The sequence below is a fragment of the Equus quagga genome, chromosome 2, assembly GCF_021613505.1.
Source record: "Equus quagga isolate Etosha38 chromosome 2, UCLA_HA_Equagga_1.0, whole genome shotgun sequence".
In the NCBI taxonomy this organism is placed as follows: Eukaryota; Metazoa; Chordata; class Mammalia; order Perissodactyla; family Equidae; genus Equus; species Equus quagga.
The window spans coordinates 156,127,106-156,249,076 of record NC_060268.1 but is presented as its reverse complement, the minus strand read 5'-3'; the positions used below and the strand labels follow the sequence as shown (position 1 = coordinate 156,249,076).

Here is a 121,971-nt window from a genome sequence, read left to right as displayed (position 1 = left end):
CCCCCTCCTCCTCCCGCTCTCCCTCCTCCTCCCCTTCCCCCTCTCTCTCCCTCCTCAGCCCCCCGGAGTAAGTGGTTCTAGAGAGGTGACATCAGGGGTGTGATGAGGTGGAGGAAGAGCTCAGTCCCCCACTTTCTCCATCTTAGTATTTCCTCTCTAGTTCCCTTCATTTTCTGTTCCCAAATAATTATTTTTCCCTGATGCTACTGGGGGGGGCGGTGCGCAGTGGAGACAGTTCACATCCCTCCAGGGTGGGAGAGAAGGGGCTACCCTAGTATTACATTCAAGGAAGAGAAACTACGGGAGACTTAATGGAAAGAACCTGCCCCTGTGGGCACAGTATAGGGTGTCCCTGGCCCCAGACCCCTTACCCTAAAGGGAGGGGGAAAGACTTAGTTCCTCATCACCATCATCGCTGAGGAAGAGATCCCTGGGATCACCCCACAGGCTCCCCAAGGCTTAGAGACCTCAGAATTCAGAAGGGGCTTCCTCAGGGTCGTGTATGATGTGACCTTGGAGAAAAGTCAGTGTGTTAGAAAAGTTGTTTTCATTTCGCTTTGCTTCTAGCTGACTGTGTGACCTCAGGTAAGTCACTCTCTTCTTCAGGCCATGGAGTCCTCAAAAGAATGGGATAGGATCTGTAAGGCTCCTGAGCCCTCAGATGCCATAATCTGTCAGACTATGTGCTGAGCTCTCAGCCCTCTGGCGTTGGGGATGTGACTGTGTGCCCAGTTCCTGCCTGCCAGGAGCTTATGGCCTCAAGGGGCAGAAGTCACTAAACCGTGACATGATGATAGTCATGGAAATAATAAGTTACAATTGATATGAGTTAGAAGGAAGAATGCAGGTGCTATGACGGTGTTTTAAGAAGGGGGTGGGGGCGCTAGCACAGGAAGCAGACATTTCAATAAAAACACAGGGAACAAGCCTGTTGCCCACACATTCATTCAACACACAATTGCTGAAGGCCTCCTCCAGACCCCAGGGTGAGCAGAACGATAACCCCTTCCCCCCCAGAGCCCAGAGTCCAGTGGGGAGACGGACACCAATGATATAATCACACAAATATGCACACATATGGTACATGTACTGAAAAATATGACAGGGAACAGTGAGGGAGAGGGGGTCAAGGAAACCTCTCCGAGACGGCAATGGTCAGTCCGTTAGTTACGATCAGAAATCCTTCAATCGAGCCCGTGGGAAAGCTGGGGGAGGCCCCTGGAGAGGGCGCACCTTCCTCCCTTACTCGCCTTGCCTTGGAGTACGCCCAGGTCGGAGACCGAGCAGGAAATAGGGTTCCAGTCTCTGACACTCCCACCCACCGTGGGGCTCACCTGAGAGCCTCAGGTGCGCCTGGGGGGCGGAAAAGGAGGCGGAGGGAGGGATGGCGGCGGCAGGTGGTGCACCCGGCCCTCACCGAGTTGGCCCACGCGGAGCGAGCGGCGCTGCAGCGGTATCTGGGCTCGTCTCCCTGCCCCGGAGCCCGGCAACTATTAATCTTGGTTGACGGTTTCTAATGTCCTAATTGGGAGGTGGGGAGAGCGGCCCAGTCCGCCCTAAAGGTAGAAGCGGCTAATGGGCCTCTTCATCACCGCCAGGAGCGGGTCCCTGGCGGAGCGCGAGGGGCGCTGCAGCAGGTGAGACGCGGAGCTGGCGGCGGCCCTTAATGAAGCTGCCGGGGCTGGGGCGGCCCGAGAGGCCAGCTCGGGGGAGGGAGGTGGCTCCGGGGGAAAGGACGGTTCGCCCACCCCCGGCGCAGAGAGCCTAGCTCGCAGGCTCACCTGGGCGCCTTGTACCTGAGGAGGCCTCCTGGGGACGCAGCGCTGGGAGCGTGGTTGGTGCCAGGTTAGACCTGCGTAGACATGGATCTTTTCAAAAGTGACAGAAGTTGAGTGGGAGGAGAAGTGTCTGAAAATTCGGGTCGCCCTCAATAAGCGAGAGCTGGGTACAAAGTCGGCGCTCCGAACTGTTTGCTGACCTACAAGGCCTGTGCCAACGAGTGCGGGGGGAAGATGTTAGGGGCAAGTATGAATTCGCGGGCTTCCGGGACGCCAAGGACTCCAGAGCGCTCTGCCTTTTCATATCCACACCTCTTCCCCCTCTGTAACTCAGTTTCCCTTCTGGGGCAGGTCTGTGGGCTCCCAGTCCTCCAGCACTCAAGTCCACTCCTCCTCCACCATAGTGGGACCTCTTCGTAACCCAGTCCTCCCAAAGCCGTCTTCCTCACCTCACCGCAGTCCTGGCCCAAACTGCCCGGGGACGGGCCCACCCAGGGGGGCCCGGCCGGGCCGCTCCTCCGCCCTCCCATGGGACCCGCTGCGTCCTAGAGCCCCAGCTTGTCTTCGAGCTTCGCTGCCTCCCGCTCGCTGTCTGCCTCGCTCCCGCCTTCCTCCCTTCTCCCTCCTCCAGCCGCATCAGAAATATATTGTAGTATTCTCACCTAATCCTGTTCAATTACAGCATAATAAAACACATAATAAAAACCTAATTCATTTTTCTCCCGCGCCTCCCATCTCCCGGCATCTTCTAGCTCGGGATTAAAAATTTGTCTTCATGTTTGTGGCACCGCAATCCCGGCGCCTCCGCATCTTTAATGTATGAGCCGGGGAGCTAGAGATCCGCGGATTCTGCGGTCTTCGCGCCGGGAAGGCGCCTGCCAGTCACCTAAGGATGCAGGCGGGGAAGGAGAGAGAAGCGTAGACTTGCGTGGGGCCCTTGCGGTGGCCACCCGCTCGCGTCCACAGGATGAGGGCTCAAAGGCCCCCAGATTTCCAGGGGCAGAGAGAAAGCACGTGCGTCCTGTCCGACAGACCCCGTGTGGCCTCTAGGGAGCGCAGTGTGGGGCAGATCTCTGGGAATGGCGTTTACTTGACTCCGATACCTGGTGCAGCCCAGCCCCGGGTGCAGAGCAGAGCCAAGCAAGTAAGGGTCCCGCTGTCCTCAGCTTCCATTCTCTCCTTCGCTTCTGATCTGAGCGGGCCCGGTCAACACAGCTCTGGTTTCCAAGTTACTACTAACACCCCCAGTCCCTAGGGACTCTCTACCATCCTCTGATCACATTGTAACCAACCTGGATCGCTGAAACAATGTTAGAACTCCCCAGAAGGAATTATTAAGAATTCAATAAAAGAAAATTTCCTACGAAGGCCCAGTACCTGCTGACTTTACAGAGGGCACGTCTGAGGTCCAAACACAGCCCAGTGATATTCCCTCATTCCTCCATTGGTTCGTTCATTTAGGGTGGAGGTTCCCAAACTTTCTACGTTCATGGAACCCTTAGCTTTTTAGTAATTTTTTCACAGTACTCTAGGCCAAAAGAGATACCCAACAGTTCCTTTTAAGTACTTAGGTCAAACTTAGGCACTTTTTACCTGAGGAGGCCTCCTGGGGGTGCAGGAGGTAAATGCTTATTAAGCATTTGTAGCTGTCTGAAAAACTAATACACATAAATTGGAAGAAAAAAGGAATATTTTTATGTCATACTTAACCTCAATTACTTAATAATGGAATGTGTCCACCTGTTGAGCTCTGCATAAGTTCTCAAAACTTGGAATCAGCTTACAGTGCCACGGTCATTTCCTGTTCCACATTGACTTTTGTGTGGTTTTTGCTTTTTGTCACAGCAACCATCAAAAACCCAGTTTTTGGGCTGGCCCAGTGGCGCAGCGGTTAAGTTCGCACGTTCCCCTTCTCAGCGGCCTGGGTTCGCCGGTGCAGATCCCGGGTGCGGACATGGCACCGCTTGGCACACCGTGCTGTGGTGGGCGTCCCACGTATAAAGTAGAGGAAGATGGGCACGGATGTCAGCTCAGGGCCGGGCTTCCTCGGCAAAAAGAGGAGGACTGGCAGTAGTTAGCTCAGGGCTAACCTTCCTCAAAACAAAAAAACAAAAAAAAAAAAACCAGTTTTGCAAAGACATCATTGAAAGTAATGCAGCGCAATCTAATAATTGAATTGTGAGCTAACTTGAGCTAACAGTTTGTGCAGTGTCCAACAGAGGTTGAGTATTGCTGGGTTTCCCTTGAACCCCAGGGTTTACAACTTAAAATGTCCTGCAGCAGCCCTTTGACTTCATTGTTGCACTCTGGGGTGCCTCAGTACACAGTCTGGAAACCACAGATTTAGGGAGTCTGCCTATTTTCTTTAAGCAACAAGCCTTCTTAGTGGTCTTGAAAAGTTTGGGATAGACGAATAGAGGTCATTTGATTTGGCCAAAGGAAAAGAATTTGAATCTTATCCACAACTTGGGGATCAGATATAAAATAGCAGGGGAGTCTGACAGCCTGGGGGTTCAGGGTTGGAAGCCAGCTTGCAGAAATGGGGCCCTGAAAATCACTAGCAGTGACAAACAAGTCCAGCAGGAAGAACCAGAGTCAGCAGAAGGCTTGATATCATAAAAAGCAATGCTTCCAGGTAGGTTGTAGGGTGATGCTTAATCTTACACCACCACTATCCAGAACCACCCCTACCCCACTGTGCCTTGGTGCCAGGAAAGGAGGTCGTGAAAATGAAACTGTATCACCAGAGGCCCAAGCAACTCTGCTGTGGGAGTACTCTATAGGAACCGGACAAGAATGAGGTGAAGGTGTCTCCTTTCCAGCATGCCTTGAATGACAGCAGCTCGGTGCCAGCCCCAAGGAGCTGCAGAAGTGGAGGGTAGGTCAGCACCACAGGGAACTAGGCATCGGCATGTGCAGGGAAGCAGAGAGATAACAGAGTTGAAGATAACAGAGGCTCTGATTACGTGGGAAACACTCTCTCCTTCACCCCCCTGCATTTAGGACTCCTAGAGAGACACAGAAGAGGAGGGCTGAGTTCCTTCTCTTGCTGGCATCATATGTAGGGACATATCTAGGGATAAGCTTCACTTTGCCTATGGGCACTTTTCAAGACACACTACCCCCAAGATTCTGACATGCCTTCCTGGGAGGATGTGCTCCTCCATCCTCCAGGCTGAAAATCATTAAAGCTGTGAGCCATTGTTTCTGTTGTGAATATGTCATGTTTTTTAGGTTTATCAAAAAGTAAAACAGATCCAGAACCACTGTGTTAGTAAACTTACCTTGGACCAACATACGAGTGGGTTTGAGGGCACTTTTGGATTCCACATTCATTTATTCAGCAAACATGTCCTGAGTACCTGTTGTGGATCAGGCACTACTACAGGTGCTGTGGGCATATAAAAGTGAAGATATGAGTTGTTTTTTCATGAGTGTAGAGTTTCAGATGTGCAAGATGAAAAAGTCATGGAGATCGGTTTCACAACAATGTGAATACACTTATTACCACTGAACTGTACACTTAAACATGGTTAAGATGGTCAATTTTATGTTATGTTTTGTTTTATCACTATAAAAAAAAAGTGAAGATATGCTGCCTGCCCTCAGGAAGTTTTTCATCTAAATTGGAGAGAATCATCTGTATAGAACCAGCAATAATATATGTTGTAGTAAATTCCAATCAGAGTAATTCCCAGCTCACAACAGTGGCCCTTCTTTGGGAACAGCCCCCACCACAGAGGTAGACCTGAAGTAATGATGTCCAATGTCCTTGCAACTTGACCCTAACCTCTGGCCACCTCCTAAGGGTAGACAACTGATCTAAGCTGTACAAATTTTTGCAACTTGAACGGAAAGAGCAGAGACTGAAGCTGGTTGAAGCTGTTACCTTAATGGCAGTCCCCATAAACTCCAGTCGCTGAGGCCCCCAGAGCTGCCCAGCTTCCTGGCCTTTCCAAGGCCGGGTTGGTTAGCTCCATCCCCGGTTCTGAGAGCTACTGCAGAATCCATCCAATACAGCTCCCTGTTTACTGGAGCTAGCCACAATCATTCTCTGTCACTTTCCACAACATAACTTCAGTGAAAACCCAAACCAGAAGTGCTCCTTCTGGGAAACAAAAGTGGTCAACTGACTGAGGACTTGCTGGTGATAGGGGAGGGGAGGTCTTCAGTCAGAAAATAACATAGAGGTAAAGGGGCAGCTATATATGGTGACAGGTAAAGATTAGACTATTGGTGGTGAGCACGATGCAGTCTGTATAGAAACTAATAAATAATAATGTATGCCTGAAATTAATTACACAATGTTATAAACCATTACGACCTCAATAAAATAATTTTTTAAAATGAGAAACTGAAACACTGAAAAAAAGAAAAGAACATATGTGGTTAATAGGTTGATTTCTAGATTAACATAGCAAACTCCTGCTCCATAAGCAAACACTTTACCCTGAAGGAGCTGTTTGTTGCTTATTATAGGCACGGGGTTATTTTCCTACTGGATGCATGGAAGTGGAGCGAGGACAAGGTTGCGTGTGTAACCCCCAGCTACGCAGAGTTCCTCCCACATTCTCCTGGTCGTTATTCAGTTACAAAACCTCGCTGGTAGAAGATTGGAAGGAGGAAGCTGGAGGAGGCTGTGGCCTGAAGCTGAGGCTGCCTTTGTCCCTCTGGCAGTCTGGGATGGGACTACCAGTGAGGAAAAATATGTGTGTATAAAGGAAGAGAGAAGGATACTGCCCAGGAAGCTCTCTTTTAGGGAATGATCCAACTGTGTCAAGATTCCTCCACAATTCCTAGCAAAAGAATCCCCCGCATCCGAGATCGCTGAGACCACAGAGAGATGCTGGGAGACTGATGAACAGGGGCTGGGGAGAGGTGCCTGAATGCCTGCCGAGCACAGGCTGTGTCCTGTAGATGGGAAGGGACTCTGTTCACCCAAAAGGCCATTTCTACCCAGCGCCAGGCACACAGCCCCACTTAGCAGAGTTCAGTAAACGTTTCCCGAACGGTGGGATGCGAGGGGGCGGAGAGAGAGACAGAGAGGGGCGGACGGCTCAACCGGCAGGGCCAGTAGCCTCGGAGGCGGCTGGAAAAATCTAGGCTTGGGACCCACGAGGAGAGGCCTCGCCTGAATCCTCGAAAACCTCGCGGATTTCTGGGCAGGAAGTCAAAGGGCGGGCGCGGAGGCGCTAGTGGGTTACGAAACTCTAAAGGAGGGAGGGGATTTGGCGGATTTAGCAGTCCAGAACGGAGGTCACCCGGAGCGGATTGGAACGAAGGTTCCAGGCTCAGGTAGGGAAGATGAACTGTATTCCTGGCCTCCGAGCTAAAGCCGTTGCCCAGGTAACGAGAAGGAGGCGGGACCGAGCAGAACCTTGACTGACAGAGCCACAGCAGGGCAGAACTCTGCTTCTGACTGGCTATGTCCCCACAGAGGGGCGTGGCTTACCTATGACTGCTAGACCCCCCTCCCCCCCCGGGGCGGGGTTGGTTTGAGACTGACAAGCTTGACTGGGAGGAAATGGGGCTCGGCTAAGATTCCTCGCCCCGGACCTGGCAGGAAGTAGGCTAGTCTGATTAGCATGAGGCCACAGGGCCAGAGATGAAGCTGGCCCAAAACTCCTGCCCTTAAGATGCCGGCCTCTGGGTGCCGGCCGGTGGCGCAGCGGTTAAGTTCTCACGTTCTGCTTCTCGGCGGGCTGGGGTTCTCTGGCCCGGATCCCGGGTGCGGACCTGACACCGCTTGGCAGACCATGCTGTGGTAGGCGTCCCACATATAAAAAGAAGTAGAGGAAGATGGGCATGATGTTAGCTCAGGGCCAGGCTTCCTCAGCAAAAAGAGGAGGACTGGCAGTAGTTAGCTCAGGGCTAATCTTCCTGAAAAAAAAGAAAAAAAGATGCCGGCCTCATTAGTCCCAGTGACCCTAGAAAAGAGCAGGATATGCCCTCTTGGACCCCTCCCTATGGCCGGACTAAGCTAGGGCTCCAAACCCAAGCCATTTTTCTCCGTAGACGGTGGGCCGGGCGACAGAGAGGGTCGTGGTCTTTCTTATGATGGGCGGGGTGGGGGCTCTGGACCAGATGAGGCCAGGCGAGGGGAAGAAGGCTGTGGAGGAAGGCCAAGGACGCTGATGCAGGCTAGGAGGAAGAGGGGAGGCCCAAGAATGGGGCAGATTACTTTCCAGTGAGAAAAGTGCTCTCTCAGCCCAAATGCTGACTTCTGAGGAAAATTCCAAGTATGTGGAGGCAGTTTGGAAAACGTACCTGGCTAGGATTTGCCCCTAGAGAGCCTGTGAAGTTAATCTACAGCTAAGTTTTTTACTTTGAGAAGCTGGTGTGGAATTAGGAAGGAAAGACAGCAGGAAAGCATTCCTTCCAAACTGGCCCATTGGTGCCCTGGCCAGTCTTCTCTCTGACATGATTTAGTGTTACCTGCAGAGCACAGATAATTGTTATAAAATGTTCTTAATGATTTTGTTTTACAGAGATTCCTGCACCTCACTCCCCAAGTGGGTTTATTTTACATAGATTTTCCAGTAAAAGTGCAAGCCCTTTTTACAAGGGGATTACCAAAGGCCAAAGGTCTCACTGCAGAAAGAGGCTTCAAGAGTTGACCCAGGGCTCCAGTGGGCTTGGTGGGAAGCACTGGTCCAGATCGGCAGAATAGGGTGGACTCGAAACTGGTTATCTAAATGTCCCATATTTAATCAAGAATAGGAATCTTCACTTATACTCCTTCAGCTATAAAACCCTCATGCCTGGAAACTCCTCAGTGGCTTTAGTAAAAGTTTGTGTACACTTACGGGCCTGTCAATTTTGCTGGCCTTAAACAAACCAGGCCCAGGGAGGAGATGCCCTGGAATGTCCGAGGCACTAGGAGAATAACCTCAAGTTTGGCTGGTGGCTGGCAAGGAAGGAAGAAACACAGTACAATGGCCTCAGAGTCACACAAGTCGGCTTAAATCCTGGCTCCCTCACCTCCTAGTTGTCTAGCCATGGACAACTTTCTTAATGTCTTTAAGCCTGTGTCCTTGCTAAGACTGGATATAACATGTCTGGCCTCACAGGGGTGGTTATGAAGACCAAAAGATATAATGGACGTAAAGCACGTGGCCTCAGTAAACCTGGCACCACACAGCAGGACTCAGTGGGCAGTAGTTGGTGTAACCCCCGCTGCCCATACAGGTAAACTTCACTTCCCGAGGGGAGTGAGTGAGTCCAGGCCAAGGTAGCAGGTTCACTTTCAACCCCAAAGATTTCTCCCCACCACCTAGAGTGAGAGCTTTGAGCTGAAAAAAGCGGGATGAGGCATATTTCCTGCAGGGAATAGGGAATGGATTTGATTATAGATTTATTCATGTTTATTCTTTTGAATCTTCCAAAGCCAAGACTTAGGGTAAGAGAGCCAACTATAAGCCGTTTAATAGTGGCTCTCACCAGCTGCACACAGGGAGGAACTTTTGGCCTCATTTCTCCCAGAAAAAAGAGGGAGTTACATAAGCAGGGAGGGAGTGGAGGGCCCTGGGGCGGGGGAAAGGGGTGTTAACTGGCAAGGGGTCCCTGCCAGGCTTGTTCCTATGTTGTCTCAGTTGGGGCATGGAGGGTGTGCTGGTGCCCTAACAACTCTGGGCCGTCCTTAGCCCTCTAGCTTTCCTCTCTCCAAAGGCCTCTCTGGGAACCAGAGGCCACCACCCCATGCCAAATGCCTGAAGGAAACCAAGAAGCAGAGCGTGAGGCTTGAGACCAGCCCCGCTAGCCAAGAAGGAAATGAAGCCAGGACTCCATTTGCTGAGAGAATAGAAGGTGGAGGCATCTACATCCCCTCCACTTTAGTACTCAGGGCGCTGATGGAGGACTGATTGTCTGATCTCAGCGCGCCCTCTGCTGGAGGCTCAGGCTCCCTACGGAAAGGGAGGGAAGAGACTAGAACGGGAACACAGTGGGTAGAGAAGGGAAGGCTGTATAGGCAGGAGGCTATTCCTGGGCACTCAAGACATGAAATCAAGTGAAGTAGACAGTTTTTCAGTTTATTGAGTAACAATGGCATCATAGCGTTTATCACTGGTGGTGGATGGGTCGGGGAGCAGGAAAGTGTTCTTAAAGGCGCCCACTGGGGCCTTCATCCGCCCCACCCACTGCTTCAGCCAGAGGTCATGGGAGTTGGAGTCAAGGTCCAACTCTGCGCTCTGTGAGTTTGCCACCACAAATTCCATCCCCAAGCCCACGTCCTCTTTGGACCAGCCTTTGATGCCTGGGCCCTTCCTCCTCTTGGGAGCGGCATGGGGGTGGGAGTAGGGCCAAGCCTCAAGAAAGAGGAGCTAAGGTGGGAGGTCAGCTGGATGTCTAACAACGGTCAATAGAACACAAAAGTCCCTGTCTTAAGATTGTACACTCAGGGCCTAGTTTCCCCTGAGGGTGTCCTAGTTACACCCACTCAGATACCTGTGGCGTTTAAGCACCGTTCCCACAGCTGTGTCCCTCTGTAAGAGGGTGCCAGGGGAGCTCTTAACGGGGAATGCTTGCTTTGTCTTTGTGGCCTTTTGGTTGGGGGAGGGAGTTGGGATTATAGGTTTAGATTTGAGGTTATGATATCAGAGTGGACCAAGAACTCCTAGGATTGTGCCTAAAGACACTCATGCTGCAGTGTGGGAAAGATGGGAAGATGGCAAGAGCAGTACAGGATACTGACACTCCTTTGTTCTGGTGGAGAAAAGGAGAGGAAATGATCTAGTTCAGGATGTAGGGGATGGCATAAGCCCCCTGCCTCCCTTATCCTGACATGTCTTCCTCTGCCAGCCTAGTTGCTGGGTCAGTTTTGGCAGCCAGGAAGCATAAATTGGAAGAATTCAGCCCAGTTTGGTCTGCTAGTGTCCCTCAGTCTCTGTCCTGAGATCCTGGGGCTCCCCCTGTGTCCAGAAGGGGTTAGATGCTGTCAGAAATGACTTGGCTGGTGGAACTGTTTAGGCAAGGAAGTCCTCTAGCCTGGCTGGCTGGCAAGTGGCAGGAGGCCGAGAGGGGAAGCCAGACATCAGGACATCCCAGGACTGCATGTCTGCTCCTAGCTTCCAACACAGCGTATACACGTGTACACACACACACACACACACACACACACACACGTATATATGTAGAGACGCAAGCTCAGGAGAAAGGAATTATGTCACCCTGCTCTGTGAAATCAGAGAGGAGAGAAAACAGTTTACAGGGGCACCTCTCCCAGCCTAATGGAATGGATGCTGGTCTCAACGGCCACTCCCCCACCAAGCCCCCTGCCCAGTACCAGGCAGACAGGCAAGTGGCAGGGATGGCAAGGCTCCACTAAAGCTGCAGCCCAAGGGAGTGAGGGAGAGGCCAGGGCCTGCCCCTCCCTCAGAGCCCCTTGTTGTAGTAAACCACTTCGAGGCTGGGGTTCTGCTCACGGATCTGACTTCTCAGCTCCGGCTCCAGCCTGCTCACATTTATGGAGCTGCAACAGAACACACAGGCAGGCTGAGTGTCCCCTGAACCCAACCCCCTCAGGCTAAGGGATCGCCATCCCTCCTCCTTCCAGGCTGAAGAATCTTCTCCTTCAACTGCCAGGAGGCCCAGCTCACTATCGTTCCCCAGCCCCCAGAATAAGCTGAGTGCCTGCCAGGCCTCCTCCCACAACGCACTAAAGGACCTTAAGCTCAGCTGGCTCCAGAGAGGTGGAGATCTGCCAGAACCCCCAGCCAAGCCCAGGCAGGGCAGCACTTACCTTCTCTGGGGAAACAGGGCACAGCACAGGGGGGTGGCAAATACCAGGCTAGGGGGGAGAAGAGTGTTGGAAAGGTTTGTGAAGCTTTGACTTAAGGGATTTCCCTCCTGCACCCCAACCCATCTCTGGAGACAGCCCTTAGGGGTGGAGATTGATTAAAGCCAACTCTGACATTAGGTTATGGCTGAGGAAAGAGCTTCCAGAGCACTGACCCAGAGCTCCACAGACAGCAAATGTCAGAATCAGGAGTCAAACGTGCGTGAGACTCCTGGATGGTACCAAAAGGTATTTTTCTATGCTTTCCTCTTGCAGATGAAGGCTGGAACCCCTTCAGCCAGCCTCTTGACCTTCAAGGACAGGGATCAGCCCCTAACACACCCAGTACACCCTCCAGGCATCCAAGACCCCTACCAGCTGAATATATGAATGAATGATGTATATAAACATCTTAAAAGCAATAAATAACCACCCACATCCACCATGGAAAGGGCACTCCCACACACCCTCCTATCTCCCTGCACACTTACCAGAAGCCCACCAGCCCCACCTGCAGGGGTGCCCCCAGCCAGGGGCGGCGCTGTAGGGAGACAGAGACAATGGAATAGCAAGTGTCCCCCGCCCCCCGAACCCCCAGGCCATTGCATTCACATGGCTCTATGCCATCAGCCCTGACGTGCGGCCCTTTTCTTTCTCCCAAGCCCATAACACGGTTGGGACCTCCAGATCACCACCCTCCACTCCAGCCAGGCCTGTTTACTGACACCCTCCCTAGTGTCCCATCACCCATTCTCGCCTCTCAGAATTGGTTCCCATGGCACTCCCTGCCTCTTTCTCTTCCCTCACTTCCTGCAGGAGTGCCTCATCTAACCCTCCACTCACTTCCCCCTGGCCCTTCCCAAACACATCTCCTGCTCTGTACACCTTCTTGATTTGCTCCAGCCACAGGGACCACCATTCTGTTTCTCCAGGGTACACAGCTGGTGCTCAATAAATATTTGTGAATAAATGATTGAATGAATGAGCTAGAGCTTGTGTTCCTGTGCCTTGCTTCCCTGTCCTGTTTGTGCATGTGTGAGCCTGTGTGTCTGTGTCTGTCTCGCTGTTGTGAGCGGGTGACAGCATGAATGTCATATCAAGTGTGACATGATGGTCCATCCCTGGGTCAGAGGCGTCTGGAGTGACACCAGTTTCCTTCAGGACAGAAATCATTTCCCTCCGTCCCTTATCTTCTCTTCCTCCTCCCTCAGTGTTCCTTTGCCCAAGCCCAACTCATTCTTGCTGGATGAATGAAAGTCGAGGGGGCAGCACAGGGGTGGGGCCAACAGATGGCGAGTCTTAGACTCAGGTCAGGCTGGAGAGAGGGCTGGGCTCCCAGCCACCATCACTTCCAGGCTGGGAGAAGTGAGAGTGACATACCTTCAGAAAGTCTTTCTTCTCCAGAGTGTCCATGATCACGGGGGGAATGGCTGAGGGGAGAGCAGGGCAGGGAGGGAGGTAGTGAAGTGAAAGTTGGGACCCAAAGGAAGGGGGGATCCCCCCCAAGTCTTATGGTCCCCAGAGTCCTCAAAACCCTTGGGGAACCGCACCTCCCTTCTCTCAGAGCCTCCCGTGCCCTACGCAGCCACCCCCACCTCACCCATGGCAGGAATCGCCATGCAGATTCTTGATACCACCACCTGGAAGATTCCCTGCTTAGCTGCAGCCACCGAGTGGCCAAGCCTCTGACCCGCCTCATCAGTCACTGGGATGCCCACCTGCAGCTCCCTGGGAAGGGAAGGAAGTAGGGGTCAGACCATAGGCCCCAAACCCCACCCACAATGTCCTCATGGGCAGCTACTCCCTATTCAGACATCCTAGATCCAAAGGCTGGCTCTCCCACCCCAGGATCCCAGCATCAGACTGAGACCGGGCCAGCAGCTCATGGCCAGGGAAGGACAGGACTCTCCCCACTCTGGACTGGTCTGCATGGCCGGATGGTGTGTCCACATGCACACTGGGCACACACAAGCCAGGATTCGGGGCCACTCACCTCTGCCTCATTAGAGGGATGTTTATGCAGTTGGCAGCTGCCACAGCTGCAAAGGGCACAAATCTGCTGACCAGCGGGGGCAGGTGCTGGGAGAGGAAAGATGTCATTTAGTGGCCCTAAGGGCCAAGGGATGGTGAGGAACTCTCGGGAGACATATGGGGAGCCTGTAGGTCCGGGTGGAAGGGTGATGGAGAAGAAGGAAGCACATAAAGGGTGAATAGGGGGCAGTAGAATGGGGGGACATTTACCTTAGTGAGGGATTTGAGGCCCAGGGCCGTGGCCACAGCCCCAGTGGTGGCACTCACATAAGCTGTTCCCAGCTGCCTGTGGGTGGAGCCAGGACACAAGGAGAGAGGTGAACAGCCCAGTAAGTGGTTCTTTCCTTCAGGGACTTGTGAAATCCTCAATATATGAAGCGTGGGAGGGTGGCCTGATTGCAAAGAAATGCCTCCCTGGCTCCAGTGTAGACTTTTCTGGAAGCCCCAGTCCCTCCTTTTGAGGAAGGGTGAATCCCAAAGCCCACCCAAGAGGACCCTATGCACTCAGTCAGGCCAGGAAAGTGGGGAAGAGGGGCAGGCTGAGAGGAGGGCCCTGAGCCACTGGCGGCATGAGCCCGCTGGGAACAAGAGTGAAGAGGAGAGAGCAATGATAGGCGAGGAGGGGAGAAGAGTCCCTGGGGACAAGCTCTCACCTCACAGTGATGGGAGCATCGCCACTGCGGTTGGAGTAGTTAACGACGGCATTGAAGGACTGATTCACCCACTGCCAGAACACCACGGTTGGGGTCTTCCTGAGGGAACAAAGACACTTACTTTTGCCCCCTCTACAATGTCCCTCATCCTTGGACCCTGATAAGGAAACCACAAAGGTCATTCCCAAACACTCAGGAGGGACCCAGTCGATGACCCAAGAACCTGGTCTGGTGACCCCTGCATGACCCTCCCCACCTACACAAACATCCCCACTGTCTCTGGGGTGGGAGGACCCCCAGGGTGGAGTTCTGAGGAAAGGAAGGGATTCTGACACAAGCTTTCACCCACCCCTACTTTCTGCCCAACTGGCCTAGAAAGGAAGCACCTGGTCATCAAGCCACACTCTGGCTAGGACAGAGCACTCAAGGAGGGGACACATGGGACAGGACCTGCCTGTAGAAGGTGAGCATGCAGCCAGTGATGGTCATGTTCATGGGCACCTGGGCTGACATGCGGCCAATCAGGACCACCTTCTCCCCTGTGTCCGGATGGAAGGCAGAGTCGTACACATACTTGGCCCTCCACAGCTGGTCCTCGGTGAGCCCTGGACTCACCACGCCAGCCCTGCAGAAGTTGACAGGGAGCAGACAGGCAATTCTAGAGGGCAGATCTACCCTCCAAATCCCCGCCCACCCAGCTCAGAGGAAGTCTGGGCAGAGGCCCAGGCACTCTGGCCCCCAATCTTAGAATAAAGGAGCTCCTTGTCTCTGGGGGAGAGTCAAAGCTTCCCAGAAACGGGGGGGGGGGGGGGAGGGGGGGGTGGGGGGGGGCGCGGAGAGGGGAGGCCCATTTCTATTGCCCTTCAAGCCACACGAGGAAGGTTGTCCTTCCATTTCTGCCTAAATGCTGGGTCACGGGTACTGGTGGTTTCCAATGGGTCAAAAATGGCTGGGGGCATTGCAAGGGTTTCTCCTCCTGGAGACAAAGGGGACGCCCTCCTATCTTGCTGGGACTCAATTTTGAGCCCCTGTGTCCTTGCAGAGGGTGGCCCAGCAATGGGATAGGTCCCTGTGGAGGGTTTATGAGGCATAGAGCAGCACCCCCCGTAACTATCAATGCCACCTCCTCAACCCAAACACCCCAAAATCCTTTGAGTTAAAGCTCTGTGCCATCGTTGTCTGTGATTCCAGCAGACAGGGCCAGGGAGCAAGGGGACTGAGGAGCAGGACAGGATCACCCTCAAGCTTGGGGAGGCAGGTACAAAAGGTACTATTAATGGCAGGGAATGAGATCGTGGGGTACAGGGTCAGATGGCATAGGGAGTCACCTGTAGTTCTGCACGATGTTCCGGGAAGCTTCCAGCTGTGCCCCAGAAAGCAGCAGATTTCGGGGATCGGTAACAGTGAAGAAGTGCCGGGCTCTGCCCATGAAAGTGCTTTGGTCCCAGCGAGGTTCCTGGATGTTGATATCTAAGGGCAATTCACCCATTTTCTGCAGGGCAGGGACAAGAGTCAGAGGATTCCAAGGAGGGGGTCCAAGGGCTCCACCTGAGGACAGCCTTTGGTGGCCCTGCCCCAGTCCCTGGGCCTATTGCCAATCCCTTTTGGAGCTCAAGGTGACTCCAGATAGGGAAGCAAGGGTTGGGGGAGAAGGTGTTTTCTAGGGGAGGGGGTGGGGAGAAGAAAACCACAAAAACAGATCTCCTTATGCTGTGGCCTGGTGCAGATTTTCATGAGTGAGGATTTATATGTGTGTCATTGATGCATGCGCAGCAGCTAATCCCATGCATCTACTCTTGTGCTCTGTATGCACAAAAATGCATTCTATATGCATCACACATCTATGTTCCTGTCAGCTTTAGGCCCCAGCTGCCTTGAGACCTAGATACAAACCCCTAAGGCTGTTTGGGAAGATAGGATAAGCCCTCCCACAGGTCAGCCCCTGATTGGAGGAGAGCAAGAGCTCATAGGCCACTCCAGGGCTTATCTATTCCAGATCTCAAACAGGGGACTCTGCTGATAGCCCTGTGCGTGTGTGTGTGTGTGTGTGTGTGTGTGTGTGTGTGTGTGTGGGCATGCACAAGTCCCCTCTCCAGACCCATCTTCCTCAACCCACACTGAATGGCTCAAGGCTCTCCTTGTTCCTCAGCTGGGCAGGGCTGGCACAGACACTCGTCCACCTCTCCCTGAGCCACCTGCTTCCAGAAAGGAGCAGGATTCAGTAAAGGCCTCCTCCACCCAGCACAGAGAGGAAAGCCTGGAGCAGCCATCTGGTTGCATTCGGCAAAATCCTACAGAATGACTAATCCTCTCCAACCACACTTCCTCCCTCACAGGCAGACACACCCTCCCTTCTCTCACATACTCACACTCACATACCCACACACAAAGACACCATCATATAGCCCTACATAGACACACAAACAAGGTGGACACGCCCTGCATACCCTGGCCCACAAAGACTGTTACTTGCATGCGCACACACACACACGAACACACACACAAACAGCCCATACCCATCAGTTGTAGCCACTTGAAGGCTTGACCAAGCCGAACCCCACCCTGACATTCCTCCGCACTACCAACTTCCCCCTGTGCCCCTTGGACCTCTCTAGAGCCAGAGCCGAAGATACTGAATCGGACAGGACAGAGAGCACCCTGCAAGGCAGGCCTCTCTCTCCGACTCCCAGTCTTCAACTCCGTAAGCCCCTGACTCCCGAACCCCGCCCGAGCCAGCGGGACTCACGCTTTCCTGGGATCCTGGCCTCTGCAGCTCTCAGACCTGCCTTCCTCTTCGCGCATCGCCCCCGCCCTCCAACCCATCACGCGTAACGTCACGCGTGACGCTAACCAGCAGGAGGGGCGGGGGCTCCCCTGGCACGTCCGCCTGGCGTGCCCCTGGATTGGCAGAGTCCGGGGGCGGTGGGGGCGACGCCCCTAGCCCAGGCTACTGGGACCCGGCCCCACACTGCCTCCCAGAGCCAATCCCGGCTCCGGGATCAGCTGGGCCGGATTCCCAGCGAGAGAGAGGAGGGGAGGAGCCACGGGTGCTCCCCCCTCTGCTTGCAGTCCCTTGGCTGTCCTCGGGAGGCACCCGGCCTCTGCAGCAAGGGGTCTAGGTACCCAGGGCGAAGGCTCGCAGTGCGCAGGGCGAGGGCGGGCGGCTTGGAGGGGCCATCCTTTTGATGGCGCGCCGGGAGGGACTCGGATTACTGCGCGGCTTACCTGATGGCTGCCTTGACAGTAGCCTCTGCCTACTTGGCCCCCTGGGCTCCTACCCCAGTTTCCACAAGCTCCTCTCGCAGCACCTCGGCGTTCACACCCCTTCACAGCCCCGTTTCGCTCGTGCCTGTGCCCCTTCTATGTCCCCAGCCCTTTCCTCCTCCCCAGGCCCCTTCTTAGTCCCCTCTGAAACCCCTCGCTCCACTGGGTCCCCAGTTTCCTTATGCCTCCAATCCTACCCCTGCACCGCAGACCGTAGCCCCAGTCCCTGCCCTGGGATGCGAAGGGGCAGAAGGCTCAAGCTAGTGGATCAGAAAGAATCTTCTGCCCTCTAGTGTCGTGGGACCAGCTGCCCCGCCCTGCGTCCTTTCCCGGGCTGGGTGTCCAGACACTTTCTGACATAGAAGAAGGATGCATGTGAAGAAGGCAAAGCTCAGCCACAGACACTCTCACAACTCACCCAGTCACTGTACGGAGCACGCCTGCCTCACACCCAGGCTCATGCCCTGCTCCGCCCAGGTGACACTCCCTCACTGAGGCCTCAGGGGTGACCGCAGAGGTGTGGCAATTCCAGGAGCCCTGGTAGCTGCGTCGGCCTGGAGAAGACCGGCTTTTGGGCTTTCCCTGAGCTGAGTTCGCGGGACAGGGTGAGGCATCACAACTCGAACTCAGCGGCCCCAGCCTAGGTGACAAACGGAGGTCCCGGGCGCCCGAGGTAGGTGGCAGGAGGGAATGACTGGCGGCTTTCCCAGCCAATAGGAGCCCAGGGCTACGCAGGCCAGCCCTGCTCCCGGAGCCTCGGCGGAGAGTGGGGAGAGGTTCCACGGCTGCTGCAATCGCTTGCGCCCGCTGGCGGGCGAGGCAGGCGGCTGCTGCACGAGCGAACAGGTGAGCCGGGCCAAGCCTGAGGGGTGGGGGGCCGGGAGGACGCAGCCGGGGGTGGGATGCTGCGTTCTGGGTCCCAGAGCTGCTCTAGGGTAATTGGCCCTGGTTTTAGGCGGGATGCTGTGAGGCATTCGACAGCAGGTCCTCCCCGCAAGCCTGGGAGAGGTTCACACAACCTCTTTAGACAAGAGAGAAGAGGGGGCGGAAGGGACAGCAGCCTGGGGGTTGGGTATCTCTGGGGCCCTTGGCTACAGCTGTCCCAGACCCTGAAGCCCTGCCCTCGAGGCCTGCGCCCCAGGAGCTGGCCCCCTGCCCATATATCCAGGGGAGGCGGTGCAGTGAACTGTGCTGGCCCCACTTTCTCTCACCCCAGTTGAAGCCCTAGGGCCGTCCATTATCCCATCTCCCCTCTCTCAACCTCTACTGGGGACTGGGGACCAGAGTAGATGACTCAGCTGAGAGCAGGAATGAGTGAAGCAGAGGTTCCCACTGCCTTGTATAAATGATTCCACAAGTCCATCATGGTGCCTGGACTGGGCAGTTCTCTGGCGAGGGGTGGGAGAGGTGAGGGGCCTAAGGCATGAGAGGTTAGGGTGCTCAAACCAGGGGGAGGGGTAGAAGTTCTGGAGGGCTGTCTTCACATCCCTCCCCCAATCCCTGCTCTCCCCTGGCAGGCCTGGAGCACGCAATCTTGACAGGCAGCAGAGGTGGGGGGCTCCTGGTCATTGAGACCCCACTCCCGCACAGAAGGCTCATGGAGCTCGGAGCACGCGGGCCTTCATCTTAAGAGCTAGCAGGTTCCCTCTGGACCTGCAGGGCGCCCGTCCCAGTCTAGCCACCATGGCGCACGGTTTCGCAGTGGGCTTGGACCCGCTGGGCCTCGGAGACCTAAGCTCTGGCTCTCTGAGCTCTCTCTCCTCTCGAGGCCACCTGGGCAGCGACTTGGGCTCCGCAACGCGATACCTGCTGAGGAAGCAGCAGCGGCTGCTGAATGGGCCCCCCCGCGGAATCCGAGCCTCATCGCCCATGGGCCGCGTCATCCTCATCAACTCCCCCATCGAAGGTGGGGGCGGGGCCCAGCCACCGGCCTGGGAGCTGAGGGTGGGGGTAGGGGGCAGGGGCGCTAAGTTGGAGGAGGCAGAGCCAATATGAGTGGGGGAACTCCAGAGATGGGAGTCATAGGGATGTAGGGGGGAGGGGGGTTCTGAAGACCCATACTCTCTTCCTCACGTATCTTTTTCTCACCTTCAGGCTAATCCTTTAGGGTTCCAAGATCATAGAGAGGTCAGAGAGGGGAGATAGGGTCATGGAGGCAGGGGAAGGTGTGTGGTATGCTACCCCCCAAGTGAGTGAGGCAGGGTACTGAATTGGTCCCTCCCTCCCATGGACTCTGCCTTCCTCCAAACCCACTTGTGTATGCCTTTGGGGGTGTGGCAAGATGGAGAAGGATGTCCTCCATCAAGGATGTCATCCTTGGACTCACACATCCAAGGACTCATCAGCCCACTGTGTGACCAGCTCTGAGCTGGGCTGTGAGGAGTCAGTGCCCAGTTGGGCAGAGAGAATTAAAGGCTTCAGGTGCAGAAGGAAGGAAATAGAGATAGAGCAGCAAATGTTCTGATGGGGGGCTGGGGGAGGGGTGGCCAGGGAGGGAGCCCCAGGATTGGGCCCTAAAGGAGGGGGAGACCTAATCTTACGTAGTGTTTAATGCTGTTTCATTGCACACCTATTCTATGCCAACCCTGGTTATGTCCTGCAGGGGACTTAGAGAGAAACAAGGCTCAATTTTCACCTTCCATAAATTTACAGTGTAGCAGGGCTCTGAGACAGAGCCACCAACAGCTGGTGGTGGGGTAGAAGTATCACAAAGGTTGGAAGCATGGAGCATGGGGGTGGGGGGCACTTACGAGACAGCTTGGCTGTAGTGACAGATGTGAGGCGACAAAGAGCCAGTAAGAAAGGCAGGACCTTGAATGCCAGCCGGGGAGTGGGGCCCCCCTGGGCCTGGGCTTTCCGTGAGCAGGACGAGATAAATATCTCCAGCTCCCCTCCTCTCCCTCAGCCAGCAGAGCTTCCCTGGCTGGATCCCAGACTGGAATTTTCAGACCCTGCTCCTCCCCTCTGGCCCAGCTGGGCATCTCTGTTCCCCTACCTGGGCCACTGGGGCAGGGGTAGAGCATGTTGCTCAGGGAACAGGCTTTCCTGCACCAGTGGCCCAAGGTACTCACCCTCATCATCCACCTTGCTTGGCCTCAACCTCAGGTGAGCAGCAGGGTACTGCTGAGGGTCACCACTGTCATTCTGGTCATGCAGCAGAAGTCCCAAGATGAGCTAGGAGACATGGAGGGGAGAGAGGAGGCGCTGTGGCCCTGCCCCTGTAAGTCCCGTTGTATTCCAAGAACTATGCTATACCTCCCCTCACACATCCACGTGCACCGTGCTGGCTGTGGTGCAAGGGCTATGTACACTGTCCCTCTAAAGATCCTCTTCCAGAAGTTCCATGATGGCTCTCTCCCTCTGCCTCACTCCAATGCCCTGCAGCCAGAGGAGCAGCATCTTCTAGCGGTGCAAGTCCTGGGGTGTTGCTCTGACCTCTGACCCCTGACCCTGGCCTGTCTGGGCTGGGAGCCTCTGAGCTCAGATCCTCCCTCTGCCAGAGTACAGACATCTCCCAACTCACCGCAGCCTGGAACCCCTCCCCCACGTTATTATTTAGACCTTTCCAGGGCCTGAAAGTACCTGAAAAGGGAGACACAGTGGGACGAGGAACACTGCCACCCACATCACCACCATGAGTTCCCACCAGCTCCTCAAACTCAACTGGTCCCAGAGAAAATGCATTATCTTTAATCCAAACCAGCCCTTTCTCCTCACTCTCCTAGCTCATTTGTTTATTCATTCATTCATCTATTTGTTCTTTTATTTTTTCAAAAACTACTTAGCAAATATCAAGCACTGTGCAATACACTGGGGACACGTGAGTAGAAAGGAATTACAAAGTCTCTACCGTGACAGAGCTTACAGTCTAGTGAGAGGAGACAGATAGTAGATAATGTATGAATAAGCAAATAATGAGAAAGGGTGGTAAGGATCTTGAAGGTACTAACTTGGATGATGTGATGGAGTAGTGGTTCTCAAACTTTAGAATACCTCAGAATTGCCTGGGGGGCTTGTTATTAAAAGACAGATTGCTGGGTCCTCCACCTGGAGCTTCTGATTCAGTGGGTCCGTGGTAAAGCCTGAGAATTCACATTTTTAATAAGTTCCCTGTTGCTGCTGGTTTGCGGAACACTCTTTGAGAACCACTCTAACAGAGATGATCTGGGAGGAGGGGGTCTTAGGTAGGGTTGTGTAGGAAGGCTTCTCTGAGAAAGCAGAGTCTGAGCCAGGAGGGGCTGAGGAATAGGAGCCGGCCCATGAAGGGCTCAGCTAGATACCGCAGGCGGAGGGAAAGGATTTGGTCTGTGGGAGGAACAGGAAGGAAGTCAGTGTGGCCAGAGCTCAGTGAGGCTGGGGAAGGTGGCCGGAGGTAAGGGTAGACAGGTGGGCAGAGGAAAGCCCATGCAGGGCCTTCTTGGGCACGGGGGGAGTGTGGAGTTTCTTCTAGAAGCAGGGGCAGGCATTGAAGTTTTTCATCAGGGGAAAGGCATGATCTGTTCTAAAAGGTGACTCTGGCGATGGCGTAGCAAATGGATTAACAGGGGCCAGAGAAGAAGCAGGGGGATAGTGAGGAGCCTGCGGAGTGTCTGGAGAGAGAGGTTGGTGGCCTGGCCTAGGGCAGTGGAGGTAGAGAAGCTTCCATCCTCAGAGGCCCCAAGCTCCTAGGCTCAAAACCCAGATGTGGCACCCCCTGGCCCAGAGTCTGAGGAAGGCCCCAGGAAGGGACTGAGGAGAAAGAGGGTTGGCGGGCGGGAGAGCAAAGTCTCCCTGGCTGGGCCGAAAAGGTCCTGAGACCTGCGCAGCTAGAATCAGCTAGGAAGCCCCAGGATCTGCCCTGTCTCTGCCCTGCACCGTCCCTGCCCCCAGGCTGCCCTTGGGGATTTCTTCCTGAGCTGCCGGCCGGGGCACTGTAACCTGATTTCTCTTAGATCAGAGAGAAGTGTGTGTGTGTGTGTGTGTGTGTGTGTGTGTGTGTGTGTGATTTCTCCCTCTCAAACACTGCTAGAGCAAGCCTTGCCCAAGATGAAATCTCACCTTCTCACCTGGGAGCCAGCTTACCTCTCCAGTCTTCTCACTTTTCTCTAACCAAAACACCTCCTCAGGGACCCATCTCTGAGGCCTTGCTCCCTCCATCCCCTCATCAGTGCTCTCCCCTTCCCCTCCATGCCTCCAAATCCCACCCATCTTAGTCCTCTAAGAACCCTTCCCTGGCAGCTGTAGCCCCTGGGGACCCCTCTTCTCTGACTTTCCCCAGCGCCGACTGAGAGGACCACTCTGGGCACGTACTGCAGCGTGGTGGTGTTTTGAGTTTCTCTCCTCATGTAGTCAGGTAGTTCCTAGATTCCTTACCTCCAGAATCCCAGAGTCTAAGAGATACAAGGGTCCTCAGGGATCCTTCCACAACATCCCAGACAGGGATTTACCAAGTCTCAGCTTGTATACCCCCAAAGATGGAGTACTCACTATCTCTCCTGGAAAATTCATTTTGTTGTCTGACAGCTGAAAGTTTTCCCTTACTAAATCTGCCTCCATCTAACTCCACTGTGTGGGCTTGGTTCTGCCCTCTGGCTTACACAGACAGAAACATCTAATGCCTTTCCCAGAATAGCTCTTCAACTGTTTGATGATAGAGCAAACATACTCATTTCTGCTGCAAGCTGAAGAACGCAGACTCCCTCAACTGTGCTGCAGAAAGCATGATCTTGAACCTCTTTTCTATCTACCTGACCCTCAGAGTGGCAGGATTCTTAGGAATTTGGCCTATTTCAGGCCTGTGGACATGGGAAGTTTAGTAAGCATTAAATACGCACACATATATCTATATTATGAGGGAAGGACGACAGTGTCTTGTAGCGTGGCATCCTGTCCTACCTGCTCCCATACCCTCCCTGGCCCATGGTCTCAAGACCACCAAGAGAAGACTCAGAAATTGGGTCTCCCACCCCCTCATTTAGGGCCCCAGGTGCTTGTGCCCAGAAACCCAGCCTTTGCAGGTCCCAAGTTGGGGAACCCAGGGGCCCTCTGTGCCCAGAACGGGCATGGGAATCATGCCTGTGTCCCCACCCCCATAGCCAACAGTGATGAGAGTGACATCATCCATGCAGTCCGGGTAGAGAAGAGTCCCGCAGGGAGGCTGGGTTTCAGTGTGCGAGGCGGCTCCGAGCATGGCCTGGGCATCTTCGTCAGCAAGGTGGAGGAGGGGAGCAGTGCAGGTGAGTGGGGCCCCCAGGGGTGAGGTCCTGGCTTAGGATGTGACTCGAACCTCAGTGGGGTGCGGGAGTGCTGTTGTCAGGGTTGAGAGGAAAGCGTCCTCAGCTTTGGAGGGCCTGAGCCAATGAAGAGAGAGGGCTCCCTCCCAGGGCAGAGTGGGCTAATGGACAGGTCCCTAGTCTAATAGGGGATACTCAGCCCCTAGCTGGGGATCCCCAATCTAGTAGAAGTTTTACCCCAGGCGGAGGCTCGGCCTCCCCCAGGGGACTTCTCCAAGTGGCCCACGCCAGCCACCGCCTCCCCTGGTGCAGAGCAGGCTGGCCTGTGCGTGGGGGACAAGATCACGGAGGTGAATGGGCTGAGCCTGGAGAGCACCACCATGGGCAGCGCTGTGAAGGTGCTGACAGGCAGCAGCCGGCTCCACATGATGGTGAGGCGCATGGGCCGTGTGCCGGGCATCAAATTCTCCAAGGAGAAGACCACATGGTGAGAGGCCTGGCCCCACCCCCCCACACCCAGCTCCACCCCCCAAAGCCATGGCAAGAGAGCCTGAGGGCACAGGGCTCTGCATGGGGCCTGGCTGCCATGGCTTTTGCTCTCCCTGCCCCCTGGCACTGGAAACACAGGGATCCTAAGGCCTGACCTTGAAATGAGCAAGGGCCATGTTTTTCCCCTAGCCCTCCTCCCAACAGCTCTGCTGTCCCAGACCCCAGTGGCCCTGCCCCCCACACTCTGCTGCTCTTGTGAGTCTGGGATAGTAACAGCGCCTCTTCCTCAGGGGCCTGAGGCTTTAAAATGGGACTTGGCACTTTGTAGCTGCTCAATAAAAACAGATCAGGATGGTTTCCCAGATTTGATGAGATCTATGTCCCACTGAAGATCTCAGGCCTCTGGCGTCCCCCAAAGGCAACCCCTCCTTTCCTGTGCAGTTACTGGGGCTGATGGGGGGAGAGGGGGTGGGTGGTGGTGGATGGGGGGCCATGCCGAGGACCCCTTGCTGTTGTCCCAGGGTGGATGTGGTGAATCGGCGGCTGGTAGTGGAGAAGTGCAGTTCGACACCGTCCAACAGTAGCTCAGAGGATGGCGTGCGGCGCATCGTCCACCTATACACAACCTCCGACGACTTCTGCCTGGGCTTCAACATCCGCGGGGGCAAGGAGTTTGGCCTGGGCATCTATGTGTCCAAGTGAGGGCTGGGGCAGGGAGTGAGAAGGGGTCCGGCTGGGGATGGGGCTTGGAGTGGGGCCTGGACTGGGACCTGGGGATGGGTCCACAAATGAGGCCTGGCCAACTACGTCTCCAAGGTTGGGGAGGGGGAGCCTGAGGAGGGGTCAGGGCTCACCAGGAGGAGGGTCAAGGAGTTTGCCTGGGGCATCTCTGTATCCAGGTGAAGAGAGTCTGGAAGGGGGTCGGGAGTGGGGGTGGGGGACGGACCAGGTGGCCTATCAGCCTGCCTCCTGTCTGACCCCAGAGTGGACCGTGGTGGGCTGGCCGAGGAGAATGGCATCAAGGTCGGGGACCAGGTCCTGGCAGCCAACGGTGTCAGGTTTGACGACATCAGCCACAGCCAGGCAGTGGAGGTGCTGAAGGGCCAAACGCACATCATGTTGACCGTCAAGGTGGGCAGGACTGTGGGAGTCAGGGAGAGGCCAGACTGTAGGAAGGACTTCCCAGAGTACTCTAGAACTTAATTATGCCCATCGCTCTGCAATTTTTGACTTTTCCACAGCCACGTGAGAGGTAGTGCAGGTATTGTTCTCATCCCTGTTTCACAGAAAGAGAAACTGAGGCTCAGAGAGACAAAGTAACTCAGGAACCAGAGTCAATTACGTGGCTGGTCCGTAGCAGAGCCTGGTTCTAGGCCTGCTCCCCAGACGCTTAGGGCAGTGCCCCTTCCTATGAGTGGTGGAGGCCTGGGGCTGAAAGGAGAAAATGTCCTTTGCAGAAGGGTGGGGTGGTACCTGGGCGTTGGGCAGGACCTGGGCGGTGGGCATCCTCAGGGCCTAGGGCAAGAAGGACTGGGCTGGGCCAGAGATTGGATTTCAGGGGAGAAGCCTGGATTCATTATTCATGTGGCTGTCACACTTGCCCAAGGATCAGGTCCTTCTCACTCCGGCTCCTGGAGGAGATGATGCCTCGCTTTCCCCCATTGCCCAATCCCAGCCCTGTTCCACCCTTCTCCCTTCTCCGAGCCATCACCCATCTCACCATTCAATGCCTCCTCCACCATCCCCCCCGCAGGCACCTCTATTTCCTACCTCTCCCACATCCCATGTCTCCCTTTCCTTCCTCTCAAATTATCCCAAACACTCCTCCCCTCTCCCACTCTGCCCCTCATTCATTCATTCAGTATCTTTGAGTACAGACTACATGAAAGCTACTACGCCAGGTCCAGGGGCTACAATGGTGAACAAGATGGACAAGGTCTCTGCTACTGGGGGAAGACAACAAATAAACTAGATGCCTGCAGATTGTGACAAATGCTATAAGGAAATTAACAGAGAGATGAGATGGGGTAATTTAGGAAGGCCCTTTTAGACAGGGGGTCAGGGCAGGCCTCTCTGAGGAGGTGACACCTGGAAAAGGAGAACAAGCTAGCCATAAGATGAGCTGAAGAAAGATAATCCAGGCAGAAGGATCAGCAAGTGCAAAGGCCCTGAGGTATAGAGGAACTTGGCGTGTTCAGAAATGAAGTGGCCCGGCTGGCTAGAGCATGATGAACTTGGAGGAGAGTAATGGGGTTGAAAAGTTTACTCCTGTCCCATCACTCTTTGATTTGTACCCTCCCTTCTCACCCATTCCTCCATGCCCTCCTATGCCCACCATGCCCTCCCCAGGAGACTGGCCGGTACCCTGCCTACAAAGAGATGGTTTCTGAGTACTGTTGGCTGGACCGATGTAAGTGGCTCAGGCCCCAAGGTTAGAGGGAAAGGGCTGAGGTTGGAGGGCGGGGCCAGAATCTGAAGAATAAATGGGCAGGGGGACAAGATCTCCTCAGGACTTCACACTGCCCAGAGCCATGAGTTCTCCTCTGAGAAGTTGCAGGTTCAGTTCCAGGCTCTCCTAGGGTCTGGAGTCCCAGGGAGTGAATGGGGGAGAAGTGACTTGTCATTGGCAGGGCAGCTGAGCAGTTAGTTTCCCAGACCCTGTGCTTCCAAACTTGACTGCTGCCCGACACTCCCCCACCCCCAAGCCCAAGGGTGGTCTGCAACCCAGGCAGACCCCTGAGACACCCCTCCTTTACCCACTGCCCGCAGTGAGCAACGGGGTGCTGCAGCAGCTGTCCCCAGCCTCTGAGAGCAGCTCCAGCGTCTCTTCCTACGCGTCCAGTGCCCCCTACAGCTCGGCTGAGGGCTCGGGCTCCCTGCCCTCAGACCGCATGGATGTCTGTCTAGGGCCTGAGGACCGGGGCAGCCGGGGCCCAGGCTGGGACAGGGCAGACACAGCCATACAGACAGAGCCCGACATGGGGGGCCATGTGGAGACCTGGTGCAGTGTGCGGCCCACCGTCATCCTCAGGGACACAGCCATCCGCTCTGATGGACCCCCGCCCAGCCGCCACCTTGACTCTGCGCTCTCTGAGTCCCCCAAGACTGCTCTGCTGCTGGCCCTCAGCCGACCCCGGCCCCCCATCACACGCTCCCAGAGCCACCTGACTTTGTGGGGTACGTGGGGGACAGGTGGCTGCTGCTCTCTCTGAAGCCCCGCATCTAAAACCTCATACCCTGTCCTGGGCCCCAAACCTCCCTTTGCCCCAGGCCTGGCCCCAGCCCCAGCCCCAAACTCAGCCCCAGGATACCTTGCTCTGGGCTCCACTTTAAACCAGTCCTGGGCCCAAAACCCACCCTGTCAGCTCTGGGCCCCAAACCAACCCTAACCCAGCCCCTCCATCCTGGAGTTCCCAGGCCTGTCAACACACACACACACACACACACACACACACACACACACACACACTCACACTACAGCCCTCAAGGAGATTCCTCACATAGCTGTAGCTATGGGGTGAGGGAGGGGTGGAAAGTTGGAGGAGGAACCCTACCCCCACCCCATCCCCACCTCCCCACATGGCTGCAGATCCTGTCTGCCCCCTACTCTCCCTTCTCTCTGCCCCTCCCCACACCCCTGCCCCTCGGCCTTCCCTTCTGCCCACCCTCCAGCCCCCTGGGTGCTCCCTCGTGTCTGCAGAGGAGAAGAAGCAGCGGAAGAAGGAGAAGTCGGGGTCCCCTGGGGAGAAGGGGGCCCTGCAGCGCTCCAAGACGCTGATGAACCTCTTCTTCAAGGGAGGGTGGCACGGGCGGCTGGCAGGGGACGGGCGCAGAGAGGCCTGGACTCTGGACAGAGGGAGCCCAGCCAAGCCCCACTCTTGCCTGGACACGGAGAAAGGTAAGTGCTGGGCGGATCGGCTGGGGAGGAAAGAGGGGAAGTCCGCTCTGGCACCCAGCAGCTCTGGGTTGAAATCCCCCGCTGCCTCTTACTGGCTGTGAATCACACTCCACCCCTGCGGGCCTCGGTTTCCTCATGAGTAAAAGGGAGTAATAACACCTATTTCTTTAGGGACAGCAAAGAATAAGTGAATTAGTGTATGTAAATTAGACACGAGGGAGGGCATTAGTGTATGTTGCCTGGCACACACAAGGTGCTCAGAAAATGTAGTGATCATTGTTATCCTGCCTCATCTCCCCATTTTACAGAAGGAAAAACTGATAGAGTCAGAGCATAGAAGGAAGTGGAAGAGCTTGGGTCAGATCCCTGTGCTCTTGGTGCTGACTAGGGGAGTGTACTCCTTTCCTAGATAGAGTATTTGGCTTCACTTCCCTTGGCCAGAATTCCACAGTCCCTACCCAGTTCTGGAACCATCCTTGAGTAAGGCCACTTCTAGATCAGGGCCCAGGCAGAAGGGCCTAGGCAGGCTTCACTCATGTCAGGGGCTTCTCAAGGACCCTCACAGAGGGCCTCTCATCTCTTGAGTGAGGTTCAGAGACTGGACTAAGAGTGGCTGGGTTAACGGGGTTGCCTGTGACAGAAACTCAACTCCAACTGGCTTTAAAAAGCACTTCTTGACTCAGCCACTAATGTAAGCTGGGTCTCCAGGTTTAAACAATCAGACTTCTGCCCCCTTCATCTTTTGGTTCCACTTTCCCCTGGGTCGGCTTCATTATCATGCAGGCTTTGCCCACTGAGAGTAAGATGGCCACTGTCGCTTAGCAACCCACGGACAAGAGAGCTTCTTAAGTAGTTCCTGCTGAAGTCCCAGGCTCTCACTGGCCCAGCTGGGATCATGTGGTCAACCAATCGCTGTGGGGTGGGGGAGAGAGGTGCTCTCCTGGCCAGCCTGGGTCACGTGCCCACCCTCGAGTACAGGCACTGAGAATGGGGGGGCCCCAGGTGAAATCAGGGTGCTCTTTCTAGAAGGGAGAAGGGATGTTGGGTAGGTAAAAACAACCAGAGGATGAGGAGCTGGGCCATGCCCCTCCTGGGGGTCTAAGGTGACAGTCCCATGGGAGAGACAATCTCTCCAAATTAGGCCAGCCACCCCCCTCCCTCAACCCATCTCTCTTTCCACAGCCCTGGGCCTGCTCTCTCCTGGTTCTCCTCCCACCTCTCTGGGCACTCCTCTCTCTCCTTCAAAGGCTCCCCTTTTTCTCTCTGTCCCCTGAAGGTAGGTGTTCCCCCAAGCTTTGTCCTTAGGGTTTTTCTCTCTGTACATTTGCTTCCAAATGAATCTCCATAAGCAGAGCTCAGAGTGCACCCTCTCTTGATCCAAACTTTCACTAGCTCCCCTTTGCCTATGAATGAAGCTCCTACCTTGAGCATGGTCTTCAAGACTCTCGTGGCCTGGCCTCTTGCCTCTCCGTCCCACCTCCTTCTAGCCTGAACTCTCCATTCCAGCCAATGATCCAGCCAGTCCTGAGCTCCCCAACCCCCATTTTCAGATTGGGGACCAGGGCCTCAACTGAGCCTCTTTCTTCTTCACAGCAGGGGGAGTGGGGCCCGTACAGAAGTTTGTCACCTGGAGACTGAGACGCGGTAATTCATGCATCCCTCTACCAAGGCCTGGCTGACAGCAGAGCTGCAGATGGGGTGCATGTAGGGGGCAGCTCAGGGGCGTTGGGCTAAAATCATTTGGGGTCAAGCATGGGGGATCAGGTGGATAGAGAGGCACACATTGGCAGCAGCTCAAATAACTGGACTAAGCTTACCAGGAAAGATAGGGTTGCAGACAGATATTGGGGTGCATTTTTGAGGACTGGGGAGCTTGAATTGGGACTCCCAAAGACGAGGTTTGAAGAGATGAGGGAGCCTGTGCTAGAACCCCAATGGGGAACAGACTGTATGATGGTGCATGTTCAGGGGGTCCAGGGGGCACTGGGCTGGGACACCATTAAGGAACAGATTGGTACAGGGGTCTGTGTTGGGGGGCTGAGGGACCTGGAGTGGAGCTCCGTTGGTGGGCAGATTGCTATGGGAGACCCTGGTGTGTAGCATCTGGGCTGGGATTCTGTTGGGGGCACCTGGGCCTCTCAGCTGTTCAGTTCTGACCCCCACTGAGGGAAGCCCCTGCCTCCTCCCCTGATGGCTCCTGGGTCCTTCATCATACCGCTTGCTGCTGCCCTGCAGACCGGGAGAGGGGCCGGAACCTGCTCTCTGCCAGGTCTGGGAGCCCCTCCAGCCAGCTGCCCAATGTGGATGAGCAGGTGCAGGCCTGGGAGAGCCGACGGCCCCTTATTCAGGACCTGGCCCGGAGGCTGCTGACTGATGACGAGGTGCTGGCAGTCACCCGCCACTGCTCCCGGGTGAGCCTCCAGCCTGCCCCCAGCCCCAGCACATGGTCACTCAGTCACCCAGCCCCTCATTTGTTCAGTCCACTGTGTGCTGACCAGTATCTGGGTGTGAGGCCAGTATCTTGACACACTATCTCGACGCTGTGGGGCCAGTGGTCAGTAAAAGCAGAAGTCATCCCTGTCACATGTACACACACACATACACACATGCTGACCTCACAGCCAAGAAGAGGAGATAGACAATATCTAGAACCTAAACACCCATAGCGACAAATTATGTGAAGTGTGGTGAAAGAAAAGAACGTGAGTGAATAACCCAAGAGATACAAATTAGATGGTGTGGTCTTGGAGGGCCTCCTTGAGGAGGTGATATTTAAGCTGAGGAGAGAGGAAGCCAGACAGGCTATGAGGAGGGGGATGTGAATCCCTGCAGTCCCCTGCCTCTGTTCTTTAAACCCCAACCTCCCCCTGCCCCGTGCCTCCATCTGCTCCTGGGGCAGCCAACAGGCCCAGCCTCATGCCAGGTGCCCTCCTCTGTTACTCAAGTAAGTAATCTTTTGTCCCCGCCCACACCCCAAGCCTCCCCCAACACCTACACTGTTCTCTGTTCTCTTCCGCTTCAAACAAACCAGAGGGTCCTGGGCGGGATGGAGGTTAGATTTGAGGGAGTCTTTGTAGTCTGAATGTGGGGGAGGCTGCGGGAGGCACAGGTCACCCCCTCTAGGAGGACGGGAAGGCCCTCTGCCATCCCTCTGTCTCGAGAACCCGCAGGTTTCCTGTGATGAATCCGTGTCAGTGCACACGTGAGCCTGTGGGCTGGGGCAAGCTGAGGAGTTTCAGGAAATCATTTGTGGTTCCTGCACTCCCTCACCTTGGTCAGGGAGGGCTGTGTTGTACGTCTGTGTGATGTGTGCGTACGTGGGTTTGCGTCGCCTTAACTATGATTATATCTGTGTGTGTGAACATGTCTGGCTAAGGCATGTGTGTGTTACTTGGAGACTGAGGCGCGGTAATTCCTGCATCCCTTTACCAAGGCCTGGTTTACAGCAGAGCTGCAGATAGAGGTGCATGTTGGGGGTCAGCTAAGGGGCTTTGGGCTAACCTCAGGAGCCCACTCAGCTCTGAGCGCTGAGTAGGGGACTTGCGTGAGTCTGCAACTCCGAACTCTGACCACTAGGTGGGGCTCTGTGCCTGCTTCTTTGGTGGGCTTCTTTTTCCTCATCTCTCGGCTCCTCCCACCCTGCGCAACCCAGGACCGCCTCCCGCTGTGCCTCCATAGCACCTGGGGAGCTCTGCGTACCACGCAAACCTGACTCGAGCCCACCCACACCAAGAAATCAGACCCTCTGGAGTGGAACCCTGGCCGAAATGATTAATAAAGCTCCCCTACTGATTCGGATGTTTGGCCCCCAACCCCAGCCTCCCTTCTCCCTCCTCCTCTGAGCCATCTCTCCACAGCCACCAGACCAGGCACTATAAACCAGTCTCTGATCACTTTATACTCCCCAAGCCCCCTTGCGACCTCTTGTCTTTGGCAGAATACAGTGGAGTACAAGTTCCTTATCTTCATATTCAAGGCCCTCCCTGATCTGACTCCCCAGCCCACTAACCTCAGCTTCCCCACAGTAACCATATCTCCACATCATCATCTTCCCCTGGTCACCGCAGAGGGTTCCACAGGTTATGAATTGCACGATTCACGTTGTAGTCACCACCTGCGCAGTCTTCATGGATGCCCTTCATGTACCCCACGGTCAAGTTAAACTTCCTTCTACCCATTATTCCACATCATCCTGGAGCACTTTCCTCCTAATTTTCATGCTGTTCCCTCCTTAAGAGTCAGTGTAAATGTCACTGCCTCCATGAAGCCTACTCTGATCTTCTACCCTCCTCTGAGACTCCTTCTGTCTCGTTGCCAGTAGTTTATAGTTCATTGGTGTATGTGGCTCATTCTTGTCCCCACTAGACTGAGCTCCTGAGGCTCTGGAACAGAGTTTTTGTCGTTGTGCTCTCGCTGCCCAGTACAGGGCCTGGCATTTAGTAGGCGGTGAATGCATGTTTGTGGACTTGATGTGTGTGCACATATGTGGCTGGTTCTGTGCAATTGTGTGTATCTCTCCAGACAAAAGGGGGTGCATTGTTGATTTGTGAATGTGGAAGTCCCTGTAACTTTGTGTGTGGTTTAGGGCCACACACACGGTTTATATTTATTTATATCTTGATATTTATGAATGTCCCATTCTGATCACCAGGGCATGCTGTTTCTGTCTATGCCCTACCGGATTCTGTCTCCCTGAATCAGTACATGTCTCCTTCTCGCCACCATGGGGCAGTGTGCTGTGCAAGTAGGGTGGCTCCCAGTTTGCCAGTTTGCCAGTTTGCCAGTTTGCGTTGGTGGGGTAAGGCGGGGCTGGTGGCATCCGGGCAGTGTCAGGCAGAAGGGCCTCCACCCCCAGGGTACTGACTGGGGAAGCTTTCTGTGGGGCCATCCCTTCCCCAAGGTCCCCTTTCCAGCCCTGAACAAAGTCTAATTTGTAGGTGTGTGCAGACACATGGTGGAACAGCCAGGCGCACAGCCTAGTGTTTGGCTCAAATTCCTTCCTTCTGCCTGGAGGTGGGGGTAGGGAGGAGAGTCCACTCCCTGCATATCCTTTTCCGGTACCAGAGCAGGCAAGAGCCAGACTTCTCAGGTTCCAATCCCTGTTTGCATGGCCTTATCTGTGTGGCCTTGGGCAAAGTCCTTCTCTCTGAGCCTCAGTTTCCTCATCTATAAAATGGGAATAGCTAACACCATCTCTCAGGGTGGTTGCTAAATAAGAGACCATGTGTAAAAGGCTTAGAAAGGTGCCTGTCCCAAAGCTGTTCTTGCTGTTACAGATCTGTTATTATTATTGCAGGCTCCCACCTAGTCACCGTGACAATCCTGTGGACAGCCTGGGGATGGGGAGAACCTTTCCTAAATGGAGGGAACCCCTGCCTGCCCAGGCATTCCCCCAAGCCCTGCTCTGGCAGTCCCTGCTGCTGTCTGACCCGTGGTGCCTCTCTCTGCAGTATGTGCACGAGGGTGGTGTGGAGGACCTGGTGAGGCCCCTGCTGGCCATTCTGGACAGGCCTGAGAAGCTGCTGCTGCTGAGGGACATCAGGTGGGGCCAGGGTTGTGGGCAGGGAGAGGACCCCTGATACCTCCCCCAACCTCCCAGGGCTGAAGCTCCTCTCGGCACCCCTAGCACTGAGCCCTTGCCCACCCCCCAACTCTTGCCCTCCCCCAGGAGTGTGGTGGCCCCCACGGACCTGGGCCGCTTCGACAGCATGGTGATGCCGGTGGAGCTGGAGGCTTTTGAGGCCCTCAGGAGCCGGGCAGGTCAGCAGTAGGGGGGGCGGGGGAGGTCGGGGCAGAACTTGTGGATACTGAGCCCCAGCTGGGGATGGGGGTGGGGTCTCCCAGTGGAGAGCGAGGCAGAGATTGCCTGCGCCCCTTCTGCCGTGTCCATCAGGGGGCCTGGCAGGGGGCCCCTGCCTCTGACCTGTTCTTCTCTCCAACTAGTACGGCCTCCTGCCTTGCGACCAGCCCGGCAGGACACACCGCCCAAGCGTCACCTCATCACCCCTGTGCCTGGTCAGTCAGAGTCCCAGAGCTCAGGGAGAGGTCACACTTCTGGGGGATTGGGGAAGGGAGAACGGGCCTTCTGTCCTTGTCCCATGCACGTGGAGAGTCCTGGCTTCAGAACTACGTGTGGTTCCCTGAAGGAAATCCTTTGTCCACCTGGACCATTTTTATCACATCCACTCACTGCCTATACTATTATTTACTTGATAATTGATTTTAAACTCACTCACTTGTTAAATCTAGTCTCATTCTATGCAGTAATCTCTGAGAAATTACCAGTTTGGTGTGCAAGTCGTGTTTTTTCTTAGACGTATTAAAATAAAACTGTAACTATTAGCGTAGAAAGTATTAAAATACCATTACAATAGAACCCAGGCAGCGTCCCTCATTGTGGAGAGCGCTGCCATAGGGCCTGAGCAACCCCAGGCCTGGGTCTATAGACCCTACACCACCGAAGGCAAGGACTGGGGCCTGGCAAGGTGGCCTGGGCATTCTGACCTTGGCTCTCTTCCCCAGACAGCCGTGGAGGCTTCTACCTGCTGCCTGTGAATGGCTTCTCGGAGGATGAAGGTGATAGGGAGCTGCGGGAGCGGCTGGGGGGCCTCCAGGTCTCCCTGAGTGCCTCTGACCCCCGCCACCCTCATAAAGGAATCCCCCCTCTCCAAGACGTGCCAGTAGATGCCTTCGCCCCACGCCGAGGCGCCTGCACACCCCCACCACAGCCACCAGCCGTGGCTCCCCGGCCCCCGAGGCCTAACTGGCTGCTAACAGAACCCCTGACCCGAGAGGACCCTCGTCAGAGCCAGAGCCAGAGCCAGGGCCTGGCCCAGAGCCGCAGCCGCAGCCACAGCTGGGGCCGAGGCAAGTCCCCGGGACGCAGGCGTTCCCCATCCCCGGCACCTATCCCTGCCCCCAGCACAGCCAACGGGCGCTACCACAAGCCTCGGAAGGCCAGGCCCCCTCTTCCACGACCTCTGGATGGGCAGGCAACCAAGGTAGGGGGCAGTCAAAGGCTCTCCGAGAATGGAACTGGTGGGACAGCCGAGCAGGCAGCCATGAAGGCCCCTAGTGGGGAGCTGAGGACGGTCACGCTGTCCAAGATGAAGCAGTCCTTGGGTGAGTCTGGCTGTGACTGGGCCCGGCAGGGGGGTTCTTGGGTTTGGCTGAGGTTGGTGGTCTTGGTTTGAGGGTATGACTAGGGCACCTGGGCCTAGCAAAAGAATCTGGGTATTGGGGTATGGTTGGGAGGGTCCACATTTGGGGGGGATGAGACCTAGAAGATTTTGGAGTGACTTGAGGATTGAGTAGTAACAGAATCTGGGGGTTTGGGAGAAGTTGGGGGCCATGGATGTGGGGATGGGGTCCTGGGTTTCTCCTGGAAGTTCTGGGTTTTGGGGGTGTGGCTGCACTGTCACCCCATGTTTCTCACTCTCACTAGGCATCAGCATTTCTGGGGGCATTGAGTCCAAGGTGCAACCCATGGTGAAGATAGAAAAGATCTTCCCTGGGGGGGCCGCCTTCCTCAGTGGGGCCCTTCAGGTGGGTGAAGAACACCCAGGCCCACTCCCTAGGCCCGGAGTTGAATTCTAGCAGGGGCGGGGCTGGCACACACTCATCTTCCAGCCAGACTTGCTTAGGCCAGGTCGTGGGAGGAGGCTTGGGGGCAGGGGGGTCAGGCCTGTGGGATGAGCAGGCCTAGAAAAAAATCTGTCCCCTCATGCCAGCCTGGGCCTGAGGGCGGCCCATCCTGTTCCACCCCTAGCCCCAAGGGACAAAGGGCCATTGTCTGCACCCCACCCTGCCCCCAACAGCTCCAGGCACAAAAGTCCCATTGTCCATCCCCTCCACCCAGATGGGGAGGAGTGTCCTAGCTGGTGGAGGTGAGAGGTTGGGTGGTAGGGTGGGGGTGACCTGAGGAGGGAGGGCTGTGATTCTCTCACCCCCACCCCAGGCTGGCTTCGAGCTTGTGGCAGTGGATGGAGAGAGCCTGGAGCAGGTGACCCACCAGCGAGCAGTGGACACCATCCGCCGGGCTTATCGAAACAAAGCTCGGGAACCCATGGAGCTTGTGGTCAGGGTCCCTGGGCCTGGCCCACTACCCTTACCCTCTGACTCATCTGCCCTCAGACCATTCCCCTGCTCGCTGACCCCTTGATGGTTTTCCAGTTCCTTTCCACTCACTCCCAGAACCTCTCATTAATGCCCTTCCCACCAAGAGCCAGACCCCTCTCCCCGCCCCCGATGCCAGGCTCCTCCAGCTGACCCTCAGCCTCGTTCTCTCTCCAACCCTCCAGACTCCTGATACTAACCCCACTCTCCTCACCTATCCCACGACCGCACATCCTCCCACGGAGCCACCTCCTGTCTTCAGACCCCACCTACCTCCTCAGAGCTTGGGGCCCTCCCACTCCTGCTCGCCTTGCCTACTCCCAAAGCTGCACACTGGTTGGCTCAGATTTCCCTTCTTCCCTCCACAGTTGTCATTAAGGCTCTGCCCTTTCGATAAACTTGGTGTCAAGGACAAGGTGCCACTGGGCAGCCTGTGACACCCACTCACTGTCCCCAACCTTCCAAGATAGGAAGGGGGTTGAGAAACCCAAGGTCTGGAGCTTGGGACTGCTGGGTACTTTCTCATGATGCCCCCAAGCACTAAGGGTCATGGGCTCTCAGATAGGGTCCTCAAGGGGTCACTGCATCCATCCATCCCCTAGGCCCAAGCAGTGTTCTCTGCAAGGGACAAGATGGAAGTCCTTCCTAGTTTCTCAAACCCAGAGAGACCGTTTCATGTTGTGGTCTACTAGGACCTGACTTTCTACTGGATTTATCCTTCCCCCATCACCCTTTCTCCCCTAAGACCTCTATGAGGGGTAGGGAAATAGAGAGCAAATAAAGAGGGAGTGGGGGTCTAACAAGTTCCTGTAATCTTAATCCAGCATACTCAATCCTTTTTTAAAAACAATTTTTTTTTTAATTTTTTCTTTGGGTTTGTACAAGAAATTTACAGTGTGAAAAATATACAAGTGAAAACGAGGCCATAAATCTGGGTGTGGGGAGGGGCCACTTGGTCACAAACACAAATAAACAAAACATTTCTGAGTTCTTCCTTTGGTCTGACTACAGCCCCCTCACCCCAGGAGAGAGGCTGCAGAGCTGGAACCTGGGGATCAGACCTCAGTCCCAGCCCTGGCCCTCAACATGGGGAGGGTGGGGGCAGGCACATCTGGAGCAGCTGGCGCTGTCTGGCTCTCTCTGGCTTTGGGGTGGGGGAGAATGTGGAGATGAGGGAGCCCCTTTCTCTTTGTACCCCCCTGGCTGGGAGGGCTGGCGAGTGTCTGGGGTGCATGGGTTAGCAGAGTGGCACTGGCAGCAGTTGGGGAGTGAAATGGGTTGAGTGAGTTATGACTCTGCGTGACAGTGAACACAGGGACCTTCAAGGAGTCTGATGTTGCTCATCCAAGTCATAGGGCAACCCTGAGTTCCTGGCAGAGGCCCTGAGGCCTGAATCCCAGGGGACAAGTGGCTCTGGGGCCCTCAGTGCACCTGAGGTGACTGCCCCCCTCAGCAGAGCTCCTGGCAGAGCTGGGATGCCAAGGGCCCTAGATTTCGGTGGCGGTGATCTCTTCCAGGCAGATGCAGGGGGCTGGCTCGGCCAGGCCCAGGTCAGCGAGCTCCCGGGCCTCCAGCTCCAGGCTGAGCTGCTGCAGCTCCTGCTCCAGCTGCCGGTTACGCCGGTACATCTGGATATAGTTGTGCTGCAGCTGCTTCTGGTAGCGGATCACCTGCTCCTTCTCTGCCTGCCAGGCCAGCCGCTCCCCCTCGAAGCTGTCCCGCTGCTCCTCGCCCCGCCGCCGCTCCCGCTGTAGCTCTGCCCGCAGCCGTTCCACCTGGGCCCGCAGGCTGCCCCCCACCCCGGCTGCTGCCCTCTGCGCCTTGGCCTCATCGCTCTCTGCCAGGAGGAATGGGTCAGCCATGGCAGGTGGCACAGGGGGTTCCCGGAGGCCAGCCGCCTCGGTGTCCAACTGCCCAGCTTTCTCCCGTAGCCGCTCAGCCTCCTGGCGGTGCCGTTGTAGCTCCTGGGAACAGGCCTCCAGTTCCAGCTCCCGAGCTCGGGCTGCCTCCTGGAGGCCCCGTGCCCGGCCCTCACTGACCCGCAGTGCCGCCCGGGCCTCCCGCAGCGCCACCCGCAGGGCCACCAGCTCACTGCCCTTCTGCACCAGCTCTGCCTGAGACTCCTTCAGTTGCTGCTTCAGCAGGGAGATCTCGCCTGACTTCTGGCACACCTGAGGGTGGGAGGGAGCCGGGAAGGATGGTGAGAAGAGTTCTCACAGAGGGTGAGGTCCTGACATCATGCTGGGCATTTGGGGAGAGGAGGTTTGATCATTATACCCATTTTACAGATGAAGACACTGAGGCGAGCCTAGTGACATATCCAAAGTCATACTGGGTGTCTTAAAACCACCATGAAGCACGGCAGAGCCCTGGAGACTAGGGGGTGGCAGGTTTTGTGGGAGTGGGAGCAATTGAGGGCAGTGCCCAGTTGAGAGGCATTACAGTGTATTGGTTAAAAGCACAGACATCAGAGCCAGAATGCCTGGGTTCAAGGCTCAGCTCTGCCACTGAGTAGGTGTGATGTGGGGCTCCAGGAGTTCTGGGCCTCAGTTTCCTCATCTCTAAAACGGGGATGTTAACAGTACCCATCTCATAGGGCTGTTATGAGGATTAAATGATACACTCTATGTAATATGCTTAGAACAGTGCCTGGCGCATAGCAAGCACTACATTCTTACTCTTATTATTGGCTAGAAGGCAGTGGATGGGAATGCTACTGGCTACGTGGGCACTAGACCAGACCAATGAGGAGACCTAACATGGAGGCCCAAGGAAACCGCCCCCCAGAGAGGGAAATCGGAGAGGGGTCCTCGTCTCACAGAGGTGAGGAAGGGGAGGCCCTCTGGAGGTGGCAGGCAGAGGGTGTGTGGCTGGGCCCCCCTTTCCAAGGCTTGTTCCATAGGGCCCCACTCCCTGCCCCTCTGGGTCTGGCCCACCTCCCACTTGGTCTCCTCCAGCCGTGGCCCGAGCTCCCGCTGCTCCCGCTCAAAGGTGGCACAGCGCCGCTCCAGCTGCTCTCGTTCCTGCAGCAGCTGCGCAAAGTCATCCTGCATCTGCCGCTTCTCCTGCTGCAGCTGGAACACCTGCAGCTGCAGCAGCTGCTGGGCCCGCTGTGCTCGCTGTGCCTGGGCCGCACCGTCCTCACGCAGGGCCTCGCGCTCTCTCTGGCAGTGCCGCTGCCGGTCCTCGTAGCCCTGTGGGCAAGAAGGCAGACCTGGGTCCTGGCAGCTCCTCCAAACCTTGAGCCCCGGCCACCCCAACACCCTAAGCACCGAATGCTCTGGTTGCCCAGTGGCCTGGGCTCAGGGAGGGCAGGTTCCATTAACAATGATAATAATTATGATAACAATAATAACTGCTACTTTTATGGTAACAGAAACAACAACAGTAATAGCAAGCACTGAGGTAGCACTTCCTAGGTCCCAGGCATATTCTAGGCACTTTACACTCTTCGCCTTACTTAATCCTTGTAATCTCTATGAGGCCAGAAACATCCCCATTTATAGATGAGGAAACTGAGGCTCAGTACAATTATGTAACTTGCTCCAGTCCGGGGCTGGGTTTGAATCCTCACCCCTCTACAGGTTAAGCCAGACAGTTGGGGTGGGGATGGGGCCACAACAGCCACTGCCCAACCCCTGCCCCCCAGCACACACAGAAATGCTCCTTGGACCCCCAGTGCCTCCGGATGTCCTGCAAGGCCACCCCCACTACTGCCGCTGATCACACCTGACACACGGTCACCTCACTCTCGTCCAGACTGTCCCGCAGCTGCTGCAGCTCTGCCTCACGGTCACGGAGCTTTCCTTCCAGGACACAGTGCAGCAGGGCCTCGTCCGAAGGGGGTGGTGGGGGCGGCGGTGGGGGTGGGGAGCGCTCCCCACAGGAGCTACTGTCAGGGGAGCCCCGGGGACCGCTGCCCAAGAGCCCCCCAGCCACACGGCCCCCCAGGGAGCCTGTGCTCTTGCTAGAGGAAGAGCGGCCACTGTCCGAGTGGGAGGGCCCAGTAGGGGCCCCTCGGGCTGGCCCAGGCAGTGCCCCCCGCCCAGGGCCGTGGGAGGGCAGGTGGCTGCCTGGGGAGTTGGTGGCCGGCTCAGCACCCCCGGTGCTGTAAGTGGGCAGGCTGGACAATGAGTTTCGGCCAGAGTCAGACAGCGTCCCCGATGGGCAGCCACTGGCCCAGCCACTCAGTGCCAGGGGTTTGTCGGCAGCCGAGGAGGAGGAGGAAGAGGAAGAGGAGGCAGGGCCCCCAAACAGCTGTGTTAGGCTTCCCTGGCTCCCAGACAGTCCGGCGGCCCGAGGACCCAGGAAGCTAGGTAGGGACGGTGCCCCTCGAGGCTTGGGCAGTACTGGCTTGAAGGCTGTTGGGCGAATCAGGATTTTCTCCATGTTCTGAAATGAGGTGCCATGTGACACTGGGGATGAGCTGCCCAACCTTTCAAAGTCCTTATCACATTCCCTGCCCTCCCATGCAGGGTCCCTAATCCCCAAATATTAATAACAATTGCTACCACTGGCTGAGGGCCTCCTAAGCATCAGCCTTGCGTCAAGCAATTTAAAAGGTTCATCTCTAATGATTACAGCAGCCAAACCAGCAAAACGTTATCACTATCCCCATACTACAGGTGAGCAACTGGAGGCTCAGCAAAGTTAAAGGCCTCGCTCAAGGTCAAACACACCATGGTTGTACCGTAACAGTAACTTAAGCAGCTAACATTTATTGAGTACATATTATGGGCCAGGCACTAGGCTAAACACTTACATACATTATTTGATTTAATTCTCACAGCAATCCTATGAGATCTGACCTATTACCTCCATTTCACACACACAGAAACTTTGGCTCAGACAGGTTAAGTGACTTTACTGAGGCGGTACAGCCAGAACGAGGCAGAGCTGGGATTAGAACCCAGGTCTGATGATTCTGGGGCCCACATGTTTTCCTCTAAATTGGCCTCCAAATTCCAGCTTCTCCAGGGGGCTCCTGATTCCACCCAGGCCCCAAAGGAAGCGCTGGTCCTCACCTTCTCCAGCTTCCCAGAGACAGGGATGAGCTTCGGTGGGGGTCCACGGAGATGGGCATTGCGTGCCCGCTGCTCTCGGGCATCCTCAATGTCACTGCTTGGGCTGGGGGGTGACTCTGTCCGGAAGTCCTCGTTGATGTAGGTAAAGCTGGTGCCAGGGACAGCCTTCCTGGGGGGCACAGCTGGGCACAGTGGCTCCTGTGCCTCGTAGCCACCCCGCAGCAGCCCATCCTGCTGGCGGAAGAAGGTGGGCCCAGGGGGGCCATGGTGGCGGGGAGGAGCCGGCCCTCCAGGGCAGGGCCGGCCTGAGATGAGGCTGCTCACGCTGCCCATGGCTGGAGCTTGTGGGGCCGTGGCAGCCTCAGGAGCAGGCTCCAGTGGCAGTGGCAGAGTCTGCACAATGGCCATGGTGGCAGAGGCTCAGGCCTGGCCAAGGGCCTCCAGGGGAACCTGTGAGCAGGGCAGTGGTGTCAGAGTCCTTCCACCTTGAGCTCACTCCCTATTCAAGACCCTGAGTCCCTCTCCTGACCCCTTGTCCCAGGTCAAACAGCCCCCTGATATCGGTAACAAGCCCTCATGCCCCCAAGGCTCCCTCTCCAAGCACTGGCACAAACCTCAGTTCTCCCTGGGCCAAGACCACTGCTAACTCTGGTCTGAACAGGGCTGAGGACTGAGTCTCCGGGCAGGGATGGCAAGGGGATGGGAGGCCTGGTAGTTATGCAGGGCCCTTGGCAGCAGAGGCCCAGGCCCCAGTCCAGACCTGCATCCCCCACAGAGGCTAGGACTCCAGTTAGGGAGGGAGCCCTCTGTACCAGCTCCCACACAGGTCCTTGGTCCCCTGGGACAGGTGGCCTCATTAGAGGGCAGTTTGGGCAGCGGCAACCTCAGGGACGCAGCCAGCAACTCAGATGGTAATTAGGGAACAAAGAGCCAAGGCCAGGCAGTGCCCAGCCTCCCCCAGCTGGGCCTCAGTTTCTCCCAGACAGAGAGGCGGCAAGGGTGGAGCCGGCCAAACAAGAAACCCAGAGCTCTTAGGGAGCCCACAGGTGCCCTCTGGGGTCTCCTGCCTGCCAGAGGTGGATGCAGACATATGCTTATTTCCATGACAACGGCTAGCCTCACCACACCCAATCGGTTGGGCCTAAAGGAACCTACACAGGCCCAGTGCCAACCTCTATGACAACTTCCAGCTTTAGATGTTCTCCAGAGTCACCCCGAGGGGATGAGGACAGAAGCCCCACCATCACCTCTGGCAGCTGCTCCAAGATCTCACTTCCCTGGAGCTCAGGGAAGAGGGCTCCGCCTCCCAGGCCTGCTCCTTCCTGGAAGGGGACAGCCAGCCTCCAACCGGAACTCCCTCCCCAGTCCTGAGGCCGAAGACCAGGGCTCAGGCATCTGCTGAAGTCATCACGCAGAGCGGGGGCCAAGAAGTGGACAGAGAATTGCGTAGGAGCAGGAGTGTGTGCATGTACTTGTTTGTGTGTGTGAGACTGTGTGCACAGGAGCGTGAAAATGTGAACTGTGTGTGTATAGGAAAACATCATGAATGTGTGAGTATATAAATATGTTGGCTAGATCTATCAGTACATTCATCTACATGAGTAAATGTGTGAATTCATATGTGCGTAGCTTACAAGAGTGTGTGTGTATAACAGGGATCACTTTTAGAAAGTATGTGGAAGTTATAAATGCATATATAGTAAGTGAATTTGTGCTGTATGAGTGTGATTGAATGAAAGAACATGTTTGGACAGATGTCCATTCATATACACAAGAGTTTAATGTGTAAACTCACATGTATCTTATGTGACTGTGTGAATAGGAAAGTGAGCGTGCACAAGTGTGTACAGAGGAGTGTGTGTGAATAGGAGCACAGGTGAGAGTGGGTTCTGGGTGGCATGCAGGGCCAACTGGTTTCTGTCACTCACTGGAGGTGGGGGAGGAGAGACATCCTTTGCCTGATCTGCTTGCCTTCTTTCTTGCTTGTATTCCACTGAGTCCATCTCCCTCCCCACTCAAGTCAAAAGACCCTGAGAACCAGGAAGATGTCCAGACCGAGGCAGGAGGAGCTGGGAGCTGGGGGTGGGGGTTAGCAGTACCCACGAGCAATCAGAGGCTCCTCTCTGGCAGGGGCTGAGTTCACCCCACAAGTGCCAGCCCTGAGGGAAGTGGATGGAACACCCCCTCCTCTGCCTTCTTGCAGGCCACTCCAGGGCATGAAGAAAACAGTGGGGAAGGGGCTTCTTAGGGGGCAATGGGGGTTGGCACCTCTGTCTGCACTTCCCCACTTCAGTGAGCACAGAGAAAGTGAAAACAAGAGGAGGAGACAGACAGACTCAGAGAGACAGGGGACCAAAAGACAAGAGACAAAGACTCAGAGAGGCCCCAGGGTCAGACAGACAAGGAGACAGGCGGACTCAGTCAGCCAGGGGCCCCTAAACCCAGAAGAGATATAAAGCTGGGCCCTGAGAGCTAGACACCCAGGGAGCCAAAGCCAGGCGTCTGGAAAGCTAGGCCTGGCCAGCCTGGCTCCCGCTCTTGGAGCCCGAGAGAGAAGGAGGGGCAAGTGGAGGCTCCATTTTGAGAAATGCGTTTGTGGCTGTGGGAAGGGAACCCCTCGCTCTCCCCAGCGCTCCTTGAGCAATCCTTCGGGCACAGCGCACACATCCCCCCTGAGGGGGTTGGGGGAGCTGAGGGCTGGGTTCAGCCAGGGACCGAGACAGGTCTGGCCAGGGCCAAGCTCGCGCAGACCTGCTTCGGGGGCTGAAGAGTTGGGGAAAGTCTCCCCCTCACTAAACTCCAAGGACCAGTCACGCGGGATCGAGTCTGGGGTCACGAGTTCCCCTTCCGCGACAGGAAGCCGGGGGCCCCAACCCACCCTCCAGAGTCCACCCTCGTCCCCGCTTCCAGTGGGGGAAGCCGTGGAATGCCGCCTCCCCATGCACCCCGCCGCGCAGAAGTGGGGGGCGCCCCAGGTCGCCTCCCAGCCCCGGCGCCCCCTCACCTCCGCCGCGCTGCTCCATGCTCAGCCCCGGGCCGCCCCAGCGCTCCCTCCACAGGCGCGCCGCCCGGCTCCAGCCCGCGCGCGGCCACTCGGAGCCGCCCGGCCGCCCCGGCCCCGCCTCCGCGGCGCCCCCAACCCGGGCCAACCCCCGCCGGGCCCAGAGGGCGGCGCAGCGCGGGGGAGGGGTCCGAGGGGCGTCCCCGCCCCCGGGGCGCGGACTCGCGCAGGCACCCCGCGTCACGCGTGTCCTGCGGGGCGCACGCAGGGGCTGCACAGCTGGGCTCAGGATCCCTCCCTCCGAGGCCCGGTGGTCGTGTGTCTGGGGGCTCGGTCGGCTCAGGAATTGGCAGCGGCGGGTCACCCCCTACCCCTACCCGGGCCCCGGGGCCAGCGGCAGCTGGTCATTGTTTGAGCACAAAGCGCCAGGCGCCGCGGCGACCGCCCTTCCCCCTCCGCTCCTCTAGTCGAAGCCTCCCCCAAGACACACTCTCCGGCTTCGGAGTCCACCGGGGGAGGCCGAGGGTCAGCTGCCCCCGACTCTCCCCGCTGCCCGGGCCCTGCGCGCCAGCACAGGTCGGGGCCGAGGCTCGGGCCGTGCCTGCCCCACCCCGCGCGGGTTGGAGGCGGCACACTTCATTTGCCGAGGCGGCGCCCCCTGGCGGCCCATCCGGAGAGCACACCCAGTCACCCCCCCCCCATCTTAGGGACCCCTATCCGACTCCTCAGCACTGTACCCTCTACCCCGCGAGACCAGACCAGCCCTAGGCGTGGCTCTGTGCTCCTCAACCTTCCTCCAGAGTCATTTGCTAAGAGAAAGGTCATTGCTCGGAGAGAGGCAGCCCCTAGCCCCCATCACTCCCTGGAGTGAGCAGGTCCAAACCTACAGTCCAAACCTACAGCAGCCTCACAGAAGACAACATTCCACTGTCTTCCCAGGGTCACACATATCCTCACCCCCTCGCAAACAACACAAGCTTCTTAACACCCACACGACCTTTCCCACATTCAGGCTCACACAGCCACAATCACATGGGCTCATTCATCACCTGGTTCCATGTTCCTTCTTTCCATAGTCTTCTAGGCCAACTCACACACAGAGACATGCTTGGTGTCACAGACCTTGTTGTGCTCAGGCTTTCACAACAACTCGTAGTCCTTCCCACTCAGTCACAATCTTAAATATACTTAGGCTTCTAAGCATCTTTCACACATTGACAATCTTATTCACAGTCACACAGACAACTTCTTACACATACACATATTTCACAAACATTCTACCACAGGGACTTTCCCGTAGGGGTTTCTGTGACCCAGTCAGGTCAGCCGATGCCTGCACCCCTGGGCAAGGACAGCCTCCTGCTCCCACCTAGCCCAGGACCAAGGCCTGCCAGAGCTCCTCTGCCCCAGGAAGGAGCATCCCCCCCTTCCAGGCCACAGCCCTGGCTGGCTCTCAGCTCTATTTTTAGCTCTATGGAAAGGGCTGTTTTTCTTTCTTTTTCCCTGGAAAGGGAAACATAACCCAGCCACCCTCAGGCTCACCCCAGACCCTCAGCCTCACCAGGATAGAAGGAGCCCCTCTCCCAAGTAGAGACCCCTCCTCTGGCCTTGCCCTGATCCCAGCCTCTTGGGGCACCAGCAGCCTCCTCCCCTTTCTGGCAGCCTGCCCAGAAGCTCAGGCAGCAGCTGGACTCAGCGTGTGTGTAGGGGTTGGGGGTGGGGCGGGGAGGGAGGCCCAGGACTGCTGCCCACTCCCTCATTCCCTGGGGGGAGGAGGGGTTCATCCTCCCTTCTACCGGAGGGAGATGGGCCCACTCTGGTGTAGAGGGGATGTTTACGCTCATGCATTCTCTGGGGAAGGGGGACTCCCCCTCTTGCACGAGTGGGCCTTCTGCTCCTACATTGGGGGGGAGGAGCTCCCAGTTCTGCAAGAAAAAGTGCTAGTAGGAAGGGGACCCCTAGACGCTCAGGTAGCGACTCCCCTGGCTGGAGGTATGGGGCGGGGGCTGCTGTACACTGCCATCAAGAATAGTGCCCGCCCCCCCTCCGATACCTTCAGCGATGAAGGCACCATGAATGTGTTGGGGAGAAGGAAGGCGAGGAGCACAGGTAAACCCACCCTAGCACGACAATCTTCCGTCCTCTGCGCTACCCAACTCCAGGGGGCGTTGTGCTCCCATTTCTGGGGGAGGGTTTATCACCTCTCGAGGCGGAGAATGGAATACAGCCCGGCACGAAACCTTCCAAAGTCTCCCTGGACTGCGGGGGGTGGGGTGGGCACAGCCCACTGGTCTGCCAGTGGATCACGTGCTCGGCGCTTGTTTACGTCTTAGTCTTCACCTGAGGGCAGCTGGAAAGCAGGAACCTCCGGAGATGTCCCACCCGGCCCGCCCCCGTCAGCGGTCACTGGGGCGGCCCTTTTCTCCCACCCTGTCAAGTACGCTGGACAGTAGAGCGCCCCGTCTGCTGGGGGTCCGTGCGGGCCAGTGGTGCTGCTCCAGGAACTGCAAGGATAACCCACTGGGTTCGTTCTTTCTGAAGTGCACGTGTGTTCGTGTGTCCCAAGTGCATGCGTGGGGCTGCGTGCATGCCTGTGTGGGCCCGTCAGTGCGAGTTTCTGTGTCGGTTCCCTGTTCAGACTCCTCGCCTGCGATCCTCAGAGTGAGGACACCCCTCCTCACCCCAACCCCCAGTTTCCCCAGACCGGGAAAGTTCGCTCCGGAGCGGGGATGTGCGAAAGGCGGGAGTTCCTGCACCTCCGCGGCCCCACCACTCACCCAGCGCCACCTGCGCCCCGGCTCCAGCTCCCGCCCGGCTCTTGCTCCAGCGCGGGCACCTCCTCGCCGCAGATCCGCCGGCTCTCAAACCCGCTCCGGGCTCCGGACTCCGGGCGCCCGCCTGGCCGGGCCTGGCGGGGCGGGGCGGCTGAGGCCGCGCCCCCGACCCAGGGAGGGGAGTGGTCTGCCCAGCACCCCCTCAACAGCCTACCCAGTACCCAGCCCACTAGTAGCTCGATGGTGGCCTGAGGCTGCCCCTGTGGCCACTGACTTCACAGTTTACCGGATTTGGTTTTCGACCTGGGGAAGGGGCGAACAGCACGTGACTGAGCTACGCTACCTGACCTCCCTAACCAAGCCAGCTATAGGGCTTTACTACCACCTCCCCTGCACTATAGAGAGCCAAACCTGTTCCATTCTAAGCCCACTCGCTAGACGCAGGGAAAACCCCTGGGAAGCAGACAAAGAAGGCTCGGGTTTCACCAAAACAGACCCCCCAGAGACACACACACACACCCCCCTCGGGTTGGGGCTGCCCAGGTAAAACCAGCAGCTCCCCCTCCCCTGGAGTAGGTGTCTGCCCAGGTAACCAACCCTGCCAGTTCTGGCCCCCCAAGGAGCGTGGCCAGGTTTCCTTTAGACTCATAAAGTTCCACCCACAGGCACAAACAGGAAGTTGGCCTGTATTGCAGGGAGGCACCTAGGGCTCCCTCCCTCCCTCTATGGCACCCAAGGCAGCCTGTGGGCAGGCACAGACTGTGATGTCTGCAGGTACCTGGGCCATGTTTGCAGCCTGGGTACTTGGGCAGCAGGAGTCTAGCGAGTTTAGTCCCTTCTCAAACCCACCCAACTAAAGAAGCTGCTGGAAGACTAAAGCTGACCCCGCACAGCCCAGTTTGACACTGAATCTGAAGACAGGGCTGCAGATCCAGCTGGACCCTGCTTGGCCAGGCCCTTCCTGAGCTCTCAGGGAGATTCGTAGTAGCCATAGGCAGAGTACTGGTCCTAGCCCAGGTAATTTGCCTCAATCCACTTTGGGCACAGGGATGGTGGCTCCTAGGGACCTTACACAGGACCCAGGGATCCCTCACTGCTTTCTAGGCTCCAGGGACTCCTGACATACTTGGGACTGATCTTGATGTGAGGAGTTTAAGACAGGTGTGGAATGGAATGTGTTTGTGTAGGGGGTGGGGCTGGGGGAGCATTAGCTTCCCCTCCCCGCCATCATTCTGGTTTGTGCTGTGTGGGGGTGTCTGCTAGGAGGGTGGGGCAAAACAAACAAGGCAAGTGTGTATCTATCCCTCTATCCCCAGTTCACACACAGACCTCACAAATGTCCCCTAAAGGAAACTCCTAAAGGATTTCCTGAGAACACACCAGGCGTTCTCCATAGACCAGGATGTGGAGCCCATGTCCTTGCAGATATGACTGATCTGGTAGTGTGCATGTGGAAGACATGGCTGACATACACTGTTATAGACCCCGGATGAGGCCTAGACCAGCCAGCGGCTGGGAATGATTACTGCGGGATTAGGAGGCCTGGCTCCAGCCAGTCTGGGAGAGACCCCCAAGAAGGAGGCCCTGGAGGAGCTATCCCCTCTCTCCCCCAGGTTCTTCCCCACAGAGAAGAGCTTTGCTCCGGGCTCTGTTTCAGGAGACAACTACAGTCACAGTTCTCACACACAGCAGACCAAAGACCTGTGCCCTTGCAAGGGGTCCCAGAAGCCCCCTCTTAGGTTGACAAAAAGACCTTGAGAAGGCAGCCCTCTTCCTAGGGAACAGGAAAGCACCCCTCCACCCCCTCCTTACAAAAGGTTTCTCCCCAGTCGCCTCAGAACATCTTGCATTCTTGCCGCTCTTGTAGGCAAATCTGAAGGGAAACTGGCACTTCAGGGTATCCGAGGAAGCAAGACGGCAAAGTGTTATTTAGGAACATTTCTGATGGGGTCTCTCGATAATTTATTTTACAATCTCCTTCAGAGCTTGTTAAAAATGAGGAATCCTGTACCTCTTCAAACCTCCAGCATCAGAAATGTCTGTGTGTGCGTCAGGATTCGGGGGGAGAGTAGGGCCTAGGTTCTGCAAGAGCCCCAGGAGTTCTGACACACACTAACAGAGAAAAACTGAGAGGGTACGAGGAGGGAAATAGACACAGGCCAGATGAGAACATGCTGAGCCTGAGTCCACACTTTGAGAGGTCAGTGAGTGGTTCATGTCAAAGAGGGACAGCTGGTCAGGCAGGGCCTAGGCATGTGGTCCAGTGACCCGCCCCTCTGCCAGGGATCACATGGAGACCCTCAAGGAAGACCAGGATAAAGAGGCACCATCCTGTCTTCTCTAGGCTAAGAAGAGGTGTAAGGGGGTGTATGCGTGCCTCTGCTTCCTTGGGAGTACACAGCTTAAAGACTGGAAGTGGGAGAGGGGACCCATCCACTCCCAGGTCAAAGTGAGAGGAAAATCCAGTCATAGACTGGGGAGACACCTGGTGGACAAATAAGAAAAAGCACAGAAACAAAGGCAATGGAAAAAATTTTTTAGTAAAACTAGAAAAACTTTACAAAAAGTCACGACTGCATTTACTCTAGTGGTCTGAGGCAGCAGACCATGGAATCAGTGTCCAGGTGGCAGGCACTCTGGGCTCACAGCTTCCTTCCATGGCTCTGTGGCCAAGCTCCCACCTTTGGGGCCCTGATATTACAGGGCCAAGCACCTAGGGTCTAATGGTAGCAAGTACCACCTCATGGCAGGCCCCAGAGTGTGGTGCAGAGGCGCTTGGTACCCACCATGTCACCCTTTGGCTCTGGAAGCCTAGGCTGGAATTTTGGCAAGAAGTCCCTTATTCCCCTCCAGGTCCAGGGGGCCTGACCCAACTGCTTTGAACTCAACTTGTTTATTCCCACCCCAGGGCCTCTGTATTTACATTTCCCTCTGCCTGGATCCCTCTTTCTCCAGATGTTCACATGGCTCAATCCTAGTTCTTTAGGCTCCAGCTCAACGTCCTCTGCTCAGAGATACCTTTTCAGACCTAAACTAGCCCCGTAAGCACTACCACATTACTATTTTATTTTCTTTATAGCCTTTTCACTATCTAAAATTATGTTTTATGTTTATTTGTTCATTGCTTCTCTTGTCTCCCCCACGAGACTGCAGGTTCTGTGGAAGCAGGGACCTCATCTGTCTTGTCAATGCTGTACTCCCAGGAGCTAGAACAAAGCCTGGTACACAGCAGGTTCTCAAATATCTGCTGAATTGAATTCTCTCCCTATGAAACGCTGCACTACGCCAGGCCCCTCAGACTGAGAAGGGGCCCTAGCTCAGGATCACAGGACAGAGGCAGCCCAAGCAGAGGGCCAAGAAAGAGTCCCAGCCTGTCCTGTCAGGCTCATTTCCATGTCTAGCTCTGCACTGCCTTCACCTTGAAGGCTTCGAGGGGTCTGCCTGGGAGGAGATGGGGGCCTGGCTGGTCTGAGAATTCTGAGGCACAGCACCCTTTTTGCCAGAAGAGGGCTTTTTAGCCACTAGCTCATTGTCGTCCTTGATCTTCTTGAGCCGGGCCTTGCTCTTTGGTGGTATGGAGAAGGTCAGAGAGCTCTTGTTGAACTCAAGTGGGAAGACACCTATATCTCCATCAAAGCGGTTCTTGGACACCTGCAGATACCGTTTCCCTGGCCCAGTTACCAGCTTCCTGTCCTGCAGGATCAGAACATTGTCCGCTTCCTGGCTTGCCTGAGGACCAGGGGAAGAGGAGGAAGAAGCAGTGAGAAGACACATGAGAGAAGCAAAAAGCAAGGTTGAGGACGCAGGGAGGAGTGGCATAAATTGGGAAAGGGAAAAATACTTTCCCCCATCACCAAAGCTCTTTGAACTACTGACCACAACGCTGGGCCACTTGATTCTTTCAGTTTCTTGACAACCGTGCTGCTATTCCAGATTTTGTACAAATCTGGAACTTCTACTTGTAACACTTCTACTACTTCTACTTGTAACATTTCTCCTCTATAGCTCACCACCCTACTCAACCCCAGCTTCTTCTTATTCAGGTCTTGGTCTAAATGTCACACTTCATCAGAGAGACCATTCTTGAAACAAGGCACCATCATCCTTCCATCTCTGTATTATTCTCTTCCCTGGCTCCATGTTTATTTCAGCATGGCACACAGTTTGTACACAGTTTGTGCCCAGCCGAGAATTGGCATGTAATAGGCACTCAGTGTACCACTGGAAGCTCTAGGATAAGGCTGGTCCTGCTGTCGAGAAGGCCCTCCCATTTATTTATTTAACACCTACTGTCTGCCGAAACTCAACCAAACCTTTGTTGACCCCTCCTGTAGGAAGCCTCCCTGGATGTCCCAGGCTGACTCAGATGTCTTTTCTCTTTGCTCCCCAAATACCTGTGGTGCCTGTCATAGCTCTTATCATACTGACTTGTAATCACTGTCTCACTGTTTCCCCACTAGAGGATGTGAGCTCCTGGAGGGCAAGGAGAGCACAGGCCAAACTATTATCAGCCTTTGTATTCCTAGCCCATGTATTCCTCATGTCATGACCCCAGAGGCAGCTAGCTGCCTCCTGCTTCTTCCAGAAGGACAGTCAAGATGATTTAAGGCTAAATAAGGGCTATCCCTGGTCACATCTACCCCCTCTCTTCTCCAAAGCTTGGGCTCCTCTAAAGGCCACTTACTTTGGCTGAGCCAAAAATGGATGCTGTCTGTAGTTCCTTATCATCATCCTCCTTCCGGGGATGAATGACCAGTGTCACATGGCAGCTATTGTCTGTTGCAAACTTCCGAAAGGCCCCAACGATGTAGTCTTGAGCTGCAATCCTGTCCCCACCCCAACAAAGCAAAAAGGTTATCAGACACACACAGAAGGACAAGAACATACACATAGTCTTGATTCATTCACATCTCCCTACAAACCACCACAACCCCACACTACGTCCTTCTACCCAAGGACTCACACCTAGGTCCTTCTCCATACTTCCCACTGCCACAGCCCACACCTCTATAAAGATAAAAATACACATGGAATGGTATGTGCCTGCACACATGTCAAAAAAATAAGACAGCACAGTGTGTGTGCCTAGCGGCCAGCTGCCTGAGAAAACATGTGTGTTCAAGTGGGTTCCCGCTAGACAAGAGAAGGATGTCACCTGTCTGTGGACAGCTGCTCGTGACCCATCATGAACTGCAGATTGTCAATGACCACATGACAAATGTCATAGACGTAAACTGCATGTTGCATTGTGTCTATTACAGTCCTGGGAGGAAGAAAAGGGAATGAATTCAACAGTCAACTATAAGTGGTCTCCAGAACACCCCAGGCAGAAAAACCAGCATCCTGAAAACTCTGCTGGGGGTCTGTTCTCCTGCCCTCCAAATCTTTGAAAACCCCAGACCTGGGAATCTCACCTGATGCTCTGCTGCCCATGGAAAGTCATGAAATAGAGAGGCAGGTCCTCAAAGCGGTCGGCCCACTCATCGTATTTGTCCAGTTGATCTTCTAGCCGCCCCACAACAAACTGTGTCAGCATGACCCGGGCTAGTCTCACGTTGCTGATCTCAAAGCTACCCCATAGCGTGTTCACCCCCTGGGTACACAAATCCAGGGCATACTCACTGATGAACGTTGTCTTTCCACTGCCTGTTGGCCCTGCAGGGAAGGTTGAATACAGACCAGGGTGAGGGAGGAAAGTCCTACCCGTGAAACCAAGACACAGAGCAGGGCTTCAAAGTCGGGAAGGGAAGCCTCCTCTTCAACATTTACCATAGCCCAAACCCACATGCTTTCATCATCTGATCCCCTGCCCCCTATCCCAAGCAGTGATTTCCCAAAAGGTCACCTGTGAAGACTGTCAGCTCGCCCTTCCGATGTCCCTTCAAGAGACGATTAAGGTCTGGAAAGCGACCCCAGCGGATGCCAGCTACCTGCTCCACATTTGACAGTTCTCCTAGCACCTCCTCCCGAAGCTGCCGGAAAGACACGATAGACTTGTGCCAGGCGGGCAGGGCAGTACGCAGAATACGAGAAAAATTTAAGCCTCTGTTCAGAGCCTCCAGGGGACGGGGCTGGTGGTCCCCAGGCCGCACCAAGGAGCATCGCTTGGGGTTCAGTTTACGGGCAAACAACTTGGCAGCTTCCCAGGACCGAAGGTCATCCCCTAGCCAGAGCACAATACGTCGAAACTGTTCAAGGTAAGGGAGCAAGGCAGGGGGTAAGCAGGCTGTTCCTCGGGGTAGGGCAAGGGTGGGCAGCCCTGTGGATTGGTTCAAGGCTAGGCTGTCTAGCTCACGACTTGTGAGTACCACCTCAACATCTCGACGAGTGATCAGTGGTAATCCAAACAGATTGTGGTAGGCGCCAGGCCGGGGAATGGTGGTCTCCACATAGTGTACTCCATCCCCCTGGCCTTCAGCCCCTAGTAGCTTCAGGCCTCGTAATCGCAAACTTCCAGGGGAGAACCAAGGGAAGACAAGGCTGCGAGCAGGCCGCAGATACCGCACACTGAAACGCCTGAGTGTGTCATCTGTCACTTTGGTGAGGCCAAACATCACACGAGCCAGGTGGGCCTCCTCTGGCTCAGGCAGCTCCCAGAGAGGTATTGCTCGGTCCCAGATCCTCCGGACTTCCTCACTGTCCTCAGCTTCTGGGGCCTCACTAAGCAGGACTCCCTCTCTGGCCCCATCCCCTCGCCCCTCCACGCTGGCCTGGAAGTCTTCCCAGCTCCCCTCTGCTAGGCTGGTCATGCAGAGAAAGCGGCCTGTGGTCTTGTCAATGAAGAGGTTGAAGGAAGTGGTAGCACTAGTTTGGTCCTTGAGCTGTGAGGCCCCCACAAAGGGGCTTGGTGCCCGCAGACAGCTGTGGCCATCTTGGAAGGGGATCCCATGCGCCCGCAAATACTGGCGGATTTCAGTTGTAGTTACAGGCAACACTGGTACGTCCAAGGCTGGGAGAGCCTCCTTCCTGTACCGTCTGCGAGGAGGGCCTGGGACTAAGCTCCTGGGCAGGCCCCTCCGACTCATCCACTCCCCACGCAAGGGCAGTAGAATACGGAGGGGGTACCCACTTCGGAGGAGGACCCACATTCCTAATCAAACGGAGGAAGTCACTACATGAAATACCTTAGATGCCTGGTTCGGATGCCTTTACTAGATCAGACCTTAGGGATCCTCCACATTGTACTCTGCCAAGCCCATTCTAGGTGGCTTTTTTCTCTCTTCAAACTTCCCCCTCATAAACATCTCTGAATCCTCTTCAGCCCCTCTACATTGCTATTTCACATCCATGCCCGTCTACACGACCTCTTCCCGTCTATGTTCCTGTATCTGGCTGCCGACCTCTATGGTCCTTTGCAACTTCTCCTCACCACCGCCTCACCTCTACAACCTTCTCCACCGCCCCTCACCGATACGGTTTCTCTCGATCATCTCTCCACCACTACTGCCCCTCGAAGGAGCCTCCTCGTCGTCCTCATCTCTACGGCCGCCTGCGTCCTTTCGGGAGCCCCTCCGCTCTAGGCCCCCGACTAGACGCCCTCTTCGCCGCTCTTTCCCTCAGAATGGACTAAGCACGGCTAGAGGGCCATTAAGCGGCTCCCGCCAATTTCCGAGTCCAAAGGAACGCCCAGCTCTCACCCGCCCCGTGTCCTCCCTCCACTCTCCTACAAGAAGCTCCGCTGCTCCCGACCCTGGCCCCGCGTCTCCACTCTCCTCTCAGCGCTTTCGCGCGCAACGTGGGTCACACGCACGACCCGTTCTCCGTGACCTCGGAAGCAAAACTCCACCGGGCCCGAGTGTCCCCGGAACCGGAAGCCTCTGGGTTAGTCCCGCCCCCATCCCTCGAGAGTGTGCTCCGCTGCCTGGGAGCTGTGGCCATGACGGCACGCGGGACCTCGAGCCGCTTCCTGACCAGTATCCTTCACAACGGCCTGGGTCGCTACGTGCAGCAGCTGCAGCGTCTCAGCTTTAGCCTCAGCCGCGACGCGCCCTCGTCCCGCGGCGCCAGGTGAGCCGGGCGAAGGACGCAGGGGTGCGACTCCGGACAGAAGTGGCCCCGGGTCAGGGGTCACTGTACTCACGCTCCTCGGGTCCCTCAGGGAGTTCGTGGAACGGCAGGTGACCGACTTCGCCCGACGAAACCCGGGGGTCGTAATATACGTGAATCCGCGGCCGTGCTGTGTGCCCAGAGTAGTGGCCGAATACCGTGAGTGGGGCCGGGCGGGGGCTGCTGGGCGGCGCGGGGGGCTCGGCCCGCTCGCCTTCCTCTCGTCTGACACCTCACCCGCTCGCTCCCTCTTACCCCCGCCTCCCTTCGGCCAGTTAACGGGGCGGTGCGTGAGGAGAGCATCCACTGCAAGTCAGTCGAGGAGATCGCGACGCTGGTGCAGAAGCTGGCGGACCAGTCCGGCCTGGAGGTGATCCGCATTCGCAAGCCCTTCCACACGGACAGCCCTAGCATCCAGGGTCAGTGGCACCCCTTCACCAACAAACCGACAACGTTGGGCGGGCTGCGCCCCCGAGAGGTCTAGGATGCTGCCCCAGCTCAGGTGCGAGTGCAGTGAAGACGTGCCCCACCAACTCCACTCCTGGGCTTTGGACTCTTACCCTGGTAGAGGTGGTTCTTACTCTTTTGCTTCAGGGGATTCCAAGCCCAGCAGACAGATGGTGCCTATCAAAGGGGAATTGACACCAAAGCTTTTGCTTGAGATGAAGAGCTGCCTGTTTCTTTTCAGTGCCCACTGCAAGGGACAGTGAGTTTGTGACTCCTAATTCTTACTCATTTGACATCCCTGAAACCTGAGAGTCTTCAAGGATTTTTCAGGGTCTTCATTTATGAAATCCAAATTGGTAATAGTGATCTCAAATCACAGGGAGGGGGGTTTCAAGGCTGGTTTCTGAAGAATTGTTGATGTCCTGTTTTTGCAACTGCTGAGCTAGAGAGTGCTAGCACCTTCTTTGCTGCTGTGAGCGTGGCATTGGCTTAGGCACTTTATATCTCTGTGAATGTTTGTGTACAGATTAGAAAACTGAGGTTAATAAACTTGCCCAAGGTCACACTTGAGGTCTTACTTCAAAATATGTGCATATTTTAAGTGTAACCCTGTTTTTCATTATCTTAAAACCAGAAGCAGAACATATAATAATTCTTCAGGATGGTTAGTATCAAAGGCCATGCGATTACTCTGGGCCTGAGCCTTGGAGAGAGTGATTCTCAGGCCAGGTTCCTGGTAACAAGCCTGTCCTGCTCTCAACTGCTCCCCCCAGACAGGCCCCTCTGTGCAGAAATGAATCCATGCTGTCCCTTGTTGGGGGAGGGGAGGTACTGAAAAGCTTCTTGGGGAAGAGCAAGAGGGCTGATCAACAGGGAGCATTTTCTAGGCTTAGCTAAAAACCCGGGGTGGGGGGGATGGTGAGGAAAAGAACCAGGAAATAAAAACCTAGAAATCTTTGTGTGAGTTCTTGAACTGTTGTAATTTTGTCTGTCATGCCCTTGTCACCATGATCAATGAATAGTGAGCGCCTTAATAAAAGCCTGTGTACCTGCCCAGGATGGAAGCTGAGGATCCCAATTTCCTCTGTAAATGGCTTTATGGAGAGCAGAGCCAACTCTGCAGCACCTTCTCCATTGCCTCAGAAGCCTGCCCCCTGGTGTTCAGGGGAAGGCCAATCTAGACCAAGCCGACCACTCATAGCTGTGGGAAAGAGGGTATTTATTAACCAACAGAGAGGGGAGGAGCTGAGCCCAGGCTCCCCACTCTATCACATGCCCATTCCGCCCACCTTGGTGGTGAGTGAGGGCATTCCTAAAGATGTGTAGCCGTTCTCACAATAAATACATTCATTGTGGGGTGGAGGTGGGAGAGGTTGGGTGAAGGGCAGTAAAAACCCGTGGGATTCCACGTTCGCAGCTACAAAAATAACAGTCATCCTCACCCAAAAGGAATGGGGGAACTCAGGATTTGATTGTCCCATATGGGCCTGGAGACTTCAGAGGCCCCTGGACCCTGAAAGTGCCCCGGTGAGGTAGGACAGGGGTGGGAGCCAAGCATCCAAACTCCCAGCCTCTGCCCTTTGCATAGTTCCAAGAACGGGCTTCATGTGCCAGGTGAGACATCGGATCTCTCCTCTCCCTGGTCTGGTCTAGGGGTAGCAAATGTTTGGTCCCCAAAAGGGAGGCTGGCTCATTGAGTGCAGTGTTGGTCACCCGTCCTAGGGAAGTGTCTGCGAGGACAGCTAAACTGGAGAGGGCTCTCCCTCTGAAATGTCCATAGACCAAACCCGACAGACACAGGTCCGAGGCAGCAAGGGGAGGCTCAGAAGGTGCATGTGAGTGGAAATGTAAGCACATGGATGAGGAAGGGACATGCCTGGAGTTCTATCTTGGTCATACAAGTGACCAAGCAGGTGGGGAGGCTGACTGGTAAGGGCTGCACATTACGGGAGAAGAAGAGAGGAATGATACAGTCTTACCTCCCCAGGCTGGCCTGTTCCCAAGCTCTTGCCAAAGAGGTTACCATATGGGGCTGGGACTAGGGGAGAGGACTAGATAGGATGAGATGTGGCAATTGGGAGGGCACCCAAAATCCAGAAGAAGGGATGAAACACAAGAATGCACCAGGAGGTGGGGGTGAGGGCCCTGCAGCCCAGCTGATAGACATTCTTCCATGTGCGCATGTGAATGTATGCAGGGCTCGAGTGGCTCTGGTGGCTGGCAGAGGTCTTGTCTGGTTTCTGGACCATCCCGCACGTAGGGCCATGCAGAGGGTGGTGACATCGAGGCCATCTCGACCTGCAGAGCCCTGCCTGAGAGAAAGAGGAAGGCTTTGAGCAGATGAATGGGGCAGGAGGATGGCATCCTCTCCTAAGTTCTTAGGTTAAGGGAATAGGAACTGGGGCTGGGTCTGCAGAGCCCGAGGGAACACCTACCTCTGAGGAGCACCGGTTGGCCTGGGCTGCTCACAGTGGGTCTGTGGAGACTGAGGAGGGGGCTTTGGCTGGGCCTGACTGACCAGCCCTACAGGGACATCAATAAGTTGGGAGAGGGGCCTGGAGTTGAGGGAGTGAAGATAGGGTGGCTGTGTGGGGAGGCAGCGGCCCAGCCCGGGGCAGACAGGCTGGCTTGGAAGAGCATTTGTCCCGGGAGGCTGGGCTCAGACAGAGCTCTCATCCAGGTGCTCCACGAGCTGTGTGTGCTTCCTCTTCTCCAGGATGCGGCTAAGCTCCTCAGCGAAGGAGCAGGGCCCTGCAGGCACTCCATTGTTGCTCTGCCTCAGGAGCACATAGCTGTTGCCATTCATCCTGCGCAGGCGGCTGGGCAGTGCTACCAGCCCATTGGTCAGCTCAGCCGGTGGCGGTGGGGGTGGTGGGGGTGGTGGGGCTGGGGCTCCCTCCCCAGGGATGATCTGGAGGCAACCGCCCTCCAGGCCCCCAGCCCCCTCCCCATCGTCACCCTCATCTTCCTCTCCAGGACACTGGCCTGAGATTGTCTGCAGCTGCACAGCAGAGCCCCCTGCCCGGCTGACCCGACCCAATGAATATTTCCGTCGACGCCCTCGTCCACCTCCTTGAAGGCAGGCCACATAGAGGAGGGAGGAAGCCAGGATGAGGCAGAGGCCCCCAAGTGCAGCAATGGCTAGCACATAGAGCAGCCTCACATCAGGTGCCATTTGTACCCCAGGCAGGGCAGGGGCTTGTGGAGCCGGGGCAGGAGTGGCTGGCCGGACTGTGAGGCTGTAGGAGGCCAACAGGGTGCGGAGGCCATTCTCTTCAGCATAGCAGCCATAGTTGCCACTGTGCTCGGGCTGTGTGTCTGTTACCAGCAGCCCATCCACGCCGATGCGGTAGCCATCCTGCCCATCGCTCAGGCCCATGCTCCCATTGAGCAGCCACAAGGCCCGGGCCAGGTTGGATGGCTGATCACAGGGCAGGAGGACATCATCACCCCGGAGCACAGAGCGGGTCTTCAGCGGTGGTGGTGGCCCTGAAGGAGTAGGGGGGACAAGAAGAGCAGTCAGTGCCTGCCTATCACAGGGAGGGCATTGGAGATGGCAAGCCAGATGAGTCACTGTTATGTCCCCAGCACCAAGGACAGAATCTGGAATCACAGTGACAACTGACCAAGCTCTCTGCATTCATCCTCCCACGTAAGGTTCACGTTGACCCTTCCCAGTAGTTTTAATTCCTGCCATCTGCTAATGATTCCCAATCTCTACCTCCAACACAGAGTTCTCTCCTGAGCATCTGACTTAAATATCTTCCACGTTCTGGACATCTCCATGTGAGGTCTCTTGGGCATGTCACAGGAACTAAGGCCAAGGCCTCTCTCCCAAACTATACCAAGTCTTTTTCTTGAATTATCATCACTGAATGGCACCACCAGCTACTCAGTTGCCTAAGTCGGAAACCTGGGAGTCTCCTTGCCTCTCTCTCCCTCTCACCTTTGTATCTAACCCTCACCAGATTCTGCTTCTAGAATCTATCTCAGACCTGTTCACTTCTGTCCTCCAACTGCTGGCCCACTCTAAGCCCCATCTAATGCATTCTCCATGCAGCGGTGGGGTGACCTTTTAAGAACACTAAGCTGACCATGCCCCTGCCCTGCCTCAACATGGTCCCTGCCCACAACTCCAGCCTCTTCTCTTGTTGATCAAACACACCGAGCTCATTCTGCCTGCTGTTCCCTCTGCTCGGGTGTCATTCCCCTCTCCATGCCCTCCACTTGCCTGGTTAACTTTGGGGATTGAGCATAGCAGTGATCAAAAGAACAAACTCCAGTCAGACTGCATGGAGTCAGGTTTGAATTCTGACCCTGCTGCTTAACAGCTACTTACTTTGGGCTGTTTACTTATTCTCCCCGTGCCTTGGAGAGGTTGCCCCTCAGGGGGATGATGCTAATGGCACCTCTCTCATAGGAGTGCTCTGAAAATCCAAGAGCTCGTGCATGGAAGGGTTTGATCAGTGCCTGCACATAGTAGGTACTCAGTACATGTTAGCTCTGATCATTCACTTACTCTTTCTTCAGCTACCAGCTCAGTCATCATATCTTCCTTGAGGAAGTACCCAATATCCTTCAACCCCTTGTCATAGTTGTAATTATTCCTTTTGTAACAAAAACCAATGAAAATAATTATAATTATTTGTGTGATCATGTGATTTCCTGCCCCTCCCCCCAAACATACACATACATACACACACACATACTTGGCTATAAGCTCTAGAAGTGACAAGGAACTTTATATCTTGAGCCTGTTTCCCCATTTATAATTCTTTTGGGCAACAAATGTTTGTTGAGCACTTCTTCTGTGCCAGACTCTGCTGGGTCATCCTCGCTGAAAGCACACAGGTGCAGCCATTCAGCTGCATACATGTACAGACAAATGACAGTAAATGGTAAAGAGGACAGGTTATACAGCCAGACCCACACACTTACATGAATGTCACTTACCTGTGTTCCTGTTGCCCTCACAGCCTCGGTTTCCTCTCTCTATGTCCTGTATCAATGCTGTCCTGGAGACAGAAGATCAGGACTTATGAACAAGGGGAACTGGGCTTCATTTCCCCAGTGGAAGGGTCAATAGGGCTGTTACCAACAACTGGTCCCCACTTCCCCTACAGCTGGCAGGCCTTCCTCTTTCCCTCAGGCCCTGATCCCCTGGGCACAGCAGACACTCACACCCCTACCACCTCCCACCTGCCGCCCTCGGACCTGTTGGCTACGGTGGTGGTCGCCATGCAGGCATGCGTGCTAGGGTCCCAGCCGCAGTAGGGGTCCCGAGACAGGATGCAATCGTAGCAGGAGTGGTAGCGGGAGCAGCTGGACAGTGGTAGCTGGATGACTCCACCAGGAGCCCCCACATAGAGGCTGTGCTGGGAGCCAGAGAGGAAAGCTGGTCAGCAATACCCTTACTCCCACTTACAGACACACACAACAACACTGCCCAGCCTCCCTACTCCCTCCCCCTATTCTGGCAAGGCTATATGGAGGGTCGTGAGTGAGGGGCTACCTGCATTGGAGAGATGACCAAATTCTCCACAGACTGGGGCTCTTTGAACACTTGTGTCTCTTCAATAATGTGCATCCCAGAGCCCAGGACCACGGCCTTGTGGATCCAGCCATCAGCTGGTTTGGAAAGGGCAGAGGGTCAGACCCCAACAATAGAATCTGCTCTCGGTTCCCTGCAATAGCCTAATGGGAGCAGCTCAGGAATCATGAGGTCAGGGACGAGGATTCAGCCAGTAGCAGTGGGCCCTCAGGACACTGGGAACTCCAGGCTAGTCATGGCAGGAATTATTTGGCTCAGAAGCATTAGTGATCAGGGTCAAATGTCATTGTTGGTGACAGGAATCAGCAGTCACCAAGAACCAGGGGTCACTGGGGGCCAGTGGTGAATATTCATTGAAGAATCAACATGAGTGGTCACCAGGGTTTTGTGATCAAGGGTCATCCTGGGGGCTTGAGATCAACGGGGATCAAGGACTCAGGTCAGCAGTCACCATAGGGCTCAGGCCAGGGGTCAGAAGCACCTGTGCCCAGAAAGAGCAGGTCATAGGTGGGTCCAGCAGGCGTGGTGACAGGTGTCCCTGTGAGGTGTGTGTAGCGCACACTGCGCTTGAGCAGCAAGGGCCGTCCACGTGTGGGTACCACAGGCCGAGCCATCAGTGGGTGCAACTTCACAAAGTCCAGGACCAGGGATGGCAAGTCCTGGGATGAGTTGTAGCCTCGGCTGCGCAATGAATCTGTGATGCACTGGGGTGGGGGATGAGTGGTGAACCTCAGGACTCCACCACCTGCCCATCCTCCCCACAAGACTAGACCCGCCTGCCGCTCCCAGGGGTTCTGTCTACTCAGCACTGACCCCAGGCCTGGGCACTCACCGAGCCAGGCCGGGGCTCTGGCACCCCGCCCTCGTAGCGGCCCCAGCGCCGGGCACCATCCTGGTATTCCATGTAGGGGCCTGCAAAGACAGCCTGTACCTCAGCCAGGTCGTAGCGGCAGATGGCTGAGGCCTCCAGGGTCTTCCTAGGGATGAGACAAAGGGGAAAAGGCTGAGTCACACTGAGTGGATTGCCACCTGCCCAGCCAGGAGCCCATTGTTACCCTGGCCAACCCCAGCTCTAGGTCCACAAGGCTTCTCCTGAGGGTCAGCAGACCACTGTGGCCTTTGGTCCCAGGCTAGCTGGACATGCCTGAAATTCTCTCCCTGCAGCCAGCCCTCCCCACAATGGATCCTATCTCATTCTCACTGACCTCTGCCCCAGTCCCTATGCTGTCCCCAGTTCCTTGCCCCGCCCCCCCCCCACTGTCCCTGCACTGACCACTGAGTGGTCAGTGTGAAGGCCGCATAGAAGTGTGCGCGGGATGAGGTGTCAGTGTCCAGGCTGCAGACACCACGTAGTGTCTCATACTGTGGAATGTGGCAGATAAGACGGGCCTTTAAGAAGGAGGTCCACTTCTTCTGCAGGATCTTCTTCCCTCCCAGGTCTCCCTGGGGAGGTAGGGGTATGGGGTCAGAGGCCAGGGTCAGAAGTTGTCACTACACCCTTGCCCTGACCTCAATCCTCCTTACCTTGCACACACGGGCCACACGGGCCACACGGTGGCTGCTGCGGCTCTGAGCAAAGCTGCCAGAGCCCTCCTCAGCAGCGCGCTCCGTGAAGAAGTAGTAAACCTTGTCATCGTCACCCACTGCACTGGCCTTACTCTCGCGCACCAGGACGGAGAACACAAACTCAGCATCTGTGGGTCAAGCAGTTCAGGTGGCTTCGGAGATAGGCTGGGATATACCCTCCACCCAGTCAACAACACACAGGAATAGACAGGCTCACCTGGGGACAGGGGAGTAAAGATGAAGAAATAGTCCCCTGCCCCCCATCATCCTGTGCCTCATCCTCCTAACCATTGAGCCAGTGCATCGGTGCCTCCTCAGTCCTCAGGGAGTGTGGGTGGCGGCTCCGGCGGATGTCAGGAATGCTCCGGAATTCATACCTTGTGGCTGTGTAGAGGCCTCCATCTGGGGCAGGGATATGCCAGGCATGAGAGACATGTCACATACAACAAGGCACATAACACACATGAGTACCAAGTCCTAGCAACGAGATCTATGTCCCACAAACAGCATGCTTGTGGATGAGGGGCCAGGGTGGGGAGGAGGGCACGCTCACCGATGATGAGACCTGTGAAGCCACGGGCTGGGTCATAAGGACACTTCTCCTTCCCCTCCTCGAAGCTTGTTGGCAAGGTGAAGGCCTCAGCATCCTGGGGAAGGAGGGGCCAGAAGTCAGTGGTCCTGAGGACACACAAGGGTTGTGGCCCAAGGTCAGACCTAGGATCCAGGGTCAGGGACCAGCGGCTGGGGCAGGCACACTCACAATGGCTGCACAGAGGGGCTGGAAGGCATGAGTCCCACATGCGTAGAGATGAGTGGCGTTGAGCCGCTGTAGGAATCGCACATGGTTGAAGCACTCGGTCTGTGGGATAGGTGGGAGAGGACTGTGAGCCCCAGGCCTCCTTAGAGGCCTCTTGCATTGGTCCAACTCTGTAGTCTGGCTTTTGCCCCACCCACAGGACAAACAGTGCTAAGATCCTGGTGGGCCTTCTCACTGCCCAGAACACAGAACATTCACTGGAACTCACTGTCCTTTGGCCTCCCAGTGTCATGACCCCTCTTCTCTCCTCTATCTTTTGGATTACCAGCTTCTGCTGCATTTCCTGCAGTCCCCTGCTCTCCCAGTTCAGGGGCTTCCAGGGCTCTCACCATCCTAAGATGCTTTTCTCACATCTCCTTCTCAGCAGTGTCCCCCACTCCTGGAGTTTCCACACCTCCTTTGGTCTGACACTACCAAATCTATTCCTAGGCTCCAGCATTCTCTCCACTTGATATCCCACAAACACATCAAACTCACCTTGTCAGAAACCAAGCTCATCCCCTCCTCCCTAATCTGCGTCTACCCTCCTAAACCTGTTCATCCAGTCTTTCCCACCTCACTTCATCTGTCCATCCTATTACTCAGTCCAGAAACCAGGAGTCATCCTTGCTGCTTCCCACTCCTTCACCCCTACATTCAGTCCCTCTCCATGATTAATCTTTGTCCTAAATGTCCTTGACTTGGTCCACTTTCCCTCCACTGCCATCACCCTAGTCCAAGTTACTACCATGACCCTTCCCTGGACAACTGCAGCGCCCACCTGACCTTTCTCCTAACCCTCTGCCACTCTTTAGAGAAACTACTTATTTATTCAATGAATGAGGAACACACATACACAGTGTAAAACTCAAAAGGCGCGAAGGGATATGTTGTAAACAGAGAGTCTCCCTTTAATTCCTGTAACCTTCAAAGGGGACTGCCGTCACCACTGTCTGAAGTTTCCTTCCAGAGATATCTGACCACTCGGCACACTCTTGCAACCCACTTCCAAGGCATATTTTTAAAATGTAACCCAGACCATGCCACTGCTGTATTTAAAAACCCTTCATTGGCTCACCAGAGTCCTGAGCACAGGGTCCCATATGCTCTTAGCCTGCATGATAGGGCCCAGCCCTTCCTCTGGTCTCACTCACTCTACTTCAGCCATACTGGTCTTCTCTGCCCATTGAAAGCCTTAAGCTGCTGCCCTCTTGACTTCTTCGCCTTGTTAATGATTCTTCTTCCTGCCTATTACCCAGGATTTGAATCCCTGCAGGCCTCTCTCTCATCCCACTCCCTCAGCGGGCGCAGTACTTTGGTCTCCACCCCTCTTCTCCACCAGCCTGCTCAGGTCTCCCTCCTCTGACCCACGCGATGCCCCCAGCCTCCCTACTGCCTCTCCTGCCTCCAGACCCACTCTATTTTAATTCATCTAGTGCCTGCAGCCAGATAAATATTCCTATGGTAGGGTTTCACCAAGATGTTTACATTAAAAGACATTGGCAAGGGAGGAATTCTGTGGTCAAATAAGTTGGAAACCATGGGTAGACCTACCTTTACTGTGGGCTTCTCAAAGCCTTAAAGGTGTCGCTGTGCATAGTGGGATTGAGCATGCAGCATTTCTCAAACTCATCTGAGCATTAAACCTCTGTTTTGAAAATGAATGCTCCTCAGAACATGCTTTGGGATATGTTCTCCTAAAACCTTGCTACCCTAAGTGTGGTCGGGGAACCAGCAGTGTCAGCTTCACCGGGGAGCTTGTTAGAATCGCAGAAACTCAGGCCCTTCCCCAGACCTACTGAGTTAGCATCTGCTTGTATAATACGCCCAGGTGATTCATGTGCACATTATACAAAGTATCAAAAAATGAGGGTGCCCACTGTCACAGAATAAAATCCAACCACTCAGCTGGGCATTTATAGCCCTCCGTGACCTAGGCTCCACCTGCTTTACCAGCCCCATTTTCTATCCATGCTGCTCCAAGAGGCAGCCTTTGATGGAATCTCCTGGAGACATCTCTTTAAACGCAGCTGTCATACCACCACCCCAGACCCACTGAATCAGAATCCCTGGGCTGCTGGACCTTGGACATGTGTATTTTTTTTTTTTAAAGATTGGCACCTGAGCTAACAACTGTTGCCAATCTTTTTTTTTTTCTTTTCTGCTTTATCTTCCCAAACCCCCCGTACATAGTTGTAAATCTTAGTTGCAGGTCCTTCTAGTTGCGGGATGTGGGAAGCTGCCTCAACATAGCCTGACGAGCAGAGCCATGTCCGCGCCCAGGATCCGAACCCTGGGCCGCCGCAGCGGAGCACGCGAACTTAACCACTCGGCCACGGAGCCAGCCCCAACATGTGTATTTTTAATAGGCTTTCCAGATGGATCTGTTACACAGCTAGACATGGGAGCCCTGGAGACACCCTGTTCTTTAGCCAGGAAGAGCTGACACTTCACTAACACCCCTCCATGGAATACTGGGTACTTGAGCTAATCCTTGACCAAAGCCTCATTTTTCTCATCTGTAAAATGGAGGATAATATTTCATACAGTTATTTTAGAATTAGGTGATATTACGTAAGTCAGACTTACTAGAGATTACTTATTGTTATCATGATGATTATTTGGGAGGCCAGAGGAGATTAAGATGCTATTGAAGATCAAAGTAATAGGTGTTTGGATTAGGAGTGCTGTGCCCAGGGCCTGCCCCTCTGGCAGCACTTACAATGTTTATTGTGGTTGCTACAACTGATTGGCTGATATGTACCGCTCCATCTGTGTCCCCACCAACCCTGACATCCCCAATTGAGGAGGAGGAGGAAAGGAGCTAGGGACAGGGCAGACCACATACCTGGTTGTTTTTCCCTTTTTGATGACATTTCCTTTGCATCTCTGGGGAGGCCTCCCAGTGGATCTGGAGGAGGAAACAGAATGGGCTGATGTGTCAACCACAATACCTTTGCCTTTCCCCATTACCTGTGGGACCAGGTGATAGGACCCCAGGGAACTGGAGAAATTGGGGTAGGGGTAAGTTTCAGGAGGAGGAGTGGATGTAAGGGAGACCTGAGCTGGGAAGGGCAGTGCTGTCTGACTAGGGAGCTATGGAAGGCTGGCAGGATTTCCAGGAAGTTGAGGTCTCAGGGAGCTGAATGAAGATGGAGACCCTCTGGGTAGTCCAGATTCCAGGGGCTGACCTCTTTGTGAGACCCATCTCCTATGTTGTGGGCATTGAGAGAAAACAGGGCGCCTCGGGCTCCCACCAGCAGCCTTGCCGAGGCCTCATCAAGCAGCAGCGTTGAGTAGTTCTGGGCCTGGCCCTTGAAGTGCCGGGTCCCGGAGAGCTCTGGGGAGAGTGGGAGTTGTAAGCCCTGCTCTGGGGCTGCCTCTCCACCCCCAGCCCTGGCTCCTGCCACCTTATGAGGTTGGGGGGCATCTAACCTTCATAGGGGATGGTCATCCGTGGGGTGGCATCTAGTTCTCTAGATGGTCTCCGAAGCGAGGGTCCAGGAAATGCAGTTGCTGTGAGGAAGCTCAGGAGGAAAGGCCAGAGCCTCCCCCACATCTTCCTGGGGAGGCCCAGACCAAAAAGTCCCCAAAAGGGAGCCAGGGCCAGAATCAAGGGGTGATGGGGAAGAACAGTCACAGAGGTCACGGTCCAGGGAGGTCACTTGGAAGGTCAGGGGTCATGGGGCCAGGGAGGGTCCTGGAATTGGGGAGACATGGAATCACAGAGTTGTGTGGCCATGGAATCCCAGGTAAGAGGTCAGAGGGAGGGATGGATCACACACTGCCTGTCTGCATCAAATACAAACTCCATAGTGAGAGGGAGTTGTGGGGTCATAGAGAGGTCGTAGGTCACTGACAGAGTCACCCTGCCCCGACAGTAGGGCTCCTCCTGGTTCTCTGAGGTCCGTTTTCTGAAGAAAAAACAGGAAAAAAGCCTTTTGATCTGTGTGTAGGTAGAAGGTAGATGGCATTACCCCCAGACTTTATTGGTACTGAAGGGAGGAGGCCCGGCATCTACAAAACTCCCACGTCAGGATCGACTCACAGTCATTCTGTCCATCTCTGGGCTGATGCAGGAAGTTGGATGGAACTTGCCCTCTTGCCAAGACCCTAGACTCCCCAAACCAAACCCAAGGTAACAGCCCTCCTCTGACCAAGTCAGAAGCTTAGCAAGGCTTCCATCTCAGTGGAGCTCAGGTTCTCAGAGAGAAGGCATTCTCCTCCCAACAGACCGAACTCGGGCAGCAGCTGCCCCTGCTGCCTGCGGGGGTGCCTTATGCAGGAAGGCCTGGGCAGAGACGTTTAATGGGCCTTTGTTTATTTTGTCCCGTTTTCCCTTTGTTTTTTCTTTTCCCTGGCCTGAGAGCTCCCTCTGGAATTTCTCTTTAATTAGACACTTCTCCTCCTCAGCATTCCTCTCTTAGGGGGTGCAAATCTCTGCTCTGCCCGTGCGAGTTTGTACTGCACCCTCTGGCTAGGCATCCACACGTGCCCCTACCTGCAAACAGGCATTCACAAGCATTGGCAGGGTGGGTATCTGGGCCCCCCTGGCTGCACAGGTGTAATATCTGTGCAGGAGGCTGAAGTGTACAAGGCCAGTTAATTGAGACATGAGAATAGGGAAAAGGTGAACAATGGGATCCCTGAGCTATTGGCCACCTCCCCTGGCACATTTTGGAGACTATTCCCACACCTGGACCTTCCCTCAAGCCAATCAGTTGGGGATGGGTTGGGGGTAGGCGTCAGGCCTCCTCTGACCCCTGTATATCATGCCTGATTCCTGAAGTGGCTCCTGAAGTCTACTTGGGCTGGGCTAGGTGTGGAGGAAGTCTGACCCACCCAATCTCATTGGACAGGGCGAGAGGGGCCATTGGCCTCTCCCCTCCCTTCCACGTCAAATATTAACTATGGGGCCCTGAAGAGAGGGGAGGGAGCAGGAGCTGGCCAGGGGAGAACAGGAATTTGGAGCATTTATTCAAGAGGTAAAGGTCATCACTGTAGTGGGAAGAGCCCCGAGGTGGAGAATGGAGTATGACTAGAGAGAAGAGGGTCCCTGGACCACAGAAAGGGCATCAGCTCCTGGTTTGGGGGCTGGGGCAGCAGGAGGCCCCAGGCAAACTGCTCGTGCCCCACCCCTCACTGTGGAGGCACACCTGTTTACCTTTGGGGCCTCCTATTTGCTTATTAGCACAGTAGCCAGAGGGAGCCCTATGGCTAGGAGGGATCAGTCCCTAGGAGTGGGCAGGAGGGACACACCCCAGGTCAGAGCAACCACCCAGAGTGTGGTGCATGGCACACTTATACTGGTTTACACAAGAGTCACATGTGTCCAGAGGAGGGTGATGTTCATGCACACAGATACGCACACACACATATTCACAGGAGGGGGGTGAACACATATCCTCACAGGAGAGTCATGCACATGCACATTCACAAGGAGGTTTATGCACACATATGTTCACATAAAGGGCCTGCCACATGTGTTCATACAAATTCACATGTAAGATTGTATTCACATGCCCATTTAGTCAGCAGGTCACAGCCTCAGAGGTTGCCAAGGAGGGTTATAAACCCACACATGCACACATGAAGGATTGTACACCTAGCACAGGAGGGTCCTGTACATACACACGTATGTGGAGGGGACATGCATACAAACCCATTGATACAGTGGGTCAGGCACCGTCATGTTCATAGAAGGGTAAAATACATGTGTGTTCACACAGTCTCAGACACGTAATTACATCTACGCAGAGACAAGCATACATCCACACAGGGGTCCAGTTCTCACTGCAGGATTGGAGGCTGCCAGTCTCCACTGGGGGTGAGATGCAGAGCAGAACCCCGCCTCCCTTCCCGAAAGTCCGAATTCTAAGGCCAGATTCCAAGTATGTGTGTGTGTGTGTGTGTGTGTATTGATGGGGGGAGGCTCCTGACCTCGGATGCTCAAATGGCATGGCTGTGTTGCCCCTCTGCAAGAGAGGGAGGGGCACCTAAACCAGGCAGAAGGAGGCTCCTAGTTTTAGCAAAGGAAGGATGGAATGGAACGCATAATTTAATACTCCTCTACTCCAGTGTATACCGCAGTTCTAGATAGGGGAGTTGGGCCGGAGCTCTCCGCCCCCATTTAACCTGTTGGGAGAGAAGGCGGGGCTAAATAGGGGGAGCGGAGATGCCACCTCCCCTCCCCCAGTGGCAACGAGGCTTCAAGGTCTCCAGTCCACACCCCACACTCCACCCCCAGTTCCATAGTCTGGGTTCCTCCCCAGGACCAGCCCTCTGAACTCTGATCATGTTCCTACTATTAGATCCTAGGGCGGAGGGAACTGAGGAGGGGAGACACCCCCTACCCCACCCCCGCAAACTGGATCAATGTAGGATCAGTAGGCTCTCGACCTTCATTCCAGATGTCCACCTGCCTAGTGTAGGCGGTTATCTCCCTCTGCCCAGTAGGATGTCTGGCTCTCCTGGCCTGAGAGCCCCTCCCCCGCTACCCCCTCCCTCCACCATCCTGGACAGTCCGCGGTTCTCTCCTGTCCTCAGGTCTAACCTCACTCTCTACTGCTGCAGCTTGAGGACGAGCTCTCCTTCGATCCCACCGGGCGCCGGGAGACGTGACCCAGATCCCGGGGAACACTGTTCGCTGCGCGGGTCCCCGCCCCGCGCCGGTCCCCGACTCCGTGGTGGTGGGTCTGCGCCCAGGGCGGCCCGAGGCCTGGCCCGCGCCCCTCCAGAGCCTTTATGTGGGACCAGGACGAGGGGACTTGGCGGTGAGGAAGGCCTGGCCCAGCTTGAAGGGTGCAATGGACGTGGGGAAGGCTTGGCCTGGCCTCCGCCCCCGGCCCAGGCCCCCTCGCCTCCCGCGCTCCCTGCCTCTCTCACCTTTGCGCTGCGATCCCGGGCCACACAGACGGCGACGCGCTGCTCCGCGGCCCCACAGCACCAGCTGCGGGAGGAAGGGGCCGTGGCGGGAGGTGGGGCGGGGTGGAGGCGGAGCCGGGGGTGGGGCGGGGGCCTGGGAGGCGGGACCAGGGAGGTGGGGCCGACAGCGTGGGGCGTGGGGAAGGGCGTCGCTCTCTTCCTTCGTGCCCCCCACCCTACACAATAGAGACGGTATGAGGCCACGGCTCACACACAGCACCTCGGGCATTTGGCGTCCCCCTCCCCCAAGCGCCACGGCCTTGGTATCGCCTCCTGGTGGTAGCCTCACCACCCCGCGCGCCCACCTTCCCTCCCCTCTAGCCCTAAGACGCCTCGGACTTGCCAACAGCTAGGGACATGTAAAACTGCCCTTTGGGGGCTTAACTCTCCGAGGGCCCTCTGGCTTGTCCTCTAACCTGGACCTCACTTCTTGCGCTCCTGCCACCCACTTCTGCTCTTTGCCTAGGGTGTGGAGGGCCACAGTAGGTGAAGACCAAGCTCTGGAGCGGCTCTGAACACAGAACAGGGTCTTGATTCCCGACTCAAGGGTCTCCAGCCGCCTGGTCCTTCAGTTTGAGGTCTGAGTGGGTGAAAGGGGTCAGGCCTGGAGGAGTGAAGTAACAGCTTGACTGAAAGTGCACACAGAAAATGCTGTTTTTCTGGATAAATAAGCCACAACCATTTGCACCTCTTACATTCAACCACCTCTTGGATGTAAAAGGGTTCATCTCTTTAGGGACTGGGTCACTCATACAACTTATCTGGAACATCGTTCTTACTCCAGATCTTCCAGTGAATTCCTCCGAGGCAATCAAACGTCCTCTCCTTGCTAGTTTCAATCACATTACCCAGCAGCAATCTAGGAAGCCCCCTCAGAATCAACTCCCCAACCTCTTTAAGTCAGCTAGGCCAGTCCTACCATGCAATCTTTGGCCTTGCAGTTTCCCCTCACCTCAGGCTATGCCTCTTTCCCAATGCCTATTAAAGACCCCTCTAGGGTTTGAATCACACCAGAGCTCTAGCCATGACCTGGCCTTGATCCTCCCTCCCTCATCCATGACAGTATTGATAGGCACCCAAGAGCAAGACCGAAATGATGAGGCCATAGGACAAAGGAAACTGACTCTTGCATGTGCCTAGGAGTCTGAGCTCTGCAGGCAGGGGGTGAGGAAACAGGTGGATGAGCACTGGCCTGAGAGAGGGCAAACAAGATTCAAGCGGCTCTGTCATCATTTAACTGAAGGGACAGTGGGAAAGACACATCATCCCTCTTTTCTGAATTCCCCAAAGCTCAGTTTGGCACTTCTTCATATATAATCTCATAGTTTGGGCTGCTCTGTGTGACTGCAGATGGATAAACAGCAGGGCCCACGTCACACTTCCACCTCCCCTAGCACTCTGTAAATAGGATGTGTGTATGTGGAGAGGGAGGTGGCTGGGGAGAAATGCTTACGTTAAAGTGTACACACACTTTCACAAAGAGCGTCCAGCTTCGGTTTTTTTATTGTAACCTCATTCCACCCTGAGGGGTTAATAGCTCCATTTTATAGATGGGAAAACATGCTCTAAGAGGTTAAGTAACTTGCCTTGAAAGTCATTCTCGTGTTTACAGAGAGGACAATCAGGACTGGAAAAGCATGAGAAGAGGCAAGACGGGTAAGCCTGAAGGGGAATTATCAGCGCAAGGGCAGAAATGTGCAAGTTTATGCATAGACCTGTGCTGGGAGTGGGCAGAAGGGAAGGGGCATGAGAGAGGAAAGTGAGTTTGACTTGATGAGATAGGAGGGTTCCTAGTGGGAAACAGAAGGGAAAAGTCAGCAAGTAGTTTAGAAAAAACCACAGAAGACAATCCTGAAAGAGCTGATGGATTGAGTAAGGAAGTCCAGGCTGGGAAGACCAGGAAAGACATGGCTAAGAAAAACAAATCTGCAGTCCTGTGTGAAAGTGGGCTGGGGGGTGACAGAGAAGGGAAGGCAGGAAGACTGCTAGCCCCACAGTACCAGACAGGAGAGAAATTAAAACGCAGGGGCCCAGTGGGCCAAGGGACAGAACTCATGTTCTCACAGAAGTCACAGCCCTGACTTCAGATACCTTAGGAGGTAGCAAGTAGGCCAAAATGATTTGGTGGTAGGTTCAGCATCCCACTCACCTATACCCTATGAGGCAAGCCTTTCTCCTCTAAAATGCCTGATGGCAGACTCAGAACCTCACACATTTTCAAAGGAACAAAATGTGTAAATCACAATGCTGAGTTCCAGCATGGCACTTGCTAAACTGTAGTTGGGTAGTTACTTCAGTACCTCTGATAATATAGATTCAGACCACAATCCATTTATCTCTGCTATCCTCCCACTTCAATCTCAGAACCTACTGAAATGATCAGATGCGATGGCAATTAATGGAACTTTCTATAGGAAGCCTCTTCGATTAACAATATTCCTTCCTATAAATCAAGCCGATAAAATATGAATGAGGGGAATACTGACAGTGGAAAAGATTTGAAATCAAACCAAGAAATTAATCCTAACCCAGCCACATATTTGTGCCCCGGGACATAGGCAGGTCATTCTTTGAGCAGGTTGTTATTCATCCTTAAAGTCACTACCCTGGCTGCTTCACAGGGTGGCTGTGAGAGGAACCCATCTGAAAACCTTCTGGCGTATTTCACAAACACACAACAAAAACGTGCGTTTTGTTTTTGCTAGGCTATTTTCCCCAACTTCGCTGTAAGAAGGTGGCTGAGGGCAGTGCTGGTTGTCCTCTGCCACCTAAACACCGGCGTTTGGCTCCAGGCTTTGCATAGAGCAGTTACTCAACTGTAGCAGGGATCCTAGGTGAAGGGGGTAGGTATGAACTCCTGAAACGTGAGCAGAGGTGCCCTGAGGCAAGAGAACTCTGGCCAAATCAAGTTGTCCTGCTTCCTGTTCACTGTGGCAGCATTTCTGTTCCTGCTTTGCCATCTCCACCTCTGGTTTGCCCAGCACTCTCCCTTTTGGTGGTGTGATCTTTATTTTGGCCACATATACAACTGAGGTGCTTCTTCAGAAGAGACTGTCACCAGTGCAACAATGCTGTAGTCTCACTGTTCCTCTGTGCCTCAGAAGCCCGTTTTGCCTGTTAAGTTTTTCTCCCAGCCAGTCACCTTGGAGTCAGACCCAAAGCTGGGCCTTCTGGTTTGCCCTCCCTTGACTCCAGCTTGGGAAATGGTTAGCAAGGAAAATGAAATATCAGGACATGTCCACAAATGCTGGAAAATCACTCACCCACCATCACCTTTCTCAGCTTTAACATGTTGGATTTTTAAAAAAAAAGTCACAAACGTAATTTTTCACCAGCAGACAGAGCTGGACAGAGAAGCCTCTGGGGCTCCTTGTGTCAGAAGGAATAGAACACACATACACTACAATTTTAAGAGATATGGTTGGCTCAGATGTCAGTGAACCCTAAAGTGCATTAAGATCAATTTTAATTTTCATCTGAGAAAAGTCTCAAATTAGAGCTAAACAATAACAGCTAGCATTTATCGAGTTTTTGCCATATGCCAGGCACTTTGCTAAGCACTGTTCATGCATTAGCTCATTTAGTCCTCGAAAACTCTCAAGTAGACACCGTTATCATTCCTTTTAACAGATGAAGAAACTAAGGCTCACAGAGGTGAAGAAACTTGCCAAAGATCAAATGGCTGGGATAGTGAATCTGGGATCTGAAGTCAAGACTAAGGGCAAGGTTAAGGCCCTTAACTTGTACAAGGATGTGCTGCCTGCCTCCCAGTAAGTACTTAAGGCATGTCTCTGCTTTTGCCCGGGCTGTCACTCCCCCCCCCCACCCCCCCCCTGTCGAAAAAAATGCTCACAGGCAGTCTCTTCCAAACCAGCCTGTCAGAAAGGAGAAAGAAATATGGGCATGGTTCTGGAACCCAACGCCTCGGGTTCCATGCAACCATGCCTATCCTTCCATGAGCCCATAAGAACAGTTTATCCTGTGAGGAGGTGTCAACCTATGTCTGCCCCCAGCTGGCATACCCAGAGCTGTATCTGCCTGGCAGGATGGAGGTGGTCCTAAGTCCTGTCTTGGCATTGTATGGCTTCCCCTTTCTTAGCCCTGGGCTCCAGAATGAAGGAGCCAGGACAAGGGTGTTCTTTTCCAGTCTTCTTTGCCCAGTAATAGAAAGTATTTTCACCTGGATACCAGAAAGTAAGACTCATGAGAGCTCTGTTTATGTTGTTCATCACTGACTCCTCGCTGAATCCTCAAGAGTGCCAAGCATGTGGCAGTTACTCAATAGTTGTCGAATGAACAGAGTGAATGAGGCAATGTAAGAATGAGATTACTGAACTCCTGACAGCAAAGTATACGGCAAATTATTAATCAGGTTATATGAAAAGTGAACTGTGTATAGCTATGCCTTTCTGTATTCCAGAAACAGGTGACATCAGGCTAAAAAACTGATTGGAGAATCCAAAGCAAGAGGAAGAAAGGAAAAAATCAGTTTTAAAAATTAGGAGATGGGGCAGGGGAAGAAACAGGACATTCCAGATACTTAACCATCCCCACTCCGAAACGAATATTACCAAACACATGTTCAAACTGAGAAAAAGCCATTTTAATAACACACACATACATTCATAGGACTTTAAACAAGATGTAGTATAAAATCCTTAAAAAAAAAAAAGAAAGAAAGGAAAAGGCAATCTGCGTTTACTTGTCAACTGCCTAAGAGCTGGTGGATGAACTGGCTGACAGGACTGCCCAGGGAAACGAATGCACAGATGACAAAGTGCACCCACACTGCAAATGAGCAAGAAACCACCACCACAGATTGTGGCCTACATGCGCAGCCACCTGCACCCTAACCGTGCCTCCTCAGAGACAAACCAGGACAGTCCTCCCCTAACTCTCCAACTCAGTGTTAATGGGTCACCTCTTACATTTTTATTTTTTTTTAATTTAAAAATTACTCTTGGTTTAAAGACTCCACACATTAATACTGGCCAGTCCCCACCAACTATACTTGTTTTGACAGAAATAAAAATGCAAGTGCTCCAACTGAGCCTGGATGACAACACGCCATTTTCTATCTTTTACATCTGGGGAGATTTTTGTGAAGTCAAAAGCAAGCTATTACTTGTACTTCAAAATAAAAACAAAATGCCAACCTTCCAAAAGGTGACAAAGGCACCACTGCCATCAGGAGACAGACAGAAAATGTATAAATGCTGTTACTTTACTGCTACAGAGATGCGTTTTGTGTATGGAGAGCCTCTTTGCTTAACATGATATAACTAACAGAATTATATTTTTGGATAACAAGAAAAGCAGTTTAGAAAAGGCAAACAGTTACACACAAAAGCATAAACACTTACAAGTACCTTAATTTTCAGCTTGCAATAAGGGTAATAAGTTTGACATATATATCCAGAAAATTAGACACGGTGATTTTGGCACAGTAATATTGCCAAACACACCACCACTCAGTGCAAGCTTTGTTTGCCAAGTCCCAAAGGTGGCCTGACATTCTCTGTGCAATGAACATTTTCTCCCCTGCTACCATCCCATTCACTGGGCAACAGCAGCAGGAGGGAGACAAAGCATGGAGACTCAAGAGGGGGAAGGATAATACTTGCTTTGGGAGAAAAACCATGGGCTACTTCTGCTAAAAGAGAACCACAAAATTTTTATGAGAACCCAAATGCAAATACTGACTGGAATATGACCTGGAGACGAAGACATCTACCAGAGTCATAAATATAAGGGCCCAAACTGATGTTTGGCTATTTACTTTAAAGGGACAGATGAAGTATTTTTCTCTAATGGAAGAAAGACAATTAAAAATAGAACTTTTCTTACTGGAATTGTTAAATAAAAATTTATCAAAGTGGTTTTATATTTGATGGGTAGTTCTGTTGAAACTGCAATACAAAAGGGTTACTTAAAAAAAAAAACCTGAATAACCCACTTGTCCCCCTGTCAATGTACACGATTAGAAAATATTTACACACTGTAATTACAAGCAATATAAGCAGTATTTTATACTTTGAGATTTGTACACTTTACACAATGCAAAATGAGAAAAATATGAACACTTATAAAATTACACACAAATAATGTATCTACAAAGTATTAAATTACAGAGAGTGAAAGCTCCCATTGTTGGGCAGATAGATGCCAGAGTTTCAAGCTTCTGTCAAATATAACTCTTTGTATCTATCTCATTAACCATAAGTGGCATTTTCTAACAATACCCTTGAGAGGTAGTATCAAGATAATAGTATTCTTACCAGTAAACTTAACACAAAATAAAACTTCTGTTGGTCTGACTCTTGGAGCCTCATTCAGCTGGGGTTCTTGGGAACTAGATTAACTTAGTCTTAGTATGAAATCTCTAACTGCTCAATGCTTGACATGGGCTCAAAAGTTACTGATACTATTTTAAATGATAAATTTAAGATTAAATGCTTTTTACTCCTAAGCCTCAATTTAGAGGTAGAAAGCTATTTTTCAAAATTTATTTCCTCCCCTCTCAAACCATACACATGAAGTCCAATGCCCTTTCCCTCCATCATCTTTCCCCCACAACCGGAGACATGAGAGTGCTCAGGAGAGCAGTTCATCCAAGTCAGTACTGAAAGAAAGAAGAAAGAAGCTGACATTCTCTTTCAAGAAACCCTCCTAAAAGGGACACTCAGCCAACAAAAGAATTTTTCAGTTAGCTAGTAAGCGTCTCTAACTACCAAAGGCTTCAAAGGGCCCTTGGGCTAAGACCAGCATGCGCACTTCTACTAACCCTCCACCATTTAACCAAAGGATGGCTTTCCAGTGTTTAAGAATTTAGAGCAGCTGTGGTTTTCAAGTGCAACTTTAAAATACAAGCACACACGTGTGTGCATATACACACGTGCACACAGTGTCCCAAAGAATAAACGCCATCCAGGTCTCTGCCAAGGCTATATATGAAGGGAAGTAAGGTTTTTGGAAACTTGTCCAGATTGTTAAGCTTTTACAATATAGACTTCTGTAATATGGCTACAAGGGCCAGAATGCTAACATTTAGCCAAGATTCTAAGATTTAACCAGCATTTAAAAAAAATGCGCTTAAAAGAAATCCAAAACAAACTGCATATGAATGTTTTGGCATAAAATCAGAGCCACTATTTTATAGCTTAACCTCATCCTCGTAAGGGGATCTGACAATATACCAAACTTCTGTTTTTCAACTGTTTGTTTACATGTATTTTGAAAACAGTAACAGATTTATAATCTTGAACAGTGAAGGAAAATGCATGGGTTGAAACCTCCCTGTGGTTTATAAGAGTTACAGAAGAGATTTATCCTTTTTGTTACTGAACTCAGTTCTAAGCTTTCCCTTTGAGTCCTAACATAACCAAGAGGGAAAACTAAATCCAGCTGGAACTTGTTCTTGGTTTGCACGTCCAACTCCTCAAGTTGGTCCAAACTCTTTCTTACATATTTCGTGTGATAATCCAAGTGCCACAAATACAAAAAAAAGAAAAAAACAAGATAACTGGCTTACAATTTAACAAAAGGAGTTAATAGGGGCAGGTTACACATGCAACTACTAGCTGCTTCTACCCCTCCCCTCTCGTTACAGGATTCTGCTCTTTTAAAAGGCCAGTTGCCTTAATTAAGCAGATTGTGTTTCATATCTGCTTCAGAAATGGCAATTTCTTCATTACCAGTTTCATACTAGATATTCAAGTGGCACATTTGCTGCACATTTTCTTAGCATTCCACTAGATTCTGTAGTAATCCATTCTACTCCTCCAGGAAAGCTTTCATTGAATTTCTCTTGGTTCATATTTTTGCTGCTGTAAATCTTGTTAAGAATCTGGTACCCAGAAGTCATGAAGCTGCCCCTAGAAAGGGGAAGGGTGAAAAAACAGGATAAAAGAAAATCAGATTATGCATTAATCCTTATAAAACTACTAATCATCAGACAATGGGCTTTGATAATGAAAGTAATAATCTTCATATTGAACATTTCTCTGAAAATTTATGGTAATCAGATTCAAGTTTTACACTTTGTAGTCTAACAATTAAAAAAAAGTATAAAACAAGTACAAGATGTTTTCCTCACTAACATGTGGAGGGTCATATTTAAGAAGATTAGGTAAAATGTTAAGCTGATTAATATAAAGTTTTGGTATTACATTCTTTTCTGTTTTAATGACACATCAGCAAAGTTGGCTAGCTAAAAAATCGTTTATTGAAGTTAGAAACTAAAATAAAAAACAACAAAACACTAGCTTAAGATTTCTCAAAGATTTCTCTAAAAAAGCATATATATCTTACAAACGACATCAACAGCAAAAGAGTCAAAACGCCATAAATATTGGGAGTGCTTTTCCTAACTAATCTTCAGCGTTCTTATTACTTTGATATAAAACATAAACAACTTCTAGGCCCTATCTACTCAAAATATTGGCTCTGGACCAGCAGCACTGGTATTAATCTGAGAACCTGTTAGAAATGAAGAATATCTCAGGTCCCACCCCAGACCTATTGAGTCAAAATCTGCATTTCAGCAGGTTCCCAGTTGATGCCTATGCACATTAAAATTTGAGAAGCATCATTTTAGACAATCCTACATCAGTTAGTGTGTAACAAGCAGGGTGGCAAACTTAATAACAGGTGTTTAACAATGCCCCTCTTAAGCAAAGTCTCCTTAGACATGACACCGAAAGCGCAAGAGACAAGAGAAAAACATTAGATAAAACTGGACGTCATCACAATTAAAAACTTTTGTTGCACAAATGATACCATGAAGACAGTGAAAAGACAACACAGAGAATGGGAGAAAATACTAGCAAATTATACACCCAATAAGGGACTTGTATTTAGAACATATGGAGAATTCTTAGAATTCAATAATAAAAAGATAAAAAACCCAATTACAAAATGGGCAAAGGATTTGAATAGATATTTTTCCAAAGAAGCTATATGAATGGTCAATAAGCACATAAAAAGATGCTCAACATCATTAGTCACTAGGGAAATGCAAATTAAAACCACAATGAGATTCTACTTCCAACCCCCTACTATGGCCACAGTCAAAAAGACAGGTAATAACCAGGTTGGCAAGAATGTGAAGAAATTAGAAAGCTCACACATTCTGGCAGGAATATAAAATGGTGCAGCCACTTTGGAAAACAGTCCGGCAGTTCCTCAAAACATTTAACACAGAGTTACCATATGACCTAGCAATTCCACCCCCAGGTATATGCTCAAGATGTTTTCATTTGAAACATACGTTCACACAAAAACCTGTATCCAAATGTTCATGAAAGCATTATTCATAATAGCCAGGAAGTGGAAACAACTCAAAAGTCCATCTACTAAGTGGATAATAAAATGTGATATATCCATACAATATTGATTTGGCAATAGAAAGGAAATACATGCTACAACACGGATTCACTTAATTTTATGTTATATGGAAGAAGGCACTCAGCCACTCATCAAAGACCACATAGTATATGACTTCTTCTATATGAAATGTAAAGAACAGGCGAATCTATACAGACAGAAAGTAGATTAGCGGTTGCCTAAGGCTTGGGGGGAGTGGGGATGGGAGCACAGGTGTTGGGGAATGAGGAGTGACTGCTAACGGGTATGTGATTTCTTTTTAGAGTGACAAAAATGTTCTCAAGTTAGATTGTGGTAATGGTTGTACAACTCTGTGCATAGACTAAAAACCACTGTATACTTTAAATGGATGACATGGCATATGAATTTTATGTCTTTAATGAAGCTGTTAAGAAAAATGCTCCTCACGAAATAACCTCCATTTGATGCAATGTAACGTTTTAAAATGGGCTCAACCACCTCTGGAAATAAACTGAATATAAAGCAAAAAAACCTAAAAAACATACATAAACTATTACAGGGGAATTTTCAGTTTATCTTAAGATACTTAGAAGCAAATGCTCTGTCATACTTTATTCAAAAGTATGGAGAAATATCATTCAACAAAATTATTAAGAATAAACAAAATTGTTTAATAAAATGACACCTGAGTAGGCCGACAGTTCTGGATTATTTCCTGCCATTTTCCATGTATCCTGGCAACCAAGTCTTTCACCTTAAAAATATCAAAAAGGGGAAAAGGGATTAGATCAAAACATCCTCACCTAAAATCAATTTAACGCTCGATACAAAAGATCTGATAGCTGTGACAGGCCCACACCCAACAACTCAATTTGATTTTTGTCAAGAAAGATAAAATAAACTCATCTTCTGGAGAGGCTTTCAAATCACAGTGACTAATAAGACTTTTCTTCATCACCATAATCTAAAATACTGAATGCTTAGGACTCCATTTTCCCATTAGTTACTGAAGATCATCCAGAAAAACATATTCCTTGCCTTCAAGACACTTACATTTTCAACTTGCTGGCTTTTGAACACCCAGATAGAGAAGCTGACGGGTGGGCTTTGTTACAGGGCTCAAGGCTTTGGTTGTTCCCTGCCTTCCCAGCTTCTATTTGAAAGACTCAAGGCCACAAAAAATGGTTGTTGTTCATTCCTTTCCACATTATCAGAAGATCCAAAATTCACTGTTATGCCTTCTTAGGATTTTGCACAGTACTATGAATCCATATCTGGTATGTTCCTATATTTGGAGGTTTAGCAAGTCTTTGTGCGAAACTCAAACTTTTCTACCACTCTAGAGGTTCTCAATTAGCTCTTGAACATAACTGCTTGAGAAAAATGTTTTAAGTCAGTCAGGAATTTTATAGCTGCCTTAAGTTTAGAAAGTAAATTGCAAGGTCTGCTTTTTTTCTTCATTTAGAGTTCAGCAGATTCAGTTTCTCCAAAACAATCACCACCTTTTCTACTAGAGGCTTGTGGAGAGGCATGCAACTCATCTATTTCAGCAGGACCATCCCCTGGAGCAATTTCCACAGACCTCTCCGTCACTCTCCACTCCAAGTAAGAAGAGCCCGCGCACCAATCTCTGCCGGCTCTTGGCTTTAAGAAACAAAAACCTTGGGTGGTCCCCTTTTAGCATGTCTGTCAGCAGTAGCCACTACCACCAAGTTCTACGGGCCAGTAATTCTAATCAACGTTCAAAAGAATGTGCTTCTGAAACCATGATTTCCACTCTAAGGCAAAGAGCTATCCCCTAAATATATTTGAAACTCTGCAATCTGATACAACTTCATTAGTCGCTCATTTCTGTACTTAACTTAAATCTACTAAAATAAATACAGATACTAAATCCAAACGGACATTGTTGAAATGACAACCCTTTACAGCTAACTAACGTTAAGATATAAAGTTACAAAGCTGAACCTTCACATTCAATGACTATCCAAAGACAAGTGGCAAAAAAGAATCAGCTTTACATTACAAAAGCTAAAAGATGATTTGGAATAAAAAAAAATCCTTAGACAAAAAAGTTTTTAAAGAAGAGGTGTTTAATTTTATGTTTCAGGAACAATTTTCAAATCATTTTATCAATATTAAAATTCCTTTCCTAACTCCATACTCACATATTCAGCTTTTCTACTGTCTTTGCATATACTAAACCTTTAAGAAAAAAGCAAGTTTGCTGCAGAATTATTTCCATCCTAGAGCTCAGACTGGGTGATGTAGGACTCAGAGATTTGAAAAGTCCTTCCTTTAAAACATTCTCTAATGGAATATTCAAAGGATAACAGCTAAATTAATTCTTCTCTATGAACAATAGTTTTCAACCATCATGAAATTTTATAACCACTGTTTTAAAACTTATATATTTATTTAAACAATGCTTTAACCCTTGAAGCTAACTTAAGCACAAAGGTCTTAATTTGTACAATGGGAAAAAACTAGTAAGTTTCATTAGTATTGGAAGCACTTTTCTCCTTAGGTGTCAGGAGTTTTAGAATAGAGAGTATACTAAAATGAAAAATGTATTTGCTTTGAGATTTTTTTCCTTTCACTTTCACTCTGGCTAGAAGAACTTAGTAAAAGCTGATTTCTGGGGCTGACCCCTTGGCCTAGTGGCTAAGTTCACATGTTCTGCTTTGGCAGCCTGGGGTTCACAGGTTTGGATCTCGAGTGCAGACCTCCATCACTCATTGGCCGTGCTATGGTGGCAACCCATATATAAAACAGAGGATGACTGGCACAGATGTTAGCTCAGGCTGAATCTTTTCCTCAAGCAAAAATAGGAAGATTGCAACAGATGTTAGCTCAGGGTGAGTCTTCCTTAGCAAAAACAAAAAACACTCAGATGATTTCTGTTATTAAGGAGAAAGTCATATTTCTAATCTCATATGTTCTTTTTTTTAAAGAGAGGCTTATATGCTTCTCTTCCTCAAATATTATGTAACCAAAGTTAAACAAAAATGCTAACAATATGTAAGAAAAACCCACACTTACCTTAGTTCTATAAAATAGTCTTGCGTCTTCCCTAATATCACACTTAACATGCTTTTCCAAAGCCCCACAGAGGTGCACAAAGTGTTTCTGTGCAGAACAAACACAAGAGATGAAAACAACTCTGAAGCATTACAAATTAACAGAGGAGATTAAGTAGTTAAAACAACTAAGAACCATTTAAAAATCTCTCACTCTCCACTTAGCAATTTCTGACGCTGACCACCCAGCACAGCAGCAGGCCTGTCAGTGAAAGCAGTAACTGCCGCAACCAAGAGACTATTACGGTTTACTGCTGATTAACGTAAAAAATAGACAGAAAAATACACGTTATTTTGCTATGTATTAAGGCACATTAATGAAAACTAACCCTAGAGCTCAGACTGTGACATAATGCCCAGAAATTTAAATAGAGTCCTTCCTTTAACACATTCTCTAGTAGAATATTCAAATAACAGCTAACCTACTTTTTCCTCTATGAAGAATATAAACTTTAATAATACTTCCTTGAAAAATTAAGTGTCTTAAGTTTTAGAAGTGTATAGTCCAAAACAGTCACTCTCATACATATAGTATGATTGACTATATTAAGGTGAGAATATAAATGGATGCTTTTTGGGAGGGAAATGTGATAACAGCTATCTTTTTTTTTTTTTTTTTTTTTGAGGAAGATTAGCCCTGAGCTAACATCCATGCCCATCTTCCTCTATTTTATTTGTGGGATGCCTGCCACAGCATGGCTTGATAAGCAGTGCGTAGGTCCGCACCCGAGATCCGAACCAGTGAACCCTGGGCTGCTGAAGCAGAACGTGTGAACTTAACCGCTGCGCCACTGTGCCAGCCTCCGACAGCTATCTTAAAATAAGTAAAATTTGAAAAATTTATAACCTTTGACTTCGCAATTCTACTTCTAGGGATTTACCCTATAGAAATGCTTGCATAGGTTGGTAGAGATATATGAATAAGCATGTTCACGTTAGCACTGTGTGGAATCACAAAAAGGATAATGTTCATCAATCAAGCTTTTCAAATACTATAGTTATTAGACAGAAATGCTAACATATTAAAGTGAAAATACAAAGACAAGTGGCAAATAGTATGAATGGTATGACCCCATTTTTGTTGGAGTCATATAATATGCATACATTATGGAGAAGTTTACAGGAGGGCAATGGATTCTAGGAATCTTTCACTTTCTACCTTATATGGTTTTATAATAATTGAATTTTTAAACAATAATGATCGTTCTTAATCAGAAAAAAAATGTGAAGACCATATAAGAACATTACAGATAATTGACTACATTAGGTTTCAATCAGAAAAGCAAACATAGGTTGTATGTACTACAGTGTTTATAAAAACACACGGACCAGTCTTGTGTCCTTTTCATTATGCCTAAGATACTAAATTTTAAGACAGGGGTTGGATTACCTAAGGTGTGAAACATGAGGAATTAAACAAGAACTTTCCCCAGGAGTATGGATCATGGTACTATGGGAAGAATAGAATAATTCAAAATGAAAATCTTAATATGGGAGATAATTCAGAAATGTCTATCTGGAGACATCAGATATAGCAGGAAAAAAAAAAAAGGGTTGGCCCAGTGGCTGAGTGGTTAAGTTTGTGCACTCTGCTTCAGCAGCCTAGGATTTTGCTAGTTTGGATTCTGGGCGCGGACATGGCACCGCTCGTCAGGCCACGCTGAGGCGGCGTCCCACATGCCACAACTAGAAGGAGCCACAGCTAAAAATACACAACTATGTACTGGGGGGATTGGGAGAAAAAAAGCAGAAAAACAACAACAAAAAAGAAATGTCTATCTGAAGTAGCCTGACTTATCATCAGTTTAATTTTGAAGGCAAATATTTCTAAACAAAAAAAAAAGTAGACTGGGAGAAGAGAAGATACCAGCTAAGAGCTGGCCCATTTGGTATTTAGTGACCTTGATATCTTACTAATGTATTACACTGTTGCCAAGTTGTGATGGCTAAGTTCTATTCCAATAAGTTCTATTCTACTAAGTTCGTTCCAGAATGAACATTTACAGACAAATAATTCTTGTCAATGATATGGTTGCAAGGTTACTATTACTTCCCTCTATCCAGTGTACAATGGGATTTCTATAGCAAATCCAAAGTTAACTTTTACTAAGTTTTCTCCTATATAAAGAATGTTCATGCATTCCATCAATAGTGACACTTCTTAAAAACAAAAAAAATCACTAAAAACTACCCACCCGTTGTCCAGAAGAAAAAGAATGAGAACAACTAACTTCACCAACTAAATGAAGAAGAATGTAGGTCAGGTAATATGCCTGTAAGGAAAATGAATAAAATAAACATCCATGAATTAGCTGGCATAGATGACAATCCAGTTTACACATTAGGAAAGCTGCCCAGGAAGGATTAAGGATTTGCTAAAGTCAACTAAGCTGGTAAATGGGGAAAAGCCAAGCATTTAACCCAGGCTTTCTGATTTCTAACTCAAGTGCATTCCATTTACTACCTCAGGACTGCACTAGTAAAGGGCCAGAAAATATACTCCCAGTGTTAATTACCAAAAACCATCATTTTACCTCAATTCTCAACTTTCAAGTTTTCCTGAATAATTTCATGACAGCAAAAATAAAAAATATCATTCACTTTATAGTTGTGCTTGCTAGAATGTATCTAGTCTCTAATTCCAGAAATGCCTATGCTATCAGTGTTAGGAAGTTATGCTCATATGTACTCTTTTGAGATGACCTAGCCCTGGATACCTGCTTTTCAAGTTCCAAATGAAGACTCTCGTCAATAGTGCCATTTGGTTGTTCAGTCCTTTTCTTCAAGACCATTTTCTTCAACAAATCAGAAGGCTTCATTTGCACAAGATAGCGATGTAGGACTGATACCTATCAAAAGAAAGAGGAGATACTGAATATTGCTAAGGAATACAGTTGTTCTTTCTTAGGCTACCTTTCTTCAGTGTGTCCTCTGTTCATTTTGCCTTCTTTAATTTTGCCCCTTTAGTTTTCTTTATAGTCCAGTGATATCCATTTCTCCTTTACTTAAAAGGCCTCAATTGGGGCAGGCCCGTGGCTGAGTGGTTGGGTTCGCGCGCTCTGCTTCAGCGGCCTAGGGGTTCGCTGGTCCGGATCCTGGGGGCGGACATGGCACCGCTCATCAGGCCGTGCTGAGGCGGCGTCCTGCGTACCACAACTAGAAGGACCCACAACTAGAATATACAACTATGTACCAGGGAGCTTTGGGAGAAAAAGGAAAAATAAAATCTTTAAAAAAAAAAAAGTCTCAATTGCTTAAAAGGGATTTTAAATGAAATATTTAGTACTTGTAATTGAGGACAAAAGCTTAAGGGGGAGACCAAATGGCATAACAATAGAGGTCAAAGGGAGTGCTTTCTCTGTGAAATTATTTGAAAGTTGAATCTCCCTGTGAGCAGAAGTTATTGAATTTTGAAAAGAATTCTTTTTTGATGGCAGTAAATACACTGAAAGGATTAAGAGCTATTTGCTAATTACTCTGGTGGCTCAGGAGTGGTCCCCATATATCTGGAATCAAATCTACCTCAACTTTACTAATGCAGAAACCAGCCGTCCCTTTCCATCTCTCTGTCCCACAGCACGCCGTGCATATACTTCTATCACTGTGGACTACACTGGACCACAAGGGCTGGTTTATTTTGTTTCAACCACTAGATTATGTTTTCAAGGGCAGAGCCTCTAATTCATTTCTTTATCTCTAGGACCTAATAGAGTATCATGTACTGAATTGCAATTTAAACAAGAACACCACATCTAGATTAGATTCTACGTTAAGTTTTCAAATCCAACTGTGAGTAGCCCCATTAATGTCATTAATGTTGGTAAAAAGCTTTCAGGACTTCTTGGAGTGAAGCTTCCATAGGACATGTTTACACACTCATATATACATGATAAATTCATGACTGAACAAGCAATGGAGGGCAACCACTTTTAAGCTCTTCTGATAAAATTGCTAACCTTGATGAAGTGAACTAATTTAATAAAAAATGTCATATTATGATTTTCCCAGAAGTTTTAATACATTAATTCATCTAATTGTCTACAACCATCCTATGTGGTAGAGAGTGCGATACCACCTCCATTTCACAGATGAAGAAACTGGATCTCATTAGTTAAGTACCATTCTACAGAATACATGAATAGGGGCTGGCCCCGTGGCCGAGTGGTTAAGTTCGCGCGCTCCGCTGCAGGCGGCCCAGTGTTTCGTTGGTTCGGATCCTGGGCGCGGACATGGCACCACTCATCAAACCACGCTGAGGCAGCGTCCCACATGCCACAACTAGAAGGACCCACAACGAAGAATATACAACTATGTACTGGAGGGGCTTTGGGGAGAAAAAGGAAAAAAAAAAAAAGAATACATGAATAGTATTATGCCCGAGAGTTGAGATCTAACCCCAGGATTCTGACTCAGGATTCATCACTTTTCCCTACACCTCACCAACTCTCCATTTACTAAAAGAGAACAAAAATGTTATTTATACCTGCAGGTTACTGGCATTGGGGATATCTTCATGTTTCTCATCCAAAAGCTTTGAAATAATCACTAGGCTGAGGCACTGTCTCAGTTGCCTGGAATTAGAATTTAAAAGTATTTAGAATGTATTTTAATCAATATTGCTTGAGAAGCAAATGAAGGAGCCAAAAGGAGTTCTTCTAATTGGAAACAGCTAATCTTTCAAGAGAAGGGTATCCAAGAAGATATGAGCTTTAACAGGACAGTATAATTTTCATGTAAAATATTTCTACATAAAGTTAGAGTTGCCTGAAGCTCAGGCAAATCATTAAAGAGCCTTTATCTTTGACCTTGCTGATTTACTGATAGAAAATCTATCTTACTGCTGGAATTTATTTTTACTAAAGCAAAGAAAATGCTATTTCATTCACTTTCATGGTATGTACCATGTACATTATCAGATAAGCTAAAATTAAAAATCAAGAATATTACAAAATGATCTAAGTTAAGTGTCAGAATCAGAATGCCAATGCCTTTTCCCACAGCTGAATATGAAATAAAAGACTCTGGTCTAACAGTCAAGGAGGGATGAAAGGAAATAAACGTCCCAACAGCTTTCCATTCATGTAAACATTATAAAATTTTCTTAATATCTAATTCTCACTTTTCAGTACCTTCCACGTGACGTCCAGTTAGGCACCAGCTGTACCAACCACAGAAGATTGTGGGGATGACTGGAGAGTTCACTTATGGCCAGACAGAGTTCAGGCACCTGAAAACAAAGAATGAACAAGATTTTTCAAATAAGACAATGGAGTCAAACATCTAATAGATTATCCACATCTCTTCTTGCCCTAATGGAAGTGTTATTACAATAAGAACACTCATTTTTAGAAACAGCGTGGAGTTTAGAACCTGCTAAAATGTACACAGTACAGAGATTCAGTCTTAAACTCTACAACAGACTAACCAGATACATTTATCAGAATTTCATCTGGCATTCATGTTTTGTGCTACATCACATCTGTATCTGTATTTAAACAGTACTTCTTGGAAGAAAAAAGTAATCTAAATACAAATACCAGTTCCGAAAGGTGTACAATGAGAGTTGCAGAAGATCAACATATTCCTGACCTGGGATTTCTTGCATTTTAGGGATCCTCAACTATTCTAGTATTTAAAGTCTAACAGAATTGCTTCAAACTAATCCCTGAGTAGGGGAAGGAAGTATGGGATGAGGGTAACAGACAAGACAAGATTGATTATGTTGTGATAATTGTTGAAGCTGGGTGATAGGTACTTAGGGGTTCATTACATTCTTCTCTCTACTTCTGCACATGTTTGAAATTTCCCACCACAAAAGGCTGAAAAATATATTTAAAAACTTAACAAAAATTATATATGGCTGCATAAGTTCAACTCAAATTCTTGTTGTATACGTGACTCATTCCACTACTTCATTTAGGTCTCTGCTCAAAGGTCACTTCTGAAAGGACTTCCCTGACTGCCTCATCTGCAATAGCAGAGCACCCCTGCCTTGCTACTCTCTATACCCATGTCCTGCTTTATTTTAATCTGTAGCACGTATTAGAACTTGACCTACTATAACCTACACTTTGTTTATTATCTAACCCACTGACTAGGATAAAACTGCTATGAGGACAAGGGTTTTATTTTTTTCACAGCTGTATCTCTAGTACCTACATTATAATATACTTGGCCCACAGTAAATCCCCAATAAACACACTTTTTTTATTGAAAGAATAGCTGCGGTTTTAGAAAAGATTCAGTTATCACAAATTTAAATAATACAGTTCCAACAAAGACAGTCTCTTCCTCAGTTTATTTTTCATCTGCCAAAGATCTTAACTGAGCTTAGAAACTATTAATTCTGCATACACTATGAAAGTCAAATTGTGATGCTATACAAAAAAAACCCAATACTAAAGTTTTAAGTCACATTACCTTTGTGTTCCAATCTCTGATGTTTTTCATCAAGTTTATCAGGAGGCTTTGAAAGTCCACTAGAGGAATCTGTTTCAGCTGTTTCTCCAAACTCATTTTAAACAACATTAAAATCAGCAACATTACCTCACGATCCTGGTAACCTTCTGGATGTATAGATGTACACAAGCCTAGAAACTGTGGAACAAATGCAGAGACAAAACAACTTAAGGAGATACATTTTACTTGAAGAGCTTAAGTTACAGAAAACTTTTTGACAAAAAATGCAAAAGAGAACTATAAAGAAAATAAAACATTAGCCGTCTAGGAAAAAGAAGGCAAGAAACAGTCATGCTAACAGTTGAGTTAGGTGACTGGATAAATATTTTCTTCTCCATTTTTGATTTTCAAGATTTTCTTCTTAACAGTTCAATATCATTGATTTGATTCAGCCACTAAAAATGTTTTAACACTGTTACTAATTCTTGATCACTAAGTTACATTGTAAGTAATAAGTTTTTCGTCATACATCCTCTAAAAAATTATTGGTTTCAAAAAATATTAGTTTCAAAAAGGTTTTTGGTAAAAGTATTCCTAGAACTATTTTAATTACATAACTCCAATCTAAAGTTCCCTTTCACTCCTAATATTAAAACAAAAATAAAAACAACCTCTAACACAAAGATTATTGCTAAAAAATTTCAGAGACTGGAAATCACCTGGTAAAACACTAGTGATTTTGTTTTAAAACATTAAGCACAAAACTAAAGAGTTCCATCTCTGTGCTAAAGACATACAAAAGTTTTTTCCTACCTTAACTACATTTAAAATGTTGGTTTCAGGAAGAGTTGAAAAAATTGGCTTAAAAGATGAATCTTCACTTCCTTTTTCCCCCAATGTCATCTGTGTTTCAGAACTATTAAAAAGTGAATAAAGCAATAGGAAATTAGGCACAAAATAATTACTTTAAGAAATACTGAAAAGTAAGTTTTATTGAGGTATAATTTACATACAATAAAATATACCCATTTTAAGTTTTGATAAATGTATATATACTAGTGTGACCAGCATCTGAATCAAGAAATAGAATATTCCCATTACCCCCAAAAGTCCCTTCATGCCAGATCCAAGTCAATCCACTATCTCCCACTCCAGGTAAATACCAATCTGATTTCCCTCTCTACGGATTAGTTTTCCCTTGAACGCTACTTTTTATAAGGCACTATACTCGTGGCTCTTGGTGTCAGAGAGCTATGTAGAGAAGGTGGCTCTCACTACAAAGAACTCATAATATTTAAAGGCCTCATGACTGGCCTAAAGAAACTGCCAAGGCAATATAAAGAAACAATTCTTTTTTTTTTTTTTTAATATTTTATTTGTTTTTTTTCCCCTTTTTCTCCCCAAAGCCCCCCCGGTACATAGTTGTATTATATTCTTCGTTGTGGGTCCTTCCAGTTGTGGCATGCGGGATGCCGCCCCAACGTGGTCCGATGAGCAGTGCCATGTCCGTGCCCAGGATTCGAACCAACGAAACACTGGGCCACCTGCAGCGGAGTGCGCGAACTCAACCACTCAGCCACAGGGCCAGCCCTGAAGAAACAATTCTAAGCATCCCCATTTTGGTTGAGGTAATCAGTGAAGATTCGTGGAAGAGGAGACACATGAACTTGGCCTTCAAAAAATAGACAATACTTTCTTGTTTAATTTTTTGAATAAATAATACCTTCATATGGTTAAAAAAAAGTCAAAAGGTATCAACACCCAGTATGCTGTGAAGAACTGTCCTCCCAGCACCCATTTCCCCTCCTCACTGACAAGCATGACTAGTTTTAGTCCTTCCTCCACAGGCATTTTATGTACATACAAATGAATATGAATATACGCCCCCTCCACTTGCAATACAAATGGGAGCATACTATATACTGTTGTGAACCTTTCTTTTTTCACTTAACATATCTTGGAGATATTTCCATAACTATATGTGAAGCACTTTCTTATTTTTAAAAATATCTGCTTGGTAGTCCTATGTCCTCCTCTAGCTGTAACAACCTAAGGCAAGTTACTTAACCTTTCTGTGCCTGACTCACCTGTAAAATGGGAACGAAAACACTAGCTAATAGTTGTAGTGATATTAAATGAAGTACTATATGTTAAGCCCTTAGAACTCTGCCTGGCACATAGTAAGCAATATGTGTTTGTAGTTGTGATGATTATTATTAAAGCACCATGGTTTATTTAACCCATCCCCTAAGATGGATTGCTCTAATAAACAGTGCTTCAAAAAGTGAGACAGGTAATATTTTGGTGAGCAGTCAGAGGATGGAGGTGAGGGAGCAGCATGAGGAAGGGCCAATGCAACAACGGCTAATGTGGAGGAACAATAAGCAGATCAATTTGGTCAGAAGAAAATAGAAAATAGGTCAGAGACAAACTGTAGAGTCTTAAAAATGAAGTGTAAAGGTTTGAGAATAGGGAGAATGAAGTTCAAGGCTATTTCATGAAAGGAATCTTCCAACAGTGAAAAGAATAAAGATTTTAGAGGTGGAAGCTCCTGGGGGAAAAGAGATTATTGCCAGGCCAGGCATGCAAAGGGGATCTGAATTAGACTGACACTGAGAATAAAAAGGAAGGAACCGCTGTGACATAGGTAGAGGAAGAGGTGAGATGTGAGAACTGATGCAATATAGAATAGAAAGAGGCTGGGACTCAAATTTTAAGTCTGTATATCTAGCAGAATAATGTTTAAGAAAAGAACCATACTAGTATCCTTTAACATCTTACTCTTTCTATCTGAATATTTACTCTAACAACCTTCAAATATTTTTTAGTCCAAATCTGCTATTTGTATAGAGACTTGCTATTATGAAGATGCATATACAAACCAGCAAAAACAGGTAAGTTGCACGTGAGCCCTAGTGAGAGAAGAGTGAGTTGTGGTCCTATCTCAACAGGATTCAGTCTTGTGCCCATGTTGTTGGAACAGGCATTTCATTACATTTCATTCACTCCTTCACCAGCTCGCCCCTGCATGCCTATGCTCAACTCTGCCTACCACTACACAGCAAAAGTGACGACAGCTACCTCCTCCCTGCTCCGGTCACCACACCTGACTGAGGCAACTCTTCAATTGGTAAGCAACTAAAAAGAAAACCCTATTTTGCTAAATGTTATTTGTGTTTACTATGTCTTATTGCAATCATTATATATCTTTATTTCATTATTATGGTATCTGCTCACTATAGTGAAGAAAAAAAAAATTCAAATCTGTTGCATACAACATGCAAAATTACCACACACTGAGTTCATTAAATGTTAAATAATAAAACAGTTCATATTTTATTTTTTTAAATATAGGTGTTTGAGTATTTTAGTTATGTCTAGGGTTTTTGGATGGGCTAGGAAAGCATTATTTTTCCTATGTAAAGTGATGGAATATAGCCTTTATCTGACAATTTCCATCATATTTTCAGATACAGATTACAACTGAGCAACAAGAGATCCAGTGTGGGGTATAAAGAAAACTGGAGAGAAGAAGAGTTTGGTTTTAGATATATCAAGTAATAAGAATTTGCATTTTTCTCAGAAGTGAAGATGAATATATTCTCACAATGTTTAAGAACTGTTTTTATTTCTTTTTCTGTGATCAGTCTATTCATTTCCTTTGTTCATTTTTCTAATAGGCTATCAATCTTTTTCTTATTAATTTGAAATTAAGCCTGTGATCAGAGTTTATATGTACATATACACAGACATACATACATATATTCATAGATATATCCCCCTCCCCCATTCTGAGGTTTTTCTTTTGACTTTGTTTATGGTGATTACTGTCATGGAATTTTTTTTTATATGTGGTCAAATAAGTTAATCTTTCCTTTTATGGCTTTTGAGTGTTAGTTCATACATAAAACCATCTTCCTCTCTTCTAGGATTATAAAAGAAATCTGCTAGTTTCTTCTATTAATTTTATGTTTTCACCATAAACATTTAAATCTTTGATGAATCTATCAGTTTGAGGTATGGATGCAAAATTTTTTTTCAGATGGGGACCCAGTTTTCCAAATACTGGATATAATACCAGATACTGAATAATTCACTCTTTCCTTATATTTTGAAATGCCACTTTTAGCGTTTACTGAGTACCTATGTGAATTTGATTCTATTTTGGACTTATTTCGTTCCACTGATGGAGCTTTGTACCCTTGCACTTGTCCTACACTGTTATCTGCTGAGGCCAGTCCTGCCTCATAACTCTTCTTTCTCAAAACTTTCCTGGATACTATTTTTTCCATATGACTTTAGAGTCACTTGTATAGTCTCAACTCCTCTCCTCCCCACAAAGAATCCAACTGGCATTTCTTATTAGGATCTGATTAAGTCTACAGTTTACCTTAGGGAGCGCTAGTATTTATGACGTTGAATTTTCCTATCTGACAGCATGGTATGCTCTTCCACTTACTAAGGTCTTCTTTTTGTCCCCTAGTAATGTTTACGCATGTGCACACACACACGTTTCTATTTAACTTTATTCCTAGGTATTTCATATATTTTTCTTTTTTAAAGATTTTATTTTTTTCCTTTTTCTCCCCAAAGCCCCCCGGTACATAGTTGTATGTTCTTCGTTGTGGGTCCTTCTAGTTGTGGCATGTGGGACACTGCCTCAGCATGGCTTGATGAGCAGTGCCATGTCCGCGCCCAGGATTTGAACCAATGAAACACTGGGCTGCCTGCAGCAGAGCGCGCGAACTTAACCACTCGGCCACGGGGCCAGCCCCCTCATATATTTTTCTTACCACTGTAAATGAAGTCTTTTCTTCTAGTGTATCTTTTGACTAGCTACAGTTCATATATGTGAAGGTTACTAATTTCTCTTTATTAACTTTGTATCCTGGTGTCCATACCAAATTCTCCTCCTTGTTCATCATAGCTTTTCAGTTGACTCAGACTTCTATGTATATATTAAATCACTTCTGCAAATAATAAATCTTTCACCATCTCATTTCCAATTTTTATATCTCTTTTCTCTTGTCCAATTGCTTTGGCCAGTACCTCCAAAACAATGTTAAATAACAATGGGAAGTCTCATTTCTAAAAAAAAGTTTAAAAATGTTTAAATGTTTCTATTTTTGCCCTGTTAAACATGATGATGGCTTTTAGATTAAGACAGATGTTAAGAATGTATCCAGGGGCCGTCCCTGTGGCCAAGTGGTTAAGTCCTCGCACTCCACTTCGGCAGCCCAGGGTTTTGCTGGTTCAGATCCTGGGCGCAGATGTGGCACTGCTCATCAAGCCATGCTGAGGCGGCGTCCCACAGGCCACAACTAGAAGGACCCACAACTAAAATATACAACTATATAATGGGGGGACTTGGGGAGAAAAGAGCAGCAAAAAAAAAAAGAAGATTGGCAACAGTTGTTAGCTCAGGTGCCAACCTTTAAAAAAAAAAGAATGTATCTAATTCAAGAACCATTTCAATTTTGAGAGATTTAAAAAATCAAGAATGGATACTGAATTTATCAAAGGAATATTAACTGTTATTACATATAAATTGTTTAAAAGAATGTTTTAGAGTTAATTATGAAAATAAAACTTACACAAGATTGTCTTCATTAAAGTCTGGCTGAAGATTCTCCAGAGGAAACAAAGATCTAAAATCAATTCCCATGTTGAAAAACACAGCTGCTATGTCAGATAATGATGGGATCCAGGGCCAAACTGGTGAATCACTGAAGGTATCTAGTTAACGAAGAAAATATTTTATTCCAAATCCTAGGTTCACAAACCCACAGTTGCAAGGTGATAATCTGCATGTGAAACATGGACTATTATGATTTTATAGAAAGAACTGGTAATGATATGGTAAGAATACAGTTATTTAGAATGATCATACAGAAATTATACGTCTTTCAAATAAATGTGAAGAAAATGACACTTATGAACAAAATACCTGAGAATGATGGATAAAAGGGTTTAACTCAGGAGGAAGTAACACATTTTGAAAAGACTAGAAATAATAATGGTAAAATACCAACTACTGCTAACACAGGAAGATTTTACTGTCTTCACTGCCTCTATAGTCCCAATCCTCAAAACAAGTGAAAGAGGTAAATCACAAGACTTGTTTCATTATAAGGGATCTCAAAGGTAAGAAAGCAACTTCCACATTTTTGCAGTGGATACTTTCAATCTCCTCAGTGCATAATTAGTACAACACTGTTGCTCACCAACAAGCTAATTAAAGTTAATTGGCTAAATAAATAAATAAACTTATAACTATTTCCACTTACTCAGCACAGTAAGCTATGACTTGGTAAATATTAGGTTAGGGCTGCCATCTGCAAGATCTTATACCCTTTTTCTCAATGCAGCTAAAAAAATGCAGATATTCATTTCTGATTGGAGTTTCATTTCATTAAAGACTTTACAAAAATTACTTTTTATTCTTTATTTCCCAGTATCCTGATGTTTAACAATATAAGAGACCATGTACACACCAACCAGTAATTCACACTGTTAATCAAAGTAAATTTATACACTCACCATTTCTAATTGTTATTTCCATCAGTGTACTTAAAATCTGCACGGACACAATACAGTTTGTATGAACCGACATCATCTGTCAAAAGTAGATAAACGATAAAGACAGAATAAAGAAAACATATGAGCATTTACTACTTGCCAGGCACATATAAAGGTGTTTTATGTGCATTTCATTTAACACTTACAATAACCTTATGAAGTGGTCATACATTACACATATGAGCAAAGAGGCTCAGAGAGATGAAAATACTCTACCCAACATAATACATGAGGAGCTGGAATTTAAATCCAAGTCTGATTGCAAAGTCAGGGTCTTTACCATTCTAACATGCTGCTTGTTTTTACAACTTTCATTTACAATTAGACAAATATAACATTTGAATTATCAAAAAATGCCTTTCTTGTTCACATGACGCCATGAAACCCAAAACCCATAAAGGAAAAGGCTGCTAGGTTGAATCACATCACAGACAGAAATCAAACCATAAACTAGTAAAAATATTTGAAAAGATACAAATATGCAAATTAATATACCAATATACTTTTTAAAAGATGTTCAATATCATTAGTAATCAAAAAATGCAAAGGAAAATGATAAGATATCATTAGTTGACTTCAAGATTGGTAAAGATCAAGAATATTGATAATCTTCAGTGTCTACAAGAGTACTAGGAAAGACATAGTATGCCCAGTCTGAGTGTAATTTGGTAAAATTTTTAAAGTAATTTGGTAATGTTTATGCAAAGTTATTGTCCTTATGCTTTGATTGAGTCAGCTTTTTTACACATAGGAATTTACATGCAGAAGCATGTAATTAATTTTAATTTTTTGGAACAAAATCTCAACTTAAAAAAAAACATTAAAAAAAAATTATATACTTAGGGCCAGGCCCGGTAGCCTACTGGTTAAGTTTGGCACGCTCTGCTTCAGCGGCCTGTGTTTGGTTCCTGGGTGCAGACCTGCACCACTCGTCTATCGGTGGTCATGCTGTGACAGTGGCTCACATACAAAATAGAGGAAGATTGGCAAAAGATGTTAGCTCAGGGTGAGTGTTCCTCAGCAAAAACAAAAACAAAAACAAATTATATACTTACATATTGAAAGTAATTTTAAATGGTTTTGTAGAGGAAAACATACTATATTTCTGCCACTTTCTCTTTGTCTTTTGAGCCATGGATTATGATAATAAATTTAAATCTAAAATGTAAGGGGGAATAACCCAAACTCTAATTTCAACCAGGCATATGGCTTGTGTCATTTCAAAATCAACCTACGTGAAAAAATGTCTTGGCTATGATGTTTGTGTTGTTATGCTCTGCCACTAGGGGGCAGCGCCATTCAAAGACATTGGACACAGGACACGTTTTTGATGATGATCTTTTTGTGAGGGGTGATGAATCATAAGGGCAACACAGTACTTTGAGATAAGTAAGTATGTAAAGAAGTGTATATAACAATCTAATGTCTATCAACTGAGACTGGGTTAAATAAATGGTACAGCACTATAAAGGAATACTATAAAGCCATTAAAAAGGATGATAATGTATGGATACTGAGATGAAAATACTCAATAATTTGTTATCTGAAATAAGTTACAAGATAGCAGATATTCTGTTTATATTGTTTACAGCAATCTATGTACATACAGAGAACAATCTAGAAAACACTGACCAAAAATTCATAGCCCCTGGAGATTGGGAGGAGTTCAATGTTTTCTTTTTAATCTCCCTTTCATTTTACTTGAACTTTTATCAATCACATATGAATTCCCTTTAAAAAGAGCATTAAAAAAAAGTAGTAAACTGTCTTTCTGGTTTACTACATTAGACACATGATAAAATCACAAAGATGCAAACATTTTAATAATTAAATTTACAAAATATTAGGACTATAGAATTAAAATGAATTCCGACATACTTTCTAAAAAACAGTTATGAGTTGGTAAGTCTCTCCATCATGAAAAATGGACTTGGAATTGAAAAGGAGTAACAAGACAAAGTGTCTTACACAGAAAAAGGGCTCAATGAATGATTAATAGTCTGGTTTTCAAAGAATAAATATGAAGAGTATAAAAAACTGGTTACACAAAGATATGCTTATATGCCATCATTAGGCTTTTAAAGGCTATAATGATGGGCCCACATAAACAAGATGAAAATGAACACAGATAAATGCAATGTTGTACTTGTAAGTTTAAAAAAAGATATATTATATAATTAGAGAATAATGAAGCCCTGCTGTGACAGCAAATGAAATTTTGAATAAAGAGAAATATGTGTCGGGGCCAGCCTGGTGGTGTAGTGGTTACGTTCATGTGCTCTGCTTCAGCGGCCCAGGGTTCGCGGGCTTGGATCCTGGGTGCGGACCTACACACAGCTCATTAAGCTATGCTGTGGCAGTGTCCCACATACAAAAATAGAGGAAGATGGGCACAGAGGTTAGCTCAGTGACAATCCTCCTCAAGCAAAAAGAGGAAGATTGGCAACAGATGTTAGCTCAGGGCCAATCTTCCTCAACAAGTAACTAACTAAATAAATAAAGAGAAATATGTGGGTGGGGTAGATAGGTAAGAGTCTTGCTGGAAACTGTTGGTAAGAAAGACCTTATCTGGAATATACATCTGTTTATGGGGGGAAGGGCGAAACACTTTAGGAGTGACACTGACAAGCTAAAGGTCATTCAGAAAGATAATCAGTAAAGGGACTGGAAATTTAATAACTGGAAAATGTTTAGTGTGAGGAGAGAAGAAGGTCATGATGGTTGTTTTAAAATAACTGAAGGACTATTAGATGAGGCAGATTCTGGGAAGCTGTAAGAACAGATAATAAGTACCACTAGATAAAAGCCATAGGGAGGCAAATTTTGATTTAATTAGGACTGTTTAAAAAAAAATTACTGGGGTCCAAGTGGTGAGCTCCTAACCACCAGAAGCAAACATTCCTGCCCCACAGTCTGCACCACTTGTATTCTCTCTGCCTAGAATGCTCTTTTCTGCAAGTCTCATTCCACCACTTTCTTCAGGTCTTTACTCTGACCTCACCTTATCAGTAAGGCCTTCATCAACTACTTTGTAAATATATTTATAAAAGCAAACTTTCTTTCCCACCCTGGTACCCTCTACAGCTACCTTGTCCTACTTTTTCTTCACAGCACTTACCATCTGACACAATATATCTATAAATGTGTGCGCACATACACACATATTTATTGTCTGTCTCCTCTATACTAGAATGTGGGTTTCATGAGATCAGAAACACTCATTTTTTCACTGCTGTTCTCTCCAGTGCCTGGCACAATTGGCACTCAAAAATGCCAGCTATATAAAAAAATGAATGAAAAGCTGTACTGGAATATCTAGTTCCTGCTAAATATAAGATTCTTTGAAATGCTACCTTAAAGCCCAGAACAGAAACTCCCTATGCTTTTCCCACTTCTCACTTCACATGTAATAATTATAGTTCTCTGATATTACTGATATTTATAAAGTTACCATGTAGATAATACAAAAATTAAGATAATTATTTAGGGGGCTGGCCCCATGGTGTAATGGTTGAGTTTGGTGTGCTCCACTTTGGCTGCCTGGGCTCACGGGTTTGGATCCTGGGCATGGACCGACACCACTCATCAGCCATGCTGTGGTGGGACCCACATACAAAATAGAGGAAGACTGGCACAGATGTTAGCTCAGGACGAATCTTCCTCAGCAAAAAGAAAAAAGAAAAGGTAATTATTAAAGGGGATTTAAGAGTTAAGAAAGAATGGGGAAGTGAAAGAGTCAGTTGGATGTGTATCAAATATATATATATATATATATGTGTGTGGGGAAATACTAGTACACAAGCCAAATCTTAAAAATGTACACAGGTGGGGCTGGCCCCGTGGCTGAGTGGTTATGTTCGCAGGCTCTGCTGCAGGCGGCCCAGTGTTTCATTGGTTTGAATCCTGGGCGCGGACATGGCACTGCTCATCAAGCCATGGTGAGGCAGCGTCCCACATGCCCCAACTAGAAGGACCCATAACGAAGAATATACAACTATGTACCGGGGGGTTTTGGGGAGAAAAAGGAAAAAAAATAAAAATCTTAAAAAAAAAAAATGTACACAGCTATTTCCATAAAAATGAGGGGAAAAAAGCTAAAACTCCCAGGTATGTAAGCATTAGAATTAGATCTCTTCTTTTTTTTTTTTTTTTTAAAGATCAGCACCTGAGCTAACATCTGTTGCCAATCTTTTTTTCTTCTTCTTCTTCTCCCCCCAAGAGCCCCCCTAGAATAGTTGTATATTCTAGTTGTGAGTGCCTCTGGTTGTGCTACGTGGGACATCTCCTCAGCATGGCCTGATGAGTGGTGCCATGTCCGTGACCAGGATCCAAACCGGCGAAAACCTGGGCTGCTGAAGTGGAGCGCACGAACTTAACCACTCAGCCACAGGGCTGGCCCCAGATCTCTTCTAAAACTAACTATAATAGTGATTTACCAGTGTGATGAAATGTCTCAAGGCACAACTGACATTACTGACTATCCTGCACACTATCTGCATTAGCATTTCCTTTATAATCTCTTTATATTGACTCTTTTTGCCTCTAACATACTGAAATCATGGGTTTGATGTGCTAGGTTTGTTTTTTCTCTAGTAACATGCAAGGAAGATTATATTTTAAAAGTTTGTTTTTGATTGAGAAATACAGTAGGAGGCGACTATACCCCTCAAACATTTCTCTTACCCGAAACAGCCACTTTAACACAGGGACAGGACACTGGACATAGTGATAGGCAGAGGTAAGGAAGCCTTGTGTTGTCAAAAAAATTTGATCTGTTTTTCCTGATCTGAAAAAACAAAGGAAAATCAATATGACTGTAATTTTCATGGCAAGAAACTTTTAGCACCACTACATCTGACATAATTAGGGAAATGAGCAAGCAAACCATCCACAGTGCATAGAGGTGGACTCTGCCCCTGTATGGATGGGTGACTCACAAAAGAAATTCAACTGATGGCCTAAAGCTGATCCAATCTGTTGGGCTGGCTCCAGATCCATGTGGTGGGCAAATCTACATTAGCTAGCAGTGTTGAGAAGAAGCCTATCAAGTCTCAGGACATGATCTGCTTTTGTCAGATTGGGTTTATACTTCCAAAAAACTCAGGAGCAGAATTAATGAGATCTCTCCGGATTTGAGACATCATGCACTGAAAAAAATTAGACCAGTTTGGGCCTTGTGGTAGAGACTGCTAGTTGCCCATCCCCACATCTACTCTTGCTTTTCCTCTTGGTAACTGAAGTCCGATTTTCAGCTGGGTACACTGGCTGCCTGAAATAAAAATCACTTCCAAGCCTTCCTTGTAGCTAGGTGTGGCATGCTGACTAAGTTCTATCCAACTAACCATAAACAGAAATGTGTGGCGTTTCCTGGAATCTGAATCTAGAGGCTGGAGCTCCAGCAGAACCTGAAGTAACCCGTGCTAAGGATGGTGGAGAAGAAAGATTATTTGGTGAAACACCAGTCCTGGACTTCCCACCTCTGAACTTCTTTCACCTAAGAATGAAACATACTTCTTGTTTAAGGTCCTGTTATTGTCACAGTCTCAAAGTTGCTATTATTCTATACTACTCTTAATTCTAATAAAGGTATGTGATGTGCCAAATGACTATCTTACTCTGCTTCACATAAATAATAAAACACAAAAAGTAACAGTAATAAGTAAGGGGATTAGGAAGCTGGATAGGTTATAATAGAAATTAACCTTTTAGAAGATTACATCAGTCAGAAATCTTTTAGAGTACTTTTTACACAGGAAAAAATAAAATATCTATTTTTCTACTTACTTAAGAATAAGCTTTTCTACAGCACTTTGTCCAATAAAACCAGAGTCTCTTAAATCCAAGGTATACTGATTGAAAATCTTTCCAGAATTGAAGAAATTAAATATTTCTTCACCTGGATGATGATCAGGAATAGCATCTATTGTAACTGAAAATTTCTTTAGAAATTCCCTGAAATAAAAAAAAAAAGTTAATGAATACCAAAGAGTTATACTGCATATGAGTTTGTATGTAAAGTTTGCGTCCAAAAAAGACTTTTCTTAGGAGCAATGTTAATTCCAGATTGGAAGACTAGCGTGAGAACACGTGTTTTGCTCCTGCCACTTTTTGCTAGTAGTTAGTCCAAAGCCACTAGTGTCTGTGTGAAGAGAAACAATAACCAGGAGAAAAGACAAAAGATGTAACCTGGCCTTAACATCTGCCTTTCAAATCCATCACAGATGGATGAGAATCCCACCACAGATCATTCACTAAGTAAACAACCATCAGTGGCCCATTTATTTTACAAAAACAAAGTTTTTAAATGTATAAACTTAATAGAGTGTACAGCATTTTTCATACGTACCTGTGCTCTTCTAAGAGGCCATCCTCATCATCCATACTGTCTTCATCTCCAATTCTGATTGGAGATTTAATGCCTCGGCCCTGCCTTATGTCTTCCTGTAGTTGCTTCTGCAGTTCATCTAGCCTGAGAAATCAAAGAATGTTATAATAAATGGTTTACCCTAAAAATTAAAAAATCTTTAATTTATATCTAAAAGCAGCACCAAGGAAAACTCTCATTAAATACCGTTAGATGACAAACTTTGTTACACTATAGGTCAAATCATGTCTCCCAAATATATCATGATATACAATATAGTAGACTACCTTCACTAAAACAGAGAAAATCAATTTCAGGTCTTAGGCTTTTACCCAGCTACCAGTACCACATTAGAATAATGTTCCATAGTATAAAAGATGTGAATATTTCTTTATAGCTAGGACTTCAAGAATGATGCCCAATTCATTTACAGAAAAGCAAAGGAAAAACGGCAAAGCATAAATGTCACTAATTTGATTATCCCCTCTAATCTTTAATGCTCATTGACTTCTAGTAGACCAACAACCTGATAATGTTAACTAGGTTTTCTAGCAGCAGTAGTCATTATCATTGTTGTCATCATTATCATCAAAACACCCAAAACAGGGGCCAGCCCGGTGGCGCAGCAGTTAAGTTCGCACGTTCCGCTTCTTGGCGGCCTGGGGTTCACTGGTTTGTGATTGTGGGTGCAGACATGGCACCACCTGGCATGCCTTGCTGTGGTAGGTGTCCCGCACATAAAGTAGAGGAAGATGGGAAGGGATGTTAGCTTAGGGCCAGGCTTCCTCACCAAAAAAAAGAGGAGGACTGGCAGTAGTTATCAGCTCAGGGATAATCTTCCTCAAAAACAAAAACAAAAACAAAAAAACACCCAACACATACTGAGAACTTACTATGTGACAGGCACTGTAATAAAGACTTTATATATTAGCTCTTTTTTTTTTTTGAGGAAGATTAGCCCTGAGCTAACTGCTGCCAATCCTCCTCTTTCTGCTGAGGAAGACTGGCCCTGAGCTCACATCCGTGCCCATTTTCCTCTACTTTATATGTGGGACGCCTACCACAGCATGCCTTGCCAAGCAGTGCCATGTCCGCACCTGGGATCAGAACCGGCGAACCCCAGGTCGCCGAAGCGGAATGCACGCACCTAACTGCTGCACCACCGCGCCGGCTCCTGTATTAACTCTTTTAACCCTCACAACAACCTCATGTGGTAGTTTATGTTACCCATTTTATACCTGAGGAAACACACTTTAGAAAAGCTAACTTGTTCAAGCTCACACTGCCAGGAGCTGGGATTCAAAGCCAGAGTCTAGCTCTGGAGTCCTTGGCTATATTGCTTGCCAAGATAAAGCTATTTTAACCAAGGTCTTTATTCCCAGTCCCACAGTAAGTACAAGATAATACAATAGTAAATAACCAGTAACTGTACTGCTCTATCACTATAGAAAAGAGTCAATCATCAGATCAAACCAGCTTCTCTACCTTTGGTCTGTGCAATATTCAATTTTAAATAAGCAACTTCAGATTTGACATCACGAATTACATGAATTTATCAAACATTTAAAGAGTCTACAACAGAGATAATTTCTCTAAATCCAGACTATGGATCTAATATTGTCTGCAATTCCTATGGTTATCAAGTTTGAGAAACGTATATAACAACTTCAAGCCAGTTGGGCTTTTAGCAAAGTTCTCTGGGCTAGTTTCAAGAATATTCCTTGAATTAATAAGGAATATATATTTCCCCCCTCATTAGCAAAAGCAGTTTGCAACTAGTCACTGAAATTTCCTTAGGGTCATTATGATCCTCAAACTTTTTGACTTCTGTGTGTGTGTGTGCAGGGGGTTATCAGTCATGATTCTAAACTTCTGCCTCAAAAGAGTAACCTGCTGTAGAAACACCATGTCTGGTTTCAAAACTTGGGACTGAGTGGGCATACAAACATTTAAAAAATTCTACCTATGCAAACAACAAAGAAACAAACAACCCGATTAAAAAATAGGCAAAGGATCTGAACAGACATTTCTCCAAAGAAGCTATACAAATGGCCAATAAGGACAAAAAGATGCACAATGTCATTACGGAAATGCAAATCAAAACTATAACGAGATATAACTTCATACTCATTAGGATGTTTATCATCAAAAAACCAAAAAATATCCAGTGTTGGTGAGGATGTGAAGAAACTGGAACCCTTGTGCCCTTCTGGTGGAAATGTGAAATGGCGCAGCCTCTATGGAAAATAGTATGGCAGTTCCTCAAACTGGCATAGAACTACCACATGATCCAGCAATTCCACTTCTGGGTATATACCCAAAAGAACTGAAAGTGGGGTCTTGAAGAGAGATTAGTACACCCAGGTTCACAGTAGCAATATTTACAATAGCCAAAAAATAGAAGCAACCCAAGTGTCCAGCAATGAATGAAGGGATAAACTAAACGTGGTGTACACACACAATTATTCAGCCTTAAAAAGAAAGGAAATTCTGACAAATGCTACAACATGGATAAACCTTGAAGACATTATGCTAAGTGAAATAAACCAGTCATAAAAGGACAAATACTGTATGATCCCATTTATATGAGGTACCCAGAACAGTCAATTTCATAAAGACAGAAAGTAGAATGGTAGTTGCCAGGGGCTGGCAGGAAGGGGCGAATAGGGTGTTACTGTTTAATGGGTATGGAATTTCAGTTAGGGAAGATGGAAAAAAAAAAGTTCTGTAGAGGGATGGTGGTGTTGATTGCACAACAATGTAAATGCACTTAATGCCAGTAAACTGTACATTTCAAAATGACTAAAATGGTAAATTTTATGTCATATATTTTATTACAATAAAAAAACACAAAAGAAATTCTACCCATGCTTTTGATCAAGAATTGCAGCTATCAGTCAGATATTAGTTGTGGTAAGTAGAAACAAATTATATTATTAATTAATGCAGTATACTATAAAAACTTGGATCTTCTGATCCAGCCTATGAATGAGAACACCTTATTTTCTAACACAGTTGACAATAAAACAGTTATAAATAGTACTAGCACAAAATGCATGCTAATTTCTCATGATTTCTTAAGGTAAATTAAAGGCTAGTCCCACAAACAAGCAGTACGTTAAATTTAGCTGGGTAGTGATGCTAACTAACCTTTGTGTGTCTTCCATCTCCTTCACTAGACGCTCTAAAGTATTTGTATAAGTTCCACTACAAACGTGTTCCTAAAACAAGAAGAAAATTTAGGAATACTTTATAACATAACCTTTGCAGATGAATTGGGATGTTTTAAGTTATTCAGAGTACTAAAGAATATTTTCTATTTCAATAACCTGGGCCAGGAGGATACCTTTCTTAATAGAATTTTCACCATCATGCTTTAAATCTAGTATTTTGTACTGCAGGCAATTTGATTTTACCATCTATTAGGAAAGGCACTACTTATAAAACCGTGCTAGCCTTAGGAATTGACTGCAAACACCCAAGGGCTCCATGGCTACCCTGTCTTTATTTTTAAATTCTATTTTAGTGGAATCACACTACTAATTTTTAGGTGTTACCATGGAACATTAACACCTTCCCCACCAAATTTTACAGACATATTAGAATTTAATTCAGCTTATTCCCAAATTAGAATGAAGCACTTTATAAATAAAATTGCACACCACAATTAACAACATTTCTACACTCTACCTTCATTTACAGCAGTGGTCTCCAAAGCAGAGGGTGTGCAAGGTGATCCATTGGGGTGCAGGAAGAAAATAATAGAACTTCTATTTATATGGAACTTCTAGAGAAACTCCAGTAGAACTTAGTCTATAGTAACTTCTACATAACTTCTATAGGAAAATACTTTTTTATTCTTCCTTTTAAAAAAATTCTGTTTTTGCATATGCCTTAGAAAGTATACAGTAGTATAGTGGTACATGTATATAATCCATAAATATACATATATATTGGGGTACATGCTCAAAAATTTTTTTACTAATAGAAGTGTATGTGATCAAAAAAGTTTGGAGACCACTGATTTACGGTTATAAAACTAAAAATATGAGAAACCCATTAATCAAACAAGAACTATACCAGTTTCAGTACAATTATGAATCATAACAAATAATGAATTCTAAACCAAGTTCTAAGAATCTATCCCTCTTCCACTAATCGATCCGTCCTCCCTCTTCAAGTAAAGATAAATGTCACAGAATACTTACTGTATACTCTGATGACTGAGGTCTAAGCCCCTTGGAAAGAGCGGGAGGCTTTCCTGTAGTTGCAGGAGTCTGATTGAAGTTCAAAGCCATTATTTCTTCCAGTGATTTTAATGTTTCCTCTTCCTCATCACTGTCTAGGTTGTAACCTAAACTTTCTTCATCACTATCAAAATCACCCCTTAATTTTCTTTTCAGTGCATTGCTACCTGCATTGGAATTTCCTGAACTCGCTTTATCTGAAGGGGCTTTATCTGAAGGCGCTGTAGGGCTCGGGATACATGGCACAACTTCCAAAGCAGCCGGGGGAGACTTTGCAGGAGTGCCATATTCTGAACGCAAAGATCCCCCACAGACTTTCCCTGAAGATATGTCAGAATCAGCCTTATTATTGTTAGTCTTTGCTTTGTGTTCCTTGTGTTTGGAGGCCTCTGTAGAATGCCCAGAACACTCTTTAGATGAGGAATGCTCTTTATCTTTTTTAGGAACTGGAAGAGTGCAATTTTTAGCATTTAATGGTACCCGAGAGGAACCAGCACTTGGAACATGGGAAAGTAAAGGTAGAAGTTTTGTCTCCTTTGATGCCACAGAGCTGGCAGTTTTATTTTTCTGAAGGTTGCTAGCTTTTTTAACTGCAGACTTCTCCTGAGGTAAAGATAAGTGGGGTTTCTGCATCTTAGTCTCTTTGGTACTTGCCACACGTATTTGGTCACTATTCCTGGAAGAATGGTGGCCAGAATTTGAAGGTGCCAAGCCTGCAGAGGAGCAATCAGCTTCTTCAGTCGGTTCCTTGGATATGTCTTCCAAGCGCAACACCCCACCAGGGGTCTTCAGTGCAATGTGTTTTATAAACTTCTCTCTCGGATGCGGTGTGTCAGGACGCTTCTCGAGGAAGGACTCTTTTGCTTTTGGCATTATAGATTCTCTTGTGCTTTTCAGATCTGAGTCCACAGAGTTCCTTTTTCTTTTGTCAGGGAATTTATTCTGCTTAGAGCCTGCTAAAATTTAATTTTTGCCAGATTAGTGAGAAGCATATTTTCCTATCTTAGTAAAGTTTATTCAATGGGTGTCTAGAACACTGACAAAATGTCTAAATTCTAAAAGTTTAGGCTGAGATTATTCACCATATATAGAATGAAGAAAAAGAGTTAATATCATCATTTATTTATTAACTGATAAATACTGGTGCCCAAGAAATTTAAAGCTAATGAAAATGCTTGTTTTCATTCCAAAGCTATTAAACAGAATTAAAGGTGTCACTCCCCCAAACATAAAAAACCGTATATTTGTATCAAAGAAAGGATTCCAAAGGCACTTTCCTTCAAAGTGCATACACTCTTTCTTAAACCAAGGACTACCTGGTTCCAGAAATGTAACACTTCTACATCTAAATTTATAGTACCTTAAAACACATATACCATAACAAGTTGAAGGCAGACAAATTTTAATTTCTCAATTAAAAAAAACTCACCCAAGTCTTTCTCCCTGGTATTTGTTTACTCTTTCCCCTATATCCTTCAAGTCTTCAGCTGTGTTACAGGTTGAATTGTGGTTCCCAAAATATGTTGGAGTCCTAACTCCCAGAACCTCAGAATGTGACTTTTATTAGAAACAGGGTCTTTACAGGGCTAATCAAGCTAAAATGAGGTTGTTAGGGTGGGTCCTAATCCAATATGACTGGTGTCCTTATAAAAGGGGAAATTTGGACATGGAGACAGACATGCAGAGGGAAGATGACATGAAGACACACAGAGAGAAGACACCATGTGACTGGAGTGTTTTATCTACAAGTCAAGGAATGCCAAGGATTGTAGGCAAGCACCAGAAGCTGGAAGAGGCAAGGAAGAATTCTCCCTGAGAGTTGTTATAGACAGCAGGGCCCTGCTGACAACCATAATTTTGGATTTTTAGCTTCCAGAACCATGAGACAATAAATTCTTGTTGTTTCAAGCCACCTAGTTTTTGATACTTTGTTATGGCAGCCCTTAGAAACTAACACAAGCTTTCTGTGTCTCAGGAGCTCCATCCAGAAGGACTTTAATAATCACATATATTCGAGTTAACCAGTTTTTAAAAATTTCTTATTGTGTTGAAAAACGTGATGTTTCATTAATTCCCTCTTAAAACTCATTATTCATTAAAAAATTCTCTACTTATATAATCAGTATTCTCAAAATCAAATTTCTTTCTGCACATGGACAGATGTCCCCAAATCCTCAATAGTTTGACTAAAAAACAAAACAAAACAACTCAAGAGTTAAGCTTATTTGGATAGCGTGATCAATACATAATCTGAAAAATTCAATTTATAAAAAATTTAAAAATCAATTAATAAACAAATGCCCCTATCTTTATTCATATATATATATATATCTCCTATTACGTGAAAAAACCATTCTATGCCCACTCAGTTTCCTGGGGTTAAATGTCTTGTAAAAAAGGAAAGGGGTCCCTTATAGTGCAGGATGAGAAACCAAATAACTAAGAAAAAGAGAAGACTTGGCATGGACTTACACTATCTAACTTTGGGGTTACAAAAAAAATTAGCTACAGAGTTGCCAGTTTGAATTTTGTTCCACTTTCCCAGAGAAGTCAGACCATTTATACATAGCTAGTAATGAGGAGAAATTCCTGCTTTGGTTGAGGAACTGAAGACTTACCCAGGAGGAAAAACTTGTTTGTGGACAAAGTTCAGGAAAAAATCAGCTTATTAAGAGCTTTGAACATCTAGAATTAGAGGAGGGTAAACTGGTACTGCAGGTAGCTTCCCGTTGCAAGCTCTCTAGGGTAGTGGATTAACTGCAAAAATTTCATGATTTCTTTTTGTACCCCTTGTATGATATGTAGACTGAATGTTTGTTTTATGACATTTCAAATATCTATTAACATATAAAATACTCAGATAAGACAGGGATTGCATTTGTAAAAAGAAAAAAGGAAAAATCCAAATGTTCATTAATAGGGAATTAGTTATTAATAAGTTATGGAATAAACTAGAGATGGATTAAGTTGGACCTCAGAATTCAGCCAAAGGACAGGGCTCTAGAAGACCAAAGAGCCAAATGCCTACTCAACCAACATTTCTGAAATCCCTGAACTTGTGTGTGGTTAATGATTGTGTAATTATGTATATCACCATCACAATCAATAAGCATAATAGCAGTAATATGAGTAAGACATAAGGTCTGGATTATTAATATCTATTCACTCTCAGATAAAGCATTCTTCATGTTATCTAGAGTGAAAAATCCTCTTATGTCCTTTATATTCTGTTGCTAGTCAACTGAAGTATAAATGTATATTTATTAAGAGTACAATACCATAATTATTAATGAGGATTATGAATATGTGCAAAAATATGAGAAAAATATAAGTGAAGGCAACCATCTTAAGTCTGCCTCTGAAAATATGCAGAAAGCATCTTTTTCAAACAGTGTTCAAAGACTTCAGGAGGTGGGATTCTATAAACGAAACCCCTTCAGTTATCACTGAGGAAATCTGCAAACCTATGAACTGAAGAGAATTTTTATCTTAGTTATTATCAGAGAAAAACAAACTTGAATAGCTTGGTGGCAACACCACCACCAGCAGCCCCTTATACTGGCAGAGCTGGCCTAAAATTATTTTGTTCTTCCATTCAACTCAGCACAAAGTGATCATTTCTTTAGTATTACAAATGTGTAACAGTACGAGTGTAGGAGCAATCTCATGGCTGAGAAATTATTTTTCTTGTACTACAATGTCAAAATTCTCTAAAATTTGCACTAAAATAAACAACATTCTGAAAATTAAATAAATTTTTAAAAAACACATAAAATTTAAAATTTATTCCTGTATCCTTGAAGCTCCATCTATGATGGTAAAAATATGGTTTCAGCCTTGGCTGAAGACTGATTTTTAACACTTGGTCAAAATGCAATGCACCTCGAGAATATACAAAAAATAGAGTTTTACATGAAACCGGAAGAAGAGGCAGAATTGTCTCTCTGTGCCTCTGTTTTTTTTGTCTCTAAAAGTAACCACCTTATAAGGATGTGAGGATCAAATGAATTAAAAGTATATAGAACAGGGCATGGCACACAGTAAGTGCTTAATAAATATTGGCTATTATCATCATGTCCAATGTACCTTACTGAGTGTGAAAATTTGCAAAGTGTACTTTTCAAAGTTTGCAGTCACAGCAGAAAAAAATATTCTGATGCACCAGACTACTAACAACTGTTATTTCTGGGGGGCCTTCCATTTTCCATGTTATAAATTTCTGCAGTGTTCAAATTTTACATTGTTCTATTTTCTAGTCTAAAAAACAGATACAGATACCTTAAGAATTACTGAATTAATAGTAGCTATTTGTTAGTATGTATTGTCTCAACCAACAGATACTAAAAATAGCAACTAGTATCATGCAGGTGTCCTAGAAATTTGATATTAAAAAGGGATCTTTGTATTTGAAACATGAGGAAACACTGTTTTAGATCATGATGTTTCAACTTCATACAAAGCATCTGTAATTCCAAGACCTCAGATAATAGTCCACAACTCCAAGAATATAAGATTATGCTTCTTAACGTAGCCAAGGATTCAGAACTAGAACAATGACTACCAAGGTGAGAAACACATCGTTAGGAACTCTTGAAGAAGGCAGAGAATGAGTCAAGACAAACCACAGGTTACATATAATAAATTCAAGGACTATTTCCTTTGAATATAACTTTACTCAACTCACAACTATCTGAGATACTCAATTTCACCTATAGGAAAGAAATTACATATTTAAACTAATTTGCTTTAAAAAACAGTGCCATTAAGATGCAAATTTATTTAAAAATTCATAAATTTAATTTTGATTCTACCTGAAGCAGGTTCCCATGAATCAGAAGAGGATCTTTTTCTTGAGAGATGTCCATTTTCCTATTAGCAAAATGAGAAAAAATTAATTAGGAGTTGGGGGCAGTAAAGAATCTGAACTTGTCTTTAACATTTAAACACAGATTTCTAGACTGAGTAAAGCAAGCACGTATATTTGGAGATAAATTCAAACTTCTATAATAAAGTGTTTTAAGTTCTTAAGTTTTAGCATTAAAACGAAGGGCATTTGTATCATAAAAATGTAAAAATAGGGGGCTGGCCCGGTGGCGCAGCGGTTAAGTGTGCACAATCTGCTTTAGCGGCCCGAGGTTTGATGGTTCGGATCCCGGGTGCAGACACGGCACCGCTTGGCAAGCCATGCTGTGGTAGGCGTCCCACATATAAAGTAGAGGAAGATGGGCACAGATGTTAGCCTAGGATCAGCCTTCCTCAGCAAAAAGAGGAGAACTGGCAGCAATGTTAGCTCAGGGCTAATCTTCCTCAAAAAAAAAAAAAAGTAAAAATAAAGTGAGTTTTCATAATGCAAATTAAGAGACATATTAATAACTCAAGATTGATATTAGAGCACTGTACTATTATTTTGATAAAGAAATAGTAAGCTTAATATTTGCCAATCAAATGGATACAACTCACTCTTCAGTACTTCTGTTTTAAGTATTGATGCACCACCAAACACCGAGATCTTAAAAAATGGACCAAATATTACTAACCTCTGTTGATCATTAGCAAATCTTGCTGGTGAAGGCATCAAACTCCCTGCAAATGAACTCTAGAGTTTACAAATATATTTTCCAGTAATTTACAATGCAACAATCTCCATTCACTCCTAGAATGTCATAGTTTGGTTTATTTTTGGCTATGTGATTTTAAAATCTCATGCATCTTATCAACATACCACTTTCTTGATACCTGATCTTCCTTTATTTGCTCTCTATATAGAGAAGCTCTTTGAAACAGATGTAGCTAATAACTTGACTTTCCAGGAGAGAGGAACAGCTTTTATGCTAATCTTAAGTCTGGTCGATTCTCACAAGAGAAATCTGATGATGTTAAGATGTACTTGGATAGTTTTCTAAGTCATCTTCTAAGTTTCCTAAGACCCATACTCAATTGTTTAAGATTTATATATAATCTAAACCACTGATTCTTGAACTTTAAAGTACATCAGAATCATCTGGAAGGCTTGTTAATTGCAGATTGCTAGATCCTACTTTCAGTTTCTGGTTCAGTGGGTCTGGGCTGGGGCCTGAGATTTTGCACTTTTAACAAGTTCCCAGGCGATGGTGATGTTGCTAGTCCAGGGACTACACTTTGAGAACCTCTGTTCTAAACCATTTCGTGCTGTTTTACATTTTCCAATCCTCAAGTATCTTGCTGCAACACAGCCTAATTTAAAATGACTATATTTGCCTTAAAAAAAGAATGCTTACTTTCCTGATTATGAAAGATCTTTGTTCTTGTTCTGAAAAAATCAAGGACAAGAAACACTGCTTTACTGAGTTCTGTGAACAGTTGGAAGAAATCTAATGAAACCAGTTTCTACACAAACTATGTATCACTATTTCCTTAATAAAAGATACCAATATGATGTCAACAATTTATTAAATATTGTTACATTTAGTATTTTAAATATGGTAAAGCAGTACCCAAAATAATTCAGTAATTATTGCACATACCAAGTTTGAAAGGTTACTCTTTCCAGGTGTGACATCATTCTGTTTACCTTCTTCTTGCCTTGTTTTATATTTTCTTCCTATACTAGATTTCAAGGAAAGATTGGTTGCTTCTGAGAAAGAATTTTCTGAGTTGATTCTCCGCTCCATTTGCTCCCTTCTCAACTTCTTTAGTTCTCTTTCTCTGCAGTAAGAAGCTAGTGACAACTGGAACTTAGCTCCCAGTGGGCTTTCTCCTGGCTGGTGCCTGGGTAGGCTGCTCCTGCTGCTGAGACTTCTGGAGCTGTTCTTGAAGATGTCAGCTTCTGCACCCGTGGCCTGCTTTCTGGAATCTGCATTGGTCTTGCCTCGATCTCTATCCTGCTTCTCCCTGCTATTTTCATGAGTGAACAGTGACTTCCTTCTCTCTGGAGATGGATGTTTTCTCTTTAGTGGCTTCATCTCTTTTGACAAACGATATGAAGGAGGAACAAAAATTGTCTTTGGGTATTTGGTGCCTAGGGACACACAAGGCCGACATGACTCATGTACGCCACTATCTCTGTGCTGCTCTTTAACACCCTTCATGAAAGCCTTTAAAATAGAACCCTTTTCTGATGGTATCCTTTTGAGTTTGGATTCTTTTGGTGAGGATGGTTTCCTTTCAAACTTCTCTGTTCCCGTGATGGACAATCCACTTCCTCCATATTTGATATTTGATTTTTGTGGAGAATCCAACATATGTCTGTCTAAGTAGCCAATTAAAACACATACAAATTGCATGTTATTAAAAATAACACCAATGATTACATTTTGCATAAATATTTATTTCTATTATTAATACTTAAAATACTAAGCTATCACAAAAATTTTCAAATCAATATTTAGATGATGATATACATTCTATAAGAGGGAGAAATTAAGACATGGTCTATTTGTTAATAGCCTTACTTTCATAAAGCGCTCTTTTATGACATCATGTAAGCTCCCTGTGGCTCCATTTATGAAATAAGTTACTGTATTAGAGGTTCAAAATAGTATGCACTATGAACATTATTGACTGGAATATTATTTTAAATATAAGAAAACATAACAGTAGTTTCCTTATGATGTTTAGAACTTATCTTTGTAGAAAACACTGCATCTTCATTGTATTTTCAATTTTGAACACTATGTTTAATCAGATTAAGAGTTTAGAGTAGATTCAAAAATTGAATCCATCTCCTTCCTCAAAAGATCTCACAAAAAAATGCATTAATAGTATACATACCTTGTTTTGAGGCTGGTTTGAAGAAATCTATAATTGACTGCTTCCTGAAAATAAAAGCATAACTAATATGGTATCACACAAGCAAATATTAAAACCTTAATAATTCAGATTAAGCAAAGAATACTAGTAAATTTATAAAATATAGGCTGGATTCACTATCTGGTTTCATCAAGTTCTGACAATGGCAATAATACCTTGCTCATTATAAAAAATTGAAAATAATTCACCACTTCCTATAGGAGTAAATTGATAAAAGCACAACTGAGGTTTATGTAATCTGTAGTACGAAAATAAGACGATTGGAGTGTGGATCCAGGGAAGCAGGAGAGTGCTCCCTAGGACTGAAAAGCATGCTGCTACATGGTAGAATAAAAGATCTTGAGGGAATACGATCCTAGTCCTTGATATCTCCAGTGACTGGTACAAAATAATGCTCAACAGATGTTTGCTGAATGAATAATAGAGATTATAAAAACAGAGTAAAACCTGAACAAATTCATAACAAGATTAGATGCTAGATGGCAATATGAGTGACCTGGCCAGTCTGGGGAGGCAGTTGAAGAGAGTGCCAGGCAAAAGGCAGAAAGGATCAAGTACTAAGCTTACACTACCCTCTTTATACACTACAGTGAGACATTAATCTAAGGAACAGCAGAAACTGGAATGAGTATTCACAACTAAATAAGTAGTGTTCCAATATTTTAATTTTTTATCTAAGAATTCTTAAGGCATTTACAAAAATAACATATTGACTAGGAAAAACACAAACAAAACAAAGAGAAAAGGAAGAAAGTAAACAAGAATAACAAAAACCAAATTGGTTTAATTTTTAAGGATTTCTGCATTGTACAGAGGACACAAAGTGAAAGAGGACCATATTACCAGACTTTGTATTTTGATTTGTTCATGTATTTAGAGTTATTTGTCAGCCGCATAAAAAGAGGGATGATATATGTAAAGAACAAAATTAACTTTCGGGTAAATTTTGCTAGTATTCCTTCCACCGAGAGAGAGCAAGCGTGGACTATTAAGTCTTTCCTAAACATTTATCCACCACAAAATGCTCAGAGAAAACTTGAACCACCGAAGTCCCTGGAAGGTTACGCTTCCTCACATCTTGTGTGTACACTTTACTGTCACATGAGAAGAGCAGTGACCATCTTTAATGGTTTACTGAGAGTCTCCAATGTTCGTTTGAGATGTTGGTAGAAAAGCTAAGTGGTTATGAAATGAATATGAGGGACAGGCTAAGGAAGAATCTATGCTTTGTTTTCACAAAGTAAATTATATCAGGCAAATTAACTCCATGAGAGAGTAAATGAAGAAATGCTAGTTCTCCAAAGGGGAGGATGATGCCCTTCAGTTATTGGTTGAGGAAGGTGAGATAGGAGAGGATTAAGCAGCAGCTCATTAATTCAAAACAATACTAAACATGTTTTTACATTTATTACTAAAAGTAACACTGTATCTCTTCCCTAAAGTATCAGACCCCAGGCTCCTTTTCCATTAATACACCAGATAGAAAAACGATTTGGCGTAAAACATACCAGAAATCTGTAAAATAATCACGAATGTAACTTTCAAGAAGGAACAGTTCCCTAAGTTCACATGCACAGAAATGTGCGTTACTTACTTATAACTAGTTAAAAAAATTATCTGTAACAGCTCATAAACCCTTATCTGAAACTTTTGGGGCCAAATGTGCTTTAGAATTCTGCATTTACTGGATTTTAGAAAGGGGGTTTCTTAGATGCATTATATAAAACCCCCAGTGGGGTCTAACACTGCACCCTGTAAGCAAACATTAATATTTCCCCAGCAAAACGTACGAATACCCACACCTAATGGGATAAAGATCATATACAGCCTTCCACTAGTTCTAGCCAGGTTTGGCTGCCAGGTAAGACGTGGTGCCAAACTTACCGAAAACTTCAGGTTTTCATAGCTTTCTGGCTTTCAGAATTAAGAGAAGGGATTGTGGACCTGTACCACCAATATCAGAAGATAAATTTACTGTTAAACTTATGTTACAAGATTTTAAACTTAAAATAAAAAAGACAGTACCAAGTGCGTGGAGAATTTAAACATGTTTTATTGTCAGAGGATGTCATTTGATGAAGCTCCCCATCTCATTACATAGCTCCCACAAAACCTGTACAAAAAAACTGGCCTCTCGCAGAGACATAAAGTTACTGAAGGAGAAGACATATCACATCCCAAATCTGCATGTTCTTTTAATTATGAATACCGTGTATACTGCACTATAAAGTAATTCGTGGAAGGGCTTCCCTCATTACCTCTTACGTAATTTCACCCAGAATATAGAAGAGGTTTCTACTACTAAACCACCAGCATCAGTAAAACTGACAACGTACAGAAAATCACCTAAGCATGCATTCAGCAGTTAGGGCCCCGAGTCCAGCTATCGTCAAGGACAAGAATCCCGTTCTACCTAAGGCGGTTCTTCCAGGCTGCAGTCACTAGACCGAGAGCAGCGTCCCAACTAGAGAGAAGGAAACTCGAACTCCCAGAAGCCCCCGCGCGGAGGCGGGGCGGGGGTTTGCCTGGCCCGGAACGCCGAGGCCCGAGCTCGCAGAGGATGGCGGGAACTGGAAGAGCGGCCGTCCGCAGTCCTCCCTCATACCCTTGCCCCCGCGACCCGGCCCCTCCTCAAGCCCTCTGCACGGTACCTGTCCCCAGGACTCTCTGTTCTCTTTCCCGCTGCAGCAGGGACGGTACTACCGGGTCTCAGATGGCAGCGCGGGGGCGACGACCCCGGGGCTGGGGAAGAGGGGAAACCTGGCCTAGCGGGCATGCAGCGCCTTGTCATGTCGGCGCCGCTGGCGACGGCGGCATGAGCTGTGGCAGGAGAAGTTGGGTGCGTGGTTGCCGTCTTGCTGCTGGGACTCGGGGAGGCTGTCGGAGCAGAGGTGGGCGGCACCCCCTTCTCTCTTCATGGCGGTTCCCTCTCTTCGGAAATGACTCCTGTGCGAGCGGGAAGGAACCTGAGGACCAACAAGGGGCGGGCCTTACCAGAAGAGTCACGTTCTGATTGGCTGGCACGGCCTTCATTCCTGTAGTGGTGCAATAGAAAGCCACAGACTCTCAGGCGGAGGCGGGGTTTGGGGAAGGATCGGGGAGAAGGAAAACTGCCCTCCAGTCACGTGCGGGGAGGGGGGGGGGGGGGGGCCGGGCGCGCGCGCCGTCGCGTCCGGGCCGCGGCTGTCTTGGCCGGTGCGCGGGGGCGGCAAGGCGCGGGTCGCCGTGGGCGCTGCGGCAGCTGCCGACACCCGCCTGGGTCGAGGGCGAGGGGCGAGGTTTGCACAATCAAACCCAAGCCCAGCAGCTGCCCTCGGTGAGCATGGCCAACATGTTGGGCTTCCTGTGTCCCACAGTTGTGCCTCGGAAATCCTCAGCTGTTCATTACATCCTCTCTTTAACATCTTAGGCCAAAGTGCCTGAATGCTGTCACCATTTCCTCGGTGGTCTGCACAGCCCAATTTGAAGACTTGTCCATTCTGTGAGAGTTCTTGTTAAGTGTCGTGGTGGATTCTTTCTCTCTCTTTTTTTAAGAAGGAAAGAAACACCCCCATTGAAATAAAGACTGTTTTGATTCCGCGAAAGCATTTTGTTTCTCAGCTGCTGAAACAAGTTACCCGTGAAGTTTCTGCAGCCAGATTCCTTGGAGATTTTCCAAAGGAACAGGGTCAGTTTTCGATTACCCATGTTAAGTGTGGACGGCATAGACTAGTGAAAGGCACCAGCAGTCACCAATCCTTTGTAAATGGCTTGTGCTTTGGAGGCTGTTAGCCAGGGTTTTCCTTACAAAGACTGATCAGAGTGTCTCTGAGCCTCGGTTTCCACGTCTATAAAATGGGTATTCTACTTTTCTGGATAATTGTAAACCATAAAAGAGATAAGCAATGTAGACTGCACAGTTCACAGTTTCTCACGTAATAAGTACTGAGCAAATTAGTGTTCCCTTTCCTTGGTTTTTTTAGACTGACTCTTACACTTTTACTGCAAAGTCTTCCAGAGACAGGTCAGATCTGTTATAGTAACTATTAACCAAAATATCAATCTCAAGGATGTCCAAGCTTTAATTGGCAGGCCTGTTCAATCAGTTGGATGGAACAAAATCTTAAATGACACAAAAGAATTTAGGCAGGTCTTTAAAGTTTATTGTACTGAGATTTAACTGCTTCCGTAGCTAAGCATGCCTGACTGACCTGAAGTTTACCTCCTTTCCTTCCCTGTTAGCCCTCAGGAGGAAGAGTTAATGAGGAATAAAGTGGCAAGTGGAGGGTAGAAGGTAAACAGTGAACATACAGGTCTCTCATTCATCCAAAAAACATATATGCACAGCCATATACTAGGTAGCAGTGACGTGAGAAAGGAAATACTAAAATAAGGGGCATTTTTCTGCTCCTAATAACTAAGAAGTTACTGTAGCTACCATTGTTCCTTACATAGAGGGTAACAGATGCTCAAAATGTGTTGAATGAATAATGACTTAAATGTTTGTTTATTAAGGGCTTTATACATGTATTGTTTCCTATCTCTTGTATTAGTGTTTTCTGTTGGATGTTCTACACTAGTAAATTCCTGCTTCTATAACAGCACATCTACAAAACATTTAATCTGATTCGTTTCATTGCATGCTCAGTCCATAAAAAAGAGTAATGCATAAAAACATGTTCTGCATGATCAATTAGTTGCTTTTCTTGGATTATAGCATTTGAATCATCCAGCCTCCAAGGTATCCCTTTAAAGTCTGTAATCGTGCTGTCGGACAATAGTTTTCACATTTTCTTAATCTGAGCAACAGATTATGGAGTTAAGTGAGGCAAGAAATCCCTTGATCAATAAATGGAGATGGAGTCATAATGAAAACACAATTTTAAGAATCTCTTCTTAACAGGGAAGTAGTTATCTAAATCCTCAATAAGCATCAAGGCTCTTCTTTGTTTAAGCTGTGTTTGAAAATGATACAGATTTGAGTTGCAGGGTGAAATATGCTCAACATACTAAGCAGAACTGCTGGGAGCCTCTAAGGCTCTTCCCGTCCAAGAGTGTTGGACAGTCTATTTTGTGTTTATATCCTTTCTCCCACTGTGAATGTGTACACATATACACCATACACACACCCACACATGCATGTGCACGCATGGTTCATGTAAGAGCTTTTTACACATTAATTTTTAGTGGGCCAGAAATAGATGGCCAGGAAGCTGTGCACTAGGTGAAAGATGTTAAAGAGCTCGGGTATTTGGATGTGAGGAGACAAGGGAAGAGAAAAACTGGGGTTGGGATGGGGGAGAGGATGATGGATAAAGTAGACAAGACTGAATTAGAGACTGAAGACAAAAACTTCAGCCAGGATTGGAAAAATAATTTGGAGAAATTAAGATCAGAGGACCATAAAAGGCTAGTTTGAGAAGATTTCTGGGCATGGTGAGGAGGAAGCAAAGATCACAGGAAGGGAGTGGCTTCTATGCATGAAGCTTCTATGGGGTACAGCTCCGCTCGGTTTAGCACCCTGAGTTGTTAAGGACAATAGGAGGAGGGCCAACTCTAGCCTTGATGGGAAGGGATGGGGTAGCAGCAGAAACACTGTTACATGAACAACAGATCAAGTTTGCTGGGAGCCCAAGGCCACTGTGGGAGTCCTGAGAGGAGTGGCAGTATAACTGATGCCAGAGATCCCAAGCAGTCACAAGAGAGAAAACACCTTGGGCAGATTGGCTCTCCCAGTACCTTAGCAGGCAGGAACCAAGAGAACAAAAGGTTAGTGAGTTACAAAGAATGTTGCTAAAATGCAGGAAACTCTAAAAGTAACTTCTGATTCTGCAATAATGACCTGCTTCTGCTCTGAGATTGCTACAAACTCCAAGGCTTTTGTTGGAGGGTGCTCTAGGGCAGATAGTGAGACAAAGATGGGTTAGCTGCAGAGCTGCCTGCCTTTGGCCAAGAGTGTGTGTGCAGAGGGGAGGGCAGAGGGTGACCCGGGAAGGGGGATACAGAACAGACTCAGAGAAACAGGAAATAATTAACCTGAAAGCCTGACAGAGAAAAACAGACCACGTGATGACCTTAAGAAGGGAAGGCAAGCTCCAGTCTCAAGATCCACACAAATTACTTTGCAAATGGATGCCGAACTCAAAACTGCCCAAGTGCTTGGAAAAAGCACTGGCTTGGTTTTAAGGGGTGGCTGGGGAAGAGCCAAATGTGATATAAAGTAATGTTATGTAACCTAAACTTCCTGGGAGTAATTAGTAAAACTGCAAGAGCAGATCTGATGTTAAGGAAAGTAAGTTTCTTGTTGTTTGATTATGGAAAGGTACAAGATGATGTTTCCCACTTTAAAACATGAGTAACATATTTTTGATTTTTGACATACCTGAATATTTCCTATACTATTATTTACTTAATATTTTTCTTTGTCACTTTTTAAACTTAAATATATTTTTAGAAGAAAACTGAAAATCATTTCCTTGACTGGAAAATCAGTGGGAAATTAAGTGGAAGCTAAATCTAGAAACTAATAATAACTGGAAAAGAAATATTGCCACATTTCTTCTAGAGTCATCTTGTTTACTAGTGGTGGTAGCCGTATATTATTACTCGTACATCTGAAATATAAGAGATTCTTTGGGAAATACTGGTTTTAAGGACTCCAGGTTGTAATCAAGTGTTTTTCACACATGGTTAGCAACCCATTAGAGGATTTTGAAATTGATATAATGGGTCACAGACCACACTGAAAAAAAATAGAATAGAGAATATCAGTGTACTGCACATAGTATACGGGTGTGTGTTGTTTTGCAAAACTTCTTCCATTGTATATACATTTTCTATGGTAGTGATGTAAAAGGTATTTCTGTGGCCCCGACTGGAGGCGGTAGTCAAAATGTTTGAAGGTCATTGCTGTAATCTATATTCCTATTTCACGCTTTTGTGTATCGGTGGCATTAAACAGCAGAAGCTGTTTGGGGGAAGAGAAATGGGCTGCCTTTGGCCCCTCCTGCTGGTGGGGCTGGTGGAGGAGACATAACTCAGGCTCTCCTTGCACCTTTTTAATGCCGTGCCCTCCAGGAGTGGGAGAGACTTGCAGAGGGAGGCACACTGTCCCTCCAAAGAAGCTTGCCTGTACCCCTCCTGTGCTATAATGGCTTCTAGATGAGGCAGAGTGGTTGAGGTGGCCCTGTCAGTTCCTGCCCTGTCCTCTGTAATCTGGGGACTGCAAGTGAGAAATGGGAAAGAAGAGAGAGTGAGGCAAGAGGCAGAAAGATCTTATATCCCTTGTCCAACCTGCCCCTCACATAAAACCCCGCGACCCTGGAACTGGAGAGAGTCTATTGGGGATAATACATTTAATCTCACACTTTTGCGATGCTCTCCCCAGAATTCGACACACCTGTCATGACCCATGAGTCCTTTCTTCACTGGGCTCTGACCTGACTCTTCAGAGTTGTTCCCTAACACCACTAGCCTTAAGCTGTAAGCTTCTACACTACCAAGATACTGAACCTCTATGCCATGCATGATAAGGTGGCCTGCTGAGGATGTGTTTCTTTTAGCTCCCAAAGAGTTTTTAAAGATGTGGGGCAACATTTAAAAATCAAGATATTTCACACAAAATTCTAGATTTCTGGCTTCAAAAGATACAAAGAGGGGTCTCACACTTATGCCAAGAGCCCCTTGGTAGGTAATATAAGTATGTGAATCAGGTCCATTTTCCTATCATTTACAGAGAGTTGAGATCAGAGAAATATTTCTTGACAACAACAATGACAGTGATGGCAAATACCTATTGGGTCTTACTAGGGTCAGAGCTGTTCTGAGCACTTTATGATTACTGACC

At 48.3% G+C, this 121,971-nt stretch overlaps 7 protein-coding genes across 19 annotated transcripts; 2 read left to right on the top strand and 5 right to left on the bottom strand.

Annotated features, from left to right (window-relative positions):
• Positions 1–9,787: 9,787 nt before the first annotated feature.
• Positions 9,788–18,127, bottom strand: SFXN3 (sideroflexin 3). 2 transcript variants are annotated; one of them, XM_046652251.1, is made up of 11 exons: positions 17,920–18,127; positions 15,566–15,729; positions 14,692–14,862; positions 14,238–14,336; positions 13,795–13,870; positions 13,547–13,632; positions 13,154–13,281; positions 12,934–12,983; positions 12,045–12,094; positions 11,518–11,565; positions 9,788–11,247 (listed from the first exon to the last, which is right to left on the bottom strand). In XM_046652251.1, exons 2-11 carry the CDS (start codon positions 15,724–15,726, stop codon positions 11,151–11,153), a joined length of 966 nt encoding a protein of 321 aa, XP_046508207.1. In that variant the 5' UTR covers positions 15,727–15,729; positions 17,920–18,127; the 3' UTR covers positions 9,788–11,150. The 2 variants fall into 2 exon arrangements, with proteins under 2 accessions (XP_046508207.1, XP_046508206.1); XM_046652250.1 differs by lacking the exon at positions 17,920–18,127 and adding an exon at positions 16,984–17,199.
• Positions 18,128–18,288: 161 nt separating this feature from the next.
• On the top strand, positions 18,289–37,205 carry PDZD7 (PDZ domain containing 7). Its single transcript, XM_046652247.1, is given in 18 exon segments — positions 18,289–18,347; positions 19,019–19,407; positions 23,576–23,716; positions 24,026–24,200; positions 24,724–24,900; positions 25,186–25,333; positions 26,552–26,612; positions 26,972–27,379; positions 27,903–28,100; positions 29,694–29,744; positions 30,336–30,511; positions 33,551–33,642; positions 33,769–33,860; positions 34,044–34,115; positions 34,623–35,222; positions 35,545–35,645; positions 36,058–36,221; positions 36,223–37,205. Coding segments are annotated over 17 exon segments (3,309 nt in total). The 5' UTR covers positions 18,289–18,347; positions 19,019–19,184; the 3' UTR covers positions 36,653–37,205.
• Positions 37,049–47,169, bottom strand: LZTS2 (leucine zipper tumor suppressor 2). 8 transcript variants are annotated; one of them, XM_046652244.1, is made up of 6 exons: positions 47,018–47,107; positions 46,360–46,744; positions 41,240–41,689; positions 39,945–40,607; positions 39,152–39,409; positions 37,049–38,386 (listed from the first exon to the last, which is right to left on the bottom strand). In XM_046652244.1, exons 3-6 carry the CDS (start codon positions 41,645–41,647, stop codon positions 37,703–37,705), a joined length of 2,013 nt encoding a protein of 670 aa, XP_046508200.1. In that variant the 5' UTR covers positions 41,648–41,689; positions 46,360–46,744; positions 47,018–47,107; the 3' UTR covers positions 37,049–37,702. The 8 variants fall into 8 exon arrangements, with proteins under 8 accessions (XP_046508200.1, XP_046508196.1, XP_046508198.1 ...); XM_046652240.1 differs by lacking the exon at positions 46,360–46,744 and having other exon boundaries at positions 47,018–47,169; XM_046652242.1 differs by lacking the exon at positions 47,018–47,107 and having other exon boundaries at positions 46,360–46,972.
• Positions 47,170–49,535: 2,366 nt separating this feature from the next.
• TWNK (twinkle mtDNA helicase) lies at positions 49,536–54,705 on the bottom strand. Of its 2 annotated transcripts, XM_046653066.1 has the most exons (6): positions 52,860–54,705; positions 52,637–52,669; positions 52,429–52,519; positions 52,170–52,277; positions 51,699–51,840; positions 49,536–50,743 (listed from the first exon to the last, which is right to left on the bottom strand). In XM_046653066.1, the coding sequence occupies exons 1-6, from the start codon at positions 54,100–54,102 to the stop codon at positions 50,429–50,431; spliced, it is 1,932 nt and encodes a 643-aa protein (XP_046509022.1). In that variant the 5' UTR covers positions 54,103–54,705; the 3' UTR covers positions 49,536–50,428. The 2 variants fall into 2 exon arrangements, with proteins under 2 accessions (XP_046509022.1, XP_046509021.1); XM_046653065.1 differs by having other exon boundaries at positions 52,429–52,669.
• A 129-nt stretch (positions 54,706–54,834) lies between these two features.
• MRPL43 (mitochondrial ribosomal protein L43) lies at positions 54,835–56,464 on the top strand. Its single transcript, XM_046653067.1, has 3 exons — positions 54,835–55,021; positions 55,113–55,219; positions 55,336–56,464. Exons 1-3 carry the CDS (start codon positions 54,891–54,893, stop codon positions 55,542–55,544), a joined length of 447 nt encoding a protein of 148 aa, XP_046509023.1. The 5' UTR covers positions 54,835–54,890; the 3' UTR covers positions 55,545–56,464.
• Positions 56,465–56,709: 245 nt separating this feature from the next.
• On the bottom strand, positions 56,710–70,447 carry SEMA4G (semaphorin 4G). Of its 3 annotated transcripts, none has more exons than XM_046653062.1 (16): positions 70,306–70,447; positions 66,856–67,334; positions 66,612–66,760; positions 66,269–66,331; positions 63,385–63,483; positions 63,178–63,271; positions 62,913–63,026; positions 62,583–62,752; positions 62,332–62,501; positions 61,891–62,035; positions 61,540–61,762; positions 61,020–61,135; positions 60,722–60,882; positions 60,461–60,522; positions 57,943–58,996; positions 56,710–57,819 (listed from the first exon to the last, which is right to left on the bottom strand). In XM_046653062.1, exons 2-15 carry the CDS (start codon positions 66,977–66,979, stop codon positions 58,167–58,169), a joined length of 2,520 nt encoding a protein of 839 aa, XP_046509018.1. In that variant the 5' UTR covers positions 66,980–67,334; positions 70,306–70,447; the 3' UTR covers positions 56,710–57,819; positions 57,943–58,166. The 3 variants fall into 3 exon arrangements, with proteins under 3 accessions (XP_046509018.1, XP_046509020.1, XP_046509019.1); XM_046653064.1 differs by having other exon boundaries at positions 62,332–62,420; XM_046653063.1 differs by lacking the exon at positions 70,306–70,447 and adding an exon at positions 69,361–69,862.
• A 4,478-nt stretch (positions 70,448–74,925) lies between these two features.
• Positions 74,926–117,168, bottom strand: SLF2 (SMC5-SMC6 complex localization factor 2). 2 transcript variants are annotated; one of them, XM_046653582.1, is made up of 20 exons: positions 116,798–117,168; positions 114,108–114,151; positions 112,862–113,586; positions 111,170–111,227; positions 106,320–107,314; positions 105,262–105,332; positions 102,094–102,216; positions 101,532–101,699; positions 100,431–100,533; positions 95,709–95,784; positions 94,763–94,904; positions 89,982–90,084; positions 89,190–89,366; positions 87,899–87,996; positions 87,253–87,340; positions 85,487–85,618; positions 84,965–85,042; positions 82,732–82,818; positions 80,375–80,443; positions 74,926–78,218 (listed from the first exon to the last, which is right to left on the bottom strand). In XM_046653582.1, exons 1-20 carry the CDS (start codon positions 116,935–116,937, stop codon positions 78,183–78,185), a joined length of 3,513 nt encoding a protein of 1,170 aa, XP_046509538.1. In that variant the 5' UTR covers positions 116,938–117,168; the 3' UTR covers positions 74,926–78,182. The 2 variants fall into 2 exon arrangements, with proteins under 2 accessions (XP_046509538.1, XP_046509539.1); XM_046653583.1 differs by having other exon boundaries at positions 106,320–107,311; positions 116,798–117,164.
• Between the last annotated feature and the right edge of the window lie 4,803 nt (positions 117,169–121,971).

Coding starts and splice junctions, on each gene's coding strand:
- SLF2 (XM_046653582.1), bottom strand. CDS start 116,937: ATGACAAGGCGCTGCATGCCCGCTAGGCCAGGTTTCCCCTCTTCCCCA. Junction 102,217..105,261: donor GAGATGGAAGACACACAAAG/GTTAGTTAGCAT, acceptor TTGATTTCTCAG/GCTAGATGAACTGCAGAAGC. Junction 85,043..85,486: donor ATTTGGAACTTGAAAAGCAG/GTATCCAGGGCT, acceptor TTTTCCTTACAG/GCATATTACCTGACCTACAT.
- MRPL43 (XM_046653067.1), top strand. CDS start 54,891: ATGACGGCACGCGGGACCTCGAGCCGCTTCCTGACCAGTATCCTTCAC. Junction 55,022..55,112: donor CCCTCGTCCCGCGGCGCCAG/GTGAGCCGGGCG, acceptor CGGGTCCCTCAG/GGAGTTCGTGGAACGGCAGG. Junction 55,220..55,335: donor CAGAGTAGTGGCCGAATACC/GTGAGTGGGGCC, acceptor CCCTTCGGCCAG/TTAACGGGGCGGTGCGTGAG.
- TWNK (XM_046653065.1), bottom strand. CDS start 54,102: ATGTGGGTCCTCCTCCGAAGTGGGTACCCCCTCCGTATTCTACTGCCC. Junction 52,670..52,859: donor CGAGCTGACAGTCTTCACAG/GTGACCTTTTGG, acceptor CCTTCCCTGCAG/GGCCAACAGGCAGTGGAAAG. Junction 51,841..52,169: donor GAGCAGCTGTCCACAGACAG/GTGACATCCTTC, acceptor GGGTGGGGACAG/GATTGCAGCTCAAGACTACA.
- SEMA4G (XM_046653062.1), bottom strand. CDS start 66,979: ATGTGGGGGAGGCTCTGGCCTTTCCTCCTGAGCTTCCTCACAGCAACT. Junction 63,272..63,384: donor AGCCCCTCTGTGCAGCCATT/GTGAGTGTGCCT, acceptor CTCCTTCCCCAG/GATGCTGAGGCCTTCACCTT. Junction 62,502..62,582: donor GTGTGGCCCGTGTGTGCAAG/GTAAGGAGGATT, acceptor CTACCTCCCCAG/GGAGACCTGGGAGGGAAGAA.
- LZTS2 (XM_046652240.1), bottom strand. CDS start 41,647: ATGGCCATTGTGCAGACTCTGCCACTGCCACTGGAGCCTGCTCCTGAG. Junction 40,608..41,239: donor TCTCTGGGAAGCTGGAGAAG/GTGAGGACCAGC, acceptor ACCTCATTTCAG/AACATGGAGAAAATCCTGAT. Junction 39,410..39,944: donor GTGAGGTGACCGTGTGTCAG/GTGTGATCAGCG, acceptor TCTTGCCCACAG/GGCTACGAGGACCGGCAGCG.
- SFXN3 (XM_046652251.1), bottom strand. CDS start 15,726: ATGGGTGAATTGCCCTTAGATATCAACATCCAGGAACCTCGCTGGGAC. Junction 13,633..13,794: donor GCCTCAAATCCCTCACTAAG/GTAAATGTCCCC, acceptor TTCCTCTCCCAG/CACCTGCCCCCGCTGGTCAG. Junction 11,566..12,044: donor GTGGGGCTGGTGGGCTTCTG/GTAAGTGTGCAG, acceptor TCTCCCCCCTAG/CCTGGTATTTGCCACCCCCC.